Source organism: Talpa europaea (genome assembly GCF_964194135.1).
Source record: "Talpa europaea genome assembly, chromosome: 6".
In the NCBI taxonomy this organism is placed as follows: domain Eukaryota; kingdom Metazoa; phylum Chordata; class Mammalia; order Eulipotyphla; family Talpidae; genus Talpa; species Talpa europaea.
Window position 1 is genome coordinate 13513257 of NC_140072.1, and position 144179 is coordinate 13657435.

General features: G+C 43.2%; 2 protein-coding genes across 4 annotated transcripts; both read right to left on the minus strand.

Annotated features, from left to right (window-relative positions):
- Positions 1–231: 231 nt before the first annotated feature.
- ASXL2 (ASXL transcriptional regulator 2) lies at positions 232–82734 on the minus strand (the record flags this gene model as incomplete). 3 transcript variants are annotated; one of them, XM_084236047.1, is made up of 12 exons in its annotated part: positions 232–2703; positions 7307–8012; positions 10473–10578; positions 13087–13183; positions 16706–16869; positions 20253–20396; positions 21162–21297; positions 26058–26173; positions 35078–35228; positions 38225–38333; positions 50793–50875; positions 82663–82734. In XM_084236047.1, the coding sequence occupies 12 exons, from the start codon at positions 82717–82719 to the stop codon at positions 232–234; spliced, it is 4341 nt and encodes a 1446-aa protein (XP_084092173.1). The 3 variants fall into 3 exon arrangements, with proteins under 3 accessions (XP_084092173.1, XP_084092174.1, XP_084092175.1); XM_084236048.1 differs by lacking the exon at positions 20253–20396 and having other exon boundaries at positions 82663–82719; XM_084236049.1 differs by lacking the exons at positions 50793–50875; positions 82663–82734 and having other exon boundaries at positions 21162–21276; positions 38225–38329.
- An 18258-nt stretch (positions 82735–100992) lies between these two features.
- Positions 100993–135700, minus strand: KIF3C (kinesin family member 3C; the record flags this gene model as incomplete). Its single annotated transcript, XM_084235181.1, has 8 exons — positions 133949–135700; positions 114167–114268; positions 113429–113551; positions 111895–112013; positions 111349–111465; positions 101654–101762; positions 101321–101493; positions 100993–101086 (listed from the first exon to the last, which is right to left on the minus strand). The coding sequence occupies exons 1-8, from the start codon at positions 135488–135490 to the stop codon at positions 100993–100995; spliced, it is 2379 nt and encodes a 792-aa protein (XP_084091307.1). The 5' UTR covers positions 135491–135700.
- Between the last annotated feature and the right edge of the window lie 8479 nt (positions 135701–144179).

Genomic DNA, 144179 nt, shown 5'->3' on the forward strand with positions numbered 1-144179 from the left:
CAAACTTGTCACGAATTCACAAAGTCTTGCTTGACTGAGACTTACTATACAAGGTGCTCTTCCCTAAAATGTGAGATCTGTATGTCCTCTGTATTCCTGATTAAAAGTAACATTTATCTCTTAGGACAACTGAAACCTACTCGTTTATTTCTGTGATTCCAAAAGGACGCAAAAAACACATCAACCTTTCCCTTCTTGCCCCCGTTACACTGAGTTCTCTTTCTGGTCTCATTACCGAACCACCAGGCAGGAGACACACAGTTTGGAGGGACCAATGCAATCATCATGGCAGAATGCTCCGCAGCCCTTGCACATGATCATGGCTTTCAATCGGCAGTAACATTTTGAAGGCGTGTCCTCTATGCTGTTCTCTTCAGGAAAAGCCTGGACAGGAATGGTCTGGCCATGGCTGCTGGGATTCATTGCTTGGCTAGCAGGGATGGTAGTGACAGTCACTGAAAAGGACATGACATCACCGACGTTGCTAGGTACCTGGCCACAGTCAGGCATCCCTGGAACAGCAGAGTTATGGTCCATGTCAGATGAGGTGGAAACATTGATCATGCCTCTGTAGCTTGGCCCGATCTGTGTGGGGCTTCCGTACAGCTTTGGGGTTTGCAGAGGTGGAAGGACCAGAGGCTGATGGGTGGGACTGTCTGCAGATAGAGGAAGAGCAGAATTGAAAAGCTCAGGGCTGCTACGCATTGTCTTACCTCTCACTGCATGAGCCATCTGCTTCTTTGCTGCCTGGATAAAATCTCTGGCTAGGGTCTTTTCATCAAATGTTTGGCCTCTACTGAATAGGTAATTCTCCTTGCTTAAAGAGGTCTGCTCATGCACTGGTATGTCTGCCTTCATATTCTTTTTAGCTAAACATTCATTGGTGGGTAGGGTTTCTCTACTGTGGTGTACTGAACTTATTTCGCACTTGCCAGAACTCTGGGAAGCCTGAGGCTCCTCCTTTATCATGATAGAGTCTTGCTCATCACCAGTACTTTCTTCATCAGATTCTTCTTTGCCACTGCTACTATCTCCTGTTGCATTTTTACAGTCTCCATACCCCACTTTCAAGGCCTCTGTGGGGCTACTCAGACAAAATCGGTCTTCAGAGTTTATAGAATGGGTCCTCCTAAAGCTCTCTGAACCCCGGCCATAGGTGGAAATGTTAAGTAAGTAGTGACCTGCCATTGCAGGCTTGGATGTCCTTCTGCCAGCAAAACCCAGCATGAATCTCTGACTTGTAGAGATGTCTTCTAACTGGAAACCTGAGTGAGTTAAGTTGAACTGGGAGGGCTGCACAAATGAGGGAACATTCTGCCTCCGAACCCTCTGGATGAGAGTTTGAAGGATCTGATCTTGGGTTGCTTCACTTAGTCCTTCCTGGTACTGGTGTGTGTCAATGCTAGGGTCCCTCAGATCCTTACCTGAAAACAGCTGAAGAGGTCTTGGAACCTGGGGGAGATGCTTACTTTGCAAGGCTTTACCGAGCTGCTGTACCACGGGATGGGGCTGCCGCTCGTTAACTTCCTCTGTGATGCTGTTTCCTGTGACGTGGGTGCCTGAGAGTGTGCCTGCCCCCTTCTCCTCTTTTGTAGTCAGTGGAACAGTTTTCATTTCAACTTTGGTGAGAGGTTTAGGCAGAATTTGCTCCATGGGAACATCTTTGCCCTGGAGCAGTTGAGTCACCAAAGGATTATTAGCTGGGATACTAGAGCTTGGCCTTGAAATGGGTCCATTCATATTTGAAGAAGCTCCTGGAGGAGTTTTAAGGCTAGAAGCTGCTGGCAAAGTGCTTGAGAATGGAGCTGATCCAGTAGGTACTGTAGTTACACTGACTTGGGGTACAGACTGTTTTTCTAAAGTGGCTGTTGTTAATAAAGATGTTAAAGGGGAGGAAGTCATATCCACTGAAGCACTAGCACTTGTCTCTGCTGAGGCTGAAGGGTTTGGTGTATTTTTACCAGAACCTGCTTTGGGCTCAACTGTGCCATCAGCTACAAAATGAACGGGTGAGGCACCTGAGATTAGAGCAGCATCAGTTGGAGTAGAAGGTGCTTTCTCCTGCTTGCAATTATCGGGCCCTTGTATGTGGCTAAGAGAGGCCACTGTGGCTGTTGCCCTGTTGGGATTCAGTTTTTCACTATTCAATTTCCCTAAAGTTGGGGGCGCATTAGTGTGGGCTGGTGATGGGACATTTGTGCATGTTCCAGCGATGGCAGATGTTGGAGGCACTGAGGAGGTTTGCTGTAGTTGTGCTCCAGAAACACTAGGAGGCTGTGCCTGGCATGGGGTCTTGGTCTCAGATTTGGGCTGAGTCTCTGGACCACAGGGTAAAAGCTCTCTCGTACCTCCCCTGCCTCCAGTTCCTGCCAGTTCCAGTGTGGAGCCCTTTCCAGTTTCACGGACTCTGTCTGAGTCTGGACTCCCTCCTCCAGCAGTTTTTCCTTCACCACCGTCTCCTGGACCTTGTCCACCCCCGGGACCAGGTCCTGGAATGGTCCCTCCAACTGAGGCGGCTGCAGCGGCGGCGGCTGCAGCAGCCGCTGCTGCCCTCTGTGCTTTGACCAGCTGGGCTTTTGCTTTGATGTCTGCAAGGGTTCTGGCTCCTGTTCTGTTAGGACTAGTGATGGAGATTGGAAAACGAGCCCTGGGAGAGACCTGCGATGCAGGAAATGGCATGGGGGAGATTCTGGAGACCGGGATCTGAAAGAAGTAGGAGGGAAAACAGGAGTTAATGTTCATTTAAGACAATAACAAAATTTCATTAGCACTTAACGTTTTCAGAGTAGGGTGAACACTAAAACACCTGTAACAGAAGCGGGAGGCCTATGGCCAAGAGACCCAACTGTGGAGACAGCAAAGCAAGTGTATTTCTTGGGTCCTTCCATTTCCTCCTTTCACACAACTACACCCACCCCAAATCCCCATACCTCTTTTCTCAACCTAACTCTCTCCTAATGTCACTTCATCTCACAATTGCTTGTTATTTCAGATACGGATCTTTCCATGGTATCTGCATTTTAAAATGTGTATGAGAAAGAGAAAAACAGGAAAATGTAGAATATTGTTGCTGTCTTTTATTCTTAGCTTAACTACCAGGGCTCAGGCGGAAATTCTTGTTCTCTGCTGTCCTAAACATGGATATACAGTCAAGAATTTAGGATACATTATCTCAAATTACAGAGGCTTACAGGCAATGCTGGAAGATAGTACATGATCTACAGATACAGACACACCCCACTGCTCACCTACAAGAGTATATATATATTTTTATTTACCACAGTCATTCTCTTCACCCACTGCACTATATCTACGTGCAAAGTTTTTGAAATGCATGTATCTGCTTGAGTCCTAAACTTTACATACTAGAACCCCTAGGGGAAAAATAACTTCTAAAACGTTTCTTGTAAAAACAATCAAGTTTGTGAGACTGTCATGAAGCATCAGGTTTGAAACCTCACTTTCATATCAAAATGTATCTGAAAGGAATCTGATTCCAGTACAAAATAACTGAGAATTATTGATGTTAATTAGAATGCATCAGGATCCAAACCCTTCTAGTAGGTACAGCTAGAAATGATTATTACTGATGTTCTAGGGCATTTAATTAAAAAAAATAATAATAATTAGGGCCTCAGTGGTGGCTCAAGGGGTTAAGACGCGACCTATGAAGCTATCCGCAGCCACTGCAGCACAAGTTCAATCCCCAGCCAGGGAAATACCCACATGGTGCGGTATCTCTCCTGGCTTGCCCACTGCTCCCTTCAGCAGTGTATTTCAGTCAATCTGCCTGTTCTGTTCCCCACTCTGTCTCTGGTGAATCCTCTCAGCCTCCACACCTCTGGCCTGTACCCCAGTTCTTGTATGCATAAATAAATAAATCTTTAAAATAGTAATAATTAAGCCACTAAAGCTCCAAGAAAATGCACACCATCTTTCTGGAACTCCTTAAGAATAATAAAGTCAGGGGCCTCCCTGGCGACGCAGCGGTTGAGCGCTGGGTTGTGAGGCTGCCCTCAGCCTCTGCAGTGCCAGTTCGATCCCCGGCCACCGGTGAGGGTCCCACAAAAAAAAAAGAATAATAAAGTCAGGCCTCCCTGGTGGCACAAGGGGTTAAGCACCGCACTATGAAGCAATCTGCAGCCTCTGTAGCACTAGTTCAATCCCCGGCTGGCCAGGGAGCAACCCACATGGCGAAGTGGACCTCTCCTGATTCGCCTGTTGCTCCCCTCAGCACTATACTTCAGTAAATCTGCCTGTTCTGTTCCCTGCTATGTCTCTGGTGAATCCTTTCACCCCTGCATCTCTGGCCTGTACCCCAGCTCTTGTATGCATAAATGAATAATAAAGTCACTGAAGCATTTTCATTATTTGTGACACCCATTTTTCAAAAGGTCAGCAGTCCTGAAAAGTAAATTCTCTTTCATTCAGAAGTTAGATCTGGGATTTCCTAACAGTTATCATGGAAACCACATCACATATCAGTTGAATGTATTCGTATTTTATATCCATTACACACAGAATTTTAGAAGCTACACAGAATAAGAAAAAAAGAAACTGCTGTCTTCTGATAATATCATCTAGAAGAGAGTACTTGGGGAGAGGTTGGGGGTGGAGAAAAGAAAGATAAACTAGAAAGTGAAACACAAAAAAGTAAAAGCACAGTTGTTTTTGGGTAATTGGTATATACAGGGGCCAAACAAACCAACATCAGAGTAAATAAGTAATAACAACCACAATAAATGACATCTATCACAATGGCTGAAAATCTTTAATAACATGTTGAAATTAAATAATGAATTTAAAGATATATAAAAGGTCTTAATACTTAAATTAAAAATGTTTCATTTATTTATGCAAACAACCCTAGCTCTTTATATGGAATGAGATGTCATACTCATATAACACAAAACCACTCAAGAGTTGTCTAAGCACTGATAACAATTTAACTCACTGAGCAGCACTAACCTAGTATTGTAAAGGAATTATTTTCTTTAAAAATATATACTGAGGGCCTCCCTGGTGGCGCAAGCGGTTAAGACGCAACCTATGAAGCTGTCCGCAGCCTTTACAGCACGAGTTCGATTCCCCAGCCTGCCAGGGAGCAACCTACATGGTGCAGCAGATCTCTCCTGACTCACCCGCTGCTCCCCTCAGCAGTGTACCTTGGTCAATCTGCCTGTTCCGTTCCCCACTCTGTCTCTAGGGAATCCTCTCACATCCCCACACTTCTGGCCTGTACCCCAGCTCTTGTATGCATAAATAAATAAAATCTTTAAAAAAAAATTATACTAAGTGGAAAAAACATAACATGTTGAGTTTTCTTTCACCTCTCTCTATGCAGACACACATATATGCTCACATATATTACAGACTACATAACACATGTACATAATTTTTATACATGCATGTATAAATTTATAATAAAATTTAACTTTTGTCTAATTTTTTTAAAAAAAAGGTTTTGTTCCATTATAAATTACTTTAAGCCTTTTTTTTTTTTTTTTTTTTTTTAAGAAAATGGGATTGAGATAGGGTCTAAGGTAAAAGAGCTACTTACAGCAATTTCTGGTACAAAGTTTTTTGGAGGGACAAGGAAGAATAATAAAGTATAAGAAAAGGTAAAGAAGTTGAATAATATTAACCTGGTTGGGCATCCCTGGTGGCCTAGCAGTTAAGTCTCAGCACTATCCCTGCTAAGGCCTGAGTTCAATCTCCAGCCAGGGAGCTAACCCACATATGGCACAGCAGACCTCGCCCGTCTTTCCCCCTACTTCCCTTAGCAATGTATTTCAGTAAATCTGCCTGTTCTGCTCCCCACTCTATCTCTGGTGAATCCTCTCACTGCCCCCCCCCCCGCCACCTCTGAGCTGTACCCCAGCTCTTGCATGCATAAATAAATAAATCTTTTTTAAAAAATTAAGATATTATTAGTACTAAGAAGCAAAATAAGAGAAGTCACATGAAGCAAGAAATGGGTCAGTTTCTAATATCTGAATGTTACTAGGGATATTTCCTGATACAACTAACTTTGGTTCATCCAAGTTAAATATATAAGGGGGGAAGTAAATTTCTATTTTGCTTATTTTTCAGTTATATCCTAATTACGAACAAATAATCTCCAGTGTCCATGCTCATAAGACACAAATAGTATTACTACCAAAAAAAAAATTAATGTATATTAAATGAATATTCCACAGCTTAAAAATTATTAAGCACAAGTCCAAGTATAAATAAACCTTTAGATTAGAAGAAAAAAAAAAAAACATTTTGGAAGGATAAACTGCTGCCATTCGCAGCAATATGGATGGAGCCAGAAGGGATTTTGCTCAGTGAAATATGCCAAAAAGAAAAATATTGGATGGTTTCACTTACAGGAGGAATGTAGAGGAACCAATAAAGGATCAGGGTAAAAAAGTAACTATAATAAAGTAAAAATCAAAATCAACAGGCAACTACAGATCAGAGACATTCTGTAGGGAGGAGGGAGAAGGATCAGGATGGGTGGGAAGAGCACAAGGGCAATGGGATGGTGCATGGGAGAGGTGGTGGGAATTTCATGGGGAAATCATACATTGTACAAATATGAAGAATGATGTAATAAATATATAAAAAATAATTAAAAAACATGTTTTGGTTTTAAAGGTTCTCTACTGATTAGATGCACTCTTTAATACTAAGATAAAGACACTGCTATAGGAATTTCAAAGATTTGATACGTAGCAAATATAAAGCTAAAATGGAAATTAATGACATATTCTAAGCAGTAGAGCTTAGCAAGGATAATTAATTTATTAGAGACCTTCAAGTAACCAGTAGTGAATCAGGATAACCACACACATTTCCTTTAGAAGGATGGATCTAGTTCCAGACTCACAGAACATCAAATCAGTTAAGGCACTAAGGAAAGGGCCATGGTACACTTACGCATCATGGCTCTTGGTACAAAGGTATGATCTCTGGAACCAATAGTTTCTTCAAGCTTATTGTCATATTCTTATTTTGTCACATAAGAGAATCATTTTTCCATAACTGTCTCAAGATATAGGTTAACATAGGGGGTGATAGAGGTGCTTTACATTATATATCCAAGTACCTTATGTATTCAAAACCAGTAAGATATATAGGAATATAGTTCTGAATGCCTGTGCATTGGTAATTTTATTCAAGATCACAGTTATAAGCATACCAAACATAAAACCGCTTCTGCATTAAGGAACATAAATTACAACTGAAATTTAATAGATATGACCAAAAACTTAGTGTGGAGACCAACTCTCTTTTTCAGTTCTTCCCACTTTCTTACCTTGAGGGGTGGTACTTTTCGCACCTGGACTCTGTCCCCTCTGCTGAGAAAGGGCTGTGGTGAGACTTGAAATGGCTGCTGGTGCTGGCGATTCTCAGTGACACGTGGTCTCTTCTCCCAGCTCGGAGGGACCTCCTCTTGGGTGAGAGATTTTCTCTTGAGGCTTTCTGGGCTGTGATCAACCAGAAGTGATGGAGGCTCTTTCACAGTAGTCTCCTGCTGACCTGTTCCTAATGTGGGCTGGATTGGTTTTTCCACACTAGGGCTCTTGGGTTTGATGGGGGATGTAACTGAAGCGGCTTCTTGGTTTTCATTTTTATTACAATTAGAAGCTTTAGTGAGATGATTCTCTTTCTCAGACTCCTGTTCAGCAGAAACAGCTGGCTTCTGCTCCAAGAGATCCTCTTCCTTTGGGCACTTGATGGGAAGAAGCTCATCCGTACGGCCAGCTGCAGAAAGCAGAGGCTCCGTGGATTTGGAGAAGTTTGGCTGCACCTTATCCTGGCTTTCGTGCTCTTCTTTTCTGATTGGTGACACCATTTGTACTACTTCATCTTTAGACTCTAACTGGGGAATGACTGGGTCTATATTGACAGGTGAGGCCTCTAAAAGCACAGATTTTGGTGGCTCAGCTGGGCTTTTCTTTACTTTGGGATCACTGGGTGAAGCCGTCAACTTCTTTGAATCCTCAAGGCTCAAGCCAGAACTAAAAAAGAAGAAGAGAGAAATAATCTAGTTGAAAAATAATCTAATTGAAATAATCTAGTAGAAATAATCTAGTTGGCCCCTGTTGTGGAAGGCATTATGAGCGAGTACTCATGTGACTAGCGTTGCTACCACACTGTTTCCTCAGTTGAGCACTGGGGTTAATTAATAGTGTTGCTATGATGATTAGCTACAGTAATATACATAAAGTCCTTAGAATAGCACCTAGCACATTAGTAAAGCTCAAAAAAGTTAATTTTTATTACTTGCTAAAGAGGTTACTTGCTAGAGGCATGCACCACAACCACCCACAAGGAAAGTAAAAGAAGGCTAGACCCAGGCATCCTGGGACTATGGGTTTGAACTACAATCAACTCTGCTCTGCAATACCTGTAGAAAGACTAGCCCAACAAATCTAAGAAAGCCTGAGAATGTAGTAGGAGAGGTGGCTGTCAATGTTCCTCATAGGCTGAGAATTGTAACTGAGCTTTTAGAAAAAAATGTTAAAATTCTGAGCTCAGATGCCTCTGGAGCTAGCCTGGGAGTATAGGCCAACTGGGTCTTCCATAGAGTGGCCGGCTAACAGCTAGGCTACTCTGTACACTCACTGGACAGCCTTCTTTGCTGACTTCAATTAGAACTGCATCTCTGAGTTGTAAAAACTAAGGAAAAAAACTGGACAGTAATCAAAAATAGTCCTTCTAAAAATGCTGGCAGAAAGTACTAACTGAAAGCAGAGCCAAGAAAAGCTGTAATGGGGCCTCCCTGGTGGTGCAGGGGTTAAGGCTCAGCGCTATCAAGCTAACACCAGCACTGTGGCATGAGTTGAATCCCCAGCCAGGGAACTAACTCTCATGGTGCAGCAGACCTCTCCTGTCTCACCCACTGGTCTCCTCAGCAGTGTATTTCAGTAGATTCACCCATTCTGCTCCCCACTCTGTCGCTGGTGAATTCTCTCACCCCACACACCTCTGGCCTACACCCCAGTTCTTGTATGCATAAATAAATAAAATATTTTTTAAAAATCATTAAGCTGCAGAGAATAAAACAACACTCAAACAAGTCTTAAAAAAAGCTGTAATGGGGCCTCCCCTGGTGGCACAGGCGGTTGAGCACAGTACTGTGAAGCTGTCTGCAGCCTCTGCAGTGTGAGTTTGATTCCAGCTGGCTGGCGAGAATCCCACATGGCGCGGCAGACCTCTCCTGTCTCGACCGCTGCTCCCCTCAGCACTGTATTTCAGTCAATCTGCCTGTTCTGTTCCCCGCTCTGTCTCTGGGGAATCCCCTCATCCTCCCACACATCTGGCCTTACCCTGGTTCTTGTATGCGTGAATAAATAAATCTTTAAAAAAAAAAAAAAGAGCTGTAATGATCTCTCTACCTAGTAAAAAGGGGACGAACAAATTTTTATGGAATCATAAATACCTATAATATAGTCTCAATGCAGACATCATTTCTATAAAAGAACTCAAACCTCATTATTTCCATATTCATTGAATGTAGAAAAATCAATGAATGAGGCTCAATCTCAACAGGACCCACTTCTGAAATGACCACAAAGGGGATCAATGAATAATATTTGGAGACAGGGAAATAAGCCCAGAGTTCTCAAGTTGCAGTTACAGAGTCAATCTCTGTAAGGGCTCTAATTAGGTATGTACAAGGAATACAAACAAGTAAGACTCTGGCTGTTCAAGTGATACAGCTCCACTGCCATCTATTTAAATTAACCCATGAAGATTTCATTTGGACCTTTTTGTTAGGAAAAAAAATTATTTAGATTATTATCTGTTGAGAATAGGGTTTGTATCTTGATTAGTTATGTACATCTCCCATTCGGCTTCTAAGACAAGAGGTTAAATCATTTTGGGCATAATATTACATATTATAGGATTCTTAGGATTCCTTAGTGATTCTGGGGAGTTATCATATTGTAGGATAATTAACTACTATAAAAAATGTTAAAAACTTCAATATTCTTATTCTCTTACAAAGTTACTAGAAAAGCCAATTTATTCAAAGAAAGGGAATCTAATTCAAGATAATAAAATACTTTTGTTTTTAATTAAATGCAAAGTTGTGATCTGCTTTTTATTAAAAATGTAAAAATATTCTTTAACATTTACAACACTATAAATCATGAAGACACAGGATCACATCCTTCAGATGTATGTTACACATCATACCCACCAGCAAGACAACCACAGTCCACTGTATTCCCTCCCTACCCCACAAAGAAACCCTCCTGCCACCTACAATGGCAGTGAGTGAACTGGATTACAAGTAATCCAATTCTGTGAACCTGAGACTCATAAATAGAAAAAAAAACTTCTTGAAAAAGAATTGGTTACAAAAAAAAGTAAATAAAAAACTAGATTTTCTAGAAAGGTGATGAGACAAAGCACCACATGACATAGACAAAAAAATTAACATTTGGTTTTGCAAACTGGATTGACATTACCTCTGGCCATAGTAGCTTTCAAAGAATTGTTCTTTCCATGGCTCCACTTTCTTCTCCTTTTCAATCTCTTGTCGAATTCTCACCTGCATCTCAGGTGTAAACTCACCTGTAAAGTCCACCCCCCCGAAATATTTAATAGAAAAATAGTGCTTGAAAGTTTTACCTATTTTTAAATCACGAAAGACTCAGATGGAAGAAAGAACATTATCATGTGAAAGTAACACAAATTCCCAAAATTCCTCACTGTAGGGGAGTACCTAAGCGCCATGAGGTGAAATAAGAATATTTGCACACTACTCTACTTAATTTTCAGTCTTCAGCTGAGATCAACCATTTCTTTGGATTTTCCTTGTGCACCATCCTCCTGCTCACAAACATATTCCCCACAGATTTCTTTCACCACTATCCTTGAATTTGTGAATTTCTTTCCACTAGAAAAACAGGCACATGCTTTCACTGAATAATGTCACTTGACATTTTATTATTTTAAACTTGTTTGTCTTTGGCAACTTGTATTTTAGGTCTTTTATCTCTATATACATAATAAACATCTGTGGCCCTGCTTAAGGGGATATGGAATTCCAGGAAAAAAGTAGAAAGTTTTTCTGGAGTTGTCAGTTTTCTAATTGTTCAAAAATTATACCATTTCTAGAGTGTCAAAAAAAAGATACCTGACATGCCAATGACACAGCTGCTATGAATATGTCATTTATTTGCAAATACAGGTTTCCCCTGCTATTCCAAAGTAGTGTTTATATTTGGTAAGAATGGTTAGGTTATTTTTTGGGTCTGAGACCACTATTGCAACTAATTTAATATAGAAAAAAAATGAAGCTTTCCCAGAACCTCTCCCAAAAAAACCTACCAAATCACACCAAACAGGAATGTTCTGCATTCAGATAGCATGGGAAACCTGTACTACCAACACCTCAATCCTTCCCCTCGATGAGCAAAGAACTTGAATGTACTTGGATAGGCCATCTTCAAACTTATGGCTCAGAAAAGCAGCTCCCTTTTATACTCTAATACCCATGACATCAAGGAATAAGAGGTAGAAAAGGCAGAATCTGAAGTTTAAGTCTTCCTGGAGGTAAGAAGAGATAAAAGGAAAGTGTTAGGGGACAGTGAACATCACAGTCCTGGACACAAGGAAAAGAAGGATCTGGTTGTCAGAATCTAACCCAGAACTTCTGCTCTTCTGTTGAATTTATTGTGTGACCACACAAAGAAGGAAAAAAGTATTGAACTCTGTTCACCTGAGTACAGTGCTCAAAGATTCTGCTGCCCATAAAAGATGATCAAATAGCTGTAAACAACAGCAGCAATGGCTCACATGCACAAAAGAAATATCCCTGATAATAATCAGGATGTTACTGTTACTAGTACCTACTTGCCAAAAATGTGCAGGTTAGGGGCATAAATCCCTTACAAAATTATTATTATTTTTTAAAGAATTATTTATTTATACAAGCACTGGGTACAGTCAGAAGCACGGAAGGGTGAGAGAATTCACCAGAGCCAGAGCCAGAGCCGGGAGCAGAGCAGGCAGAAGGACCGAAGTACACTGCTGAGGGGAGCAGCAGGCGGCAGGAGAGGTCTGCGCGCCATGTGGGACCCTCCTCTGGTGGCCGGGGAGCAGCCGGGAATGAACCAGCTTTGCAAAGGCTGCGGGCAGCTTCGCAACCCAGCGCTCAACCGCTGCGCCACCAGGGAGGCCCCACAAAATTATTTTTTTATTCTAAATTACTTTTAAAGAAGTCAACAATTTCAATGAACAATGGAGGTATAAAATAGCTAGTCAATTAACTCTCATTGTCTGAGATCTAACAGCATTCTTAACTCCCTTCTTATACATTAAAGCTTCTTATACTTCTTTAAGCTATTTCTTGGCATAAGTTCAAATGACTTTTCAAGTATTTTTTATATTTACATACTGAAAGACACATGCAACAATTGAAATAAAAATAATACAGCCAGTGGTTTTAATTATGGCTACATATTAGAGTAACTTGGAAGAACTTAATTATCATGAACAATGTGGGTTAAGAATTGCAAACGGTGTCTAATGCAATATCCTACGTTGGTGCAATCAATCACTTTTTTACACTTTATCATTTATACACAGTAAATATGTTAGATCAGAATCACATGAGGCATACATGATAAACCAGTAGCCAGAGTCAGGAATTCCTGGTCATATCTATATTTATTAAAATGCTCTGCCTGCCACTAGACTATACACCTCAAGTGGGTAGATTTTATATGTGAATCCTTTTTCAATAAAGTGGTTTTTAAAAAAAGTTCTTAGTGATTCTTTCTACTTTATCATTGAGGTTGGGCAGTAATAAAGAGATTATCTCAATACTTACCAAATCATGTTTCATAGCAGCACAAAATAACTATTAATTCTATACTCTGCTTATTATGGGACTTATTAACATTTCAATTCCTAGGCATTAACCTGGAATTACTCAGGTGACTTTAAGCCCTTAACAAAATATATTCTGGATTCCATGTGGAGCCAAACCTTGTTACACAAGACCAAATAAAGACTAAGCATATGCAATATGCCATCACTGTGAGTCCTGGGAAACACGTTAGGTGGAAGACTTACCTTCTGACAGTCTTTCTTTCCAGCCTTGGGCTGCCGAAGTGAAGAACTCATTGTTAAGGGCTGAGCCATTTAACTTCATCAGACCATCTGGACCAACCTGAGTCAAAGAAAAAGCCAAGGGAAGCTTACAAAGAAAGTTAAATGTATCACTTGGAAATTGAGTTGACCTTCATTTTAGAAAATAATTTGTGTACATTTAATTTTATAGAAACATAACAATGTATCTTACTGCTTATTATAAAACTGCTATTTGACAGTGTAGTATATCATTTCTTCTAGAAAAACCCTTTCCAATTTATTTTCTCCCGTTTCTTCAAATTCCCTTCCCGACTGATTAATTACACTCTAAGAATCAATAACAGTAGCTACTTATTATTTCACTGCATGACTGTATATCAACTCACCATTTCCTAATCATACACATGTACCTGGTTCCAATGTTTCCCACAATCAATAAAGCTGCAGTACTGCCAGGTACTATTACTTCTATGGGAAAGGTTATGAAGCAAATAAATATTTGTAATAGACAATGTTAGATTATTTTCTAAAAAGACTAAAGCAATTCATTTCTACTAGAAATCTATAAACAACTTTCTCCTGAAAACAACAGATTTTTGCTCATTTAATGGCCTTGAAATGATAAAAACACAAAAAAGTGGAAGAGGAAGAGCACAGCGTATATTTATTAAGACTATATAACAACATAGCATTTCAAACTATGAGAAAAAGGAGCGCTTACATACACATATATACATACATGCATATAAATGTAGCGCTGGAACAACTGGTTATCCAGTAGAAAATAAAGCTGAACCCCATTTTCAGAGTAATACAGGTAATTTCTAGATGGATTAAAATGTTAAGTTTTAGGTCAAAGAACAATTTTTTGAAGAAAAACTGAGTAACCTATCTGGATCAACATTATTTTCCACTGGCCCTGGAGTAGAAATTAGCACACTTTTTCTGTTAAGGGATAGAATGGAAGTATTTTAGACTTCGTAGCCTCACCCCTATGTTGCAATTATTCCACTCTGCCATTGTAGCACAGTAACAGTTCTAGATATACGTAAATGACTAAGAGTGACTATATGCCAATAAACTTTATGAATACACACGGGGCAGTGGGAGGGGGGGAGAATTAGCCCCAAGGCTATAGTCTGCCCACTGCTTGCTGAATCATATTCGAGACAGCTGTTAGAGGGGTAACAGGTTGCCTAAGATAACAGGTTATCCAACCTCTGTTTGAATAATCCAGTAATGAGCAAGTTACTCCATCACAAGTCAATCCATTCCACAGTTTAACAGCACCAACTGTTAAAAAAAAACTTATTTTAAACCCAAATCTGCTTTCTGGAGAAAGATGCTTACCTCTTTCATGACAGACCTTCAAATACATCTGAAGAGTGGTGTTTTCATCCACTCACCTCCCTTATTCTTTTCCTTGGCCTAAATAACATTTTTCTACTGTTTACTGATGGGTAGTCCATATGTTAAAATATGATTTCTAATGTTTCATCCTAGTGAAAACCAGAATTCTTTATAAATACTTTAAATGTCATCTGATAGAGAAGTTGTCTATCACTTAATTTGAACTTTATACTCTCTCTATATAAGGACTATACTTGTCAGAATACTGTGTGCTCCCACCAAAATAACTGAAAAAGTCAGGTCAATTCCAATTAAGAATATCCCACAGACAAGACTCCATGGGAGGGTGAATAGACAACCTCTAAATCCTTTGAAATCTAAACTTCTATGTAGGCATCTTCCTTATAAGAGAGGGTAAGAGATATTATTCAAAAGACAGTTTTGAGGAACTTAAAATAGAGTTCTAAGTCAAGCCATCAGTTAGGTACTATCTTGTTGTTCCCTACCTGAGAACTCCAGTCTTTAAAAAAGATGAGCGGAATCTCTAATGAGAATCTCTAATTCTCTAAAAACTGCTAAAAATTTAGACTCCTAACTTGTTCTAAGAACTGGGCACCAAAGCTATAACTTCTCCAAGAAGTATTATGATAGGGAAAGGAGTAGTTGCGAAAGATCAGTTCCACTTCTCTGCCCCTGCTGCTTGGAGGATACCTGATTTACTTGGACTCTCTGGAAATCTAACCTGCTTTCATATGTGTGGATTCACAGCACTATGAAACTGCTATCAGTATCATCTATCAAAAATATTACTTTCAGGGCCTCCCCGGTGGTGCAGCAGTTGAGCGCTGGGTTGCGAAGCTGCCCGCAGTCTCTGCAGTGCCGGTTCAATCCCCGGCTGTCAGGTGAGGGTCCCACATGCGCACAGACCTCTCCTGCCACCCGCTGCTCCCCTCAGCAGTGCATTTCGTCAGTCTGCCTGTTCTGTTCCCCGCTCTGGCTCTGGTGAATTCTCTCACCCTCCTGCACTTCTGACTGTACCCAGTGCTTGCATAAATAAATAAATAAATAAATAAATATTTAAAAAACAAAAAATTACTTTCAGAATTAAAATTTAGCTTGCCTTTATATTCACTTAGCTATGGTAATTGGACCGTTTGCTTACTCCCTATTAATCTCTTATGATAAACTGGAGAAATTATCTCATTTTCTTATTGTAAACGAGAGAAAACACCTCTTTCTCATCTTGTTTTTAATAATGATTGGAAGTCGGGGGAGGGGGAAGCTATCAGATTACTGAGAATATAGCAGGTATTTGAAAACAATAGTAAAAACATCTCAGAGCTCAATAAACCTTAGAAAATATTAATGGTCCTAGCTTCCTCTTGCAGAGGTGGATCCAAATGTCAGAAGCGGAATGATATGACTTACTAGTTATTCTTTCCTCGATGAAAGTCTATGCCTCAGATCTTTTACCTTATTCCTGGATTAAACTCTTTCTGGTCCACAGAGAGTCTCTTCCCAAATCTTTGGTATTTCTTCTAGCTATTTTTTTTATTCCTTTAAAGAGTATAACTTATGTTAGGTTTTTAAGTTCTCTACTGTGCAAATGATAAATGTTTTACAAATATTTTACAATAGAATGAATATTGTTACTCCCTGCAAAAAAAAAAAAAACAAAAAAAAACTTTAATGTCCTAGGCAACTCTTCCTCTTGAACTATATTCTATGGATGCCCACATCCTATGATAGTGAGATAATTTTTTTTCTATAATCTTGATATTTTTTTTTTTTAAAGATTTATTTATTTATGCATACAAGAGCTAGGGTACAAGCCAGAGATGAGGGGGGTGAGAGGATTCACCAGAGACAGAGTGGGGAACAGAACAGACAGAATGACCGAAGTATACTGCTGAGGGGAGCAGCGGGTGAGTCAGGAGAGGTCTGCTGCGCCATGTGGGTTGCTCCCTGGCTGGCGGGGATCGAACTTGTGCTGCAGAGGCTGTGAATTGCTTCACAGTGTGGTGCTTAATCCCTTGCACCAAAAGGGAGGCCCTATAATCTTGATATTCTGATAAAAGGTTTTTTTCCCCTTTATAAGTCATACAAGGCAACCAATTAATTAAGAACACTTACATTAAAATATTCTTAATTTTTGATACCACTTCTTTGGAGAAACTTAGTAAATCCTAAAGGGGATGAGGGAAGGAAGCCCGAGCAGGGTTATATAACTGCTTAGCTTGAAATAACTCACCTGTCGATCCACCTCTGGAAGCAGCAAAAGCAGTCGCTGTTGGCAATCTCCAGGAAGGACTGAAAAGGTATGTTTGTTGATCAGGGCTCGTAGATTTGTATTAACCAGAATGGAGTCCGGTGTCTCGACATCAATTTCAGCACACTTAGTCCTTTTCATTTGCCCTACAAAAACATGGAAATGAATCACTTGGGCCTCATTCACATGCCTGTTTTTACATAAACTAGTTTGCTCTCCAATGCAAAAACCACAGTTGAAGTACTTTAAGTATTACACTCTGAAGAAGGTAACAAGGTCCTTAGAAATTTCTTCTAAGACTAACTAACAAAGCAAGTTTTGCTCATTCATAAAGAATAAAAGAACATAATTTATCTTCTCTACAAAAAAAGGAACAAGGCCTGTGAAAGTAAACCTTTTGCCATAGGAAAAGTACATTTTATACTTGAGATTTATTTCCCAAATGGAAATGAGGACGTTTACAATAAAGGACACATATACATCAGAATGACTAAAATCTACAAATCATTCCTGTGCCCCTTTTTTCCTTCTCATGAGAATTTTTTTAATCAATTTTAATTTGCATTACCCTAAAATGTTACGATTGAACAGCACTGCCAATTCAGGAAATCTGTTCACAATCAAAAGGTTAGAGTGTTTCAAAAGACTGACAGATTTACATAAAGAAAGATTTAAAGTAAGTGTCAAAAAAATACTTTTGTTCATAAGACTAATTTGCAAGCCATGAGAAAAGGTTATTGCTCTTCATATTAAAAGTGCATTAATTTATAAATCAGTAAGAAAAAGACAAATATCACCAAGAGAAAAATGAGCAAAGGAAATTAACAACAGTTACACTAACCATAAACACATACCATGGTATTAACATTTAAAGAAGTACCAGCTAAACCAATAACATTTTGTCTATCAAAATAATAATGCAGTACTGCATGTGTAGTGAAACAGCAAAAAGTATTTTCAAATCCTGCTCATGAGGCAGAATACCAGATAAATCTTGCTAGAAGAAAACATACAACAAATTTTTTTTAAAGATTTATTGTTATTTATGCATACAAGAACTCTGGTATAGGCCAGAGGTGCGAGGGGTGAGAGGATTCACCAGAGACAGAGTAGGGAGCAGAGCAGGCGGATCTATTGAAATACACTGCTGAGGAAAGCAGTGGGCAAAACAAAAGTCTGCTGCAACATGTGGGTTAGCTTCTTGGTCAGGGATCCAACTTATGCCATAGTAGCTGGTGACAGCTTGATAGCACTGGGAGTTTAACCCCTGCACCACCAGTGAGGCGAGAGCCCCATACAACAAAATATTAATATACATAGAAATCTAGAAACCCAGAAATTCTATATTTGGACATGCCCACACAAAGCTAGATGTCAGAACTCTGCTCCTGGCCAAAGCACAAGCAGGAGTAATCTCTTTTATAAGAAATAGACTTCCCAGAGTTATGGTCACAGGATTCCTGCCAATTAAAATCTAGTACTATCTTATAATGATTATCCTAACAAATCAGAAGGTATAGCACTATGACAGAGTTAGCGGAAATCACAAATAAAAAGATTTAGATCTACAAGTACTATTACTGAAAACGTCACATACATAGAATACAAAATAGGTGTATATAAAATCATTAGAGGGGGAAAAAAGTTAGAAAAGATGAGGATCAAATAATCAGAAATTAACATAAAGATTTGAAAAACATAAATGGAACTGCCACAAATATATAATAAAAAGTGCAGAAATCAGTTACCATAGATGAATACCCAGAATACAGACTTTCAATTCTATGGAATTTTCTTAAATTACTTCTCCTATCATTTACTTCCCTTTATAATTTTTTTAAAGATTTATTTATTTATGCATACAAGAAGGGGGGTGAGGGAGGGATGAGAGGATTCACCAGAGACAGAGTGGGGAGCAGAGCAGGCAGATCTACTGAAATACACTGCTGAGGGGAGCAGTGGGCAAGGCAGGAGAGCTCTGCTGCACCATGTGGGTAAGCTCCCTGGCCAGGGATGGAAGCTGCTGACAGCTTCATGTTGCTGCAACGTAATCCCTTGAGCCACCAGGGAGGCCCTCTTCTGATAATCCAATTATTTAAGACACTGGACAGCCTAGATGTCCATTGCAATTTTCTTACCTTTTCTCTCCTTTTGAATGTCTCCTCTGTTTTCTGGGAAATATCTTCTTATTTCTACCATTATATTTTATTTCTGCTATCATTTAATTTAATATTCGGAAACTCTGTTTTCTGGTTTTGAAAGCTGTATTCTGTTTGTTTGTTTTTTCATGGATATAATACCAGCTTTGTATTTCTTTCTGTGGGTACTTTACTTCTAAAAGTTGTGTTAAAGTTTCTCCTTCCTGAATTGTCTGTTTCTTCCGAGTCTTTATTTCAGATTCTCTCTCCTGATAGAAGTTTCTTCAAAGGTAGTCCCTAGTAATAAGTAAAAGAGAGGCACTAAAAAATTCTGGGTGTGTGGGTGGGTCTGGGAGATTGGTGAGCTCTACAAAAGTATGATCAATATGACCTCTGTTTAGTTGAGTATCTGTAAATGTGCAGGATTTTTTTTGAGGCTATTCAATTTCTGGAGGTACAAGTCCACCAACATCCTGCTAGAACATGGCAGGGGGAGAGGAAGGAAGTAGTGATAGCAGAAATACACTCACCAATAGTATTCTGGAAGCCAAGGAGGAGGATCCATAATTAAGTATTTGTACTTTACTTCCCTAATTTCAGAACACTGTGCCTTATTATCTGCCCTCAGTTATCTGTTATATCACTGAATTTGGAATCTCTATGTATTATAATTTAACCATAGAATAATATTCCTGACTTCCTATTAAGGTGAGCCTTCAAACTGTTTATTAGTTTTCAAAGGTTCTTCTTTTCAACCTCATACTTCATCCTTCTATGCTATGCTGCAGGATATCTCCAATTCGTGAGGCTTTCTATGTCTGCTCCTCGGTTCCATGAAAAACTATCAAAAATATGTTGACACTGTCTGCCCATCTGTTCTTGTTTCTTCACTCATTTGGATTTAATTGTTTATATTTTCATATTCTCATTTTAGTGGAATTTCAGAGAGAGCACGAAGAAAGTTTTTAGTTTGCCAAGTTTAATTACAAGCCAAGCCCTTCTAATTTTCTGTACACAGAAATAAAAGGAAATGCTGGACAAAGCAAATTATTGTTAGAAAGAGAAATCACAAAATGGCTGATAACAAAACTTACTCTGATACAAAGTTTGATAAGGGCAGGATAGGAAGAACAAGAAGATTGTCAAGAACTCATAGGTGAACGGAAGGTAGTAAATGAGGGGGGACAGACATGTCATTTCTGTCTCTTATTTCTTACATATAATTCTCTCTCTTAGACACACACACACATACACATACCACACGAAATTACATATAATCGTTGCTATGTAACTCAAGCAATGCTCTAAACCTAAGCTAAGCAGTTGATAAATTTCAAACATAAAGTTGACAAATTAATGTTAAGAACTGAAATCTTTGTAAATTAACTCACGTGTATGGAGTCTGTCAGACCTCTGGAACGACTTCTTTCCCAAGCCTAGCAAAGGACTTTCCACTTTAACTGAAGAAGAAAAGCTAGAGTTTGAATTATGAGGGCTGCTGGACTGTCCATCGGATTGCTTTCCTTCCCATACCACTAGGGGGAAGAACACATAAAGCGTGACACTGAGGTTATGGATGGAAATCAATCAAATCATCCAATGCTAATTAAAAGGAGTTACGTATGAGGCAATACCCTGAACATGTTGTTTTGAGTCTGAGAATTAAGAGTCAACAAGTAAAGTGAAGTCCCTTCCATTTTCCCAGCACATTATTTGCTACTGGTGGTAAATTTTCTCGCTTCCTAACAAAAATGCAAAGTTGGAAAAAATGGAAAACTACAGTTTAAATCTGCAGGCCCATCTAATTAGTCACCATCGAACTGAATTCTGAAGTAAAATATATAAAGTCTATATCTAAACCAGTTTAGATTTAAAACAAAACAAGCAACAACAAATAAATCCAAAGACCTGTGGATATGGCCAATGTAAACTCAAAGGTAGCATGTATTCTTAGGGATAACTTATTTTCATAAAGGAAAGAAATGGTGAAGAGTTCTGTTAAAGTGCCTTAGAAATCTCAGCTTTGTAAGTTACCAATTAGCAGCTTACAAATATTATTGGCTAAGCAGTTGATCTCATTCTAACATGCAGATTTGGCTGATATTTTTTAATAAAGACATGATTACTTAGTGTAAGATTTCCCACTTATCCTGGAAATATTTACATTGATGGTTTGGTGGGAGAGAAATTACGTTAATATAGTAATATAAAAATTAATGGTATAGTATACAAATTTGGAAAGGCAACACAAAAACACCAGGAAAAAGAAACTTCCACTGATAAGACACCAATCTACCTACCAGGTTTGGCAGATACAGAGTCACTGGCTGCTTTGACATTCTTGAGCGAGAGATGTTGGTTAGAGGAAATGGACATGCTTGGCCTACACTGCTGCTGCTGCTGTTGCTGCTTCTTCTGCTGTTGCTGCTTTAGAGCCTGTAAAGTGAAAACTGACTATAAGAAACAATCAGTTTTCAGAAATAACAAAAAGTAAAAACAACTTCTTTTTAAATGGTTAAAAAAAATCACAAATTTCTTGAAATCTATCAAAGTAAACAAAAATCTAATTTATTTTAAATACAAGGTCTAAGTGATCCTTAAGAGTGGTAGGTTTTGCCAGTATTACTCCTTTAGACAAATAAGAAATAGTTATTAGTATTTCCTTAAACTTCAAAATTGCCAGAAAGCCAAGAACTTCTCATTTTTGTTGTAGCAAAGAATTAGATGTTTTCAGTCATTTCTGAAAACAGAATCCTAAGTCCTTCAACAAGAATAGTTCCATTTGCTTCAACTTTATCTAGAAGTGAAACTAGCTTATGTATGGAATTTAGTGGTGCTAGATTTGAACAAAAATTTCGAAGTAACTACTTGAGTCTGATCTTGTATAAGAGCAGTAAAATTTGGTCTAACGACCAACTCTCAGGAATTTACAGCAAAGTAGCAATCAAAAGGAAGGCAGATTAGAAAATACAAGTTCTAATAATAGTGTGGTTCCTTCTAGTTACTTCAGAATATTTTTACATCTATTAAATTTATAGAATACACTACCCAATACTATTTAGAATGAACAGAAAGACCAATAAATTTCCGGATGTTTAGCACGAAGCCATATAAAAGAAACGTTTTCACTCAATGTTAAAAAATTAACCTAAAAGGGACCTCCCCTGGTGGTGCAGCGGTTGAGTGCTGGGTTACAAGGCTGCCTGCAGCCTCTGCAGCGCCAGTTCGATTCCCTGCCACCGGCGAGGGTCCCACCAAAAAAAAAAAAAAAAAAAAATTAACCTAAGGAAGTAAAGCTACATTTAGGGAAAATATTGAAAATCTATAATCTTGGCAAATTGTCAGTTCTGTGTTTTAACCTTCAAAACCATCATACAGAAAGTATGGAGTAACTAATTATTTCCCATTCCCTCTTCACAATATAGTTTCCCTGTGTTTAACATTCCCACATGTCTCTGGCTATACTTTTTTTTTTTTTTTTTAAGATTTATTTATTTATTTATTTATATAAGCACTGGGTACAGTCAGAAGCGTGGGATGGTGAGAGATTCACCAGAGCTAGAGCGGGAAGCAGAGCAGGCAGAGTGATGAAGTTCACAGCCAAGAGGAGCAGCGGGCGGCAGGAGAGGTCTGCGCTCCATGTGGGACCCTCCTCCGGTGGCCGGGGATCGAACCGGTGCTGCAGAGGCTGCGGGCAGCTACGAAACCCAGCACTCAACCGCTGCGCCACCAGGGAAGCCCTGGCTATACAATTATATATGCACAGAGGCAACAACTGTGCCTTAATCTAAGCTATTAATGGCGAGTAATAACAGAGTCAGTTATCTGGCTTACACTTGCCTACATTTATGGTAACTGAAGGAGAAACACAATGTGTATGAAAAAAAAAAATGTTGTTTCATCATTGCTTATATCTTATCTCTCATTCTTCAAAATCAGTCCAGAAAATATTCACAGACTTCCTGAATAGCAGTCACTAGTATTCATTCCTTGCTACTAACAGTATCCAGGTAATTCTAGGTTAATGTAAAATTTAATAAACATTTAATCCCATTTGCTTCAACTGTTACATAAATTAAGGCATGTCAGGAACAGAATAATTTATAACTTCTTTATTCAAGAACAGTACTCAGTTTTTTCCTTCCTCAGTATCTTACAAACTGCTCCTACTTCCATTTTAAAATTAAAAATCAAAGTGAAAAATCTTATTTGTGGTAAAAAACAAATTACACTAAAAAAAAAAAAAACAAAAAACAAATTACACTAAAGCAATTTTTCTCACCTAATGTTATGAAAAGCATACACTGCAGGCAAGGCCTTACTTTACATACCAACAATACAAATTATAAAATTTCCCATACTTATATCCCAAAAGAAAGTACATTTTATTCCTGGGATTATACAGGAGCATAAAGTTTATGAATTAGCTAAGTAGGTTTACGAAATGCTTTCTTTTTTCCCCTCTGTAGAAAACAGTATCTTGTACTTCTTAAAATTTTCTAACAGCAACATGGATGGAACTGGAAGGGATCATGCTCAGCAAAATAAGCCAGAAAGAAAAAGAAAAATACCGGATGGTCTCACTCATAGCAGGAATTTAGAAAACCTAAATAAGGTACCAGGAAAAAAACTAATTACAATAAAGTAAAACTCAAAATCAACAAGCAACTAACTATAAACCAGAGACATAATACAGGGCCGGGGGGAAGGAGCAGGATGAAAACAAGGGGGGTGGGAATTGTATGGGGACTATAACCATGACAAAAATGCATACATTGTGCAAATATGAAAAATGATGTAAAAAATATATAAAATAAAAATAAATAAATCCAAATGTTAAAAAAAAAAATTTCTAACAAACATCAATACAGATGCCAAAGCATATCCAGGCAGGCAGGTAGTTATTACGCTTACTAAATTACTGGGCACCTTTAAATAAAAGCACTTTTGATTTAAATACTTTAAAAACAACATGACTATTAAAAAATTTAATTATACAGGTAATATATGAATACATTTTTAACATTTAATTAAAACATAAAGTTAAACATCTCTTTCTGACCACCAGTTTTGATCACCAATTCTTATTTTTTGATTACAAAATCTCTCTAAACTAACCATAATAATTTATATTCCACCAGTAAACTTTTGTTATTTTCTACACTTGCCAAAGCTTGATAGTATAATTAAGCTCTTTAATTTTTACTAATATGAGAATAAAAGCAGCCTGTTAATGTTTCCATAAATACTAATGAGCTTACATTTATTAATCACTTGCATATCAAGCTATCGCCAGGGACCATGACATGAATTAGATCCCTGGCCAGGGAGCTGGCTCACATGGTCCTGTCTCGCCTGCTGCTCCCCTCAGCAGTGTATATCAGTAGATCTGCCTGTTCTACTCCCCACTCTCTCTGGTGAATCCTTTCACCCACCCACCCTGCACCTCTGGCCTATACCCCAGTTCTTGTATGCATAAATGAATCAATCTTTAAAAAAAAAAAAAAGCCCAACAAAATAGATAAAACTACCACAAAGTATTGTTGGGAGAAAAAGATACTATAAGTTAACAACACTGAGGAACAAAAGAGATACAAAAAAATACTCTGTACATCTTTATACCAATATTTGAAAAAATTAGGTGAAATAGGCCATTTTATAAGAAAGATGAATTTCCAAAATTGACTCAAAAAAACCCAGGGAGGGCCTCCCCAATGACACAGCGGTTGAGCGCTGGGTTGCGAAGCTGTCCGCAGCCTCTGCAGCGCCGGTTGGATCCAGGGCTGCATCCTGGCCACCGGAGGAGGGTCCCGCATGGCGCGCAGACCTCTCCTGCCGCCCGCTACTCCCCTCAGCAGTGTACTTCGGTCCTTCTGCCTGCTCTGCTCCCCACTCTGGTTCTGGTGAATTCTCTCACCCTCCCGCGCTTCTGAATGTACCCAGTGCTTGTATAAATAAATGAATAAATCTTTAAAAAAAAAAAAACAGGAAATCCAATACTAATAATAGCAGACATAAGATGCTTCTAAAGCAATTTTTTTTAAAAGATTTATTTATTTATGCATACTAGAGCTGAAGTACAGGCCAGAGTGTGGGGGGGGTGAGAGAATTCACCAGAGACAGAGTGGGGAACAGAACACGCAGAATGACGGAAGTACACTGCTGAGGGGAGCAGTGGGCGAGTCAGGAGAGGTCTGTTGAACCATGTGGGTTGCTCCCTGGCCAGCCAGGGATCGAACTAGCGCTGCAGAGGCTGCGAATTGCTTCATAGTGTGGTGCTTAATCCCTTGAGCCACCAGGAAGGCCCCTAAAGCAATTTTAAAAGTTGAAATTTACAGAACTTTCAAGGAAAGAATAATTTCCTAATTCTTTTCCAAAATCCAGAAAAATACAAAAAGCTATACGACTTATTTTATGCTAGAAATTATAAATTCTCAAATTGTACAAACAGTACAATAAATAGTGAAATCCAGGCCTCCCCTGGTGGCGCAGGCAATTGAGTGCAGCACTGTGAAGCTGTCTGCAGCCTCTGCAGCACCAGTTCAATCTCGGCCCGCTGGCAAGGGTCCCACATGGCGCGGCAGACCTCTCCTCTCTCACCCGCTGCTCCCCTCAGCAGTGTATCTCCTCAGTCTGCCTGTTCTGTTTCCCGCTCTGCCTCTGGTGAATCCTCTCACCCTCCCGTGCATCTGGCCTTACCCCGATTCTTGTATAAATAAATAAATAAATCTTTTTTTTTTTTAAAAAAAAAAGTCAAATCCAAGCTAAAATCTTAGAAAATTAAACATACTTTATACATATATATGAGCTACTGTAGAATTTATTTTAGAGAGCTAAGTATAAATCAGCATTAGAAAAATCTAGCTATGAATTCAGTATACCAGTAAATTTAAAGAGAAAAGTTACCTTATATCTGAATCTATGCTGAAGAAAACAAAACTGAAAAATTCAACACCTATTTATGATTAAAACACATAGAAAAATCTCCTAGCAAATCAGGAACAAATTGAGGAGCTTCTAAAAGAGTGTTACCAATGGTGTATGCATTATTAAAGCCAAACTGGGACAATGTATGAAATTTCTCCTTAAAGGGATCTCATAATGTCCTTTTCAAGAAAGAGTCAATGACTGCCAGAGTCATACATTTTTAATTTAAGAGATTATACTTCTGGATAAACACAGACTAGCATGATTACCTGCTTTAGTGCCTTCTTGCTGTGCTTCTGTGATGGAGAAATGACTTTACCTGCTGGAATGGTGGGTGATGGGCAGCCTGACTGAGGAGAGGATGGCTGAGACAATCTAGACGATACTAAAGGGGGAAAAGTAACAATAAAAAAATTTGTTATCAGAGTTGACATCAAACACCATTCCTTCCCCAATCATATGCTGCTACCTGTATTAAGAACTGTGACCAAACACTTTTGGGAAGGATCTTCTTTTTTGGAGTTCTACTGCAAACAGCCTCCCTTTCCAGTTTATTTCCTCAGAAAGCTCTAGTGAAGGATGATAGGATGGGGAAGGGATGGTGTTAGTATTCATTCTTAAATTTTCCAATAGAATTGACTGAAGAAGCAGGAAGCAGAATATAAACCATGAGTCATTAAATTAGAAAAAACTTAGTAAAGATTCTAGAGCCCTCTGGATGGTGTACATGCTCTTAGGGTAATCTAATGACAATGTGGTAATGAGGAAGAGGTCCTGTTTAACAGAATAGGTCCCAGTTTCCCCATCTTGAAAATGAAGGGAATAGGCATTCTACCTCAAAAAACTCTACCAGAGCCTTCATCTCTTATATAGTTTTAGATTTACCAAAAGCTCCCCAAAAGTGAAGGGAAGTTTTAAAATTTCTAATGGAAGCAATGTAAGTTTGCACAGGAAGTAACCTCTCTACATCATCACTGACTGTTTTGGAGTCTGTTAGAGCTTAGCTGAACCTTAGTCTTATATAAATGAGGGCTTTTTCCTTCAAGAACCTACACTTCTTAGGGCCTCCCCTGGTGGCGCAGCGGTTGAGTGCTGGGCTGCGAAGCTGCCCGCAGCCTGTGCAGCGCCAGCCAGCCAGCGAGGGTCCCACATGGTGTGCAGACCTCTCCTGTTGAGCCCGCTGCTCCCCTCAGCAGTGTATTTCGTCGGTCTGCCTGTTCTGTTCCCCACTCTGGCTCTGGTGAATTCTCTCACCCTCCCACGCTTCTGACTGTACCCAGTGCTTGTATAAATAAATAAAAATAAATCTTAAAAAAAAAGCAAATATTGTACAAAAATGAACAATGATGTAAAATATATATATATATATAAAAAGAAGTGTAGGGTTTTTTTTTTTTTAAAGATTTATTTATTTATTTATACAAGCACTGGGTACAGTCAGAAGCACGGGAGGGTGAGAGAATTCACCAGAGCCAGAGCGGGGAGCAGAGCAGGCAGACTCAAGTACCCTGCCGAGGGGAGCAGCAGGCGGCAGAAGAGGTCTGTGCACCATGTGGGACCCTCCTCCAGTGGCCGGGGAGCAGCCGGGGATTGAACCGGCGCTGCAGAGGCTGCAGGCAGGTTCGCAACCCAGCACTCAACTGCTGCGCCACCGGGAGGCCCGAACCTACACTTCTTATAATAAATAGCAATTAGATCTTTTTTTTAAAGATTTATTAATTTATGCACACAAGAGCTGGGGTACAGGCCAGAGATGCAGGGTGGAAGGAGGGTGAGAGGATTCACCAGAGACAGAGTGGGGAACAGAACAGGCAGATTGACTGAAATACACTGCTGAGGGGAGCAGCAAGCGAGACCAGGAGAGGTCTGCTGCGCCATGTGAGTTGCTCCCTGACCTGCCAGGGATAGAACTCGTGCTGCAGAGGCTGCGGATTGCTTCATAGTGCGATGCTTAACCCCTTGCGCCACCAGGGAGGCCCCAGCAATTAGATCTTGATGTTTTAAAAAGTTCAACAATGTATTACTGATAAGAGATATAGAACTTAGTGAATTCTGGTGCTTTAATAGTAATTTTAAAAAATAGCAACCATAATAATTAGTGATAACTCTCAAAGAGTACATATTTACTAATGCCTTTTCCTTTTTTTTTAAAAAGATTTATTTATTTATGCATACAAGAGCTGGGGTACAGGCCACAGGTGCAGGGGATGAGACCATTTACCAGAGACATAGTGGGGAGTAGAACAGGTAGATGTACTGAAATACACTGCTGAGGGGAGCAATGGGCGAGACAGGAGAGGTCTGCTGCACCATGTGGGTTAGCTCTCTAGCTGGCTGGGGATTGAAATGCTGCAGAGGCTGGGGGTTATAATAGCTGAACTAAAAAGGCCTTGATAGCAAAATGCATCCTATGGTAAATCTACACATATTTTAAATATACACATTCATATGCCTATTATGATAGTATCTAAAATCTACATATCAGGAAATTCAATTAGCCAGCCAAAAGACATAGCCGGCCAGATTTTGACCTCAGTATATTTGAGATGGAAAGGCCATCCTGTATTAACCCCAGTTGGTCCTAAAGCCTATGACAAGAGTCCTTGGACACAATAAGATAACACATACAGGAGAAGGCAATATGGAGACAGAGACTGGAAAATGTGGCCACAACGCACCTAAGTCAGTAACCAACAGAAGCTAGAAAGAGCAAGGAACAGTCTTTTTAGGGAGTATGACCTTTGCTGACACCTTGATTTCAGACTTACGACCTCCAGAATGGTGAGAAATAGATGACTATTATTATTATTATTTTTTAGATGACTATTATTTTAAGGCACCCAGTTTATGGTAATTTGCTCAGCTTCAGAAATTAGTTGTTTTTTTTTCCAGAAATTAGTTTTTTAAGTATTATCATCAACTCACTGAAGTTTATATATTTGAAATATTTAAATGAAAAGCAATACTTAAAAATCTGGCATCTACACTATGGAATACTATTCAGCCACAAGAAAAGATGAAATGCAGCACTTTCAACAAAATAGGGAATTTGAGAGAATTATGTGCAGTAAGACAAGCTGGAATGATAAAAATACTGGATATTCACACAGCAGGTGACTCAGTAAGTATCATAAAATACTTTGAAAAGCCAGAGGACATCAATAACCACCGCAAGGGCTCTGAGGTTAAGAGGGAGGTGAGGAGGGAAAGAGACAAGGGGACCTAAGTTGTCAGAAGTCTTCTAAATGGCTCATTCTTTTTTTTAAATTATTTTATTTTATATAATTATTACATCATTTTTCTATTTTTTTCATTTTTCTTTTTTTTTTTAAATTTCAGGCTTAGGTATTAGCACAGGTTGATCTGTTTAAGGCACAAGTACCTGGTCTTTGGGACATAAACTAGCACTAAATTTAATAAAATAAAATAAAATAAAATAAAATAAAATAAAATAAAATAAAATAACTGAAAATGAAAAAAGAGATTTTACATTTCCTTAGTGTAAATTTAAAACACTATCCGAGATTTACATACAATTAGTTTCAATAAAAGAACAGAATGTCCATTACACTGTAACTTAATCAAGAAAGAGAGAGGGGAGGGGAGAAAGGAAAGGGAGGGGAGAGGAGGGGAGGGGAGGAGAGGGGAGAGGAGGGGAGGGAAGGGGGAGAAAGAGGGGGGAGGGAGGGGAGGGGGAGAAAGGGGGGGGAGGGAGGAGGCAGGCAAGAAAGCAAAGATAGAGTTAGCAGGCCTCCCTGCTCGCGCAAGGGGTTAAGCACCGCTCTATGAAGCTGTCCGCAGCCTCTGCAGCTCACGTTCAATCCCCGGCCGGCCAGGGAGCTACCCACATGGCGCAGCAGACCTCTCCTGCCTCACCTGCTGCTCCCCTCAGCAGCGTATTTCAGTCAAACTGTTGTAGAGCAACCCCGATACAAAACGGGGTGCGTGACTGTGGGTCATTAAAAGGACTTATCAATGCTCTATTGCAGGCACACGCAAAAGGTTAGTAAAGGTTTATTTACAAGGGAAGGGGAAATGAGGAAATGTACAGCTCAGGGAGAAAAGTGGGAGACAAAGTTTTCAATGAGTCCTACCCGATCCGCCAATCAGGAATTCCAAAATGGCGCTCTGAGAGCTGGCCGAGAGCCAGGAGCCGTGAAGCCAGGAGGTGAGCGAGAGAGCGAGCCCCCAAGGCCCACGTGTTTTTATATCCAACTTGGCTGCCCAACTCCACCCTCAGGTCCCAGCCACCCTCCCTTTGGTGGTGATGGGATTTGTCTTTCCCAATGTCCTGATGGCTTTAGTCTGGAGTGGGGGTGGAGTCCACAAAGCCTGTATGGGATTAGCTCAGGACATCCTTTCCCCCTAACAATTCTGCCTGTTCTGTTCCCCACTCTATCTCTGGTGAATCCTCTCAGCCCCCACACTTTTGGCCTGTGCCCCAGTTCCTATATGCATAAATAAATAACTCTTTGAAAAAAATCATTTTAACCATCAATCCTGTTTATAATCTTTCCTTACAATGTGGCACTTAGAGAAAAATAGTACCTCACAATTGTCTATCACCAGTTTTACTTCAAAAGAACTAACGCCACCAATTAATGTCAACGAGCATCAAGGAAACACACTATCCACAACAAATGATCTTCAAAAGTAGAATGGAAATGAATTCTACGTTAACAGTTAACCTACATAACAGTGCCAAGAAATAAAATGAACTAAAGCAAACACCAGAGAGTAGGAAAATAAATCAAAGAAACTAGCATATTAACTCAAGATACTAAATGAAAAAGAGGATAAAGCCAACAGAGAAAGATCTACAAATAAATCCTGTTCCTCTTGGTATGTGGCTCTGCACATTTGGGAGAGTAAGCAGCACTGCTATTATTTGATCCATACCATACACCTTAATTTTCCCAAGCAATTGATACTTCATGCACACTAATAACCTATAAATGATAGCAACCAGCACTAAAGATTAACATTCTGATCCCAGGTTCTTTCCATAAATACCCTTATCCAGCCAAACTTATTTTCCCAAGGCTTCCTGAAAACCCTCTACATATTTTCACCTTCACATCACTTTCTGCGATGTATCCTATCTTCAGGTGAAGTTAGCTACTGCCTTCTATAATGCTGCCACATGTTATTTACGGTCATTTGCTAATTAACTACTCATTTTTCAATGCCTACAAATATTCTGAGAGAACTGTAAGGGTGGGGTCCATACATTATTCAAATAGATGTCCCAGATACCTGACAAACAGAACATACTGGAAAAAGAATGAATGTAGCAATGTGGCTTTGTAAATAAATTAATGGCCTAAATAATACTTCTTAAGATTATAACCTGATCTACCAACCTGATCCTCCAATGTGGACTGCTCAATAGATTAAAATCACGCTTACTTAACATATTTTGTAGCAGATTAGAAACAAAAATGTTTCCTATAAACATACAGATATAACTAAAGATTAACAAGTTCTGATCGAAAGATCAGCAGTTATGCATCATTTGATTTAAAACAGAAAAAAACCCAGCCTAGTAGAACAATTACTTGTTTAAAACTAAGTACTTTCACAAAAATATTTAAAACCAGTTTTAGCACTTGCGGCCCATAAAATCAGTTTTACTTAGTTTCAGGCTGTTGGATATATATGTACCACCCACTGAGCATAAGGTTAGAAGGTACTACTTTACAGGTAATTTATACAATTGAGAATTTTCCATTTTAACAGATAAGTATTATATAATAAAAGGTCAAGGGATAAGGAATAGTATATTAGATGCATCTGAGCTCAAAGTTTCAGTAAATAATCAGACTTGATACTTTATTTTCTCTTCTGGGCCCCTCTCAAATATTAGAGACTATATATGGTTGAAAGATTAATAGTGGAAGGCCTGAGAACAAATGAGAACAAATGAAGTTTCCAAAGTACTTAATTTTTGGAGTATTTTATTCTCACAATAGTCTTTCTTCAGAGGAATTTCATTTCCAGAAGTAGCAGACATTGTTTCATTCTAGGTCCCTTCTTCCTACACCAAGTAATTATGGCTACTAATTATATTTAAGCAATTCCCTAACCAAAGATGAAGAGGCCATACCCCAACACCTTGCATTGTTTCATGGAACCCTAACTATCCAAGTCCTACTTTTGTATAGTTGTCTTTAATACATGACGTGACAACTCAGTCACCAACAAACCCAGAGAAGAAAACATCTCCCCAAAGACCTTGCTCTCACATTAAATTTACCCAAGGAGTTTTTCTCCCCAGAATACATTTTTAAGGAGACATTTATATATATAATCATCCCCATTCAGTAACTTAACATATGTATAAGAACTGCCAGAGGGCAGGCAAGTCTATGGTACTTTAAATAACTACAAGCACAGTATGTATCAAATTCCTGATTTAAACTAGTTCTGAAAAAGCATTAAAACTAACATTAGTTTATGCTCCTGGAAATAACTAGTACTTCCTTACTGGTGAGAAGGTTATTTCACATAATTAGTTTTAAGACACTTTAAAGGCAGACCAATATCTAGCATAACTTTTCTCTATCAGAAGATAAAAATAGTACTGCTACAGATGCTTCATGCTGCACTATTTATATTTTATTGGGGGCAGGGAGAATGGGTAAACAGAGATGCCACTGAACTATGATCCTACTAAAAACCAGCAAAACAAACAAAACACAATGAAATAGTAGACTTTATTACTCATTTTTCTGGAGTTATTCCACCTTACCTTGGCTTGGAATTCCATAAAGTTCTTCTCTGAACATTGTTTCCTGTCTTAAAATTAGGACTCAGACTATAAACTTCTAACTACTTCCACTTTACAGGGAAATCAATAAAATAGTTTTAATATTGGGCTTAATTTTACAGTTCTGTACTCTGTTCCTATTTGACCGAAAGGTATACCTATTTCAAGAGAGTTTCTATCGATTTTCAACTAGAAGTATCAGTTTTGCTGTCAGAGCTCTTTATTTTTGTACATAAAAGGAAGTGGGTTTTGATACTATCTCTTGTTCTTCCTGTCTTACAATGCATTTGAAATAAAGGGGTGTCAGATTGAGAATAAAAGCCCTAACAAAAAGGAACAGACACACTGCTTTACCTTTATTAATAACTGCAACTGATTTAAAGCTGCTTTGTTGTGTGCTACTGCTGTCACTGCTAACTACGAATTTTCCAACTTTATTTTGTACAAAACATTCATAAAGAATATACACCTAAAAATTTACATGATATCTGTACTACATAATATTTGTATGACCCATGAGTCAGAGAGGCACATTCTATGAAAAATTAGATTCTTCATTATTGGCAGGCCAGCATTTATCCACTTCTTGAAACTATCAGAGTTGCCAGAGTAAATGTGAATTGCATAGGCCATCACATCACATGCACCTCTCATCTCCACCTTCTAAACACCACATATAGCCCATTCTATTTTCAGTTTAATAAAATACCTACAATCAGAGATCTTAATAGGACAAGTTAATGTAAGTTGAGGAAAGTCTTTCAATATTGAGACAATTTCTAGCAGAAAAATAAATCAAAAGGCAGTTCAAAAACAATTTATCTGGATCACAATTTTGAATTTGCTATTATTTTGCTACTATTGTCTTAAATTATTGTAATGCATGTAGGGCAAGGTCATGGTATCTTAATCTAACTATTATGCTACAGACAACTGGCTCTCTTGTTATTTCTCAGATCCTCCTAAACCACAATACATTTACCTAAAATTCTTAGAGAGCACTTTTAGCCACCAGGCAAGAGCTGCTACTAAAAGAGCTACTGCAGCATGTGGCTAATAAAAAGTAAATATATCCAAGACCATGAACTTGTTCCCAGTTTACAAATCTGGCCTCCTTTAATACTGACCCCCTGTTTCCAGTCACCTCCAGAAAAATCTGCATCTGCTGTTTCCCTTGCCTAATGACTTGGCTTGGTTCCTAGATTCTTGGTTCTTAAAGCAACAATTTCCAAAGTTAAAAAGAAAAATTTAATCTGGAGAAACAGAAGAAAGATGGCACCTAACAATTTGGTTCCGTCCTTCCAAATACAGGTCCTTTGCAAATCTGAGGAACGCAAGGCCCTGGTCCCTATGTCCTTTCACTACTAATAGGATTACTCTATATATCATTACATAACAAGAACAGAGATCCCAGCTTTGTCCTGTCTTTATTACATTTGTCCCTAACAATTGAGGTTGCTCTGCAAGTGCATGTGCTCTTAAAGCTAAAACCCTCTGGTTACAAGATTTGCCCAAATTATACATGTAGTACCTATACCACAGAACACAGATGATGTCATCAATTATCTCAATTCTACCCAGGAACTGAACACATATTAACAACAGTGATGATAATGAAATAGACTATTTTTCTGACATAGTTCTATATTAATAATTCTGAAGCAATCAAAATTAATGAGTCCAACAAATAAAACCCTAGTCTCTAGATCAAAAGATAGCTCACCTATAACTCAAATCTAAGAGGCTATCCAAGCTAAGGAAACTCTTAGCTATTTTGTTCTGGTATATCATTGCATCAGACCTAAAAAAGGATCCAATATGAGTTGCCTTAAAATCGGTCACGTTATGGACAGATTAATTTATAAATATTAAGGTAACAAAGATTTGCTCTCTTCAAGAACACTCTGATAAGAAGCTACAGATAATTAGCTAAGAACAAGTAATAAAGTATATCCTTAAATGGAAAAATAAGTCCCAGGGAAGCTGTGGCAACAAGAACATAACACCAGGGCATGCAATCAAAGACCATGGACTAAAAAATTCAGTCCTTGCTAATAGAAATGAGAAGCATTCTTTCCCTAGTAAGGAGGGGTTTTTAGAGTACTAAGTACCCAAATTTTAGAAAAGAGTGTTAGAGAGACAAATGAAATAAGAACATTAAAAAGTAAAAGCTATAGGCAGCCAAAAGCTGAAAATAAATCCAGGTAAAACCTAGAGCTGTGTTCAATGTGGAGGTCACTAGTCACATGTGGCTATTTAAATTAATATTAAAATTCAGTTTCTCAGCCATACTTGCCATATTTTCAAGTGTTCAAAAGATACATGTTGCTAAGTGGCTATACTGCATTGGACTGGATGGCACAAATACAGAACACTCCCATCAATACAAGAAACTATTGGGCAGTACTGATTCGAAGAGTAAGGGAAAGAGACTAACTGACACTACAGAAAGAGGTAGTGCTAATGCAGGCATTTATCCTACAGCATCCAGCACTTTATTGAGGGATCGGGTATATTTACCTTTCCTCTTCCACCTGTTCTTTTTTCCTTCCTTGTTGCTGCCACCATCACTGCTGCTGCTGCTGTTCTCGGAACTCTGGGAATCTGACTGACCATCACTGCTTTCTTCTGAACCTTCTGATAGCTCTTTCACCCCATCTGGTACATCTTTCTGAAAATGTAGGCATCCAATTAGGATTAATCATTACCATTTCAGCAAGATAGGAAATAAACTTCTGATATACATTTTTGCAACGTAGTTATACTAATTTTCAGTATCAAAGGATTCAGCAGCAGAACAAGCATATTTTCTAAATTCCTGTCACGTCCCTCTTTTTCCAGCAAAATTAGCTAATAATTTTAGCTACATTAAAAGATAAAAATTATAAATGATAATCATGCAGGCACATATGGAGGCTTAAATTAGAAGAAAACTGGGTATATGTAAGTCCAGCTAAGTGATGGAATGTTCAGGATGAAAAACATTATATAATAACAACATTGTATAATGTATATACCTTTTTCATCCTGGTGTGTACCACTATGTATTGCAAATTTAATTTTTTTTAAATTAGATGCATCTCTTCGGCTTCTACACTATATTATGAAAATGCTGATCAGCAAGTACTGCCTATGTCGACAAGCATATGTAGGTAGTTGCAATATCAAGAGTGAGGAAATTAAGACTTTCTGGCTTCATCTTCTAACTGTGAAGTCTTGACTAATGCTTTAACCTCTCTTATCTCATTTTTCTGTCTATAAGATAGGTTCTATTGTCACAGTACCTACCTTAAAAGAGGACTCTGAAATTAAGTGAGTTAATAAATGTAAAGTGCTTTGAATAAAATACTAGCTACTATGCATTTACGTAATAAACAGAAACATATACATATAAACGTACATTTATAAAACTATGAGCAGTTCTTTTACATCATTTACTTTTCATTATGTTCATGAGAGATCATTTTTCTGAGCCATTTCTTATGTAACACACTTCCCTTTTTTTTAAAAAAAAAAAATTATTTATACATACAAGAACTAGGGTATAGGCCAGAGGTGGGAGGGGTGAGAGAATTCACCAGAGACAGAGTAGGGAGCCGAACAGGCAGACTGACTGAAATACACTGCTTAGGGGAGCAGTGGGCGAGACAGGAGAGGTCTGCTGCGCCTTGTGGGTCAGCTCCCTGGCCAGGGATCAAACTCGTGCTACAGTGGATGCAGATAGCTTCATAGTGCTGCGTCTTAACCTCTTGCACCACCAGGGAGGCTCTGTTATACAATTTCTTAAAACACATACCCCATATTTTTCTATTCTTCCCTTCACATGCCAGGCAAACTATATCCTTTATACAATTAGTTGCCAGTGAAATTCCTGATGCATAGTTTCAAGTATTTAAATACAACTATCTTTTTTTTTTAACTTGTAATCCCTTCAGGATCAACTGTTTATGTCCTAAATCTTTCTCTCCCTTCATTTACCTACACTAAATGATATATATTTTACTTCTTTAGTAATTCTTGTTCCCATCTCTTTTGCCACCCACCCTCTCAGTCAGGCCCTGATAATCTCTTCTAAACAATCAAAACCTTTTAATAAGCTTTCCTTCACTACCCTTGGAATCTATTCTACTTGAATTATGTTTCTAAACATAGATTTGATCTGGTGTGTGTACACACACACACTCTCTCTCTCTCTCTCTCTCTCTCTCTCTCTCTCTCTCTCTCTCTCTCTCTCTCTCTCTCTCGCTCTCTCTCTCTTTCCATCCCTGGTTGCTTACCACAGTAGTCCATACTGATTATGATCTAGTCACTCCAAATTTACTTCCAAATCTATTCTCAATCCTTCCAACTGTGTCTTGTCCTGGAAGGCCCTTCCTTCCTTAACTTATCCACCAAAGTTTAAATAAATCTTAAAAGTTTAAAACAAAAACATCCTAGATCACTCTATTCGAAATTAATCTTTATTTCTCTATATTACTACAATATTTTGTAAGACAATACTTAGAATGTGAACTGGGGGATTGTTACTTTCTTTATAGTCTCACAATATCTAGCACTGAGTTGGCATTTAATAAACGTTAAATCACAAAATGGAGGGGCCATGACAGCTAAAACATCATTAAAATCAGAACTAACTGAAGGGGTCCTGCTTTTAGTTCCTGACTAAACAGTTTCTATCCAGACTTAACAGTTCATGGAGTACAGTTATGTATAATGAGAAGAGAATCTGCCTGAGAATGAAGCCAAAGGAAAGCAGCAAGTCCAATTCCTAATGCTATCATTTGAACTCCTGGATCCACACCAAGTTGACCTAGAATTTTCAGATAGATGAACTAATAAATTCTTTGTTTTACTCAAGTTCATTCAAGTTGATTGTCCTGCTTCAAAATGAAAGGACATTAATAAGTTAAGATCCTTTCTCAGCTTAAGAATTAGAGATAAGCAAATTTGTTATTGATTTCAGTCAGATATATGTTTAAATTCTGGTTCTAATACTATCTGGCAGGAAAATCCTATTTTCTGAACTTTGGCTTTTCCATTATAAAAAAGAAATAACCATAGCCCTAAGTTGTAATGGAGAATTAAAAGTGAGAAAGTAATATAAAGCCTCAAGGCAGTGTGCTCCATGGTAACACAAAATATTCAAATGTTAGGAGGTCCTTTCAAAAGTCACAGGAAGTCATTTTCATTTCATCCTTTTTTTCAGATAGTATCATAAAGAATAATAAAGTTACTTCTCTCATCCACCTACACAATTAGTTTTTTGAAAATGTATTGTGTACAGGGTTGAAAATATTACCTTTTCCTGAAAATAAGCTCTTCAAAAACAGAATTTGATCTAAAATACTTTTTTTAAAAAAAGATTTATTTATACAAGCACTGGGTATAGTCAGAAGCGCGGGAGGATGAGAGAATTCACCAGAGCCAGAGCAGGGAGCAGAATAGGCAGAAGGACCAAAGTACACTGCTGAGGGGAGCAGTGGGCGGCAGGACAGTTCTGCGCGCCATGTGGGACCCTCGCCGGTGGCCAGGGGTCAAACCGGTGCTGCAGAGGCTGCGGGCAGCTTTGGAGGCCAGCGCTCAACTACTGCGCCACCGGGGAGGCCCCCTAAAATACTTTTTATACTGTTTCTACTTTTTAAATGACTTTTTAACAAAAATATTTACCTTTAAAGTATATACTCCCATTCTACCTGGAACCTTATAGAAGATGCCTTCTTCCCCTCTGGAATTTGTGTGCAGCATTGCGTTGAGGCATGCAAGAGGGGAAGTCCCACTGCAAATAAAAAACATACAATGATTACTTTCAGTCTGATTATTCTAAGCACTGACTTCGGGTAAAATAAGTGGTCAATACTCATTTTACATGAGCACATCTTACAGACTATAGAAATAAGAGGCATTTTTAAGCATCTTTAAGCCAGTCCCATATTTGGAATTTTGTTAAGTCAGAAGCAACTGAAAGAATCCTAAGTTTATTTAATAAGCAGTTCTGGCTTCATATGTTATAGGAAAAATAATTCTTATATTCTATATAAAAATCATATTCCAAATAGATTAAATGGCAAAATAAATAAAAAGGATTAAAGGAAAACAGTGTAACCTACAGGACAGAGAAAACTGTCTACATAAGAGAGAAAACCCAAAAACCACAAAAGAGGAACATTTGCTAAATAAAAATTAAAATTTCTATACAGGAAATAAATGAGCAGCAAAACTACAGAAACTATAGAAAGCTAGAAAAAGTAACTGCAAAACATACAATAAGTATAACATTAATAGTACTGAAAGCTTCTTTTAGGAAAACACTATTCATTAGAACAAATGAATGATATGAACAAATGATCATCAAACATGCAAAGAAAATGTCAGTAAAACACATGAAAAGAAGCTCACACTTAACAGTGTTCAAAAAAAGCAAACTGAGATACCATTGGTCAGATTGGGAGTAATCAAATAAATTCAATTCTTAGCAGAATTGTACTTATGTGAATTCTGTGATTTTGATCTTCTGCTACATTTATATAAGATGCCAGCACTGGGGCCTCCCCTGGTGGCGCAGCGGTAGAGCACTGGGTTGCGAGGCTGCCCGCAGCCTCTCCAGCACCAGTTCAATCCCCGGCCACCGATGAGGGTCCCACAAAAAAAAAAAAAAAAAAAAAAAAAGAAAGAAAAAAAAAAGATGCCAGCACTAGAGGAAGCTGGCTACGTACACATGGGGCCATTTCTCCAATGTCCTGTGAGTCTACACTTGTTTTCAAATTAAATAAAAAACAAATTGGTAAAATTCATTGCTGGTAAGGTTATGGGCAAATCAGCATAATTAGACTGCTGGCAGGACTGAAAACTACCACCTTTCCCTTCATTTCTCAATTCTGCTTTAGGAAGTACTGTGGAAGTATCTGTTAAATTTAAAATTTAAAAATATTAGCAACCACTCAACCATCAACAATCTATCCCACAAAAACAATACCATATAAGTGTAAGTACGATCACATTATTTAAAGCATCATAGCACTGAAATGACCTCAAAATCTAGTAACATGGGAACATTTGACCATATATTAGTAAAGTAACCAACAGGATATGAACAGCAACATTAACAGCTAAAGTAATGTTATGTTCCAGGAAACATTCTGTTTACCTCCCGTAACAATCCTTTCAGGACAGCAAAATTATGATGCCATCATATAGTAAGTGTTAAAGAAGTTGTTCAAGACCACATAGTAAGTAAATAGTAAGGCCGATATTCCAATAAGAAAATAGAACATAAGGAAAGAGATTGTTTTAAAAAGAACGTGTTAGAGGCCTCCCCGGTGGCGCAGCGGGTTGAGCGCAGTGCTGTGAAGGTGTCCGCAGCCTCTGCAGCGCAGGTTCGATTCCCATCGGCCAGGGAGATTCCCACATGGCATGGCAGACCTCTCCTGTCACGCCCGCTGTTCCCCTCAGCAGTGCTTTAGGTCCGTCTGCCTGTTCTGCTCCCCACTCAGTCTCTGGTGAATCCTCTCACCCTACCGCACTTCTGGCTCTATCCCAGCTATTGTATAAATAAAAAATAAATCTTTAAAAAAACACATTATAATCTATTAAAAGTCCATGTTAATCTATCATAGATAGGTGAATAATCTACAGTAAAAGTTTGGTATTCAACTGCAATAGTAAGCACTTGCTCTGGTTAGGCTAATAAACTAGTCCGTGGATCTAAAGAAAAAAAGCATCTTATAGGAATGATAGACAAGTGAACAGATGTCCACATTACCCTGTGCTCATGCTATTAATATAGACACACATTTACAATATCAGACCTAAAACATCTACTGTCAAATGTTTCAGGCAAAGGCGCTTTGATTTCAGAAAGGCAACATGCCCTGCCATTATCATGTTAACACTACAAGAGGGATTAGGAACAAGGTCCATAATCAAACAATGAAACAAGAACAGTCATGCTAAATTGGATAAAGAGCCTGCATATCATTTCATATCCATTCAAGAGAAGTGGTGTCTCTGATGTTGACTTTTGGTGCCAACTCTATGAAAGATTTTGGAGTTACAGAAGAAAAATGGTAGGCCTGTACACAGCGAGAGTTTTTTTTTTTTTTTTTAAATAGAGGCATGTTTTTATTTATTTATTTGTTTGTTTGTTTTGTTTATACAAGCACTGGGTACAGTCAGAAGCGCGGGAGGGTGAGAGAATTCACCAGAGCCAGAGCAGGGAGCAGAGCAGGCAGAAGGACCGAAGTACACTGCTGAGGGGAGCAGCGGGCGGCAGGAGAGGTCTGCGCGCCATGCGGGACCCTCCTCCGGTGGCCAGGGAGCAGCCAGGGATCGAACCGGCACCGCAGAGGCTGTGGGCAACTTCGCAACCCAGCGCTCAACCGCTGCGCCACCAGAGAGGCCCCCACAGCGAGTGTTTTAAGTCAGAGAAAAAGAAACATTTAATCTGGTCTAGGGTTTAGCATCAGAAACAAAAGACAAAACAAAATAAGCAAAAAGCCCTAGACAAAACAAAACCAAAAAACTCTATAAAATGAAACTCATAAAATGAAAGTAAATGGCACATCTGGGGAAAAAGATGTGGTAAGAGAGATGCAGACACAACCATATTTTCCTTGCTATTTTTTGTATGATTTTACTTTGAAGGAAATAAATCTTGAAAAACCCACAAGATATACTGAACACTGTTACTATTTAAAACAGAAATTTAGATTTCATTTCAGAAAAATACAAAAAGTCAGCATAGCCTGGAAGAATTTATTTTTATGAATAATAAAGCAATGGTAGAAAAGCAAAATAGGTTATACTGTCCATGGTGTGAAGAGTATTCTTCAAGGAAAGTAAAGCCAGAACAATGTAATTAAATAAAAATAAGGAATAAGTATTGCTGTATGAGTGATAAAACTTTATAATTGACAAAATAAACACCAATGTAAAACCAAGTAAATATAATATGGGGTAATGTGCTTCAGATACCTGAAGCAGCTAAGGCAAGAACACCTCAAAAGATTACCTATATTGAGACAATGCAGCTGCTAATTTTTCGTGACCATGATCAAGAAGTTGCAGAGATGGGCTTCCCTGGTGGCGCAAAGGGTTAAGACACAACCTATGAAGTGATCTGCAGCATGAGTTCGATCCCTGGCCAGGAAGCTACACACATGATGCAGCAGACCTCTCCTGTCTCGCCTGCTGCTCCCCTCAGCAGTGTATTTCAGTCAATCCACCTTCTCTGTTCCCCACTCTGTCCCGAGTGAATCCTCTCAGCCCCCCGCATCTCTGGCCTGTATCCCAGTTCTTGTATGCATAAATAAATCTTTAAAAAATAAATAAAACTAAATTATAGCAATGTGCTGACATATTCTTAAAGAATGACAAAAGGAGGTTCTTCAAACAGAAATGAAATGATAAGAGCATAAATACTGTAGCATCAGGAAGGAAAACAGCACCAAGAGCAGGAATAGGGGAACATATACTAGGCTAACCTTCTCATGAATTTTTTAACTCGTATTTGATGATTAGAACAAAAATTATAGTACTATCTGACACTCAAAATAATGAAATTTAAATATTTAATAATAAACTTTAATAATAAAATTTCCATACTTCTAAGTGGTAAAATGTTGGTAACAATAGACGGTGATAAGTCACATGTATATACTTTAATGCCCAGAAGAAACATCAAGAAACTTACAGAGAGATAAAGAAATGCACTGTAAGTAAACAGAGTATGGAACTCTTAAAAAATAAGACAAGAAAAGAGAAATAGAGGAAACAAAACAAATAATAAGATGGCAGGCATAAACTAATTATATCAATAATTACCTTAAAATTAAATTGTGTAAACACAGAAATAAAGAGATTGACAGACCAGTTATTTTTTTCTTAAGAATACAGCTCAACCAAAAAAAAAAAAAAAGAATACAGCTCAACCATAAACTATTTATAAGAAATTCATTTCAAAATCTGAGAAAATGGATCACATATACTGCTGATAGGAATGTAAAATCACTGTAAAATAGTATGAATATTTCTTTCAAACTAAACATACACTTACCACACAATTCAGCAATTGTACTTCTGGGCATTTATCACAGAGAAAGGAAAATCTATGCCCACACAAAAGTGCGCACAAAAATTTTCAAATATATTTGTAATAGCCAAAAGATAGAAACAATCCACATGTCCTTCAATGAGTGAATGCTTAAATAAACTGTGTTACATCCATGTAATGGAATACTACTCAGCAATGAATGTGAATGAAATATTAATACATATAACTTGGATAAGTACACAGAAAATTGTATTAAAAAAGACAAGCCCACTTTCAAATGATCACATACTATGTATATGATTCCAGTAGCAAACTCTGGAAATAACAAAATTACAGAAAATGTGGAACAAATAAGTGTTGCCAGGAGTGAGGTGGGGTGATAGGTACGTGGCTATGAAACAGCAACTCAAGGTTTTCTCTTGTTGAAAAAACTGTTCTGTATTCTCAATGGTGGTGGATCCCTAAATCTATTTATGTGCTAAGACTGCAGAGGGCCAAATGCACATGTAAATAAGCATGTGAATATACATGGGCACACACATGAGTAAATAAAACCAGATAGGCTGCATCAAAAACAATATTTTAGTTGTAATACTGTACTATGGTGTTATACAACATTACCATTGGGAAGATCTGTATTAGGGTTATTTCTAATAACTATTTGTGGCTTATGATTTTGTAACCCTCTAATTTTCTACATTGAATATAGTGGACATCTGTTGTTTCTGCCTTACCAAAATGCATTCTCTCTTTTTCTGGAAAGAATGTGCAATTTCGCTCTGGAAAACTATACCCTACCCCACTGGAAAGTCCTTGGTAGGACCATCAGTCAAGATGTCTTACCAACAGAGTGCTGGACCAGCCAGGCTCACCCTTCCCTAAATGTTAACCTTGAACATAGTAGACATGCACGAATTCATTCCACCCGGACAGACTTGATCCATTAGTTCTAGCTACCTGATCTCTGAAGTTGCCTCCATTCTCTTCATTTCAGACTCTGTTTCTTTCCTTTGAGTCTGGGAGCAGTCCCACATTCTTCAAATAAATCCCATTTTGCTTAAGTTATTCACAGTTAGTTCCTATTGTTTGTACCTAAGGAACCTAATCAAATATAAGCCCCCACAACACATTTTTTTTTCCTACCTAGTTTTAATTTTAATTAAAATTTGAACATGTTTTCATGGCATGAATTAACTTTTCCTCCATAAATGGACTCAAAAGTGAATAGATTCTTGTAAATGGACTTAGTGGAATGCAAATTTAACTGGCATTTAAAAGATTTATCAATCTCTAACCAGAAGCCAAGCATGTCATGTCCAAACACATGGATGTGGTTCCTACTCTCAAATCTCACAAGCAAAGTTAGATAACTATACAAGGTAACATGAGAACTGCTCTAACAGAATTATGTCTAAACTGCTATGTCAACACAGATAAAAAGCCAATTCAGAAAAGGATTCAACCTAGGAATTTCAACCTGTTCTGGCATGATTTAAATAAGTATCATTCTCTTAGAGGATTTACCAAAAGTCTCTCTAAATTGGCCAAAATAGTAACATAAATTTTCAATCATATAATTATAAAGCAAATGTTAGCTTATAACACTTCAATTCTTAAATATTCCCATTACTGATCTGCAAAATACACATAAGTCAATGCTAAATCAAATGATTTTAATGAAAACGAAATGTAGATTTAGTGTCTAGAATTATGACTAAACAATGATTATAAACCGCAAGAACAAAAAGAGCATACATAATATTTACATAGTAATTTCACTTAGTTTCTAACTACTTAAGTTTTATAAAGTAAAAATCATGCATCCAAAGGGAAGTTCAAATAAACTGGCAAAAGTGCTTTATAACTGTATAATACTTCTTTAGAATAAAGTAACACATCTTACCTTCTGGAGTTGGAATGCACCCCAAGAAAATAAAAGGAGGGAAAAAAAAGAACTTTTAATTTTTCTTTACAAAGCAACAATAATTTTATTTCTCCCTTCCCCTCCCAGCAATATCCACAATTCCATAAATTAGCAACCCCCCTTTGCTACATAAAAACAATTTCTTCTTTAGCATTTACAAGTTAGCCCAAAATATCACGGTGTCTAATAATGCACAATTAAATTCCATTAAATAGTCTAAGCCATTTCAGATAACAGTTACAGGATCTTATTTATGTGGCAAAGTAAAGCTGTAACAGCAGTTAAATGTGGATACAAAAAATATTCCCCATCCTTAATATTCTTCCCATGCATTTCAATTTCAAGGAGCCATCATAAAGCCATCAGCTATGGACCCTAAAGTTTATTTAGCTTTCCTTTGATCCAAAACAGAACTCATTGAGAATCTGAGTATCGAATAGTGAGAATACTCTTCTATCAATATCCAAGCACTTTTTCCTTTGTCTTTTTTTTCATCATTAACCCTTTTGGCATCCCTACAAAGTCTAAGCACTTTAAAACAGACTGCAACTCACAGATAAATGCATCAGTCAACATTAGATAAATATGGTATCAATTTAATTAATGATGTTCTTCATTCTACAACTAAAACCACCTCAAAGCAATTCAGATTGCAAATGACTTGCTCTGCAGAAATAATGGTTTCTGCTGAAAAGCAGTATAAAATGTTGCCTTTATTTCCCTTGCCATATACTTTTTGCATTAAAAAAAAAAAAGGTGGGGGAGGGATTAAGTGATCTGATTAGTTTTTATTTGAGGATTATTTTGTTTGTAAGTAAATGCAATGTGACTCCTCCAGTATCGGGAAGTTTCATTGAGCATGATCTTTGTAGATGGTTCTTTACAATTCCCACCCTAAAGGAGTTTGCTTGGAATACAAGACTGAAAGGGAAGAAAAACTTTTTGCCACACAACAGTTTGGAGCTCTGCCAAATAACAATATAAAGATCTATTTAAATGTTCGGTAAGGGCCTCCCTGGTGGTGCAAGGGGTTAAGACGCAACCTATGAAGCTGTCCGCCAGCCAGGGAGCAACCCACATGGCACAGCAGACCTCTCCTGTCTCGCCCACTGCTCCCCTCAGCAGTGTATTTCAGTCAGTCTGTCTGTTCTGTTCCCCACTCTGTCTCTAGTGAATCCTCTCACCCCCCACACCTCTGGCCTGTACTCCAGCTCTTGTATGCATAAATAAATAAATCTTTAAAAAAAGAAAATAGAATTAAAAAAAAATAAATGTTCCGTTAGGATAAGTTCTTTAAAAATATACTGACCTTTTCAGAAGCCAGGTTATTATATGGCTGAGGTTTCTATTTCAAATTTTTTCAGAAAATAATTTACAATTAGATAGTAACTAACTTTTTTTTTGTTATGTAAGCACACAAGATATAAATTTTATTTGAAAAATAATACAACAAATATATTAAACGGAGGATGAAAGAGAACTATAGATTTAGAGACAGTAGGATACCTTGAAAGAACAAAACCAGAAGCAGGTAGCCTGGGTTTCTAGTTTCACTGAGCTAGCTGCATGACTATGGCCAAGTCTCAATCTCCTTAATTCTTCTATGAAAAAAAAAAAAAAAAAGATGCAAGTGTAGTATCCTAATTATCTTTTCAAGCTATAACATCCTATGACTGAGGGCCTCCCCGGTGGCGCAGCGGTTGAGCGCTGGGTTGCGAAACTGCGGGCGGCCTCTGCGGCGCCGGTTCGATCCCCGGCTGCTCCCCGGCCACCAGAGGAGGGTCCCACATGGCGTGCAGACCTCTCCGGCAGCCCGCTGCTCCCCTCAGCAGTGTACTTCGGTCCTTCTGCCTGCTCTGCTCCCCGCTCTGGCTCTGGTGAATTCTCTCACCCTCCCGTGCTTCTGACTGTACCCAGTGCATGTATAAACAAAACAAACAAACAAACAAACAAATAAATAAAGCATGCCTCTAAAAAAAAAAAAAAAAATCCTATGACTGAAATAAAGAGACTGATTTGGAAAAGGGGAGGGAGAAGAGGCTTAGGAATGGAAGAGATCGCTCATTTGTGGGGACTTTTAATCAGTGGCATCAACTATAACATAACTTGGAGGCCTCTGAACCATGCAGTTGATCTAATAATATAGGATGGTCATGTGGACTGTTCTAACTTTGCAGTTGGCAGAACTCCTATATCAGAGTGAATTTTGGGGGGTTTGTCCTCACCACTTTGACTAAAGGCCAGCCCCCTAGTTGGGGAGATAAACTAAGATAAGAGACAGATAAAACTCTGAACAAAGTTCCACACTGAGCAACCCACATGGCACACCCACTTTACTGGCTAAAAGAAAGGGGAACTGGACACTGCAAGTTAGAGTAGTGAGTGGGGGACAGGAGGTGGGGGAAGCACACAAAGCTAGAGAGAACTGGAGAAAGGAACATCCTAATTCCCACAAAAGGCCTGGTCTGATCCCTGAGCTGTGCATTCTTGGGACATTCCCAGGCACTACAGAAAAGGCTTTGAGAACTGAAACACTGGTAGTATCTCAGACTAACCCAGAGAAGCTCACGCATGAAACAGATGTTTTGGAGACTAGAGTGATTACTGAACCAACACCTACAGAAGGTAAGAGAACATGTAGCCATCGGCGAGGGTCCCACATGGCGCACAGACCTCTCTTGCCGCGCTCGCTGCTCCCTCAGCAGTGTACCTCGGTCCTTCTGCCTGTTCTGCTCCCTAATCTGGCTCTGGTGAATTCTCTCATCCTCCCGCGCTTCTGACTGTACCCACTGCTTATATAAATAAATAAATCTTTAAAAAAAAAAAAAAAAAAGATGGACTACAACCTTAAATTTCTCAATAAGCCACCCAGAAAAATGTGATAAATTCTCAAAGGAAAAGACGACCAACAGTCGCCAACCCTGAGGTACCCAAACTTGTTGGATTTAACAGACAAAAAGTTTCAAAGATTCATTATTACTATACTTAGTGAGGTAGAGACAAAAGAACTTTAAATAATGGAAGTTTTCGGAAGAGAAAGAACTACTAAAGAATTTCAGAACTAAAAGATATAAAATCTGAAATTTTAAAAATAGCTCTAAATTAGGGATTCAATAGCCAGATGTAGAAAACAGAGAAGAGAGTCAAGAAATGTGAGGATAAAGAAATAGAAGTTATCCAATCTGAAACAGAGAGGAAAAAAAGGTTGGAAAAAAATAAGCAGAGATTCAGGGGACAGTGGTGAAGTATCAGGAGATAATCATGTCACTGAACCCCCAGATACGTTAGCAAAACAAATGCAGCAAAAATAATTGTATTACCACCACAGGTATACAAGTCTCATTCAGTATTCCTAAAGCAATCAATGTAATGCACCTTATCAATAGATTAAATAGGAAAAACCATATGATCATAGCAATTGATCACGTAAGTACCAGACAAAAATCAACAGCCATTCTTAATAAAAACTCTAAGCTAAACTAAAACAGAGGGCATTTTAGGTTGAACTGTCATCATTCCCACCCTGTGCTCTGTTCCACCTCCCCCAAAGGACTATCCTCACTTCAGGTTCCTGTGAATGTGACCTTATTAGGAAACAGTCTTTAGATGTTATCAAGTTAATATGATGTAATCCTAGTGGCCCTAATCCAATGACTTGTGTCCTTATTGGAAAGAGGGACACACGGAAAATGCTATATGAAAAGAGAGAGAGACTGGAGTGATGAACCACAGGACATGGAACTCAAGACTCTAGGCAACCACCAGAATCTATGAGGGAGGCTGCCACATTCTCCCTCAGGAGTCTTCTAAGAGGAAGCAATGCTGCCGAAACTTTGACTTCAGATTTCCAGCCACCAGAATTTCAAAGATTAATTTCTACTGTTTTGAGGTACCCTGTTAAAGCAGCCCTAGGAAAGAGTAAAGAGAAACTTCCTCACATTGATAAAGAACATCTAAAAAAAAAAAACCCATACCTAATATCATACTTAATGGAGCATGACTGAATGCTTCCCCCCTATAAAAAAGGAGGCAAGGATGTGTGTGCTCACCACCCTCATTCAACAAAGTAGGGAAGTTCTAAATAACAAAAAAGGGAAGTGAAACCAATAGTGTAGAAGCAGCCCGATGGTACTGGTGATGAGGACATTTCATTTTCACTTTTTATAATTTATGTTACATATATTATAAGTTTGAAATAATACAATTTAATATTAACCCAAAAGAAAGCAGGAATGTGCTTCAAAGAAAAAATCCCCAATTTGGAGACAAAGACTTTTGGGGGAGGAAGAGCTTATTCCACCCAATACGGAAGTTGGAATCAGAAAATCTCTAGTTAGGGCCTCCCCAGTGGCGCAGCAAGTTGAGTGCAGCGCTGTTTGAAGCTGTCCATAGCCTCTGCAGAGTAGGCTCGATTCCCGGCCAGCCAGGGAGACTCCCACATGGCGTGGCAGACCTCTCCTGTCTTGCCCTCTGCTCCCCTCAGCAGTGTATTTCAGTTGTCTGCCTGTTCTGCTCCCCACTCTGTCTCTGGTGAATTCTCTCACCCTCCCACACCTCTGACTGTACCCCAGGGGAGAGGGAGGGAGAGAGAGGGAGAGAAGAGAGAGAGAAAGAGGGAGAGAGAGAGAGAGAGAGAGAGAGAGAGAAAGAGAGAGAAAGAGAGAGAGAGAGACAGAGAGACAGAAAAGAAAGAGAAGAGAAGAAAGAGAAGAGAGAAAGAGAGGGAGGGAGGGAGGGAGGGAGAGAGGGAGGGAGGGAGGGAGGGAGGGAGGAAGGAAATGTCTACTCAGTGCCTCCCTGCTGACACAGGGGTTAAAGTCTCAGAGCTATCAAGCTATTGGCAGCCACTGCTGCCAATAGTTTGATCCCAGGCCAAGGAGCTGACCCACATGGTGCAGCAGACCTCTCTTGTCTCTCGCTTGCTGCTCCCCTCAGCAGTGTATTCCAGTAGATCTGCCTGTTCTGCTCTCTGGTGAGTCCTCTTACCCTCCCGCCTCCCTGCACCTCTGGCCTACACCCCAGTGCTTGTATGTATAAATAAATAAAAATAAATCCTTAAAAAAAAAAGATACTGTCCATTTATAGGTATCTAAGCATGGATCACTATTTCTCAATAGAAACATGATCAGCATCTGAGCTAAACAGTTCTTCAATATGAAAAATGGGCCACACAAGACCATTTTAGCAGCCCTGTTATCTGCCCATTAAATTCCATAGTGCTCGCTTCTTTCTGAAATAAAAAATACCCACCAAAAATTTGAACCCTTTTCCAGTTCTTATCCCTAGCTGAGAATAACTAGAATAACAGTTCTAAAGCACCACACCTTTTTTTTATTAAGGATTTATTTTTATTTATGCATACAAGAGCTGGGGCACAGGCCAGGGGTGCAGAGGTGGTGAGAGGATTCACCAGAAACAAAGTGGGGAACAGAACAGGCAGAGTGATTGGAATACACTGCTGAGGGGAGCAGTGGGCGAGTCAGGAGAGGTCTGCTGCGCCATGTGGGTAGCTCCCTGGCCCGGGACTGAACTCATGATGCAGTGGCTGCGGACAGCTTCCTAGGTTCCGTCTTAACCCCTTGGGCCAATAGGGAGGCCCTAATGCACTACAACTTTTTACACCCGAATGGAAGTATCTCTAATGTAGACTCCCAAACTTCTGCTTTAACATATATTTAACACAATTTTAACACTTTAACAATTCATGGTCTTGTTTATGAATAGTAATGATTATGTGCTACTATAACACAATAAGACTCTTAGAAACTAAGGTGTGCTTTATCTTTGGTCCTGTATAAATCTCAGACTTATAATTAAACATTTTAAGATTATTTATTGAAATGTACACTACATTATAAGTTTTTGGCATTTTATTCTTTTTTGGCTAAGGTTATTTCTTCCTAGACTGTCTACCTCCAGCACTCCTCCTTCATTAGAATACCTTGTTATCTGCTCATAACCAAGCTGATTAATATAAAAACCTGCATTGATAGATGAAGGCTTGAAGATGGCTCCGGGCCTTCCTAAGAATTAAAGTGCATGGGTGTGGAGTGAACTGCTTCTTTCTTGAGAATGTTTTTTAAAGATACTTTTAGTTTTTAACTGTGCTATGACTGAAAACTACAAAGATCTGACAACTTAAATCAAATTAACAAAGAGGGTTACTATTTAATAATCTTCAATCTCCACTGTTATATACAAAATATCCTAGAGTATTATAATCAAGTAATACAATCAAGACTAGTAATATTTTAACAACTCACCTGATTTCTTTTAGTCCTTCTCTCTGGATAACTTGAAGAATTTCTTTATGACTCATGGGTGTATTGGGGTATTTTTCTAAGACCTGAGAAACAAGTATACAAAAATAAATTATTTCTTTTTAAGCTGTTGTTATAATTATACATGAAACTATACTAATTGTTCACATTATAACTATGGATTAATACATACACCTATGTATTATACATACCCCATACATACATATCCGGAGACTTTTATCCCTTATATTTCAGGATAACAACAAAAGTGAAACATTAATGAAATATAAATAGGTTTCTTTTTTTCTCTTTTAAGTCACAATATCAATTCTTAAAAGCAGTAATGGATCAAATAGGATTAAGATTATTAACTACATTATTATTAAAGTGTAACATGAAATTGTGTAATTTCTGCCTCCACCCCCACAACACCTATCTACCTGTGGACCTACTGTAAGCACCTTAAAGATTATTCATCTTTACATTTCCAGCAAAGCCACTTAATACAGCATGGATGCTCAAGAACTGGTACCCGAATCAAAGAACAATAGTTACAATGAAATTAAAATCTAACCTGTGTTCCAGTGCTGATAAAAACAGAGCAAACTCAGTTTATCCTATTTCTCCCACTGAAAACAACTAAAAGCATGATCGAATGCATATGGCGGGGTCTCTCTGGTGGCGCAAAGGGTTAAGCACAGCACCATGAAGCAATCCACAGCCTCTGCAGCACAAGTTCTATCCCCAGCCAGGGAGATACCCACATGGCCCAGCCGATCTCTCCTGTCTCGCCTGCTGCTCCCCTCAGCAGTGTATTTCAGTCAATCTACCTGTTCTGTTCCCCACTCTGTTTCTGGTGAATCCTCTCACCCCCTGTACCTCTAGTCTATGCCCCAGTTCTTGTATGCATAAATAAATAAATCTTAAAAAAAAAAATAAGAATGCATATGGCAACTAGTTGAGGACTCTGAAAATGGCAGCAGGTGATTGGGGGAGGAAATCACAAATGAAAACACAGTTCAAACTCAGAGCTGTACACTAAGTGTATGCAGAAATGGTTCCAAAACAAGCCAACACAGCAGCTGTGGCAGGTAAAGTGATGATTACCAGCAGTGGCTTGACATGGCCCCAAAACTATAACAGAGAATTCTTTCTGGCCCCACAAGTGTGGAGGAAATCCCTAGGGCTTATACTCTTTCTCTACCACCAGGCTCTTTAGCACAGAAAGCAAATGAAGTTATGGAAGGGTGAGATAAAATAGAGAAACAAAAACCCTCGTTGTCTATCCAGAGGGAAAGGAAGCAGCTAGGTTTCTAGAAGCCAGAAAGTGTGAGGGAACTTGCAGAAAGAAAGGAGTCCAAGAAAATGACACTGGGAGTTCTACAAATAACACTGGTATCATCCTAGAACTTTACATTTGTGGATCTGATCCAAGAACATACTATCAAGTTCCCAAATTAGCCACTAGGTGGTACACATACAGAACAGCTCAGAACAACTGGGCAAACACTGAAAATTGCACATTGGAGTTTTACTACACATAAGTGAGTATTAACTTGTGAACACACACACACCCCTTCCACAGTATTTAAGATACAGAGTATCATAACATAACATCAAAATGTATAAGATACAACCCAATCAACAAATGAAGAAACAAGAAAATCTCAGTAACTCCCAAGGGAAAAACACCCCACACATGACAAATCGAAGATGATATAGATGTTGAAAACATCAGACAAAGACCTTAAAGATTATAGCCATGCTTAAAGGAAAAAGGAAAGAGAATCTCAGCAGGGCCTCACTGGTGGTCCTGGGGTTAACGTCTCAGCACTATTAAGTTATTGCCAGCCACTGCAGCAAGAGTTCAATCCCCGGCCAGAGCGGTGACCCACATGACACAGCAGACCTCTCCTGTCTCACCCACTGCTCCCCTCAGCAGTGTATTTCAGTAGATCTGCCTGTTCTGCTTCCCACTGTCTCTGGTGAATCCTCTCACCGACCCCCCCACCTCTGGCCTGTCCACAGATCTTGTATGCATAAATAACTAAAAAATAAATCTTTTAAAAGAGAATCTCAGCAGAGAAAGAAGGTGTATGTGTGTTAGACAAAATATGAGAATTAAAAAATAACAATAGCCACAGTAAAAACCAAAATTCTCTGAAAAAGCCCAACTGCAGAGTGGAAAAAAAAGAGGAAAGAATCAGTGAACTCAGTGACAGGCTAGATATAAAAAAGAAAAATTACAGAAAAAGTGAGCAAACAGAACAAAGAATCACTTCATTTTAATATGGCTGAATATTACCATTTATATAAAACTACTTAAGTATACTGACATGAAAGATTAAGCTACCAGAAATGAAGGACTTTTATAAACCAACATTACCTCAATAAACAGTATTACAGAAAAAGAAACAGAGACCTGAAATATATGTGTATCTTTTAGTGAGGACTTCACTGATTTTCTATATTATTACTGTTACATTGTTTTACCACAAATTTTATGTAAATGGAAAGATTACAGGGATTTTGCAGAACATTTAGCTTACTTTAACCACAGGAGGGCAATGTTTATCAAACAAAGTATCACTGCATTGGCAATGTTAGTAGAACTACAAAACACTATTTTGAGAAACTACTTTATGACCATCTGAGTAAGTGCTCAGAAGAATTAAAGTCATTAATACATCATTTTCTTTGTAAATTCTCACCATTTAGCTGATTGGATACAAAAATTATTTGAGTCTGCAAGGATAATCTAAATAGCCCCAAAGATTCTATTTGAATCATCTAAGTTACAGTAGTATTTCATTTCAATTATTGCTGCACTTATGAGTTCATTCCAGATAAGCACAGTTACATACAGCCTGAATTTTGTGTAATTTTAGATGAACCTTATTTTACTTTTAAAATGTAGAAATAAAAATAATCTTTATCCATTTATACTGATGCTACATGGCTTTTCTACTGTCCCAAAGCCTTAATTAGGGACTAATGTCCCAGTAGTGAGAGAGGCCACCCAGGAAATACGCAGAGTAAGTGACGAGAACCTGCAAAAGAAAACTAGTATACCAATGTTTAAGAGTCAAAGAAGAAAAACTAGCAAATAAACTAAGGAGTGGCCAAAGGAACAGGAAGAAAATCAGACGAATATAGTGCCTCACAAAATCAAAAGCATTAGAAAGGGATGAAGTGGTCCACAAAACCAAAAGCTCCCTAGAAGTTAAGTGCAAAATCTACCATATTTAGCAACAAGGAGCTCTTTAGTTTTAAAGTTCAGATTCCATTTGGTCAGGAAGGAAGAAACCAAACTGAATGGGGAAGTCCAGAGGCAGCAGTGGGAATTAAAATAATTCTTCCTGAACAGTATAGGAAATGTGGAGGGGGGAGAAAGAAAAATTATTTTGTCCAATGAAAAGTTTCATTAAGCCAGAATAAAAGGAGGCAAAGGTATCCATAGCTAGTCCAATGCTTCCATCCCAACATGAGAGCCAAATAGAGTCAAATATAGTTTGACAAGTCCCTCATCCGAAGGTACTACTCACAGTTTTTGACATTAAGGAACACAATTAAAAGGATGCAGTGTCCCTCAGCTACCAATAAACACTATTCTGAGTTCAGGAACTAAACTGATAATACCAAGAAATATATGGAATTTGAACAAAAGAAATAACTAATAGAGCCAAATATCCAAAGAGGAAAGAGGGAGAGGCTCTCACCTGGCTGCTTAGCAGTACGTGCTGATGCCCACCCCCTGTCCTGATGCACTCCTCCTTTGTCAGTTTCTGTGACACCACCAGACTCTCACTTCCCTCCTACTTCACCAGCAATTTTTCAATCTCCAGTCTTTTAATGGTGATCTTCTGCAGGACTCTCTTTCTCATCTCAATTTCTATTCTCCTTGGGCATTTTCATCTTCCCATGATTTAAAAAGCAATATGCTCCCTATAGCAGCACCCTATTCACCCTAATTGTGCTTATCACATTTTATTTATTTTAACCCCATTTTAGATCATTTGTCTTAGCCACTGGCATATAAACTTCATGAGAACTAGAACTATCTGGTCTGTTCACCTAGTACCCTAGTGCCTATCACATACGTAGGCCTAAAACATGTTATGGCTGACTGACGGAATTAGGAACATAGGTGGCAAGACTGGCTTTAGTTTTTCTTTTAAACAAGAAGAATAAGAGAAATGAGTATTAATGCAAATAGGTTTGTAGATTCAACCACAGAAACTTGAGTATAAGTCACTAACAAAATTTAAATACAAATGACTTCAGAGAGGCAGCTATGAAAATCCAGAGATTACAGAGACTGACTTTATAAGCTCCGTAAGTTAACCTCAAGGTTCCTCAATACTGAACAACTCTATAAAGCCATTCTGATCTAGTCCACTGCTGGCTTAGATTCTTTTTTAGCTGATTATCCAAAAAGTCTGAGTGTTCTTGCGCACTTCCTATTTCATGCAAAAACAGTTCTCAAAACCTAATTCTCCCAAAACAGTAAGTTACCGATAATAACAGTAACATTTAATACACATCCAGCATTTAAGTGAGAGGTACTATTCTAAGAGCTTTACACATATCATCTTTGAATCTTTACAACAAACCTATGACTATGAGGTAGATAATATTTTATCCCATTTTTCAGATGTGAAAACTGAGGCACAAAGAAATTAAATAACTTGCAATTCACATCAGCTAGTAAGTGATAAAGGACAAAATTATTTGTTCCTAAGCATTATGCCATACTCCCTCTCAATCAGTTACACATCCATACTACTAAAAAGTAACTCTTAGTGTAACAAACATTCACCAGTGCTTCTTAAGTGCCAAACTTTGGAGGTACATAGAATAAAGAAACAATCCCTTGAGAAGCTGGTGACAAGAGGGGGCTTAATATGAGATGAACTAGGAAAGTCTTTCAGTGTCCTACAACACATCCCCAGAGGCCCCTAGCTTCGGATTTTCCTTGCAACTCTGGCAGGTAGCTCCTCTCACACTGCCAGCACACCCCCTTTGCTCACGCTGCTTGCTCTCAATATCTAATAACATCTCCACTCCTTTCTATGCCTGAAAGTTTATCTGTGCTCTAGCAAAAATTTTCAAAACTGGTTTATTAATATTGAATACTTAGAAGGTTGAATAAGATAGGCACTTATACACTAGCTGGGAAGGTAAACTGATACACCTTTCTGTAAAGCAATTTAGTAATATGTAATGTTAAGGGCCTTTCAAAGATTGACATCTTTATCCAGACACTTTTCTTCTAGCAACCTATAAAAGCAAAATAACAGAAATACATAGGAAATAGAGGTACTTGCAGTATCATTTCCATCCGCTGTAAAAATAATCTAAATATTCAATAACTAACATAATAGAGCAAATTGATTTATCTCCCCTCCCAAGAAGATTATTAGTTGAAAAGCAAAACAAAGACCTCTATGGTTACTGCCCTTCAACTAGATAATACCTGAAACAGGAAAAATAAATGCCAAAATGTTAATGGTGTTAGATCAGTTATTAATTTATAAGTCTAGCCCTCAGCTAGTTTCCAGGATTTCATGAACCCCTTTGGAGTTATGTACCGTATTTAGTGTATCTTTTTCTGGAGGAAGAGCAACGTATCTCACCAAACTCCAAAGAGGAACTCTGACACCAAATTAACTACAGAATACTCCTCTTGAAGTAGAATTAAGTTGATTTTTCCTGCTTCTTTACACTTTTATTTTTAATTTTCCATAATGTACCTTACCATTCAAATAATCAAGGAAAAAGGAATGAAGTCAAAAGTGTCCATAATTGACAAAAATAAATGATTTATCCCTTAAAAAAAAAGTTAAAGGGCCTAAATATTGAGATGTTTCTTTTAAAACATTTCTGGCAGCTCAAAACATGGTTTTAGTTGTTTTAAATAACATTTCTAATTTGGGCCTCCCTGGTGGTACAGTGGTTAAAGTCTCAGCACTATGAAGCTATCCCCAGCCACTGAAGTATGAGTGATCCCCGGGACCAGCGAGCTAATCCACATGGCGTAACAGACCTCTCCTGTCTCCTCCACAGCTCCTCTCAGCAGTGTATTTCAGTGGATCTGCCTGTTCTGCTCCACACTCTGTCTGTGGTGAAAACACACACATATACACACACACACACACACTCTCTCTCACTCACACACACATGCACACACACACAACTCTGGCCTACGCCTTGTATCAACACTAAATCCAACCATACCTGAAGGTCTTTCTTCTAGTTCCTTGGATTTTTTTTTTTAATCATTTTCTAAAAATTGTAACTGAGATAAGGACTCATTCCCAGATTAAAAGCTACTGGAGTATGGGCCTCCCTGGTGGTGCAGCGGTTGAGCCCTGGGTTGTGAAGCTGCCCGCAGCCTCTGCAGCGCCGGTTCGATCCCTGGCTGCTCCCCGGCCACCTGAGGAGGGTCCCACATGGTGCACAGGCCTCTCCTGCCGCCCTCTGCTCCCCTCAGCAGTGTGCTTCAGTCCTTCTGCCTGCTCTGCTCCCCGCTCTGACTCTGGTGAATTCTCTCACCCTCCGACGTTTCTGACAGTACCCAGTGCTTGTATAAATAAATAAATAAATAAATAAATAAATAAATAAATAAATAAATAAATAAATAAATAAATAAATCTTTAAAAAAAAAATATCCAATAAAAAGCTACTGGAGTAGGGCCTCCCTGGTGGTGCAGCGGTTGAGCGCTGGGTTGCGAGGCTGCCCATAGCCTTTGCATTGCCGGTTCGATCCCCAGTTGCTGCCTGGCCACCGGAGGAGGGTCCCATATGGCACTCGGACCTCTCCTGCCGCCTGCTGCTCCCCTCAGCGGTGTGCCTCGGTCCTTCTGCCTGTTCTGCTCCCCGCTCTGGCTCTGGTGAATTCTCTCACCCTCCCGCGCTTCTGACTATACCCAGTGCTTGTATAAATAAGTAAGTAAATAAATAAGTAAGTAAATAAATAAATAAATCTTCAAAAAAAAAAAAAAAAGCTACTGGAGTAGAAGATAAATTTGCATTCTGAATCCACAGGCAGGGTTTCATAAGAGTAAAGCTAATTATGGTGAACAGACTGGCAATAATTAGAGTCTACTAGGAACAAAAGGCTTTAACCATACTAGAAAAAAATCCACATAATTTTTTATTTAAGCTTTGTGAATTACTGAACTATAAGACAAAATATTCCCAGAAAACAGCTAAAGCAATGCCTTGAAGCTACCAAGACAAGGCAATTGTCTAAGAACAAAATTTTCCAAGATGTCAAAGAGAATCTGGCCTTCTACATCCTTGCTGTAAAGAACCAAATTCAAATAAAATTTCACCTCTCCCATGAAGTCTGCTCTCATCCCCAGTCACACCCTTTCTTTTCAACTATCTCAGGTACTTAAAATGGGCAATTTCAGCAGTTAATTATACATTTTTAATAATTTCTAAATTATTTTAGGCTCTCATTTTGTTTCCATAGTGAAATCCCACTTCTTCACTAAAACAAAAGCCATGTTTTAGTCAAGAGAGAACTAAAAGAAGACTTCCTGAAGGGCCTCCCTGGTGGCGCATCAGGTTGAGCACGTGCTGTGAAGCTGGCTGCAGCCTCCACAGTGCGGGTTTGATCCCAGCCGGCCAGCGAGAATCCCACATGCTGCAGCAGAACTCTCCTGTCGTGCCCGCTGCTCCCCTCAGCAGTGTATTTCTGTCGTCTGTCTGTTCTGCACCCCACTCTGTCTCTGGTGAATCCTCCTACCCTCCCGTGCCTATGGCCTGTATCCCAGCTCTTGAATAAAAATAAATAAAATCTTTAAAAAAAAAAAAGAAGACTTCCTGAAGCAAAGTAATTCCAACTTAGATAACTGAATATCTTTGAGGGGAAAATCAGCTTTTTCTCACAATGATTAATACTGTCACCATGATGACATTCCCCCCCAAAGGTATAGTAATTTCTAGTTAAAGCTCCAATTTGAAGGTAGATTAAAATACCATTTTTCTTTAGGTGCTGTTGCACAGTTTAAAAGAAAAAAAAAACACACACACACACAAAAACCTGCAGGCACTCTAAAGAGACCTTTACTAAACAGTACTGGAAAGTTGCTCAACAGAAGAGAGGGAAAACACTGCAGTCAGTCTTATATGAACAGATTTCTGAGGCTCATCATGATAAGCTTTGACTTTCTAACATCAATATTCCTGCTTTAGTTTCTGCACTTCCTAACTCCTTACTTGCTGGCAGGTCTGGTGAACTGCACCCACTTCATGCAAGAAGAGGCATCCCTTCCTCCACAATCAATAGCGTTATCTCCCCTCAAGGTCACTGACCATGTTACATACTAATGACTCCCTGAACTGAAACAAGGTTGGGGAAGAGAAGAGCCTGGAAAAAATTACATTGAATAGCAATGGTCATTGACACTGAATGGTAGGACTGTGGGTAATTTTTTTTTCCTTCCCACATTTCTCTATCATGTGCAAATACTATTTTGACCCAGAGAAGTTTTTTTTTTTAATTTTTATGTAGTCAAATAATGTCCTTTATGGGTTATGCGTTTGTTAAGTATGCCCAAAACCCAATTCAATATGAAGAAAAATATTACCAAATGTGATACAGTAACACGAGTAATACACATGAATCCACAACCACACACAAAGCCTTAAACAAAGTCTAAAGAACACTAAGGGGGAAAATAATTGGAAAGCATTATCACACAGAGAAAGTTATTATAAAACAATGAGGAAAACACCAGTGAGTCAAAACCAAAGAATTGGCATAGGTTATATGCAGACAGTTCAAAGAAATATGAACACTATGAATACAAGTGGTCAGTAAACATCTTAAAAAAAAATTCAACCTCAGTCATATAACCATTAACTATAAAATATAAATCGAAAGCAAAATTTTTTTTTTTTAACTGAACTGGCAAAGGTGCAAGGACTGAGAGCCCAGTATTGGACGGGGTATGGGAACAGATACTATCACCCACTGCTAGTGGAGGGAAACATCGTTGTTGTTGTTGTTTTTAATTTTTTCTTTAAAGATTTATTTATTTATGCATACAAGAGCTGGGTACAAGCCAGAGATGCAGGGGGTAAGAGGATTCACCAGAGACAGGGCAGGGAACAGAACAGGCAAAACGACTAAACACAATGCTGAGGAAAGCAGCGGGTGAGACAGGAAAGGTCTGCTTCGCCATGTGGGCTGCTTCTTGGCCAGCCAGGGATCAAACTCGTGCTGCAGAGGCTGCAGATTGCTTCATAGTGCGGTGCTTAACCCCTTGTGCCACCGGGGAGGCCCTTGGAGGGAATCATCTTGATCCAGCAATTCCAATTTAAAAATCAGTTCTATGAACATATTGTTACAATTAGACAAATATGTGCAGTATTTATTGAAACCATGTTTTAACATCTTAAAATGAAAGATATGATTTCCAATAAATTGGTAAAACAGATAGCTGAATAACCAAATAATAGAATATGGTACCATCAAAAAGAACAATGAGGATGTCAAGAGCACACAGTAAAAATAAACAAACTTAACATCAAAGTGTAAAACTTTTCTGCATCAAGGGACACAATGCAATGAAAAGGCAACCTAAAGAATGGAAGAAAATATTTGCAAATTATATATCTGCTCTGGAGTTAACAGCCAGACTTTATAAACAGCTCCTACAACTCAGCAAACATTTCTCCAAGTAAGATATACAAAGGGCCAACACACATGAAATGATGCTCAGCAACAGTAATCATTAGAGAAATGCAAATCAAAACCACAATGAGATATCACTTCACATCCACTAGGATAGCTGCTCTCAAAATAACAATAATAATGGGGCCTCTCCTGGTGGCGCAGCGGTTGAGCGCTGGGTTTCGAGGCTGCCCGCAGCCTCTGTAGTGCCAGTTAGATTCCCGGCCACCGACGAGGGTCCCACAAAAAAAAAAAAAAAAAATCTACAAATAGTTTATATGATTCATCAGTATCACTTCCAGTTATATATCCATCCACAAGACTCAAAAGCAGGATCATAAATCAGTACACACCCATGTTTATAGGCGCATTATCCAGGAGCCAAGACATGGAAGCAAATCAATTGTGCATTGACAGATGAACAGACAAAATGTGGTATAAACATACAATGAAATATTATTAAGCTTTAAAAAGGAAATTCTGACACATATTACAACCTTGTAAAATCATTATGCTAAGTGAAATAGGTCATGTAAAACCAAACATGATATGAGGTATCTAAAATAGTCACTTGAAGAAACGGAAAGCAGAATGGTGTACAAAATGATAAATGATAAATATTTATTTATGTGTACATTAGCACAAATTTTTAAAAAGTTAGTGTTAGTGGCAGTATCTAGGTGGTGGGTATATGGGCATTCCTGTAAAATTCCCTTAACTTTGCAGCATATTTTAAGCTAGTCATTATAAAATATTGTGAGAGAAAAGAACAGTACAGCACTCTATGTGCAGACATGCAAAACAATTACAAACCATTAAGTGAAAAATACAAGTTGCAGAATTTTGCATATATTTTTAATTTCTTTACCTTTGGGGGGCAGAGGGTAGTTTTATACACACACATACATATACACACATACACAAAAAAAATTTCTGGCCATGTATCGTAGAAACCATTATCAGTGCTTACCTCTGGACAATTGGAGATATAAAAGTCTTTACTAAGTATTTAGGACTTTTGCCAGGAGCTCCTACTACCTATATTGTAAATATTCGCCTTAATGACATCTACTTCTATGGTTTCATTTCTTTTTTTATTCTAAAAGGATATGCTTATTGCAGCATTATTGCTTCTATGGTTTCATTTCTTACAATAAAAATGTCAAGCTTTCAAAATTTATTTTGTTGCACATGTGAAACAAGGACATAATTTTTTTTCTCAAGATGATTTGGCTTCTCAACATTACCTGTATAATATACCTTCTTAAATGTATTTGTCTGTGCATGTTCACATCTATATTATTCACCAGTGCCTTTTAGTCCCGCATCAGTGCCATGTTAATCTTCCTAATACATTTTAACATTTAATAATGTAAGTTATGCCTCAATATGCTCTTATTTAAAACTACTTAGTCTAAGACAGATTAACATTTTATATGCTTTGCCAAAGTTGAAATGACTTATTTGATAAAGACTGAAATCTTTTTATCATATTGATTCTTCCCAGGCAGGTGCAAATTGGTGCTTCCTCTATTTTTCAAGTTTTTTTCCTGTTCTTTTTTTGGGTTTTATAGTTATCTTCACCAAGATCCTGTGCATATTTCATTCAGCATACTCATATATTTTCTACTTTTCATTATATTTTGCTAATTATTGATATATAAGAATTGTATCTTTCTAAACTCTTTCCAAATCTCTGACAGGTTTTTAGTTGACGCTTTTGAGATTCTAAAAAGGCAATCACAATATCTGCAATACTTTTTCTCTTCCTTAATGTTTAGACCTCAATTATTCTGCATGCCAAACTACACTAGCTACAAGTTCTAAAACAATGCTGCATAAAAGTACTAAGCAAGTCTTCTTGTCCTATTTCTAATTTTTTCATATTTGTCTTAGTTTCACAATCATTGTAATATTGGCTGTTAATCTGAAAATATTGTTTTTAAAAACTACCCTTCTGCCCAAACTCAAAAGAAAAGCAATCACACTATATATATATATATATATATATATATAGTGCTCTATTATAACAAACTTTATACTGAGTTTCACTTCCAATATTCCCAATACTGCTGTTTTAGGAGTAAAATACATTTAAGTACACTTAACAGAGAGTCAGCTATCTAAAGCACCCAAAAAAGAGAATGTAATTCTACTTACGTTAATCTACCCAGGTATGTTTGTATTTAATATTTTAATTTAAAAGTTTGATACATATAGAATTTTAATCGCTATTTTAACATGTGCTATAATCACATAGCTCATATTAATTTAGCCATAATGTATTATAACCAAATTCCAAATTTCATTAGCTTAATACAGATTCTTCAGATATTAACAATTACTTAGTTATGAACAGATTATTAACAGCTTAACACAGCTAATTCCTAGCCAGTGGGCAGCTTTCCTCAATGAAGCAATTCAAAAAACCATGCTCTTCCCAAACAAGTGGTGTGCCACGCCTTAGGCCATGCAATTCTCTGCATCCAATCCGACACAGAGAAAGACATCCTATTTTTCCTCCTCGCCCCTCCAATAATTTATTCTTAAATACTTTGTCTCAGGTGACCCATTACTTCTACTCACATTCCACTGCAAAAATAGGTCACTTGGTAATACCAAGATAAGAGGCCTAGAAAACAAAATTCCTATCCAGGTAGCTTGGACAAGTACCCATCTCTACATATAGCTATTCATCTTTGACTTTAATAATCTGATGAATTAATAATTTCCTAATAGTAAAGGAACTTTTGCATTATAAGAATAAACTAATTTGGGCCTCCCCTGGTGGCGCAGGCAGTTGAGTGCAGCGCTGTGAAGCTGTCCGCAGCCTTGCAGTGCCAGTTTGATCCCCGCTGGCCTCGGAGCAACCCACATGGCGCAGCAGACCTCTCCTGTCTTGCCCGCTGCTCCCCTCAGCAGTGTACTTCGTCAGACTGCCTGTTCTGTTCCCCACTCCGTCTCTTGTGAATCCTCTCACCCTCCTGCACATCTGGCCTGTACCCTGGTTCTTGTATGCATAAATAAATAAATCTTTAAAAAAAAAAAAAAAAGGGCCTCCCCGGTGGCGCAGTGGTTGAGCGCTGGGTTGCGAAGCTGCCCGCGGCCTCTGCGGCACAGGTTCGATCCCCGGCTGCTCCCCGGCCACCGGAGGAGGGTCCCACATGGTGCGCAGACCTGCCGCCCGCTGCTCCCCTCAGCAGTGTACTTCGGTCCTTCTGCCTGCTCTGCTCCCTGCTCTGGCTCTGGTGAATTCTCTCACCCTCCCGCGCTTCTGACTGTACCCAGTGCATGTATAAACAAAACAAACAAACAAACAAATAAATAAAACATGCCTCTACTAAAAAAAAAAAAAGAATAAAATGATTCATCACTGTGTTGTTTTGTTATATTGCTGTATTTGCAATTTACACACATATATTCATACCTACTAGAACTAATCTGCTTTATTGTGTCTTATTTTAATCAGTTTTTGGTGTAAATTAGTAGGACTGCTACATACTTGATAGGTGTTCAACACCTTAAGAGTTAAATTGCTATTCTGGCAGAAGAGAAGCCAGACACAAATTCAACAGTAATTGGTAGAACAGACATATTATTGTAGTTGCCACAAAACAAACAGAATTAAATGACTGTAAAAACAGCATTAAAAAAAAAAAACTTAACAAACCAGAAAGCTGATGTATTCTAAAGTATACTTGTTTTAAAACTTAAAATGAAAATGTCAAATTTTCACAAAGTCCATGAATAACTTCATAAATTTTGTGTGAAGCCTTTGTCATTCCCTGAAACAGAGATAAGACCCAATGTAAACTACTTTCTTAAGTCAATACAAATTTGGAATCATTTCAGATCTTGAGTTATCTAGGTAGGACATTCAGTATGAGAGGAACAAGAGGACATATTAAGAAAAGAAAAAGTCTATCAAAGAAACCCAGGTGGCAGGGTTTGGTCCTAATAATAATGTTACTACCCTGACTTCATCTCCTACATCTTCTCAATCACTCTTCTCCAACTACACAGACCTCCTCCCTGTTCTAGACCAACAAAGGCACATTCCTGCCTCAGTATTTGTGCTGACAGTCCCCCATGTATATAGAACGCTCGTTCCCTGGGTATCTGCAAAGCATGTTCCTTCAAACTCCTTCAAATATTTAGTCAACTACTCAATGAGACCTCCCTGAATACCCAATTAAAACTACAAAGTCCTGGGGCCTCCCCGTTGGGGCAGCAGTTGAGCGCTGGGTTGCGAAGCTGCCAGCAGCTTCTGCAGCACCGGTTCCATCCCCAGCTGCTCCCCGGCCACCGGAGGAGGGTCCCACATGGCACGCAGACCTCTCCTGCCACCCGCTGCTCCCCTCAGCCGTGTACTTCGGTCCCTCTGCCTGCTCTGCTCCCTGCTCTGGCTCTGGTGAATTCTCTCACCCTCCCGCGCTTCTGACTGTACCCAGTACTTGTATAAATAAATAAATCTTTAAAAAAAAAAACTACAAAGTCCTGGGCCTCCGGGGTGGCGCAAGGAGTTAAGTCTCAGCACTATGAAGCTATGAGTTTGAGCCCCGGCAAGGGGGCTGTCGCCCCCGCACCCAGGGGAACCAGCAGACCTCTCCTGTCTCGCCCACTGCTCCCCTCAGCAGTGTGTTTCAGTAGATCCGCTTGTTCTGCTCCCCCCTCTGTCTCTGGTGAATCCTCTCACCTCTCCGCACCTCTGGCCTACATCCCAGCTCTTGTATGCATAAATAAATCTTTAAAAAAAAAAATCTACAAAGTACTCTAACTCCAGTCCATCTTTTCCCAGCCACCTGGCTTTATCTTTCCCCATACAACTTATCACTAACATAATATACAATTTATTTATCATACTGTCTATTCCACCCCCACCCAGATATTGTTAAGTTCCATTCAGACATGGATTTTTTCCCCTAATTTATTCACTGCTACATCCATAAATCCTAGAACAGTGTGGCATATGGTAGCTCAACAATTATTTGTTTTACTAAATTAAATGTTCCATATATAGACTCTCCAAAGATATGACACTAAGATTCTGGGTTTGCACACTGACCCTACCCTAAGCCAACCTAAGACATTCATCAATGAATTGCTCTTCCATTAGCTTACAAATCTAAAAATCCACTTCTTAAAAATTGACAATATCTGTAATGATACTATCTTCCATGGTATCTTACCTTAATGTCAGAAAAGGTTTCACAAGAAAATGCTTTCGCCACCTCAACCCAGAGTATGGTAGTTTGGTGCCTTCCTTCACTTATCTTTCTCATCTCCATTTTGTCAAACTTCGGAAGGGAAATTAAAAAAAAAAACCCACCACCACCTAAGGTTAAGAGAGGAGTTAGTTGAAAGAGAGGAAGTGGTGACAAAGTAAATACAGGTAGCAAAAACCTGAACTTTATAGGAAAAAAACCTCAAATTGAATAATATATTTAATTACTTATATTTTAAGCTTTTCTGTGCATGTAAGACAATATTATTTATAGCTGAACTTCTCAGTTAGCTCTCATAACTTTTAAGCAAAAAATATCAGCCTTAAAATGTATCCAATACATGTCAAAACTAGTGATCTCACACAGTGCTGGTAGCACTATTAATTGGTATAAGACTGAAATAAAGTTACAAGTATTTCTAACCTTTCCAAAGGAAACATTCCAAAACATAGGGATGAGTTCCAACTAGGTAAGATGAGGTAACCATATCTGACCCCATCAACCTTACTCAATGTAGCTATAAAACCTGGGTAGAAAGCATGGAATAGCTGAGGATACTGCAAAGTATATGATTTCTCCTCAAGTTCATATAAAGCATTCACCAAGATAGAGCAAGCACATTCTGAGTCATAAAACATAATTTAGGGCCTCCCTGGTGGCGCAGGTGGTTGAGCGCAGCGCTGTGAAGCTGTCCGCAGCCTCTGCAGCATGGGTTAGATCTTGGCCAGCCAGGGAGACACCCACAAGGTGCAACAGACCTCTCCTGTCTCGCCTGCTGCTCCCCTCAGCAGTGTATTTCAGTCAGTCTGCCTGTTCTGTTCCCTGCTCTGTCTATGGTGAATCCTCTCACCCTCCCACACTTCTGGCCTGTACCCTGTTTCTTGTACACATGAACAAATAAATCTTAAAAATAAATAAATAAATAAAAGAATAAAACATACTTTAATAATGTCAAAGGACTAGAAATCATGTTATGTCTGCTATCAGGACACAATGGAATTAAACCAAAAATCAACCACAGAAATACATCTGAAGAGTCCAGATAAATTGAGATGAAACAACACATTTTAAAATAATACATGAACCAAAGAAACCTGAAGAGAAGTTCTAAAATATTATGAACAAAATGAAAATACAATTTATCAAAATTTGGAAGATGTAGGAAAAGCAATGTTTATTCACAGTGTTGACTACATATGTTAGAAAAGAAGATCTAGAATCAATAATCTAGTCTTCCACCCTAGGAGACTAGAAAAGATCAAATTAAATCCAAAGCAGAAGAAATTATTAAAGTTACAGCAGCAATCAAAGTGAAGTTAAAAACAGTAAAACAAAGAGAAAATCAATATTACCAAAGCTGGTTCTTTGGAAAGATCAATAAAATCAATAAAACTAAGACTAAGGGGAAAAAAGACACAAATTACAGATGTGAAAGAAAATAGACTGCTATAGATTCTATGAACATTAAAAGGATAATAAAAGAATGTTATGAGTAACTCTATGCACACTAATTTGAGATCCAAAATGAAATGGATGAATCCCTTGAAAGACACAACCTATCAAAATTCTAAAGAAACAGACCTATAACTACTCAAAAAAAAAAAAAACCTGAATCCAATTAATAATTTTCCAAAACAGAAAGCATCAGACCCACAAAGGTTCACAGGTGGATTCGGCCAAACATTTAAGGTAGAAATTATACCAGTTCTCCACAATCTCTTCCAGAAGGTAGAAGGAGGGAGAATATTTCCTAACTTCTTGAGATCAGCAATACACTAATACCAAAACCAGACAATAATACACGAAAAGAAACCTCAGACTAGTATCTCTCATTGGCATAAATTCAAAAATCCCCAAAATATTAGCAAATCAAATCCAAAAAAGTAAACCATAGCAAGCACGTAAGACCAGAATTCCAAGTACCACCAAACTGGCAGTGAGCAATTTTTCCTCAATCAAGTGTTTCTCGATCTGAACTCACCATACCACAAAAAGATGGAAATGGGCATCAGCGTGGATAGACAAAGTTACATCAAGATGGGAATCTCCTAATGCTCAGAAACCAAGCAGACATTTCCCCCAATTCTTTCCTCTATTTCTGATTGTCCCTGTTCTTTCACACCTCAAACCCCAAGTAATCCTATGGCAACAACAGCAAGCCGGTGCCTAAAACTCTGAAGAAGGGAAACATTCCCTGACAATAAGAGGAACTGTGTTCCCAATACAGGAATGAGACCAACCCCAGTGGCTCTTACTCCCTCCCACAGCTAGGTCCTCTGGGAATAGCTGGAAGTGGTACACAGCAGAGTGGGATGAAAGAATGCCTAAAATTTCTAGCCAAAGATATGAAAAGGGAGAGTCCCAGAGAATCAGAAAGTGCAGGGAGACTGCATATGAAAGAACCCAGAAGAGGGACCCCTTCAAGTCAATTAGGAACTTGTTGGCTAACATTTGAGCTATACAGAGGTGGACTGGATGCTAAACAGTATAAACAGACTTCGAGTACTAAACTGTGGGGTAGATTGGGAATCAGCAAAATACTCTACAAATGGCCACATATTAAATATTTTTTATTTTGTGGGCCTGTCTGTTGCAATCGCTCAGTTATGACCATTACAGAACGAAAGCAGCCATGAAATATACAGAAACAATGAACATGGCTGTGTTGCAATGAATTTTTATTAATAAAAGTAGGCAGCGGGTTGGATGTAGCCCACAGGCCATAGTTTCGAAACCCCTAGAAAAGACCACGACTCAAATCCCAGACAATCCGCTAACGTTAAACACAAGGAACAAATCCAAATAGCACCAAAAAGGTTTTGAAAACTTAACTGACATTGAAATAACCCATAGAACCCTGGTCAGAGTTTGAGACCTGAAACCAATTCAGTCAATTGTTTGCAAAAATAAAACTATTAACATATTTTGTAGAACTTAAAGACCCTGCAAGCATCTTTTTTTAACAACCCCTTCCCATTCAAATGCAGCTCTTTTTGCCTGCTTGTGCCTTTGCCTGTGTCCTTTCCATTCCTTTTTTCTTTAAGATTTATTTATTTATTTATGCATACCAAGAGCTGGGGTACTGGCCAGAGGTGGGGGAGGGGAGTGAGAGGATTCACCAGAGACAGAGTGGGGAACAGAAGAGGCAGACTGAAATACACTGCTCTGGGGAGCAGCGGGAGAGACAGGGGAGGTCTGCTGTGCCATATGGGTTAGCTCCCTGGCCGGCGATCAAACTCATGCTGCAATGGCTGTGGACAGCTTCACAGCACTGTGCTCAACCCCTCGCGCCAACAAGGAGACCCTCCTTTTCCTTGTTTATATAATAAACCTGCCTTTTTGTATATTAAAAAAAGGCAAAATAAAAACATTCTGACAATAGTGAGAACAGATAAATCAAAAGGGGCTATTTTACATAAACAGTAAAATCCAGCTGCAGAAACTACAGCAACCAAAGAGGAAACCCAAACAAATCCATTAAAAAATGGGCAGAAATTGGGGCCTCCCTGGTGGCGCAAGGGGTTAAGATGCAGCCTATGAGGCTGTCCACGGCCGCTGCAGCATGAGTTCTATCCCCGGCCAGCCAGGGAGCTAACCACATGGCGCAGCAGACCTCTCCTGACTCACCCTCTGCACCCCTCAGCAGTGTATTTCAGTCAATCTGCCTGTTCTGTTCCCTACTCTGTCTCTGGTGGATCTCACCCCCGTACCTCTGGCCTGTACCCCAGTTCTTGTATGCATAAACAAATAAATCTTTTAAAAAAGGGGGGGGGCAGAAATTCTCAACATTTGTCCAAAGATATACTAATGGCCAAGAGACTGATAAAAAGGTGCTCAGCTTCAAAATCAGGAAAATGCAAATCAAAATCACAATGAGATACCCCCTAACCTGATAGAATGGCTATTATCAGAAAGATATCAACAAGTATTGGCACAGATGTAAAGGGACTTCTTGTGCACTGTCGAAGAGCATTCTAGAAATTCCTATATGTGAAAACTTTGGGAGACTTGGCAAACTTAAGTGAAGACTTCAGTTGAAGAACTTACAAGTGGGATAGGTGTAGGGAGAATGACCTAAAATTATACCCCCTCCAACCCTTCTGGTTGAAGAGAGTTCTACTCCAATCCTCACAACCCTCTACAGCTTACCTCCCCAGTCTGCTACACTAAATTCCACAAGTGGTCCAATCTGCTTAAAAAAGAGAAAAGACATTATCTCCTACAGAAAAACTCTCTAAGGCTCCTAGCATAGAAATACCTGTCAGCCTGACTTCTACAGTTCTCCACGTTTTGGCCCCAACTAGTCTTATCTAGCTTTATTTTTCACTACACTTTACAACACTCAAGGTAAATTAGCCATGCATCAAACATACCCTCCCTCCAGTCTTCCTTCTTTCCAACTCTCCCTTCTGCTTGGAATACCCTACAAATGTTTCATCCATCTTCCCTGAATACTCAAGTCAAACCTTGTCTGAAAGCAACCCTGCCGGGCTCCCAACTTCCACCAAATCTTAATATTAACTTGCTGTTATACAGCCTTAACAACACAAATTTATTTTTTGACTGTTTTATTATAAAACAGGCTAAAACAACATAAATTTCTCTCTCAGTTTCTGTGCTGTCAGAGCATGGGTCAACTGGATCTTCTGCTTGGGGATTTAGCTAAATTCAAAGCTTCAGTTGGGACTATCAATACATGTGAGGTTAGGGTTCTCTTTAAAGCTCACTACCACACTTATTTGTTGGCAGGTATCTGTTTTCTTGCTGGCTCTTGGTCAGAAATCACTCAGCTCTCAGAGGCTGCCTGCCATTCCTGGCCACATAGCCAGGCAGTTCACATGGTATAAGCCAAGAGAGTGGAATTTTGTGCAGAATCTCCTGAAGCAGGAAATGGATCTACCACAGTGAGTTCTCAACCTTATTCACAGGTAGTTTAAATCTGTGTATGATTCCACATTAACCTTGGGAAACAGCAGCAAATAGGGTCCCTGAGGCTAAAAGGCTTTTCATTAGGGCTGTCTCAAACCTCTGCACTTAATTGCTAAGAAATAAAATCTTTACATCTAGTTTTCTCATTCAAAAATATAAAATGGGGGCCTCCCTGGTGGTGCAGCGGGTTGAGTGCCACACTGAGAAGCTGTCCACGCCTCTGCAGCGCGGGTTCAATTCCCGGCCGGCCAAGGAGATACCCACATGGTGCGGCAGACCTCTCCTGCCTCACCTGCTGCTCCCCTTGGCAGTGTCTTCGATCAATCTGCCTGTTCTGCTCCCTGCTGTCTCTGGTGAATCCTCTCACCCTCCCGTGCCTCTGGCCTGTACCCCAGTTCTTGTACAAATAAATCTTTAATATATATAAAATGATCTACAAAAAATGCTTACAACATACTAATATTGTACAAAGAACTTTTCATACAACTCTCATCTAATCACCTACCACCCCAAATGATAAATCCTATTATTATCATTTCTATTTTAAAACGGGGAAACTGAAAAAGCTTGGAAGGTATAAGCTTCAACAACTCCAAACGTGGTCCTTCAAGCAAAGCACCAGCATCACCTGGGAACTTGCTAGAAATGCAGACCTGTAACTGCACTAGAGCTTTTGAAATATGCTTGCTTACTGCACAGACCTAATGAATAAAATTCTAAATTGTAACAAGTTCACAGATGATGAGTATACACACATTAATGCTTGAGCACTGTTTTAAAAAATTTGTCCAAAATGACCATAAATAATAGAGACAAGACCAAATCCAGATTATGGTTATTTCCAAATTGCTATTAAAAACAGTCCTATTTGGGCCTCCCCGGTGGCGCAGCGGTTGAGCGCTGGGTTGCGAACCTGCCCGCAGCCTCTACGGCACTGGTTCGATCCCCGGCTGCTCCCCGGCCACCAGAGGAGGGTCCCACATGGCGCGCAGACCTCTCCTGCCGCCTGCTGCTGCCCTCAGCAGTGTACTTCGCTCCTTCTGCCTGCTCTGCTCCCCGCTCTGGCTCTGGTGAATTCTCTCACCCTCCCGCGCTTCTGGCTGTACCCAGTGCATGTGTAAACAAAACAAACAAACAAAATAAATAAATAAACATGCCTCTATAAAAAAAATAAAAATAAAAATAAAAACAGTCCTATTTTCCCACTATCTTTTATAAGTGATTAATAATATATCAAAATTGTTTTTCCTATTATCTTTATCGTGTAATCCATCTCTCTCCCACATATATTTATATAAGAAAACCTTTCCTGACATATTAATATATCTCATAGGTACCATCTATTCAAAACTTAGTTTGTCCGAACCACTTCAAATCATATAAGAAACTAATCACTAAAAATAAGTTGCAATACAATTAAATTTCTGTTACTATTACAATAATGTATACCATTTAGCACTCTATTGGAAACCTAACATGGTTAAACCAGCTACTGAATGATTCAGACTTCAGTAGGTTAAATGTTCAACGTGACTGGACCATCCCAAGCTGTGAACTGCAAAAAAAAAAGTCCATTCTAAAAGTCGTAGCAATTGCTTAATGTGAGCAGCAAAAGAATCTTCAAATGGAAAGTCTTTCCCAACACAATTTTTGCCAAAAGATGGATCAAATTACCCAGAAGACACTATAATTTTGAGGTTTACAGTATTCCCTAGTGCACAGGATAAGTATATGTGTATTTATAATTAATCAATTTTAGTTTCGTCAAACAAGGTCCAAAGTAAGAATTACCACAGAAATTTCCCAATGTCCAAAAGTAACTCAAAGGGTCTTTGGTGGCAAATACCCCAATGTGCCTTGGAAAATTTCCCTTCATAAAGCTGAGATACTCAATCACTTTTCCTGGCAAACAATACTTAATAAGTTGACTAACTTTATTCACACTGTGCTTTCTTGAAAATAAGAACTCAGTCTTCCCTTTTATCTCCAGCTAAAAGGTGTTGTTTTTTTTTTTAAAAAAAGGGGGGGATATAGTATTCATGAGAGAAAGAATAAGTTAAATTCTTCAGAGTAGAAACATTCAAAAGAAAAGTCTCCGCCTCCAACAAGCAGTCTTAGTAATAAAGTGAATTAGGTCTTATTTGTCCACAATATAATGTGTATTTTATTTAGGGAAGATAAGCCTTCAGAGGGCCTCCCTGGTGGCGCAGCAGTTGAGCACTGGGTTGCGAAGCTGCCCTCAGCCCCTGTGGCATCGGTTCGATCCCCGGCTGCTCCCCGGCCACCGGAGGAGGGTCCCACATGGCGAGCAGACCCCTCCTGCCGCCCGCTGCTCCCCTCAGCAGTGTACTTCGGTCCTTCTGCCTGCTCTGCTCCCCGCTCTGGCTCTGGTGAGTTCTCTCACCCTCCACACTTCTGACTGTACCCAGTGCTTGTATAAATAAATAAAAAATAAATCTTTAAAAAAAAAAAGATAAGCCTTCAGAGTTAAACATTATTTAAAACACTTTATATCTTTGAGTAAAAAAAAACCTTCTTTAATAGGACTCAAAACCTACAAAAGCATAAAGAGATGGATAAATTTCTCTATATAAACCTTAAAAATACCAGGGCAGGGTCTCCCTGGTGGCGCAAGGGGTTAAGACGCAAATATGAAGCTGTCCGCAGCCACTGAAGCACAAGTTCAATCCCCAGCCAGGGAGGTGACCCACATGGCGCAGGAGACCTCTCCTGTCTCGCCCACTGCTCCCCTCAGCAGTGTCAGTCTGCCTGTTGTGCTCCCCACTCTGTCTCTGGTGAATCCTCTCACCCCCCACATCTCTGGCCTGCACCCCAGTTCTTGAATGTATAAATCTTTAAAAAAAAAAAAAAAGGGGGGGCCTCCCCTGGTGGCACAGCAATTGAGCGTTGGGCTACGAAGCTGCCCGCAGTATCTGCAGTGCCGGTTCAATCCCTGGCTGCCGGCAAGGGTCCCACATGGTGTACAGACCTCTCCTGCCATGCCCGCTGCTCCCCTCAGCAGTGTATTTCATTGGTCTACCTGCTCTGTTCCCCACACTGGCTCTGGTGAATTCTCTCACCCTCCCGCACTTCTGACTATACCCAGTGATTGTATAAATAAATAAAAATAAATCTTTAAAAAAAAAAAAACTGGGAAATAGACCTGCAACACATAAGCCAACAGACTAGTTTGCCATAATAGATAAAGCACTCTTAGAAATTAGTGTAAAATGACCAGGAACCAAAAAAGTGTGGAGGGAGACCTGAACAGACTAGTATAGTATGAAATAAAAAAATCAAAAAGCATAGGAAGTTACTTTACACCTTGTACTATCCAATTATAGTAACCACTAAACAAATATGGCTAAAGTTCAAAATTCAATTTCGTAGTCACACCAGCCACATTTCAAGTGCTCAATGACCAAATGTATTACCAGCAGCACAGATATAGAACATTTCCATCATGTTCTACTGAACAAAAGAAACCCCATGTTAATATACAAATGCATTAAAGGAAAATATGGGGAAAACAGGAATCTTTTAAATTTTTGGTGGGGAATACAAATTGACACAAACAGAAGTTTATAAACTCTTTAAGTATTCCATTCACACAAATGTACATATAATGTACATGCATACAAATACATGTGCCCAGATGTATATATTGAAGTATCTGCAATGAAAGGAAAAAACTACAAATGATCTATATGTCAAATAATCAAGGACTGATTTTTTTATCTAAAAACAAAGAAACAGGGCCTCCCCGGTGGTGCAGCGGTTGAGCGCTGGGTTGCGAAGCTGCCCGCGGCCTCTGCGGCGCCGGTTCGATCCCCGGCTGCTCCCTGGCCACCAGAGGAGGGTCCCACATGGCGCGCAGACCTCTCCTGCCGCCCGCTGCTCCCCTCAGCAGTGTACTTCGGTCCTTCTGCCTGCTCTGCTCCCGGCTCTGGCTCTGGTGAATTCTCTCACCCTCCCGTGCTTCTGACTGTACCCAGTGCATGTATAAACAAAACAAAACAAAACAAAACAAAACACACACACACAAAAAAAAACCCACAAATAAATACATAAATGAAAACAAAGAAACACCATTAAAAAGAATGAGGAAGCTATGTAAGTAATAACATTAGAAAGCATCCAAGACATTCATAAAGAAAGCAAGTTGCAGAACTGTATGTAAAATAGATGTATACATGCGTATGCATATTTCCATATACAAGAATAAAAGCCCAGAAAGCTATATGCAGACTACCAACTGTTGCTGAATTACAGCTAATTTCAGTGTAACACAATATTTTCAATATTTCAGTATGTAAACTTTCATTTAATCCCTGCTTTCGTAAACTGACTCATCCAAGATGAACTCTTCCATCTATTTGATTTTATTAATGAGCTGATATAATTTTAATAGAAACTCAATTTAAAGCAAATACAATTGTTTCTAAGTCATATTCACAGAGTTCTAAAATTTAGTACAGTCAATAATCTTTTAAAACAGCACTAGGGGCCTCCCTGGGGGCCCAAGGGATTAAGTCTCAGCACTATGAAGCTTTCCACAGCTGCTGCACGGTTTGATACCGGGCCAGGGAGGTGACCCACATGGCACAGCAGACCTCTCCTGTCTCGACCGCTGTTCCCCTTAGCACTGTATTTTAGTCACTCTGCCTGTTCTGTTCCCACTCTGTCTCTGGTGAACACACACACACACACACACACACCCGCATCTCTGGCCTGCACCCCAGCTCTTCTATGCGTAAATAAATCTTAAATAAATAAATAAATGGAGCGCTAAAAACATACTAAATCAAACTACTAAAAATACGAAGTTACACAATACTATACTAGAAGGCTCTTCTATGACATATGGAAAGAAAAAAGACAGAACTAGAGGGACATTCAAGAGTCTTCTATAAAAAGGACAAAGATAGTAGGTTTTAACAAACTTTACAGATCAGGTCCCTATAGTTACATCTTCCCCAAGCTGGCATCTTTCCAGCAACTTTTGCAGTGAAAACATAATGACCTTGGGCCTCCCCGGTGGCGCAGCGGTTGAGCGCTGGGTTGCGAACCTGCCCGCAGCCTCTGAAGCGCCGGTTCGATCCCCGGCTGCTCCCCGGCCACCGGAGGAGGGTCCCACATGGCGCGCAGACTTCTCCTGCCGCCCGCTGCTCCCCTCAGCAGTGAACTTCAGTCCTTCTGCCTGCTCTGCTCCCTGCTCTGGCTCTGGTGAATTCTCTCACCCTCCACCCTTCTGACTGTACCCAGTGCGTGTATAAATAAATAAATAAATAAATAAATTTAAAAAAAAAAAAAAAACATAATGACCTTTCACCAACAGTAAAATTACAGTCTAAGGGTAGACTGACTAATTTTGTGGATAAGGAAACATCAAGAACTTTTACAAATCTGAAGTTATGTTCTCATCCTGCGTGAAATTCTAGGAGCTGCAAGAGCAGCAGCACCTCTCATTAGAAATTTCTAATTTATGTGTTTAAAAAAAAAAAAAGATTTTTTTCTTCAACAAGTTAGGGGGTTGTGAACTTTTTCTTTTTTTAAGATTTATTTATCTATGCATACAAGAACTGGGGTGTAGGCCATTGAGGGGCGGCGGGGGGAAGTTTCACCAAAGACAGAGTCAGGAGCAGAACAGGCAGATCTACTGAAATACACTGCTGAGGGGAGCAGCAGATGAGACAGGAGAGGTCTGCTGCGCCATGTGGGTCAGTTCCCTGGCTGGTGGTGGCTGCTGATAGCTTCATAGTGCTGAGACTTAACCCCTTGCGCCACCAGGGAGGCCCCAGCTTGTGAACTTCCAAGAAAAGAACATCAACAAAAAAGAAAAAATGAATTAAAAATAAAGCAAAATTCAAGAAGCAAAATATGGGAAACTTATTCAATATTATGGGAAGAAAGAAGATCACCCCAGCATGAACCATTACATCAAATCCCTTAACACAGGCATAGAAATTTCATAAATGTGTCAAATATATTAGTTTTATGTCAGTTATATTTCAAAACACTGAAATAGAAAATAACGTGTTTTATCTGAAAATATGTATCAGAGCAGTTTCTCACTTTTTAACCTAGGCCTCTTACAGTGTTTTCTCACTTTTCTGTATCCCACGAACCAAGAAGATTTTGGCCAGTTTTATTTTCTATAGTCCATATTACAAAAGCAATGTATTTGTTGAATGTTTTTCCAAGATGCACACTCTCTCCTAGACAATCTAATAAGTGACAAATACAATACAAATACAGATTTAGAAGGACTGTGGCCTGCTCAACATAATCGAAGGGGACATAACCAGGCCTCATCATACTCTTTTTTTTTTTAAAAGATTTATTTTTATTTATTTATACAAGCACTGGGTACAGTCAGAAGTGCAGGAGGGTGAGAGAATTCACCAGAGCCAGAGCAGGGAGAACAGGCATAAGGACCGATGTACACTGCTGAGGGGAGCAGCGGGCGGCAGGAGAGGTCTGCGCGCCATGTGGGACCCTCCTCCGGTGGCGGCATGTGGGACCCTCCTCTGGTGGCCGGGGAGCAGCCGGGGATCGAACTGGCGCTGCAGAGGCTGTGGGCAGCTTCCCAACCCAGCACTCAACCACTGCACCACTGGGGAGACCCCTCATCATACTCTTAACCTTATTTTTTAAGTAAAAAAACAACCTACTGATGGTCAAGACTGAGAGGTACTGAAAACTTCTGTATTATTACCACTATTTTCTAACTTGTATTTTTTTTAAGGTTTATTTATTTATGCATAGAAGAACTGGGGTACAGGTCAGAGATGCAGGGGGTGAGAGGATTCACCAAAGACAGAGTGAGGAGCAGAATAGGCAGTCTACGAAATACACTGCTAAGGGGAGCTGCGGGCATGACAGGCGAGGTCTGCTGAGCCACGTGGCTTAGCTCCCTGGTCAGGGTGCTAACTCAGGCATTTGGGGTGATAGTGCTGAGACTTAACCCCTATCCCACTAGGGAGGCGCATGTGTATTTTTAAATGCTCTTTCTAAACATTTTTCTAATCATGCATTTTTATAATTATATTTCTAAGTAATTACTTTACATTTTCTACACTTCCTACATAAAAATAATCAGCCCATGAGTTTACTCCTGTAATGGAAATTTTCTCTCTATCTTCGATCTTATTCCCTAAAGTTAAGTAACATACAAACTTGTACTTTGGGGACAATTTTTCCCTTTCTTGTCCCTAGGTGAGAGAAAAGTGGCAAAGAAAACAAGACCCTGGGTCTCCTGGGTGGCACAGCGGGTTGGGCACAGAGCTGTGAAGCTGTCCGCAGCCTCCGTGCACCGGTTCGATTCCCGGCCGGCCAGGGAGAATCCCACATGGCAAGGCAGACCTCTCCTGTCTCACCTGCTGCTCCCCTCAGGAGTGCTTTCGGTCTGTCTTCCTGTTCTGCTCCCCACTCTGTCTCTGGTGAATCCTCTCACCCTCCCTCAACGCTGACCTGTACCCCATGTCTTGTATAAATAAAAATAAATCTTTTAAAAAAAAAGAGGGACTCGGACCTCCCCGGTGGTGCAGCAGTTGAGCGCTGGGCTGAGAAGCTGCCCGCAGCCTCTGCAGTGCCGGTTCGATCCCTGGCCCCCAGCGAGGGTCCCACATGGCACGCAGACTTCTGCTGCCCGCTGCTCCCCTCAGCAGTGTACTTTGTCACTCTGCCTGTTCTGCTTCCCGCTCTGGCTCTGGTGAATTCTCTCGCCCTCCCGCGCTTCTGATTGTACCCAGCGCTGGTATAAATAAATAAATCAATCTTAAAATAAAAAGAAAAGAGGGACTCCCCTGGTGGCGCAGGCGGTTGACAGCTGTGAAGCTGTCCCAGCCTCTGCAGCATCGGTTCGATCCCGTGTGGCCAGCGAGGATCCCACATGGTGTGGCAGACCTCTCCTGTCGCACCCACTGCTCCCCTCAGTAGTGTATTTCGTCATTCTGCCTGTTCTGTTGCCCACTCTGTCTCTTGGTGAATCCTCTCACCCTCCCCGAATCTGGTCTGTACCCCAATCTTGTATAAATAAATAAATGAATCTTTTTTTAAAAAAGGAAAAAAAAGAAAAGAAAAAAAGAAAATAGGATCAACAAGATTATACTATTTCAAAAGTTCTCCTACCAAAAAAAACCTAAATTCCTCAGGGATGTCATCAAATATTTAGATTATACAATGTCTTCTTTTTTCCCTTTTTTAAAGAATGGATCTAACTTTGAACATTAGTACTTACAGTCAATTTAATAGTTCTCATTATCAAAAAAGTAATTATTATCTCTACCTTACAACTTCTTAAATTTAAATTGCACTAGGGCCTCCCCGGTGGCACAGGGGTTAAGACACAACCTGTGAAGCTGTCCGCTACAGCACGCATTAGATCCCCTGGCCAGCCAGGGAGCAACCCACATGGCGAGGCAGACCTCTCCTGACTCACCTGCTGCTCCCCTCAGCAGTGTACTTCAGTCAATCTGCCTGTTCTGTTCCCTACTCTGTCTCTGGTGAATCTTCTCACCCCCACACACCTCTGGCCTATACCCCAGCTCTTGTATGTATAAATAAATAAATCTTTAAAAAAAATGAAATAAAAATAAATTTAAATTGCACTAAACTATACCACAGATATCCAAATCATTTCATCTCCACCATCACTGCAGTCTTAAATTTTAAAACATTTGAGATTGTTTACTAAATACTTGAATAATGCTTTTTATAACTAGTGTATTTACATAGATCTAATATAAGATCAGTAGAGACACAGTCCACTGTAGTTCAGGTAAATCTCAACTCCATTTTCCCTCTGTCTGGTGTCCTCAGTTATTACACCAGTCTGTACTCTACAATCAACCAACCCCTTGGCCTAATTTCACTATCATATAATAATTACAAATCTTATTTTACTTTTTCACATTGTCCATACCAACCTTACTTTGATCTGTGTAGCTCTGAGACACCCACACACACTCCATATATATAGTGTTACTTATTTTTTGCTATATTATTGGTCAGGAATGAACACTTCATTTTAACAGTGCTCTCTAAAACAGGACAGTGCTACAAGTATCAACAACACAATAAAGGGGGGGAGCAAATGTTGTTTAAAAAGGAACAATGATGGGGGCCTCCCCGGTGGCACAGCGGTTGAGCAGCTGGGTTGCGAAGCTGCCAGCAGCTTCTGCAGTGCCGGTTCGATCCCGGGCTGCTCCCCAGCCACTGGAGGAGGGTTCCACATGGCGCGCAGACCTCTCCTGCCGCCCGCTGCTCCCCTCAGCAGTGTACTTCGGTCCTTCTGCCTGCTCTGCTCTCCGCTCTGGCTCTGGTGAATTCTCTCACCCTCCCGTGCTTCTGACTGTACCCAGTGCTTGTATAAATAAATAAATAAATCTTAAAAAAAAAAAGAAAGGAACAATGATGTAAAAAATATTTTAAAAGGCAAAAAAAAAAAAAGAACACAATAAAATAAGTAGATTTTAACTGTAAGTTTTAAAATAAATACTTTTATTTCCTTGCTGAAATCCCATTCCTAGACATCTGACCTTAAGGTCTAGGAAATAAATTTAAGTCTTACAGCCTCTTTTCCTAGTCCTCTTGATCTTCTAAATACATTTCTTAATTAGATTAGTTATTTCCATTTGCTATATCACTAATTTTCTTACCCTATTCTGCAGTGTGAAATATTAAAGATTACTTTCGTCTGTTCCTCCTCCGTTTACTTCCATTATGTTCCTACAAACAGAATTCTTTTCAACATTTAAATTTAGTTTAATTCCTCACTTTATAAATGATGAAACAGGGCCTCCCTGGTGGCGCAAGGGGTTGAGACTCAGCCTATGAAGCTATCCGCAGCCGCTGCAGCCCGAGTTCGATTCCTGGCCTGGCAGGGAGCAACCCACATGGTGCAGCAGACCTCTCCTGACTCACCCGCTGCTCCCCTCAGCAGTGTACTTCGGTCAGTCTGCCTGTTCTGTTCCCTACTCTGTCTCTGGTGAATCCCCACACCTCTGGCCTGTACCCCAGTTCTTAAATGCATAAATAAATAAATAATTCTTTTTTAAAAATGATAAAACAAACCCAAAAAGTAGGTTATTTTCTAGATGTCAGCTACTAGAAAAAGAAAAAAGTTTAGCATTACCACTCTCTAAAAATCACTTTACTAAAGAAGTCTGACATAAAAAAATCAAGGTTTTTTTTAAGTCCCCAATATACTCCTCTCTTCAGGAACTCACTCAAAACTCTCTTAAATCAAACTAGTCTTCCCAGCTTTTAAATACTATTTTTCACATAGGGCATGAAATGTCAATTTCAAATGAGCAAACACACTAATTTATGATAGTACTTGCAAACAAATATTCCCCCTTTGTCACTGTCTCCTAATGAACAGACCATTTTATCCAAAGAGATAATTACAAAAGTACTCTAAGGCTCTAGAGACTTAAAATTAATTAACATAATTAGGGCTAGGGTCTGCTTGCCTATAATTAAAATTTACCAAGCGTCTTTTAATGAAAGGAAGAGACACTCATCAAGCACAAGAAAGTAAAATAGTCTAAAATAATCACCACCAAAATAACTATTTCCAACCTTTTATCTTTTGGAGGGAAACGACTAGCAGGTGCTGATGCATTTGTAGGTGAAACTCAAATAAAATGTGCTTTTATTTATTCACCAACTTTTTCACATTTCCAACTAAAACAGAAATACAAGTTAAAGCCTCATCAACCCCCTACCGGCATAAAGTTTACAAAATAAAGCACAAGGTTTACAAAACAAACGCACGCGATTGCATCAACAGCAGGACCCAGGCTTAGGAAAATAAAGATTAGACGGTAATCTAGCAAAATGTTAACAGATACATAGGTCTGAGGATGGAAACGCGGTTTGATTTTCTACTTTGTGTTTCCCTACCTTTCCAAGTTTTTCCCGCATGAACATCCATTACTTTTATACTGTGAAAAATCTCAATTCAAAATAAGCCATGCAACACATAATAAAAGTTCACTTGGAAGGGCTCTGCGTGCTGTGCCAGCGTTACTAACATGATCCACCATTAAAGATAATGCCTCCACCCCGCCTCACCTCCCCACATGGAAATACTGATGTTTAATCTCATTAGTTTTCTGCTGCACCCTCAACGAGGGGAGCAACTTCACTCTCTCTCCTAACGTTTCCTTCCTACTTACATCACGCTTTTTAACTTTTTTCATGAAACACAGAGGTCTCCCAAACTCTATATAGTCCTTAAAAACCATCTCTAAACTTCGCAAAAGAAATCAGACCGGGAAGTGGGTGGAGGGAGAAGAAAAAATGGTTTTGCACACTAACTCCAACTTGGCGAGGCCATCATCCTGCAACCACGGGCAGGAGAAGGCCGGGTGAACTACACGTCCCACCATGCACTGCTGCCTAGTTCAGAGCAGGTCTCTACGGAAACAGAAAAAAAAATTCTGCAAGTCCCACCTGTTACTTCGTTTCTAAACACCTCCTGCACTTTCGGCTCCAACGGCAAACAAAAACAAGCGCCTCGTGACCTGCAGTCGGAGCCGAGCGCCCCGAAGAGCAGGGGCCCGGGGGCCGGCGGCGTGTCTGGACAGCGGGGTGAAGGCTCCCCGGCGCCAGCGCTCCCCGCTTCTTTCCGGGGCTGGTGCACGCACGTCTGCATCCAATGGGGGCTCTCGAGCCGCCAGGGACAAGAACCGGTTTACTGGGGAAGCACAACAGACTTCCCCGGGCAGGGCGCGCGCTGCCCCAGAGTTGGGGGCGAGAGGAAACCGACCCGGAGCGGCAGCTCCAGCCGCCAAGAGGACTAGTCGCAGGCGCGGGGAGAAGCCGGCCCCGCGGCGCCCCTCTTCCGCCGGCGCCTCCATTCCCGCAGGGATCACAGCCCCGACCCCAACCGCCGCCCGCTCCGCGCGGTTTTGTGCGCCCCTCAGCCGGGTCGCCGGCCAGTGACCTCCCCGCCCCGGCGGCCGGCGGGAGGCCAGAGAAGGAAATCCCCCCGGCCCCCCTGCCGCTCCCTCCGCCTTACCGTCTTGGCGGCCTCCGCCCAGGTCCTGCCCTTCTTCCTACGGCCCTTTTCCCTCATGTCGGGTCTTGAACTGACTGGGAGGCTCCCGTGTCCGGGCTCCGGCCGCCCTCCCTGCCTGCTCTGCCCTGCGCTGCTTTTCCCGCGGTGCCGGGAAAGGTGGGAGGAAGGGGAAGTCGGGCCGAGGAGCACCCAAGCAGAGGAAGCGGCGGGCGGGGTGCGCGGGGGGGTCTATGGGGCGGCCGGTCCTCCTGCTGCCGTTGCCACTGCTACCGCCGCTGCCATATTGGGTTCTTACTGTACAGGCAGCCGCGGCGGTCATGTGACCGCTCCCGCGCGGCCGTCACTACTGTACGCAGCCGGCGCACGAACGAGCGCGCGCGCCCCCGCCTCCCGCGCAGGGCTGCGGGGAGAGCGAGTCGGCGGTTCGGCGGCGCCTCGCCACGCCCCCGCCCTTCCGCTCCCCGCCTCGCCTCCGGAGCATGCGCGTGGGGGCGGCCGACGCTCGGCGGCGACGGGCGCCGCGCTCACGCCGGCCGGGGAGGCTCTGCCTGCGGAAGCGGAACTTGATCCGTCCCGGAAGGCGCGTTGGGCGGCTTCTGGCCGCGGAGAGGCGCCGGGGTGACTGTGGAGGCTTGGGGGAGCCAGGCTTCTCCGTCAAGGGGTCACCGGCCCAGCTGTCGCGCTCAGCGAGCCTCGTGCTTGTGTTTTTTTCATTCGTCCATGTTATTTTTCTACAATGGTTATGTTTTGGGAAGTTTTACAACAATTCTCTCGTCTACTTGTTGACCCCATTCTATAGATGAAACAATTTGAGAACCATTTACAAACTCACCCATCTAGAATGCGATGAGCCCCAAAATCAAATGGCCAACCAAGATCCCTTTTCATGTCCCCGAAATACCTCTCAAACATGACTTTTTTCAGGGCCACCCCTAACTGCAGAGGCGTGCTTACATATGAAACGTTTGCGTGTAAATCATCTCACCAGGAAAGAAATGGTGTCTTTTACCTTGGTGAGCTCAGTCCCTGGCACAGTGCCTGTATCTATCAGACACCCAGTAAATTCTTGCTGAATGACTCACCTGTCTGTGGTCAGAACTCATTATGTGTAGTGGCCATATGGACCTTCCAAAAGGTGCAGAAGGCGGCATCTTCTGTCGCATTATCAAGGTCTTTATACTTTGCAAAGTCAAAAGAATGTGTAATAACACCTCCAAGTCTGTTGAATCCACCTGCTTCCAGAAACTGTTTCTAGTCTACTAAACTTAAAATATTCTAAAATGAAACTAACGATTGTGCTACCTCGGGAGGAAAGAGAGCTAAGAACAATATTTAACTGAAGCCCACGAATGAGTTTTAGAAATTCATGGAGCACCTTAATTATGGGTAATATTTTGTATATTGCATGTGCATTTTTTTGTGAAGAGGATTCATATTTTCAGTTTTTGAAGGGGGTTTGTTACTTCCCCCGAAAGAAAATCTTAATGGAGTTTGAAAGGCCATCTAGATATGTCCATATACTTTCACTGATCAAGTATAGATCAGCAATTGATATGGATATACTTTCACAAGTTTCATTAGTAACGCATAGCACTAACCATACCTCTCATAGTATGTACCACCTCATTGTAGATCTGCAGTCAATACAAAAAGACCTTCTCCATTAGGAATGGAGGTTGCCATCCAGCCCTGTTGCCTGAACCTGGGTGCTCTAACTCAGCTTGTCCTCAAACTCTGCTAGGCCAGATGCTCCCATCGTCCTTACTTTGCATTTCTGGAACTCCATCCTCAGATTTTATTTTATTTTTAATTTATTTTATTTATTTATGCATATGAGAGCTGGGGTGTAGGCCAGAGGTGCTGGGAGGGAGTGGTGTGAGAGGATTCACCAGAGACAGAGTAGGGAGCAGAACTGGCAGATTGACCAAAATACACTGTCGAGGGGAGCAGCGGGTGAGATAGGAGAGGTCTGCTGCGCCATGTGGGTTAGCTCCCTGGCTGGGGATCAAACTCAGGCCATAGCAGTGATAGCGCTGAAACTTAACCCCTAGGCCACCAGGGAGGCCCCCTATATTTCCACTTTAATATATATGGACCTAGAAGAAAAAGAGCTGTATTAATCTAATAAACCTGGTATTGCCATGTGGAGGAAATGCCCTGGAGGGACCATCCTGGCGCCTTACTTTATCCCTTCCTTCCCAAGTCTGAAGAGGCATGAATGTGTGCATAATCATATTGTATCTAAAATACCTGATTAGAAAAGACAGCGGAAAGTAGATCTTTTTGGGCCTCCCTGGTAGAACAGGGGTTAAAGTTTCAGCCCTATCAAGCTATCACAAGCCACTGTGGCATGAGTTCGATCCCAGGCCAGGGAGCTAGCCCATATGACACAGCAGACCTCTCCTGTTTCACCCGCTGCTCCCCTCAGCTGTGTAATTCAGTAAATATGCCTGTTCTGTTCCCAACTCTGTCTCCAGTGAATTCTCTTACCTCCCGCACCTCTGGTCTACACTCCGGTTCTCGCATGCATAAATAAATAAAATAAACCTTTAAAAACAAATTTAAAAAAATAATAAGTAGATCTCAACCCTTCTCCCCTCTCACAGAACTTGTAAATACCTAACAGTTCCCATTTCTCCACTATGCAAAACAATTTAACTTCCTTGGTGACCAGATCAACAAAAACCTAGAGGAAAGGAAAGGAATTGGCTATTGAGTATCTACTACATATCTGACAATTTACATTAGGATATGAAGATTCGAGAAACTTCTCAAGAACCGTTTCTTTTTTGAATAATTTGCCAACTAGTACTATGACCTCGAAATACTTAATACAATTTGATCAGACAGGTTAATTTAGTATCTTTCAGCCATGAAAGACAGTGAGAACCAGACAGGACTGCAAAACTGAAAAACAGTGAGGACAAGGGCTATATCTTTCATGTTCATTATTGTATTTGCAGTGCAACAGAACAGACCCTTTTAATGAGAGGTATTTGATACATCTTTATTGTGTGAATAAAGAAATAAATGAGTGCATAATCCCTATATTCAAACAAATTTGTTTTTCTAGTAAATGTAACACTGCATTTCAACATAATTGACTTTCTTTATAATCCCATGTATTTTATTTACATATTTAAAGACATTCTGAAAAGGCTCCACACCAGTCCACAGATTTCCACAGGAATCCATAGCAGAAAACAAAAACAAAAATACACAACAAAAAACAACAAGAGGTGCAGGTAGTTAAGACCCCCCCCTTCCCCATTCCAGAGGCAGATCAAGTGGATAAATCATTGCACTCCATTATAGGGTGAAACAAGTTTTTTGGAATCCTTGGGCCTTTGTTTACTCATGTGAAAATGAGTATAACACTGTTAGTGTCTGTTTCATAAGGTTATTGTAAAAATAAAGTACACATAAAGAGCTTAGAATAATGTCAGATAATGAATAAATATTCACTAAACGATAATATACCCTGTCTGAATCTTAGTTTCTAAAGAAGTTCCAACAAATGATCCCTTAAATCCAGCATTCTCTGACACTGTAGCCTACTTGTGAAGATTTCCCTGAATGCTGATTAAGCCAACAGCCAAGATTCCTTTTTTTTTTTTTGTGGTACCTTCGCTGGTGGCCAGAGATTGAACTGGCAACCCAGCGCTCAACTGCTGCGCCACCAGGGGAGGCCCCAAAGATTCCTTTTTGTCAGTCAATTTTAGGATCAATGAAGTGTCAGCACAGATTTTCATTTTCTGCAAAGAACTAAAAAGGCAACTTCCTTGAGAATTAAGGCTGGTAGGGGCCTCCCTGGTGGAACAGCAGACCTCTCCTGTCTCACCCACTGCTCCCCTCAGCAGTGTATTTCACTCAATCCTCCTGTTCTGCTCCCTACTCTGTCTCTGGTGAATCCTCTCACCACCCCCCACACACCTCTGGCCTACACCCCAGTTCTTGGATGCATAAATAAAATAAATCTTCTTTTTAAAAAAGGCTGATATTTGGGCCTCCCCTGGTGATGCAGGGGTTGAGCGCTGGGCTGTGAGGCTGCCCGCAGCCTCTGCAGAGCTGGTTCCTTCGTTCCCGGTTTTCCCGGCAGCCGGCGAGGGTCCCACCAAAAAAAAAAAAAAAAAGCCTGATATTTAAACGCAGGTTTAACGCATAGACTCCCCCATGGAAAACACCCTATTCCAGGTTCTCTAAAGCATGAATCTGTGTACTGTTGATAGGCATGAACAAGCTCCCTTCATGAGCTTGAAGGCAAAACCAGAGCAGAAACTGTACTGTATTGCAGGTGGTCAGAGGCTCAGAGACATAGAAGCAGGAAGGAAGGCAGAGGAATTGGAGGCCACCCAGGAACAAGCTGGGAATAGCCAGGCTGTGCTCTCCTTAGTTACATGTTTTGTCCAAGCAGATGTCCTCAGTATCTCCTTGGTTTTCTGCCTGAGGAATTTCACTATTCATTCTGAAGTTGTCTTGAATGCTTTGCACATTCACAAATACTCCCCCAAGGCGAAATATATTTTTATTTATTTTATTTACTTTTTTGTTTTAAAGATTTATTTTTTTAAGATTTATTTATTTGTTTGTTTATTTTATTTATTTATACAATCACTGGATACAGTCAGAATCGTGGGAGGGTAAGAGAATTACCAGAGCCAGAGCCGGGAACAGAGCAGGCAGAAGGACTGAAGTACACTGCTGAGGGGAGCAGCGGGCGGCAGGAGAGGTCTGCACACCATGTGGGACCCTTCTCCGGTGGCCGGGGAGCAGCCGGGGATCGAACCAGCGCCGCAGAGGCTGCGGGCAGCTTCACAACCCAGCACTCAACCGCTGCGCCACCGGGGAGGCCCTTAAAGATTTATTTTTATTTATGCATCCAAGAACTGGGATACAGACCAGAGGTGCAGGGGATGAGAGGATTCACCAGACAGAATAAGGAGCAGAACAGGCTGATCTACCAAGATACATTGCTACATGTTTTATTTTTTTTTTTAATTTTTTTTATAGAGGCATGTTTTTTATTTATTTGTTTGTTTGTTTGTTTGTTTTGTTTATACATGCACTGGGTACAGTCAGAAGCGTGGGAGGGTGAGAGAATTCACCAGAGCCAGAGCGGGGAGCAGAGCAGGCAGAAGGACCGAAGTACACTGCTGAGGGGAGCAGCGGGCGGCAGGAGAGGTCTGCGCGCCATGTGGGACCCTCTTCGGGAGGCCGGGGAGCAACCGGGGATTGAACCGGCGCCGCAGAGGCCGCAGGCAGCTTCGCAACCCAGCGCTCAACCGCTGCGCCACCGGGGAGGCCCATTGCTACATGTTTTAAAGATAAGTTAATGGAAGGAGTTCTATTTATTTATTTATCTATTTTAAAAGATTTATTTATTTATGCATATAAGAACTGGGGTACAGGCCAGAGGTGTGTGGGGGGGTAAGAGGATTCACCAGAGACAGAGTGGGGAACAAAACAGTCAGATCGACTGAAATACACTGCTGAGGGGAGCAGCAGGCGAGACAGGAGTGGTCTGCTGTGCCATGTGTGTAGCTCCCTGGCCGGGGATTGAACTCGTGCTTCAGTGGCTGCAGATAGCTTCATAGGTTGCATCTTAACCCTTGTGCCACCAGGGAGGCACCCGAAATATATTTTTAAATGTTTGTCTTAGCAAGAGATTTTTGAAACAGAGGGGGTATACTGCCTAGACCTAAAAAGAATTAGATTCAACAGCCAACTTTGTCACTTACTATCAGAGTGAACTTAAACAATTTATTTAGATTCTCTAATCTTCAGTCTCCTCAATCTGCTCCCATTGGGTAATGTAGTATACACAGATTTTGCTCTATAATGATGCACACCTGAAACTTTCGTAATGTTATAATGTAATGTTACCTCAATCATTTTTTTCCTTTTAAAAGATTTATCTTTATTTATGCATACAAGAACTGCGGTTCAGGGCCTCCCTGGTGGTGCAAGGGGTTAAGTCTCAGCACCATGAAACTATCAGCAGCCACTGCAGGGCAAGAGTTCAATCTCCAGCCAGGGAGCTACCCACACGGTGCAGCAGACTTCTGTTTGTTTCGCCAACTGCTCCCCTCACAGTGTATTTCAATAGATTCTCCTGTTCTGCTCCCTACTCTGTCTCTAGTGAAACCTCTCACTCCCCCACACTTCTGGCCTGCACCCCAGCTCTCGTATGCATAAATAAATATATCTTAAGGGGCCTCCCTGGTGGCACAAGGGGTTAAGCATCAGCACTATGAAGCAATCTGCAGCTACCGCAGCACGAGTTCAATCCCAGCCAGGGAGGTGACCCACATGGCGCAGCAGACCCCTCCTGTCTCGCCCGCTGTGGCCCTCAGCAGTGTATTTCAGTCAATCCATCTGTTCCCCACTCTGTCTCTGGTGAGTCCTCTTACTCCCCATACCTCTGTTTGTACCCCAGTTTTTGTATGCATAAATAAATGTTTAAAAAAAACTTTTAAAAAAAGGAGTAACTGTGTGGGAGCATCTTCAGACTACAAGGAAAGCCTCTCTGAGCATTTGTCATTTGAACTGAGACAGACACAAGAAAAACAAGAGAAAACTAACATTTTGAAGAGTAGGGTGTGGAGCATTCCAATTAGAAGGAAGGGGAATTTCAAGTCCTAAGGCAGAGGGAAAGTTTGGTATGTCAGTCCACTATAAAGAATAGAATGGACTGAGGTAAAGACGGTTCCTGGAAGAAAAAGGAAAAGGAGGCAGGACTGAGGAAGCAGAGGAAGATGTGGGAGATTTGATGAGAGCAGAAAATGTGTGAGAATGGGGGAGAGAACATACCAGGAAGAGTAGTTGGGTTGCTTGGCAGCATTGAGACTCCTTTGGAAATGTGTGGTCATGAATTTAAACTAGAACTAGTTGGCAGAGTGGATCGTGGTCTGAGTATTCGATGGAATAAATGGAAGTTTTCAATACATGGTAGATGCTCAAAATTGTTAACTTGCTATCACAAGAGAGAAAATATTAAAATGAGGAGAATTAAATCCATTTATTTCCTTTTGCCATTTTTGCAACTCAGAAGAGTGCTAAATAGGGGCCTCCCTGGTGGCACAAGGGGTTAAGTCTATGAAGCTATCAGAAGCCACTGCAGTATGAGTTCCATCCCCAGCCAGAGAGATGACTCACATGGTGCAGCAGACCTCTCCTGTCTTGCCTACTGCTCTCCTCAGCAGTGTATTTCATCATCCTCTCATCCTCCTGTGCTTCTGACTGTACCCAGTGCTTATATAAATAAATAAATAAATCTTTAAAAAATAAATAAAAAAATAAAGTAAGGGGTTTTGGGGCCTCCCTGGTGGCGCAAGGGGTTAAGCACTGCACTATGAAGCAATCCACAGCCTGTGCAGCACAAGCTCGATCCCCCGCTGGCCAGGGAGCAACACACATGGCGCAGCAGACCTCTCCTGACTTGCCCGCCGTTCCCCTCAGCAGTGTACTTTGGTCAATCTGCCTGTTCTGTTCCCCACTTTGTCTCTGGTGAATCCTCTCACCTACTGTGCCGCTGGTCTGTACCCCAGTTCTTGTATGCATAAATAAATAAATCTTTAAAACAAAAATAAAGTAAGGGGGTTTTTTTGTGTGTTTTTATTTTGCATTTGGATATTTTAAACCTGAGTGTTTTTGCATACCAAAATACAAACCATTGTGATTTTTGCTCTTGTGGTCTTAACAAACTGGAAGTAAATATTTTTGGTCAGTCCTTGTAGAACCACTTCCTGAATTCCAAATACAGAAGGATAGCTCATCTTAGTATATATACAAAATTTGCTTCTCTCTGTTTTTATGAGTGTTTAGACAAAAGAAATACTTCTTCTCCCAACCTTCCAAGATATAAAATCTTAATATACAACTTTTGGTAGCTGGGACCATCTCTGCAGCCTAGAATATTACATATATAGCAACTTTAAATATAATCCCCCTTGCAATGCAAAAATGGATAAAATCGCACCTGAGATTGCCTGTAACAAGATCTCACAGATGAGATTTTTTTTTTTTTTTTTTTTTGGCATAGAGGAACTTGGGTTCATGCCACAGGTGTGTGGGGTGGTGGTGAGAGGATTTACCAGAGACAGAGTGGGGGGCAGAACAGGCAGATCTACTGAAATACATTCTAAGGGGGCTGTCGGTGAAACAAGAGAAGTCTGCTGTTCCATATGGCTTAGCTCCCTGGCCTGGGATCGAACTCAGGCCTTTGCAGTAGTAGCACTGAGACTTAACCCCTAGGCCACCAGGGAGGTCCTCATCTTTTTTGACAAATTATGATTTTTTTTAAAGATTTATTTATGCATGTAAGAACTGGGGTCTAGGCCAGAGGTGCAGAGGGAGAGAGGACTCACCAGAGACAGAATGGAGAATAGAACAGGCAGACTGACTGAAATACACTGCTAAGGGGAGCAGTGGGCAAGACAGGAGAGGTCTGCTGCGCCATGTGGGTCAGCTCCCTGGCTGGGGATGGAACTCATGCTGCAGTGGCTGGTGATAGCTTGATAGTACTAAGACTTTAACCCCTGTGCCACCAGGGAGGCCCTTTTTTTGACAAATTCTTTTTACTAGCTCTGTAAGATTTAGGAGTTCCAGTGCCGGGAAAGCCTTATACTGATATGGGATATAGCAGAAATGCTGAATAGACTAGACTTGAGCAGGACAGAAGCTGGAGATATTGAGAACCTGAGGACAGTGACTGAGCAACAGGTCTGTTCTAAGAGGAGAGAATGACAACTGGGTTCGTAGAAGGTTAGCAAGGAGTCCAACAAGAGCTAATAAACAAGCTCACCTACTCAGAGCAGAGAGTAGCAGAGAGGCATCTGAGAGCAAGTGACATGGGATTCCAGCCATGAATTTGACAACAGGATGTAAAAACTCCAGCTCTTATACAATTAGGAAAGATAAAAAGAAGAAGGGCATCCCCGATCTGTTTTTTATATCCCCACCTCTACTTTCTGCCATCTGACCCCACCCCAGGTGACGATATCTTCCAGAGACACCATCAACCCCAGTGTCCTTGGTTCCTTGCAGAAACCTCCTTCTATACACCTCCCACCTCCACGCCACATACTGTGTACAAGTTGGAGAAAAAAGAAGTTCTGAGGTTACAGCAAATATGGCTGTCACCATTATATCCGCCAGACACTCTGTGTTCCTGTATATGCTAACAGTTCCTTCTAGCAAGCATCTAGAATTCTCTGCCAGTGAGTTTTACTCCCATCACTGGTGCATGCTTGATTCATGAGCAGTACTGAGCAGGAAAGTAAGGATCTTAATGCCTCCAGGAGCAACTGTCTAGCAACCATTGACTGGAGGTGTAACTTGTTTCAGTTACTGACTGCTATGTAACAAACGACCCCAAAACCAGTGACTTCAACAACAACGAGGTCATGTCTTATGATTCTGTGGTCGGGCTGGGTGGTTCCTCTTCTGGGTTTGCCTGAGCTCATTCACATTGCTGCATTCAACTTCAGACTAACTGGTGAAAATTTTCAAGAGGCATCACTTAAATATCTTATGTTGGCATTGGGGCACTTTGGTATTACTTCACTTGGCTTTTTATCTTCCCTTTACTGGATGATACTAGGTCCTTATGGGGGATCTTAACATTTCAAAGGCAAAGGGAGAAACTGCAAGGTCTTTCAAAGCTCAGACTCCGAAGCTGGTGTACTATCACTCTTAGACAGGAGCGGTCTGCCGCATCTTGTGGGTCACCTCCCTGGCCAGGGATCAAACTCATGCTACAGTGGCTGTGGATAGCTTCATAGTGCTGAGACTTAACCCCTTGTGCCACCAAGGAGGCCCTCCAAAGCCCATTCTCCTGGCACAGACCTCTCTGCACTCCGATGGGTTTTCCCTAATAGCACCTGCAACCCTGTACCTGCTGATTTTCTCTCCCATAGGTGCCTAATTTAATCCACACTTGAAACAGACAACAATTGCCAGGGTATTACATACTCACTCTCAGCCAATAACTGAAAGGAACTGGTGCACAAATACCCCAGCTCTGGGGACAGCTCTGAGATGGAGGTTCCCTGTGGGCTGAGGTCTGGGCTGCTCTTTAATGACTCAACCTGGCTTCCTCCCTTCTGTTTCCTTCCCCACTCCCCTCAGGTACTTCCTGAGAGCAACTTTCAACTCACATCTTAGACTTATGTTCTTGTCACCAACTCTAATTTCTCTCTCTCTTTTTAAAAAATTTATTTATGTGTGCATACAAGAACTCAGGTGCAGGCCAGGTGTGGGGGGTGAGAGCATTCACCAGAGACAGAGTGGGGAGCAGAACAGACAGACCTACTGAAATACACTGCTGAGGAGAGCAAAAGGCAAGACAGGAGAGGTCTCCTGTGCCATGTGGGTCAGCTCCTTGGCTGGGGATCAAACTTATATCTGGTGATAGATTGATAGCTCTGATATTTAACCCCTGAGCCACCAGGGAGGCAACTCCCCATGTTATTTTAAAGCAAATTCTAGATGTCATTTCATCCACAAAATTATTTCATCATACATTTCTAAAAGATAAGGAGTCTTTCGCAAGATAAGCACAAATCATTAATATACCTTTAAAAATGAACAATATTAGGCCTCCCTGGTGGTGCAGGGGTTAATGTTTCAGTGCTATCAAGCTATCTGCAGTGACTGCAGGATGAGTTCAATCCCCAGCCAAGGAGCTGACCCACATGGCACAGGAGACCTGCCTCCTGTCTCACCCACTGCTCCCCTCAACAGTGTATTTCAGTTTTTCATTTACATTACATTTATTATTTCCTCTGCCTAGATTGCCCTGCTTTTCTTGCCTACCTAGCTGCACACAGCCATCCAGAGCTGATCACATATCACCTCCTTCCAGAATCTTTTTGGGAATAGTTTTGCAAAACTAAGCAGCTTGTCATCACCACAGCACTAGGACTCGGCTGTCTTTTATTTTTTAATTTTTTTTAATTTTATTTTTATATTCCCCATACAATTGCAACCTGTCTTTTATTATTTTTTAAGATTTATTTATTTATGCATATAAGAACTGGGGTACAGGCCAGAGGTGGGGGGCGGGGGTTGGGGGGGTTCACCAGAGACGGAGTGGAGAGCAGTAGAGGTGGATCTACTGAAATACACTGCTGAGGGGAGCAGCGGGTGAGACAGGAGAGGCCTGCTGAGCCATGTGGGTAGCTCCCTGGCTTAGGATTGAACTCCCTCTGCAGTGACTGAAGATAGGCCCTTATTTTACATTTTAAATATAAACTCTTTTCTGTGAAATATCTCTTTGGCTACTGTGTGGAGACTGTACTAAGGGGAAGCAGGACAGAGGGAAGGTGAAAGCAAAGCTAGAAACTGAGACATCAGTTTTGCTCTCTCAGTGTCAGGCGTGATGTGATGGCAAAGGGAGAAGCAGGGAAATGTGAGCTAGGCAGAGGCCAGGGGCTCTGCTGGGAGGGGCACTTCACATGTTGCTTGTGCTTTGTAGGTCCTGGGCAAATAGCCAGTAAGTGAATGAAATGCCTTTTCTGAAACACTGTGATCATCACCCTTCACTTCGCTGATGAAATGAAGAATATTATAAATATTCATTCCCCGAACTGGATTCCATGTTCTAGCTGACAACAGGGGTTTTGTACAGGTGCGTGGGTGTTTGAGTGGAATTTTTTCAGGTATCACACCTCTCTTTACTCAGTAGGTCTCTCTTCACTGCTCCCCTACTCTCCCCTCCCCCATCTTCAGATAGAATGCAGGTTCTCAACAGCTCACTAAGAATTATTTTCTCTTTGTAAAGCAAATTGAGTGGGGGCGGCTTGGGAGCTCTGTAATTCCTGGGGGTGAGGGGTGTAAGGACTAGGTTGGTCTCTGGGGTTCCCATTGCCAGGAGAGGCAGGGGATAAAGAGCAACTCTCCCCTACTGGGCTTAGTGCAAAAACCAATTTCTTCCTTTAAGTTGTTTTCTCTGCCCTGGTGGAATAAAATGCAATCAAAATAAGGATTTAATTTGACAAGGGGAAGGGTCGTGAACAACTGGAGATTGCCGGTGCTGTGACATAGCCAGCCCTGATCTCTGCAAGAAGGGAGATGAGTCAGGCAGCTTTTGCAGATCAAAGGGAGCTGCCAGGCTGCTCCACTGAGGATGCCAGGCAGACCTGGAGAGAAATATCTGAGCCCCAAGGCAGGTCTTCAGATGCTGGCAAAGCTTACAGAAGCCCCTGGGGAAATACAACATTGCATTGTCATACATTTTCAGAAATTAAATAATCATAGAAGGAGAAAAATCTGCTTTTTCTTTGCAAGGATGACATTGAAATTCTTGTACCCTTCAAATGGTTTCAAAAGTAAACTTGCACTTTCCTTGGCTCCCTGGCCCATGAGCTGGAGAGCATTGCAGGAGCTCACAGCACTCCAGCTGATCCCTCAGCCTTTGCTCCCAGGGCGTTGTCCTTCCAAGATAGGGTGTTTCCCAGAGGAGGTCCTAGGACTGAGCTCTCTCATGTCTTTCTTTCTTTTTTTTTTTTTTAAAGAGGCATGTATTTTTATTTATTTATGATTTATTTGTTTGTTTGTTTTGTTTATACAAGCACTGGGTACAGTCAGAAGCGGGGAGGGTGAGAGAATTCACCAGAGCCAGAGCGGGGAGCAGAGCAGGCAGAAGGACAGAAGTACACTGCTGAGGGGAGCAGTGGGCGGCAGGAGATGTCTGCGCGCCATGTGGGACCCTCCTCTGGTGGCCGGGGAGCAGCCGGGGATCGAACCGGCGCCGCAGAGGCCGCGGGCAGCTTCACAACCCAGCGCTCAACCGCTGCACCACCGGGGAGGCCCTCTCATGTCTTTCTTTATTGCTTCTCTGCAAATCCATTCCTTCTCTTTCCCTCTCTTATACACAAGTTAATCAACCAAATACAACCAAATACGCTGAATTGCAGAACTGAAGTTGGTCCTTTTTTTCTAAGTGTATTACCATTTGTGTTCATCATCTTTCATTAAAAATGTAGGCGAAGGCCTCCCTGATGGCGCAGGGGTTAAAGTCTCAGTGCTATGAAGCTATCTGCTGCCACTGCAGCATGAGGTGGATCCCTGGCCAGGGAGCTGACCCACATGGAGCAGCAGACCTCTCCAAGTCTCACCCTCTGCTCCCCTCAGCAGTGTATTTCAGTAGATCAGCCTATTCTGTTCCCCACTCTGGTGAATCCTCTCACTCCCTGCACGCACCTCTGGCCTGCACCCAGCTCTTGTATGCATACATAAATAAATCTTCAAAGGAAAAAAAGAAGAGAAATGCAACCTATCGTGTCAGGATAAAAACCACATGGGTCTATCCTGAATTAATGACACAGAACCTCTGAGGGTGACAATTTCCATGCTGGTGATCCTTCGGCCACATTGTAAGAATGATCAGAATAATAGAATGAATGCGGAGCAAACATTTCTTAAGCTATTATAGGTGATGGACACAATGGTCATGGGCATTTGTCTTGTTACCCAGAACACACTCCACCCCCACTGCTATCCCCATTCTCACCCCATCATCTGTTTCTTTTTTTTTTTTTTAAAGATTTATTTACTTGTGCATACAAGAACTGGGGTACAGGCCAGAGGTGTTGGGAGTGAGAGGACTCACCAGACAGAGTGGGGAACAGAACAGGCAGATCTACTGAAATATACTGCTGAGGGGAGCAGTGGGTGGATCAGGAGAGGTCTGCTGCGCCATGTGGGTTGCTCCCTAGCTGGGGATTGAACTCGCGCTGCAGTGGCTATGGATAGCTTCATAGGTTGCATCTTAACCACTTCCGCCACCAGGGAGGCCCTCTTTTTTTTTTTTTTTTCCCATTATCTATTTCTTTGAGAAATATTTTTTTTAAAGATTTATTTATTTCTGCATACAAGAACTGGAGTACAGGCCAGAGGTGTGGGGGGTGAGAGGATTCCCCAGACACAAAGTGTGGAACAAAACAGGCAGACTGAAATACACTGCTGAGGAGAGCAGCGGGCAAGACAGGAGAGGTCTGCACGCCATGTGGTTAACTCCCTGGCCAGCCGGGAATCGAACTCGTGCTGCAGAGGCTGCATGCGGATAGCTTCACAGGGCTGTGCTTAACCGCTTGCACCACTAGGGAGGCCCTCTTTGAGAAATATTTTTATCTCCACCACCACCCCCATACACAGTTACAGCAACAGGACTCTTGGAGGTCTTGTTCATAGATCATGTTCCACACACCTGACCCAAATGCTGAAGTGGAATCACATTCACACGAATTTGCCTTGGGACTGAGATTCAAAGTTCTCCCCATGACTGGATAACGCAAGCTATGAGCTGCTGGCAGGTGCATGTTCTCTGCCGTGAGCTAGAGCAGTTGAGGAGAGACTATGAACCCCACACAGAAAGGAGAAGTGAAGTAAAAGAGAGGCTCTCTGTGGTTTTTGAGTCTCTGATGGTCATTCTGGAGGCCTGTTCTGCCCTTGGCCTGGAGGTCCACAGCGCACTTCTGTGGCTGGGACAGCTTAACTGGAAGCATAGCAACGGCCCAGAGTTCTAACACACACATGCTCCAGCCAGACAACTGAAAACAGGAAGAGCTCTGGAGATTAGGTGCTGGGTGTTGGAGAAGAAGTGAAACATGGCAGTTTCTTTATTAGCAAACTGTCAACAGAAGACCTGGGCGGGGGGAGTTTTCTCCACTGGCTCTTTTGTGGCCCTGCTCTTAGCCACAGAGGGGAGCTCACTGCTAGTGGGAAGTTTTCTCACAGGACTCCTAGGTCGAGGGTCTGGAGATCTGGCTTAATCCCCACTCACTCAGCCCTTCTGTCTGCAGCTTCCATGACACGTAAAACCTGGACGGTACATGTTAGGTGGACTGGAGAGGCAGCGTGGCACAGAAATAAACACAGACTTTTAAGTCTGGAAGTCTGGTTTCTAGTCACTTTCTATCTTTAACCAAGTTCATGTCCTCAAATCTCATCTTGAGGGCCGGTGCAAGGGGTTAAGCACAGCACTGTGCTCTGCTGGCAGGGAGCTGACCCACATGGCACAACAGACCTCTCCTGTCTCACCTGCTGCTCCCCTCAGCAGTGCATTTTGGTGGATCCACCTGTTCTGTTCCCCACTATCTCTGGTGAATCCTCTCACCCCCCACACTTCTGATCTGTACCCCAGTTCTAGTATGCATAAATAAATAAATAAATCTTTTTTTAAAAAGTTAACTTAAAAAAAAAATCTCATCTTGAAACCGATGACAATAATTCCCCCTTGGGAGGTTAAATAAGATTTCATGCATGAAAGATCAAACACAACACCTGGTAGACCCCTCTCAACAGCAGAGGCACCCCAGCCCTGGATGTCTGAGGCCCGGCGAGAGGGAGGTGGCCTTGAGGGAAAACTCCAGGTTTCAGACAATAGGCGCACTGCATGCTTCTTGTACCAGGCCAACTTCAGAACTCCCCTGGGTGCAGGGGTTTTGTGTTTGTTTTTTTGCAGCAGCTACTTCTCATTTCCTGTAAGACCTCCCCAAGCTACAGGCAGCCAATAGCTAGAATCCAGAGGGAGGGGAGAGGCCTGGGAACAGAGGATAAGGAGAAACTAGTCTTTCAATTTATTTTGACTCAGTGCCCAACATGTCTTAGGCACCTCTATGTGTCTTCCACACATTATTTCCTGCTTTAATCTCTCTTGGCTGATCAGTGTAGCAGATGGGGTAGAGCAGTCAAATCTGGACACCACTGAGGCTGTTTTGAAATCAGTTAACAACTCAGAATTAACTGGACAGAGACTGCGAGCCTAAACACAAATAGCTGCTGTGGGCACAGACTTCAGACCAGAGCTTGAGCCTAGTCCTCAGTCCAGCTGGGCAGAGGGATCCCCTTTTATTATGCAGCCAGTTCTTTTTCAAGGTGCAGCTGGGCTCCAAATATTTTTGAGCCCCTACTGGAAAAATAAGAGTGAGAGAGACAGGAGAAAACGAGAAGGGGGTGAAAGTAGGAAGAAACAAAGGGAAGAGCAGGCAAGCCACCGGCTGTAACGATACTCATTCCTTTATTATCACTGTGTTCATCGGAACAGGGCTGGGGCCTGCAGCTGCTGGCAGCACTGAACTGCAAGTGCATTTCTGCTCAACAGCGAGGCCTCATCCTAAGCCAAGGAGACATAGGGTAATGTTATATATATATATTTGTATATTACATCTGTCCTGTATTGTCATAGAGTGACAAGAATGGGCCACTGCGTTGTTAACTGCTGTCCTAAGAAAGACCATCGCAACACACATGGAAATTTGGTCCTAATCAAGGCCCTTTCTTTGTCAATCAAATGTCTGATACATCAAAAGGAAAAGAGAAAGAGAGACTGAGATCCAGCCACACTGGTGGCCCTGTTCCCAGCATAACTTACACCCCTGTGGAGGTAAACACACACCTAAACACACACACACAGACACACGGACACAAAACTGCAGGCAGGAGCTCCTCCTCCGACCACACCTCAGGCCCAGCCTTTAGGCTGGGGGTGGTGAAGTTGGATATTTTGTGCTATACGACAGTGAGGGTTGAGTGGTCAGACAGTGCAGTTGATGTGTCCAGGGGATGTATGGGGGTGACACGTGCTGCTTTATCCACAAACAAGAAATTGGTCAGTGGCAGAAGTGGCTCCAGGCTGGCCCAGAGGCGCCCCTGTGCCCAGGCCCTCTCGAGAGATGTCTACACACAACTCCTGTCCCAGCCACAGTCGAAACTCTAATCTGAATCCTGAGTCTCGATCTCCTGGGCTCTGATGAAAATGTTATTTGCTTGAAGGACAAGAGCAAATAGCAATCGAGTTGCCCAACCATCTAGTCCAATAATTACAGCAGAAATGACAGCATTGTTGAGTTAAACCAAACCATCGCTTGGTCCTTTGAGCAAAACTTGGGACTGACCAAGAAGGGTTCATTTCCTGATGGAAAGAGAATAACCAGGTCATCAGCCCCACTGCCACCTCCCATGCACCAAATTTCAGGCAGATCTGTTAGTTCAGGCCGTTGCTCCATCACCAAATTCCTCATATTCCAGGAACTGCAGACTCCCACCAGCAGGGGGCATGGAAATCCTAAGCCACTTGTTTTCGCTCATGATCACTTCATCCCTCCACCAAAATATACACTTAATGAGTAAGTCAATGAAAACTAATCTGTCTCTCTCTCTCTGTTTTTGGTAGAAATTTACTTATCACTTGAGATACCTGGAGATATTTAGGTGTCGCAAAGGTAGGTGAAGAGCATTTCCTCAGGGACCACTGTGCACACTGCTGAAGAAAGGTTTAGGTTTCGACAAAACAGTGCCCAACAATGTGATCCAGAATCCAGGGTAACAGGCAAAGCTGGCTGATTGTGCCGGGGTCTCTGACTCCCGTGCTCCACGAGCAGGAAAAGCAACAGATTCCCACTCCTTTGTTGAGCCGGCAGGGAGAAAGACATTGATGGCTCCACTATGTGCTGCAGGAAAATGATTGAGAGAGCGGCATCTCAAAAACAGGAAGTTGACTTGATGGCTTGTTGGCCAAAGTTACTTCATGGAGGAGAAAGAAACCAAGGGTCCCAAAGGCGGGTCTTCCCTTGATGATTCAATGTTGTCTCCATTACTGTTTCATTTCCTGGAGGTCCTGAGGAGGCAGCAACTGGTAGGTTCACAATTTCCTTCTGAGGGTCAGGAAGGTGGCCAAAAGCCGAGTTTGAGAAGCCATAGGTTCTTGCTGAAGCTGAAGAGCTTGGGCTGTGTTGATGAGGTCATTTACAGTCCTTGAAAAGAAGCCCAAGAAGTTGAAAGAGGTGCTTGAGGCCCAGAGAGTGCAGAGCAGAGCTCTGGCCAATGGGAGCACAGGCCCAAACCCTCAGGACTTCTCTCGTCCTCAGAGGGTACCCAGCGTTCTTCTAGTCCCAGAAAGTGCTTGGGAGCTGCTCGCCTTGTGTGGGAGGAGATGGTGATGATGATGTGAGACCGACAGGAAAAGTGCTCTCTTCTCAGGCACTGGCCACCTTCCCTTCTGGAGGCAGGTGACAGGGAGAGGCTTGAGGTGTGACTGGGGAGTGAGGGGCTAGTCAGGAGAAAAGAAGGCTGTGCAGTGACCACGGCAGGCTCAGGCGAGGGCATCACTCCCACACTAACTGAGCTCCACGAATAAATAACATTAATTAAATAAGGGAGGCTAAGAAGGGCAGGCAGAGGCACACCTGCCAGATTCCCACCCCCTCACACACACACGCACACACACGCACATGCACACACACACACACACTAAGAGGCGGATGAGATGATCCAGGGCCGGCTGCCCCATCCCAGAAGTCCGTCTGATGGGCAGTCTGCCTGAGGGTGTCACTCATGGTCTAGCACTGTCGTGGGGCGCAGAGCAGTGGGGGCCAGCGAGGCATGTGTGGTGGCAGGCGGAGGCCGCTGAGGACTCTGGCACCTGCAGCGGGTAGGGATGAGGTGGGTGAATCAGGAGGTTTGAGAAGTGCCAGGATAGTGAGGTCTTTCCTCACCTTGTTGCAGTAGAAACTCCCCAGCCCCAGGGCCCCCCATCATCGCTGCCCTCTCTTCATGGTCTCTGGGTACCCCCCAAACCCAGCTCAGCCCCAGCCAGCCCAGGTGGATGCCCTGAGCCCCTGAGCCCACAGCCCACGCTGACCGTGGTGGCACTTACCAGGATCTGGACTTCCGGACTTTAGACGTGGATGGTCTTTCCAGAAAACTATCCAACCGCATGAGCCGTTCCATGTGTAGTGCCCGGGGGTCTTGTTCTTGGTCATGAGAGAATTCCATCTCAAAGACAGCTGGAGGGGACACATCCAACTCCAAAAACATGATGTTTTCAGCCTGTGGCAGGAAGATCACACCAGGTGTAAGCAGCTGCCCCAAGGACTGCACCACGCAGTAAACATGGGGGCGGCGAGGGAGGGTGGGAGGGATATAGAGGAACCAGAGCTGTGAGCATAGCCTCCCTTGCCCTCCCTCCTTCTCCTGCCCAGCTTCTTACCCTGTACCTGGGGTGCGACCCCATTGCCATGGCAACCCGAGCGTACTGGCTGATGGGCCTCTTGTAGCCCACTGCAGATGTAGGCCGTTTCTTCATTTGGCTGTTATTGCTGTAGGGAAGAGGCTTGCTATTATTCCCTTATTAGAATAATTTCCTTCTAGCACAAAAGAAAAATGACACCATGATGAAGTTAGTATCATTCAGGTAGCCAGGAGGCCCTGCAGAGCACAGGTTCTGGAATTTCCTTCCCATGTGCTGATGTAACTAGACAACTAAAATTAGCATAACACAAGGGGACACATACTTTTTCAATCTTATCTTATTTTTCAAATTCATACACTGACTCGAATTCATACAAAGACTCACTGGTGATGGGTGGCTCTTTTTTTCATTTCCTCATAGAAATGAGCACAATAAAATAATTAAAACCTCGGGCTTGACTTGAAATGCAAGGATCCTAAAGTTGCCAAAGGAATCTTGAAAACAAACAAAGTTGGAGGAGTCACATTTCTTGGTCTCAAAACTTATTGCAGAGCCTCCCTGGTGGCACAAGGGGTTGAGATGCAGCCTGTGAAGCTGTCCGCAGCCTCTGCAGCATGAGTTCGATCCCCAGCCAGTCAGGGAGCAGCCCACATGGTGCAGCAGACCTCTCCTGTCTCGCCCGCTGCTCCCCTCAGCAATGTTTTTTAGTCAGTCTGCCTGTTCTGTTCCCCACTATCTCTGATGAATCCTCTCATCCCCCACACCTCTGGCCTGTACCCCAGCTCTTGTATGATAAATAAATCTTAAAAAAAAAAAACTTAATGCAAAGCCAGTAATCAAGATAGTATGTAACTTGTACAAAGAAAAATATGTAGACCAGTGGGGCAGAATTGAGAGACCAGAAGCAAACCCATACATCATGGCTAACTGATTTTCGACAAGGTTGCCAAGACCATTCAATGGTGAGATAATAGCCTTTTCACAAATAAGTGATGCTGGAACAACCGACTATCCATAGGCCAAAAATTGAAGTTGGGCCCCTACCTTGCACTCTGTATGCTGACTTTTTTTTTGTGCTTAACAAGCCTGATTTTTAGATTTATTCATGCAGTGCAGTTCAAGATTAACTTATTAAAGTTTAACTACATTGAATATTTTAAGGATTAAATATAGCATTTCATATATTTTTTCTTTTTCTCTTGCTGATGGGCATCTAGGTTAATTCTCCTCCCTCCCCCTTTTATCTCTTCAACACAGCGCTGTTATGAATACAAACGTGAACATTTCTGTACAGGTATTTTTTTTAAAGATTTATTTACTTATGCATTCAAGAACTGGGGTACAGGCCAGAGGTGTGGAGGGCTGAGAGGATTCACCAGAGACAGAGTTGGGAATAGAACAGGCACATCTACTGAAATACACTGCTGAGGGGAGCAGTGGGTGAGTCAGGAGAGGTCTGCTGCACCATGTGGGTAGCTTCCTGGCCAGGGATTGAACTTGTGCTGCAGTGGCAGAGGACAGCTTCACAGGTTGGGTCTTAACTCCTTGTGCCACCAGGGAGGCCCTGTACGGGTATCTTAAGGTATCTATTCAGCAAGTTCTCCAGCATCTACACCCACGATTGGAAATGTTGCACGGTAGGATCTGTGCATTTTCCTCTAGACTAGATATTGCCAAGTCACTTTTCAAAGTGGCTACACCTAGCAAAGTTTCCATTGCTCTGTGTTCTGGCCATGGTGTGGCAGATGTTTTATTTTCAGTAGTCTGATGAGTGTGTATTAATTTTATTACTCAAACAAGGAAAGAAAATGGGAAAGGTATTTCTGCTTTGAAAAAAATGGCACAGGATTTGGAGAAAGACGGATTGGAGTTTGAATGTTGGTTCTGCCCCTTAAAGTTCTGTTACCTTGGGAAGTTGCTTAATGTCGCTGAGCCTCTTATCTCCATCATATAGCACAGCTGAGATTAAACAAGAACAGCCCTTAGCCGCAATCCACCACCAGGGCTCAACGCAGGCCTGGGAGGGTTATTGTTAATTCCACTTGCTAATTTCCACCAGGGATACACACAAGCCACGAAAAAAGCCAGAAGACAGAGGAGACGTAACAGGCCGAGTAATTTGCGGGTGGGACGTTCTGTCTTTGAAGAGAACAAGCTGTGCAGGAAGAACAAGGCCTGCCTTCTGCAGCAGAGAGCACTGAGAAGTAGCATTCTTGTGGTTCGTTTCATCCATCCCATAAAGGAGCACTGGACCCCACTCAGGGGTCCCTGATGGCTCCTCTCTAGAGACAAAAACAAGGATCAGGAGGCAGAAGTCTAGTTGCCCCGCTGCAGGGAGCCTCCTAGAGGTGGGGAGATTGGATGTGGGGCGCCACAGCCTCCTGACAGCTCAAGAGGAGGACAGGAAGACATTAGTAAAATTACTGATCATTGATAAGCTGCACCTATGCATCCCATTTGAACTTGACAATGAAGTCCTGACAGATAAGGAGACTAAGGCTCAGAAAAGCCAGGTGCCTTTTAGGTTCAAAAGTTACAGAGTTAGGGGCCTCCTCTGGTGGCGCAGCAGTTGAGTGCTGGGCTGCGAGGCTGCCCGCAGCCTCTGTAGTGCTGGTTCATTCCCTGCCTGCTCGGCAAGGGTCCCACAAAATAAAAAAAAAGTTATAGAGTTAGGAAGCAACCAGAAACTGAACCTTCCCAAATCCCCTTTAGGATGGTGCGCTGTCTTTCCAGGTCACACACAACAGCCTGGGACGAAAGCCGCCTTGCAGCTTGCAGACTCTGGGAAAAGGACCGAGGGCCAGGGCTGGGTGAGCAGTGTGAACTGACCCAGTGAGGATGCCAGGGCTATTCTGGGGTGGCACACAGAAAGAAGGGGCAGGGGGAGGGGAGCCTGTAAGTGGGACACCAAACTCCCGCTACTCCCTCTTGGGCCCCAGGCTCCTTTCCACGCTCGATCCCTTGTAGCACTGGGTTGTGGCCGGCTGCCCAGAGCCAAGGCCTGGCTGTGCTTACAGCCCCCCTCCCAGCAGGGACCACAGCCATCCTGTGCTCCATGGACTCCCCAGGTTCTCTCAGACTCTCCCTCAATAGGGAGCCAGCCCCATCTTTCTCCCTCTCAGCTCCACCTCAGGGGCTGACGCCACTGGCATTACCAGCTCTGTCTGGTCACCTCCTTTCTTTCTCCGGTTCTGAACACTGCAGGCTCCAATGTCACAGGCTGTATTTTCCGTCCAGGCCCTTCCCCTGCATCTGCCTTGGCTGCATGATCCATGTGTCCCCAAGGGACAGCTGTCGGCCTCGCAGCACCCCCTGCTTGTCTACCCCATCCCTCCCCCTTCACACTGCCCCTCACACTGTCCCACTGCCGGCCTGGGAAGGCGGGAACCTTCCCTCCTGCACTCCAGCAGGCCAGTGAATAAATCGAGGGACTCAGCCCAGAGCTGAGAATGTTCTCTCTGAGGTAAACCTTGCATGGCTAATGAACCCACTTCAACTCTCTAACCTGATACTATTTAGAGCAAGGAACGCTCGCGCTTTAAACTCGGAGGCAGCTTAGATGAAACATCAAAATCTGAAATAAAACAAATCAAACTACCCTGCTATGGGCTTCTAGGGATGAAGGCGGCCTGCTTCCTGTGGAGTCCTCGCCACTGTAACAACAGCTCCTGCCTCCTTGACACTAACAACAGCTCCTGGGTGAGGTGGCGACTGTGAGGACCATTTCCTCTGGGCCGGATCCTGGCCTGGCACCCCATTTCAACCTCAGTGACCCGGCAGGGCAAATTTATCATCCGGACAACATGTGAAGAACGTAGGCTCACAGGAGTCAAAACCTGCTCGAGGTCACAGGTACGTGGCAGAGAGGGGACGAGAATTCAGTGTTTTCGATCCAAGGTCCTTTCTCTTGCTACTGCACCACGATGCCTCTGAGAAGAATCTGGGGTGACTAGAGATGCAAAGGCTGACAGGCTAAAGTTACCAAAAGAATTCTGTGAACTGCAAGCCGGTTCACAGGAGACAGTTTTGTATAAATACACTTAACATTAAAGTCTATGTGAAACTGAAAATAAAAGGTCATGTTTGTAAGACAGTAAAATCTTCCGGGAGCTGGAGGCAAGGATGTTTTTACTAAGTAGTCTTACTATAAAACTGTTCCTGGGCCTCCCTGGTGGTGCAAGGGGTTAAGTGTCAGCCCTATGGAGCTATCCACAGCCACTGCTGTACAAGTTCGATCCCTGGCCAGGGAGCTGACCCACATGGTACAGCAGACCTCGCCTGTCTTGCCTGCTGCTTCCCTAAGCAGTGTGTTTTGGTTAATGCGCCTGTTCTGTTCCCCACTCTTTCTCTGATGAATCTTCTCAACCCCTGTACCTCTGGCCTGTACCCCAGTTCTTGTGTGCATACATAAATAATCTTAAAAACAACAACAACAACTGTTCCTGATCGGAGTGTACCTCACCTGTGGCAGAGGCACAAGAGACAGGAGGAAAAAGGAAAAGGGGTGATGGACTTGCAAAATATGTGGGTTTCTGCCCCTTCTTGACAATAACTCCTTGCTTTTAGACAGTGGGGCAGGGAAGGGTGGGTGGGGTAGGTGCAAGTAGCTTGCATGGCAAGAGGGCAAATGCTTTTCCAACCAAAACTTTCTAAAGGGACAGCATGACTTGAGGTAATTTCTTTCAAACAATGCCTTTTCTCTCTCCCTGTGAGCTGCCTTCCATGTTCACATCTCCAGAACAGCACAGTAAAAGGAGAGCAAATTATGCCACAGTTGGATGGAGCACATGGAACAAGGCTCTGATTAGTTAAATATGCTTTGGGAAGAAAGAGCTTTTCAGGCCTAATTAAGTTATGTTGCAAAGAATGGAAGCCCTCTCAGCCAGGGAGGCAGCTTGCCCCACCTGAGGTTCCCTGAAATGGGGGAGGCTGAGTTCAAGGACCTCCCCACTTTCAACCTTCAGTTGTGAAATGAGGGGCTTGGAGCAGATTATTTCAAAGATCTGGGCTATGAAGCTATCCCATGGCTTCTGGATTGAGTCAGAATCCCAATTGGGATTCTAATTATGAGGGAATTACTTTCTTTTAACCACCCACTGCTGCTAACAAAAAAGTAATTTAAGGGCCTCCCCGGTGGCGCAGCGGTTGAGCGCTGGGTTGCGAAGCTGCCCGCGGCCTCTGCGGCGCCGGTTCGATCCCCGGCTGCTCCCCGGCCACCGGAGGAGGGTCCCACATGGCGCGCAGACCTCTCCTGCCGCCCACTGCTCCCCTCAGCAGTGTACTTCGGTCCTTCTGCCTGCTCTGCTCCCCGCTCTGGCTCTGGTGAATTCTCTCACCCTCCCGCGCTTCTGACTGTACCCAGTGCATGTATAAACAAAAAACAAACAAACAGACCAGCAAACAAATAAATAAAGCATGCCTCTATACAAAAAAAAAAAAAAAAAAAAAAGTAATTTAAAAAATTTGTTTCCTGGGGCCTCCCCAGTGGCTCAGCGGTTGAGCACTGGGTTGCGAAGCTGCCCGCAGCCTCTGCAGCGCCGGTTCGATCCCCGGCTGCTCCCCGGCCACCGGAGGAGGGTCCCACATGGCGCGCAGACCTCTCCTGCCGCCCGCTGCTCCCCTCAGCAGTGTACTTCGGTCCTTCTGCCTGCTCTGCTCCCCGCTCTGGCTCTGGTGAATTCTCTCACCCTCCCACGCTTCTGACTGTACCCAGTGCTTGTATAAATAAATAAATAAATAAATCTTTAAAAAAAAATTTGTTTCCTATGAAAATATCCAAGGTTTATTTTTACTGTTTTTTGTATTTTTGTGATCTTTTTAAAGTTCTGAAATAAATGTGACTTATTGTGATTACCAGACAGTAAAATGGGCTGACATTGAAACATTTTTTAAAAATTATAGGAGTAGTTTAACATTACATGCAGTTCTGTTTATTACCTAGTATTTATTAATAAGTCTTTTTTTTTTTTTAAAGATTTATTTATTTATACAAGCACTGGGTACAGTCAGAAGCATGGGAAGGTGAGAGAATTCACCAGAGCCAGAGCGGGGAGCAGAGCAGGCAGAAGGACCGAAGCACACTGCTGAGGGGAGCAGCGGGCGGCAGGAGAGGTCTGCGCGCCACGTGGGACCCTCCTCCAGTGGCCGGGGAGCAGCTGGGGATCGAACCAGCACTGCAGAGGCCGCGGGCAGCTTTGCAACCCAGCGCTCAACCGCTGCACCACCAGGGAGGCCCTAATAAGTCTTTTTGAAGTAATTCATTCATTGGGGTTTTTTCTTAGGGAAATCTTTAATAATAGTTTATAACATTTGCAATTAAGAACAGCAGAGAACATTAGTATGTTGGGATTGCCTGAATATCTTTTACCCTTAGATATATCTGGATATTTTCTTTTATTTATTTATTTATTTATTCATTCATTCATTCATTCATTCATTTATTTATTTATATAAGCACTGGGTACAGTCAGAAGCGCAGGAGGGTGAGAGAATTCACCAGAGCCAGAGCGGGGAGCAAAGCAGGCAGAAGGACCGAAGTACACTGCTGAGGGGAGCAGCGGGCGGCAGGAGAGGTCTGCGGGCCATGTGGGACCCTCCTCCGGTGGCCGGGGAGCAGCCGGGGACCGAACCGATGCTGCAGAGGCTGCAGGCAGTTTCACAACCCAGCGCTCAACCGCTGTGCCATTGGGGAGGCCCATATCTGGATATTTTCTATACAAAGTATAAATTCTGTATGTACTGTGAGCAGGTACATACATGTTTTGTACAAGATAGCAAGGTTGAGTTGTGAATAGGTTGAACCAAAATTTTGAAAAAACTTGTGAATAAATTAATTTCTTTACATTTTTAATATAAAATTTGAACATATAAAATCAACATAAAATTGAACGCAGTCCAACTGGGATCCAGTTAGAAGCACCACTAAAGGGCGTCTCTGGTGGCCTAGGGGTTAAGTCTCAGCGCCATCACCACTATGGCCTGAGTACAGCCTGAGTTCAATCCTTGGCCAGGGAGCTACCCACATGGTGCAGCAGACCTCTCCCGTCTTGCCCGCTGGTCTCCTCAGCATTGTATTTCAGTAGATCTGCCTGTTCTGCTCCCCACTCTGTGTCTGGTAAACCCTCTCACCGCAACCCCCCCACCTCTGGTCTACACCAATTCTTCTTAAAAAAAAAAAAACAAAAAAAAAACCCACTAACTCAGTCCTGCAATTGGGAACAGATTCTTCCCAAAGAGCAAAGAGTTATGGAAAAGAAAACAGTATAGAGGTAAGCTAAGGCAAGTAGTCTTTGAGGAATGATCAGAGTCTTCAGACTTCCTAACGGTATAAAACCCAGACCTTTCTTTCTGCATGACCTTCTTCCAGCAAGAAGGATGATGATCAGAAGAGAGCGGAAAGGTGGGGAAAAACACTGCAGGCAACCAGCTCCAGAGGCCAGCCTAGAACTGCCACCAGAGGCCCTTCTGAGGCCCACAAATAGCATATAAAGAGCAAATCTGCCTTAGAGCAGAAAAGAGGAATAAGAGACAGAGTTAGGCCAGGCAACAAGTAGTGAGCAGTGATATCTAGCTCTATTTTGGAAGCCTTTCTTTGTAAAAGTTACTACTGGCATTTATACTACAAAATAATTTCAAGGGTATATTTTAAGATAACTTAATTTTAACAATCTGTGAGTGGCTTTTCCGTAGACAAACCATTTTATTTTCACAAAACAAAAAATAAGTTATCTGAAAGGTTATTTAATTTCAAAGTTATCTGAGTTATTTAAAAGTATGAAATTTAGATTAGATGGTGCAGATATTTCATGAGAGGTTTAACAAAATAAAATTTTTTATATGAGAGGAAAAGAGGCATGAAAATTATATGCAATGCATACTCTAAGGGGCTAAGAGTGGAAGGAATTCCCACAAAGGCTATTATTGGGATTACTGGGTAGAACTGAGTGTTGTCTATATATGTTAATATAAAATTTTCTGAATTTGATCACTGTATTGTGGTTATACGAGAGAAGGTCCTCATTCTTAAGAAATACAGATCAAGACCTCCCTGGTGGTGTAGGGGTTAAATCTCAGTGCTACCATGGTGAAGGTCCACCACTATGGCCAGAGCTCGACCCCAGGCCAGGGAGCTAACCCACAAGGCACAGCAGACTTCTCCTGTCTCGCCCGCTACTCCCCTCAGCAGTGTATTTCAGTCAGTCTGCCTGTTCTGCTCCCCATTCTCTCTGGTGAATCCTCTCATTCCCCACACATCTAGTCTAGACCCCAGCAACTTGAATGCATAAATTAAAAAAAATCTTAAAAAAAAAACCTTTGAAAAAAATTAAAAAGACAGATCAAAGATAAGGATATCTGCTATTTAGTCTCTGATGGTGGGGGGAAGAAGGATTAATAAAGCAAAATGTGGCCAAATGCTAACAACTGGTGAGAGTAAATGGGAATTGTTTGTATTTAGGACCCTTAAAAATCAGAATCTCTGGAGTCGAACTCACAGGTGATTCTAGCTGCAGCCAGGGAAGGCTCTCTGCTGCACGATTATGGGTCTCTGCTCAGATTGGAAAAGTACATTATATGTCCAAACTGACACCGCTGAAATTCCTCTACTTAAGAACTTGCTATTTATAAACCTGCATAGGAACTGGCCTTTCAGAAAGGAGACAGATTAAATCAGTATCTGATATTCCAATGAGAAGCTATGGACAGCTCCAGCCAGCTTCTACCCTACCTTGGCATTAATATTCCTAGGATGGAGAGAGCAAAGAACCTCCAGCAAAGGTCATTAGTATTCAGTCTCCTAAACATGTCTGCATACAGATTTTCTATCAGAAATGCTGAGTGAGGGCATCACTGGGTTGGGTTTGAATACACAGGCTTATTCTTCAGGGACACCAGCAGAGGGCGCTGCACCCCAGCAAACTGTACCTAAGGATTAGGATGGAAACAGGTGGAAATGCTGAATCACCTGGTTGAGAGAGGGCTGTCAAGACTGGCCAATCTGACTCCTTCCCTGTATTCTCCATTGGACTGTGAGCTCTGACATGTCTGATTTACCTTCTCTCTGCAGAGTCTCATACAGTACCCAGCGCAGTGTTTGGCAAATGGTAACTAGTGTTGCTGATTTCGGTGCCTGACAATGAAGTATTCACCAGGCTGGCCAAATGTTAGCATTCACTGGGAGGCCAAGGGTTGAGGCGCTCTCCCATGCTCCTTGGGCCCCTTATGGGGTATTTTCTGCCTCGCAGGTCGAGACACTTCATCTTTGCCAGGACACACTTCCTTCTTTTTTTTCCTTTTAAAATTTTTTTAAAGATTTATTTATTTATTTCCACAAGCACTGGGTACAGTCAGAAGCGCGGGAGGGTGAGAGAATTCACCAGAGCCAGAGCGGGGAACAGAACAGGCAGACCGGCGAAGGACACTGCTGAGGGGAGCAGCGGGCGGCAGGAGAGGTCTGCGCGCCATGTGGGACCCTCGCCAGTGGCCGGGGATTGAACCGGCGCTGCAGAGGCCTTGCAACCCAGCGCTCAACCGCTGCACCACCGGGGAGGCCCAGACACATTTCCTTCTTGGAGGCCCCTACATTAAGCCCTGAGAGATGCACTCCATCCGCATCTTCCCCCTCGCTCTGCTTTCCCGAAACCTGTGGCCCCAAAGCCCCCTCCCCAGACAGCAAGGAGCAGGATTGTAAGCCCCACCCTGAGGGAGACACTCACACTCCAGCTGGCACAAGTGGCTGGAACTTCCACTGTTCCTCCTCACAGTCCAGGAAAAGCCGGTTCATGATTTTGTTCTTCTCCTCAGGGGGAATGAAGTTCTCAATGATTAGATACCTGGGCGCAGCAGTGAGGCAAAGGTGGGGAGTGAGAGAGACACACACAGTGTTTGTGAAGATGGGAGGATTAGGAGCAAGAAGCAAAAGCAAAGAGAGTAGAGGAACAGCAGATGGGGGCAAAGTCTGGGAGAGGCCACCTCTGTAGAAATAACAGAGCTTGAAAATGATGGTTTCTGAGCAAAAGAGCATCGACTCAGAGCCCTAGGGGTTACCTCTGGCCGGCACCAGCATGCACTTTGGGGGTTCAGCAAATACCAGCAGAAAAGCGGAAGGAAAAGAGGAGGGAGGACATCTCTCAGACATGTCCTTAAACACCTGGACGCAGGGGGTTAGGCTGTCTGAACGGGGCCTCAGGGACAGCAGCCTCTCGGGGAGAGGGTCGGGGTGAGGGCTGGCTGTGAGAACCTGATGGGGGGGGGTGCCCTACTTGAGCTTGAGCTCCCGGGTCTGCTCGTTCTGCGCCTCCTCCAGGTCCTGCCGCACACGGATGTACTCGTCGTGCTGGTCCTGGATCTCCGCCTTCACCGCCTGCAGCTTGGCGTAGAGCTGGGTGGGGACAGGTGCAGCTCAGAGCCCCTTCTCGGCCCCTGAGCCTGATGGCTCCAAACTCAGCACCTACCAGCTCAGCCAGGATGAGGCCAGGACCTCGAGTCTTGGGGCTCCCGCTCTCCCACCTGCTCTCTCGGCTGCCACCAGCATGGCAGAATGTTCCAGCTGGAAGGGACCCGAGACCCTTTAGGCCCCCTTGTTATACATGAGGAAGCTCATGTGCCCACTCGCTCAAGATCACACAGTTAGTTAGTAGCAGGGCCAGGATCAGGACCCATGCGTCCCCACTGGTCCAGGGGAGCCAGGGAGACCTGGATTTAGAGACCCGGAGCTCAGGGAGGGGAAAGTTCTCGCTGGTTTGGAAGGTGACCCACCCCAGTCCCGCTTCTCGAGGGGTGCTCAAAAGAGGGGGTGTGTAGGGTAAGTAAGGTATCAGGCTTTTCTGCCCTCCTGCCATTAGGATTGATAATGGATCTGCGGTCCTGAATGCATGCCTGATGGCGGGCACCTGGAGTACGGTGTGGGCATGCGTAAGTGTGTACACCTGGGCTGAGCGACTGGGCTTATAAGGGCGGCGTCAGGGGACACCAGCAGAGCAAAAATAACAGCGAAACAGTAGAGCAAAAGGAGCAGAGCTGCAGAGGCCACACCACGAGAGAAGGCCGGTGAGCCCAGAAAGAGTGAAGACTTGCTGGGGCCTGGGAGGCCTGCCAGCCTCCCGGCCCCCCAGCACCCCTGCCTGCTGTGTACCTGGTAAATCCCAATAAAATCCCTGAAAAGGCCACTGAGGGCTCCTAGGACTCCTTTACCCTGTCTGCTCAAATCATGGCGATCCTGCATCATCCCCTCCTGCCGCTACAGGGTGTGGACTGACCTAACCCAAGAGGTGTGATCCTGGAGACAGTGGGCCTCTGTCTGGTCTGCTTTGGGGAAGCCACGCTATGACCCTAAGAGCTCTGGATCCTGCTGCTCCTTGCCCTCCCCTCACACACATGCTTCTCCCTGGCCACGGACTTTGCAGGATGCTGGTGGCTGTATATTTTCAACCCATCACGTATCCTCGAGGACCTGTGCCTCCTCCCTGGCTCACTCAGGCCTCCTCATCACTCCTTTGGCCTTTCTGGCCCAGCCATGCACACGGTGACACTGTACAGGGGTCCCCCAGGGTCATGGTGATAGCAAGTGGAGACCGGAAGTGACAGTGTTCCCCACCCATCAGGCCAGCCTGGCAAGAGGACACCTCTATTCCGTGTCTACTCAGCCCAACACAAGCACCTGCCTCTTTCCTCTCCTCCCCCCATCAGCCCAGGCAATATAACTTAGGGGCTCAGCAGTTCAAGCAAAATAGGGAAGGGTCCCTAAAACACACACCCCTCAGCATGGCTCGGCACCATCCTGCTGTGGCATCTCACCTTCTTGAGTTTCTTGGTTTTGACTTCCACCTCCTGCTGTAGGGACGTGTAGGTGCCCCGGAGCTCCATGGTCTCCTCATCCCGGAGCATCATCTCCTGCTGCATTTCCCGCTCGCGGCGTTTCTAGGTCAAGGCAGGGTGCAGGGCTCAGCGGAGCAGCATGCAGTGGGGCAGTCCAGGGAGCTTGGACTTTCATGGCACCCGGCCTCACTGTGGCCACCGGTGCCAAGCAGGAGAAGGGAGCACCCCACTGCTCCCACCCCAGCCGTAGTGGAGCCTCTCTGGGCTCACATGGCAATGCACTGGCCAGCACTGCCCCATGGGGAGACCTCACTGAGAGCTGGCACATTCCAGGGTTGTCAACACACATACAGAAGGCTCAGCCTTCCCCAAGAGTTGTCACAGCTGACTGGTAAGACCATCAAACTGGTCCTTAGTGATTGAGGAAATAGTCATAGTGTTGGCAAAGAACTCACCCCTTGTGGAAGGCCAGGAGTCAGTACCAGCAACCTGTGAGGCTGCCATTGTGAAGGCTGCCACATCTGCTCCCCCCCTGCTACCAGCCAGAGGCAGGTGGACCTATGGTGATCCATGGGATTGGGAGGCTGAGGGGACATATCTTAAGGTCTCTTCATGTAATTCCAGGGATCCTGAGTCCATGCTGGCTTTCTGTCCTACACTCTCCAGATGTGACCTCATGGCCATAAGCTCCCAGGGATCGGAAGGCCCCAAGCTTACCTGCTCGGCAATCTCCTGCCTCTTCAGTTCCAACATCTTCTGCTGCTCATTGGTGTGATCCATGATGTTCCGGCCCCCAATGAGCAGCTTGCTCTCCATGGCCTGGGGACACACGGGGGGGCGAAAAACAGGTTTTTCAAAGGACCACAGCATCTGTAGTTCAAGAGGTTTGGCTCCCCTGTTCTGTGGTTCTTCTGCAGGGGGAGGGGCACACAAGATGTCCCAGATGGGGCCTCTTGGATCCCAATGAGAATCAAGTTTTCTCCTCCAGCCTCTTGGGTCCCAGCTAAGTTTCTCACTGCGAGCAGACCATGAGGTAAGGCAGAGAGAGACTCCCTCAGGGAATACAAGGTACCTGATCTGTTTGCTTGGATACAGACAGAGGGTTGGTTTACCAGCCCTGGGAGAGAGTGCGGGTGGGAAACTAACCCTAGGTGCCAGGACCCAGCTGGTGTTCAGATGGGGGGACAGGGACACAGTCACTGGGCAGCCCAGACCTTTTGCTCACTGGCTCCTGACTCAGGAAGAGGGTTCTCAGCACAGGCAACAGAAAAGGGTCTAATCTTTGGCCCACATGCAAAGTAGAATACAAGCCAAAGGGAGAAGAAGGGGCAATATGGGGCCCAGCAGGAGCATGAGCTTTGGAAATAGCCAGAAAGACTGAGGTTCTTGAAGACAAATACTGGGTCGTTTTGCTGATATGTGGAATATAAAGAGACAAAACAAAGGAACAGACAAAACTAAATCAAAACGAATCCTAGAAATGTTACTATAGAATTGAGGCTACTAGAAGGGGAGAGTGGGGTGGGAAGCAAAGTGGGGAAGGGAGCTGTAGGGTAAGGTAAAGGTATCAGGCTTTTCTGCCCTCCCGCCATCAAGATAGATGACGGAACACTGCGCTCCTGAATGCATGCCTGATGGCGGCCACCTGGAGTAGGGTGTGGGCATAGGTAGATGGGATTCACCTGGGCTGAGACTGGGCTTCTAAGGGCGGCGTCACGGGGATGCCAGCAGAAGCCGAGAAGCAAAGAAGGAAGCAGAAGCAGAGAGAACGCGAGAGAAGGCCGGAGAGCCCAGAAAGAGTGAAGACTTGCTGGGGGGCTGGGAGGCCTGCTAGCCTCCCGGCCCGCCAGCACACTTGCCTGCCGTGTGCCTGGTAAATCCCAATAAAAGCCTGCAAAAGCCACGGAGGGCTCCAGGACTCTCTCCTCCTTTACCCAGTCTGCTGGATCAGAAAACCTGCCCTGTGCCACTTCCTGCCCCTACAGGAGCCCAGTGGGCTGTGGTAGAGGGCTGTGGTGGTTATGGTGTGATGACATATATTTGAAGAGATCTGAACCTGCGTCCCTAAATCAGATACAGAATTGTAAAATAAACCAGTGTGTGTGCAACCATCATAGGCCGGGTAGGTTCACTGTCGATTCAGGCAGACGAAAAGAGAATTTGGGAGCCCTCGGTAGATTTTACAGGCTTTCAATGCTGAATCAGGGGACAGGCCAGTAGGCACGGAGGCAGCAACTGAGGCCAGGCCTTAGAGAAATGCCGCTGCCATGCACCAGAGCTGAGAAGCCCCTTTTAGCTCCCACTTCGGGCCCAGGTATCAGTATTTACATGTACTCACGCCCCATGCCCTCTGGGCCCAGGTGTCCCAAATCATAGGTGCCCATGCCTGCACCCACACCTCCTGGCCCCGGGAGTCCGTGCATATAAGTGGGAGGACTGTGAGACCCCAGGTGCCGGCCATACAGGCTAGCAGCAGGAAGGCCGGAGGAAAACCTTGATTTAACTCCATTTTCCCTACACAATGTTATCTCAGTTAAAACAAAGAACAGGGCCTCCCTGGAGGTGTAGGGGTTAAAGTCAGCACTATCAAACTATCGCCAGCCACCACACCTAACCCACTTGGCACAGCAGACCTCTCCTGTTTCGCCAGCTGCTCCCCTCAGCTGTGTATTTCAGAAGATCCACCTGTTCCGCTCCTTTCTCTGTCTCTGGTGAATCCTCTCACCCCCTGCACCTCTGGCCTACACCCCAGTTCTTGTGTGCATAAATAATTTTTTAAAAATCTTTAAAAAATAATATAAAGAGAAAATTGGGAGGAGCATGATGAACTATGGAGAAGGACAATGGGTAGTCTTGGTGGTGGGTATAGTGTGGTAACACTGAAGGGAGTGTAAAACAACGTTACCTCAATAAAAATTAAAGTGTATCAAAAAGTTTTTTTAATGTTACAGAAATAAAACAAACTTGGATGTTCCCACTAACTGAGAGGCTGCTGCCAACTTGCCCATGCGCCTTCCCATGCTTCTAGACTGCCCACGTTCTGGCGGGTAAGCTGCACTAAACCCTTGGCAGACAGTCTCTGTCCTCACCCTAAGAGGTACTGCTTCTCTCCCCAGTCAAGAAATGCAGACTGGGCCTCCCTGGTGGCGCAAGGGGTTAAGCACCACACTATGAAGCAATCCGCTGCCTCTGCAGCACGAGTTCTATCCCCAGCCGGCCGGGGAGCAACCCACATGGCGCAGCAGACCTCTCCTGACTCGCCTGCTGCTCCCCTTAGCATTGTACTTCGGTCAATCTGCCTGTTCTGTTCCCCAATGTCTCTGGTGAATCCTCTCAGCCCCCAAATCCCTGGCCTATACCCCAGCTCTTGTATGCACGGCTAAATAAATCTTTAAAAAAAAAAAAAAAAGAAAAAGGGAAAAACTGCAGAAACTGAGAGCAACAAGCCCAAGATCACGCAGCTGATTACCAAAGAGGTGAGACTCGAGCCCCCACCCCAGCCTCAGGCCTGAACCCCTGTGCTGTATGAAAGCCCCTGATCCAGTACTTGCCACAGACGTTCGGAAGGGGCTTGTTGAAGCTGCAGCTTAAATGACAACAGAGAGTATGAACTGCACAGTTGTGACTAATAAAACATTTTTTCACTATTGCTAATCACAGGGTGCCTTCCCAGGCCCCCCAGAAGATTGAAATCACCTTGAGCCACCAGAAAAGACTGGTTGCCTCCCCACTGGAATTTCCCCCAGGGAACCAGCTGACCTGCCTGAGGGCTCTTGAAGCAGAATTGGGGAGCAGGGAGCCCTTGTGCCACCTGCGAGAGCCCCATCGATGGGGCTAGAGAGAAGAGGCTGAAGAGTTGCTTTGGGGCAGAGATGGCTTAGTCCTGGGCCCTGTGGATTTGCTCTTCTCTCCATCCTGGCCCAAGGCCTCGGCGGTTACGGTGCCTGCCAGAGCCTAGATCATGACAAGAAGCCTCCTAGTTTGATCCCCTCTTTGTATTTATTGGAGCAGATCTGGATGTCATGCGTCTGGCCTTATTCAATCCAGGTGTTAGGTGGGACAGAGAATAACCCAGAACCCTGGAACAGACTGGGTCCCAATGAGCAACACAAGTTCTGTTCAGTGACTGGATGACAGCAAACTGAAGAGAGAAGGTGCAGATTTCTACATGAAATATTTCTCTGTAAAGCTGCTTATAAAGAAGGGCTTCTAGAAGCTGGTGAATGAAGAGTCCTTGGGGTAGTCTCAGAGGGGCCTCTGCTCTTTCCCCCGGGCTCGCAGCCAGAGCAGACTGGGCTCTTTATCCCAGCTTCTCCTTCAGTCAATCACTCACACACTGTTGCAGGGCAAAGGGCAGAGTGGCAGGGCCTGGGCATCTGGGCAACCTCGCCGAGGATGGGCTGGGTGTGAGAGAGGAAGGGGAGAAAGCAGCAGCTGTCTCCTATACGTGGGGGAGTGGGGGGTCCCTACTGCTGTGCACCCTGGAAAACTATCTGACCCTCTTATTGTAGGTACCAGAGTCTGGGGAGACCTGGAGTCAAGCCTACTCTCCCATCCTGGGGCACTTTTGTCTACTCCAATGTCCTTTACTTTCTGCCACCTGATAAAAGACACGAGATCTCAAAATTGGTTGCATGTTAGAAATCACCCAGGGATCCTTTAAACCTCCCAATGGAGGGCCTCATGGCATTATTACCTGTGGCTGTCTGTGACTGGCTGTAGAACTTCCAAGTCAGACAAGACCCTAGTAAGGAAGGCTTGGGGCAACAGTTGATGCCCCAGTTTTTCCTGCCTGATTTAAAGATGAAGGACTAGGAGGAAGAGAGAAACACAGGGCAAGGGGCCAGAAGAGAAAACCATTATTTTCTCTGCACTTGCTAAGTACCAGGTACCTCACAGTTATTCCTAATACCCTTTAAGCAGTGGATCGCAAACTTTGATGTACATTAGAATCACCTGGGGGTGCTTTTAAAAGGCCCAGGTTACACCAGATGCCAGTAAAATTGCAGCAGTGAGGAGGGGCAGTGGGGAAATCCAGGCATTGCTTTTTTAAAGTTTCCCAGGTGATTTCAGTGTGCAGCAAATTTGAGAATCACTGATTTTTCAGTTCCCCAGATCAGCATTACCTGGGATGAGAAAACAAAATATATGCACTGGTCCAAAGCTCCTGAAATTCTTGTAAATTCCTAAGTGGTAAGAGAACCTGGAGCATCTGCTCTTCTACTGAGGTGACCTGGGTGGGTTCTTGCATGGTGGCTGTCACCAGAAAGATCTAGTCATGACTAGAAGCTTAGACTATTCAGTGCCAACCCTCACCCTCATGAGGAGGAGAGGGGCTAAAAACAAGTTGTAATTGATCAAGTCCATGTGCAGGAACTGCCATAAAATCCCAACAGAATGGGCTTTGGAGGGCCTCCTTGGTGGCACAAGGGGTTAAGTCTCAGCACTATGAAGCTATCAGCAGCCACTGGCCAGGGAGCTGACCCACACGGCACAGCAGACCTCTCCTGTCTTGCCCGCTGCTCCCTTCAGCAGTGTATTTCAGTACATTTGCCTGTTCTGCTCCTCCACTCAGTCTCTGGTGAATCCTCCATCCTTTCCCTCCCCACACCTCCGGCTTGTACCCCAGCTCTTGTATGCATAAATAAATAAATAAAATGAATCTTTAAAAAAAAGGGGGGGTTTGGAGAGCTACCAGGTGAACAAACACATTCACACTGAGAGGGTGAGGTACCCCGACTCCACAGGAACTGAAGCTCCAGCATTTGGGACCCCATCAAACCTCTATGTCTCTTCCCCTGTCTGTTCCCCTGTGTCCTTTCTCATATCATTTAACAAAGTGGTCAGTATTACTGTTTCTCTGAGTCCTGTGAGATGCTCCAGCAAATTAATGGAATCTCCACTATAGCTGGTTGGTCAGAAGCCCAGGTGACAACCTGGGCTTTTGACTGGTGTCTAAAGTGCGTAATTATGTGTAGGAGGGAGGGCAGTCTTGTGGGGCTGAGTCCTTAACCTGTGGGATCTGACACTATCTCTAGGAAAATAATATGAGAATTGAATTAACTTGTAGGACAGCCAGCTGGTGTTGCAGAGAATTGCTTCATGTTGGGAAAAAACACGCATTTGGTGACCAGAGTGCGTGTTTTCCGTGCTAAAGGACACACCCAGGGGAGAAGCACAGTAGGGAAGAATTGGATTTTCCCTAGACGGAAGGAAAATTTTTTTTTCCTTTATACTTGTTAGCTATGCAGACTCTCAGGTCCTGAACAGACCCAGTGAATCAGAATCTGTACTATAACAAGATCCCCAGGGTGGCATCTCTAAGGCGCAGACCAGCACCATCATCTCTCCAGCAAAAGCTCAGAGGGTTAAGTCACCCATCCAGGCTCACATGATGACCATGACATTTAAATGAAGAATCCAGACGCTGTTGGGCCTAGCTCCAAAGCTCCTTCTACTGTAGCCATGGGAGTGGGGGTTGGTGCGGAGGGCTTAAGGAAGTAGAACTTGCTAAAAGAAAAGGAACCTGTTTCCAGCAAGAGGAAATCACATCTGGCTAGCCTCCAAGAGTTTTTACAGACAAAGTAGGTTAGTACAGGACAGAGGGAAACCTGTGGTCATAACTGTAGAGGTTAAAATGCTTCTGGCAATTCTACATCCAAGGTTATTCAAAGTTATGTGGGGGTGAGGAGGCGGAGAAAGGGGAAGTCTTTTCTCAGAACAGGGAAGAAGGTTGGGGAAAGGAAATACAAATAGACAGGCACCTCAGTGTTCAAATGTTAGAAAGGGCTTATCTCCATTAGAAATAGTGGGAGGGGGCCTCCCAGGTGGCATAGCGGTTGAGCGCTGGGTTGCGAAGCTGCCCGCGGCCTCTGCGATGCCGGTTCAATTCCCGGCTGCTCCCGGGCCACCAGAGGGGGGTACCACATGGCGCGCAGACCTCTCTTGCCGCCCGCTGCTCCCCTCAGCAGTGTACTTCGGTCCTTCTGCCCGCTCTGCTCCCCTCTCTGGCTCTGGTGAATTCTCTCACCCTCCCGCACTTCTGACTGAACCCAGTGCGTGTATAAACAAAACAAACAAACTAACAAATAAATAAATAAGTAAAAACATGCCTCTATAAAAAAATAAATAAATAACATTTAAAAAAAAGGAAAAAAAAAGAAATAGTGGGAGGGGGCCTCCCTGGTGGGGCAGGTGGTTGAGCATAGCACTGTGAAGCTGTCCACAACCTCTGCAATGCATATTTGATCCCAGCTGACCAGCGAGAGACCCCCATGGCGCGGCAGACCTCTCCTGTCTTGCCCGCTGCTCCCATCAGCAATGCATTTCAGCCAGTCTACCTGTTCTGTTCTCCACTCTGGTGAATCCTCTCACCCTCCCGCACATCTGGCCTGTACCCCAGTTCTTGTATAAATCTTAAAAAAAAAAAAAGAAATAGTGGGAGGAAGAGGGCACCCATGAAAGACCTAACTTCACAGATGACCCCGAGTCCTTCCAGGTGGTAAAAGAAAAAAATTTGTAGGCTATGCAATTGGACCAAAAATGGCAGATGAGCATCACATTACAGTTTCATGTTTTTGGGAAAAGTAATTCTAGCTCTCCTCAGTAGATAATAGCTGTGAGTGATCAGTTTTAAGGCAATTAAAAAAAGGGGGGGTAGAGGAGGAATAACTCTTTGCAGCCCCCAGGAGACATGTACTTAATATGCTGCCACAGCAAAAAAAGTCAATAACATCTGGCCAGGCACCATCATAAAGGTTTTTTGGAAACAAAACAAAAATCACTCTATCCTAATATAAAACCATGATGCAGCTGAATCTGGAATACCATATATAGCTCTTCCTGCGTCTCAGGGGACAAAGAGGAGAGAAAAGATCCAGAGAAGGGCAGCTGAAACCATCCAAGGGCTATTATAAGAGACTTTAAAAAATAGGACTCTTGAGTCTACAAAGACAGAGAAAGGTTAAGAGGATAGGCCTGGAAATTATACCACAAAACAGGTGTGAAAAAGAAAGATCCAGACTTTCCTACTCAACCCTTGCACACAGGGGAAGAGCTTAGACCTGGAGTTTGCAGGACAAATAAAGGGAAGTTCAACTGTTTACAGAAGGTAATAAATGTATTGAATTTATTATCTTAGGAGTGCTGGATTGAATACTTAGTAAACTGACTAGGGGACCCTGGAGATCCATTTTGAGCCTTTTATTGTCTTTCCTCTAGAAAAAAAATTATTAACATCAAAATAACTACAGAAATAAAATGAGAAAAAATTTCACATATTCTCAGTGTAGCTAAGCGGTTTCTTTTATTGTCCCTGTTTTTCTAAAATTTTCCATACGTACATCTCATCATTTTATGTCTATAGACATAGCAGAAATATCAGCTTATGTCTGCGATTTCTACTTTATCAAAGAGCTCAAGCATTGTCTGTTACTTTCAGATATTTTGGTTTGTTGCTTTTTATTGACTTTTTTAGAAGGGAATTTCAGGTGTGGAAAGAGGGTCCATAAACATTCTGTGTATCTGGAACGCCTGTCAAGTTACCTTTCTAATGGTTTATGCCACTTAAGGCACTGTCAGCAGTGCAGCATGGAACCACTTTTATTAAAGTGTCACAGGCAAGATGTCTTAGTATCTTTAAAATGTTATAATAATAGATCAAAAACACAGAGTCTCTCATTTATTTTAGATTCCCTATAACTTTACGGAGACTTGATCACTCCTTTTATGACGTAGCCCTTCACGCTTCTGAAGTGAGGAAGAGACCTCTGATTCAAAACAATTCTTGATTCAGCTTCCGCCTCCTGCTACCCACCCCTAGTTCCTTTCCCTCAATCAAATTCTGCCTGACAATGCCCAAATGGGTTCAAGAACCTGTGACACCTGACCTCGCTTAATGTCCATCTGGACATTTTCAGGAGGAATCTGAGTTGCCCATCAGGCCTGGGATCTGTGAGACAATAGGGTCGCCAGCACCCCCACACCCCATGACTTCTGGCACCGGTTCTGTATTAGTTCTTGCTGATCTGCGTTTGTGTCAGATCTCTCCTTGAACACAGGCCTGCTCAGGATCTCTCCGGCTGGGTGCTGGGCTCCATAGACAGAATTCTGGACAGTCCCTGACTGCCCATGACCATGCAGTTTGTCCACCTCTACGTCACTCTGGCCTCGCTGAGACTCAGCACACATGGTCTGAATGACAACAGATGTCGCCTTATCAGTGACTCATCAAGTCTTGCCCACTTGCCCAGCCCACACTAAGCCCCTGACAGGACCTGTCTTGTCAGAGGAGGGAATGGGCCTGGCATGAAATCTGTGAGCAGGCCTCGATCCACGTACAAAATTGCAGCCCCCTCTTTCTCCCCAACCTTAACCCAAGCTGTCTGCTTCACCCCCACACTCAGAAATATGTCATGCATGTTCTTAGAAGAAAACATTTTGTTATTTTTAAAATTTGCTTATTTTCCCCATTTCTCTAAGGAAACCAGAGCCTTCTTTTCTTTATTTTATGAAGATCTGTCCTAAAGAATCACCTATGGAGGGCAGGTGGGTACAGAGATGCCCCAAATTCATACCCTATTCCAGGCTGGGTTGTATAGCAGGGAAGCTGGGAACATGGGGTTCCCCATTCCTAGGAAAAATTCCCCAGAGCTTGCAGGCGTTTGAGTTAATGCTGTCTTTGTGATCTCTCAGAGACAAAGAATATGAGTGGGTGGGGTCTATGGACAGGATGGGGTCTGGTGCTACTGGCTTTAAATGAAGCCAGTGTAAGTAAAAGGCCAGCAGAGGCTGTGGGGGTGGAAGAGATAGGCCTGGGAGCTACCAGGCACCATGGTGTCTGTCTGTCTCACACAAATACAAATCACAGGGTAGCTCACAGGATAGCTGAAATGACCTCAGAGAATTGTCAATCCCAACAGTCTTGGCTTTACAGATGAGGAAACTGAGGTCCAGAAATGGAATACTCTGTGCCTGGAGTCTCATTCCTTAATCTTTTTTTTTTTTAATATTTATTTATTTACACAAGCACTAGGGTACAGTCCAGAGGCACAGGAGGGTGAGAGAATTCACCCGAGACACAGCAAGGAGCAGAACAGGCAGAAGGACTGAAACACTGCTGAGGGAGAGCAGCGGGCAAGACAGAAGAGATCTGCCATACCATGTGGGAATCTCCCTGGCTGGCAGGAAATCGAACCAGTGCTGCAGAGGCTGTGGACAGCTTCACAGTGCTGCGCTCAACCCGCTGCGCCACCAGGGAGACCCCCTCATTCCTTAATCTTACACAGATTAAGGAATCTTTGTGTATTTGCTCCTGTACTGATGATGCACTTCCCAACTAATGTCCCAATTTGATCAGGGTTTTGATTCTAGGTACTAGAGACAGGTCAGTTGCTGTGACAACAAACAGCTGAGATGACCATAAGGACCATGTCAGCTTGCAGGTACAGTCTGAGTATTTAGAGCTCACCTTTTCCTGTTCCAGCAGCAAAGGAGTGCAAAACCAGGAGGAAGGAGGCCACAATACGCATTAAATGCTGACCTGAAAGCCTGCATGGAGACAGGCCCAGTCAGCCACTCTTCTAAGAGGATACCATCAAGTATGACCTTCCAAGGACAGAGAAGACAAGCAGGCTCTGCCCTGCCAGCTAATCTATGACACACTGTAGGAGACTGGAGCTTCTGGTAAACTTGCCACGTGCCTGCACCTAGGTTAGGTTCTTTTTACCTTCATCATCTTATTATATGATCACAAGAACCTTAGGCGATAACAAATATGATTCTCATTTGACATCAAAGGAAACTAAGATTCAGACAGATGAAATGGCTTGTTCAAGGTTAGGGTTCCTGTAAATGGCAGGTATGAGACTTGAACACCAGCCTTCTGATTCCCAATCCAATGTCCTTTTCCCTGTTCCACAGCTTTCTCCTGGATTCAGACAGGAAGGGCCTTAGAAAGAAGCCACATTTGGTTTCTGCACCCCCCATGTCAGGACCCATCAGCAAAGCTCAGAGCTCCATTTTCTCATCTTCCAGATGAAACAGGGCTCTGCTGAAGATAGATACTTCCACCTGTAAGAGGCTCTGATTAGATGAGGTGAGCTTTGAACCAGAGTTCCCCAGAGTAGCTAAAACCTGGAATATTCACATGAAAAGCCACCTCACAAGTCCCATGGTGGAAAGACTAAAACAAAGAGGGTTGGGCAAGTGAGTCAGAGTCTGGGTCCTGGTACACACCCCACCACCCTATTTGCTATGAAATCTAGGACATTAGCCCATGATCTTCCTTCTCTGCAAAATGGGGAGAGTACCCCCGAGCTTGCAGGCTTTGAGTAAGAAGAGTGAGTTGGATAATAGATGTGTTAGAACTTGGAAAACAATAAAATACAATCAAATGTCAAAGGTGCAATTCCAGCAAATCATTTATCCATCGGTGATCACAAAGGGCAGAACAAACAACCAGTGCAACAGTCCCTGCTTCCATCCCTTAGAAAGAAGTCACTCCGGCCCAGACCTCTCTCTTCTTTTGTGGTTCCCTGGTCTGGAAGAGCCAAGAGTAAGGGAAGAAGAAATGAAGAGACAATGGGGAGGGATAACAGTGCCATTTTCAGTGATTCTGCCCTGGGGGGCGTAATCCAGGAGACTGAGTCTGCTTTTTCTGCCTTAAGTCTCTCCATGGCTCAAAACCTAACAAAAAAGGTTGGGCTTTTGAGTAATAGGGATCCTCCTCTCAAGAAGAACTACTAGAAATCAGGAAATATACTGGCTGGGGAAGGGGGTGAGCCAGATTCTAGTCCCAGCCTTGTACGAGGCAGGGAACAGATGCCCAGGAGGGCTTCAGTGCACCTTGAAAAAAAGGGGGAGAAAAAATCAACCCATCTACTCCAGTGAGAAAATCATGAACACCTCAGGTCTGATCCTACCTACATCTTTCTCCCCGCTTCCTTTGCTTATTTGCGGTGTTCTACAGGGTATCTCTCCAGCAACAGAATGCAAATCCAGCCAGATAATAGAATGCTACAAAGTCAGAACCGGATGAGGCTTAAGGTTGCAAATTGTGTAGATTCGCTATTTTACAGATTAGGGACAGGCCCAGGTGGGACTTCCAGAGCCCTAGAGCTTCCAGCTCCCAGGCAATGCCCCATCATTCTTCTCCACCCCTCACTGCAGCTGACCTTTAACCCTGGTTCCTTGACCCACTGCTTGCAAAGTGGTATGGGTAAGTGGTGCAGAAAGCAAGGAATCATCTATTGATCATCTCTTACAGTTCCTGGGAGCAGATGTGACTTGTCCAAGGTCACTGGATTCCCAGTAACTGGGCTTCATTGAATAATTATCATTACCTTTAAGTGAATCTTCCAACCAGTGTTAATATATTTCCTTTGTCTTTTTTCTTTTCAAAAATTTAGTTGCTTTTCTGTCAACAAGCAACTATAAACTAGAGATACACTACAGGGGGGTAGGAAGGAGTATGATCAAAACAAGGGGTGGGGGGTAATATGGGGACTATAACCAAGATGAAAATGCATACATTGTGCAAAAATGAAAAATGATGTAAAAATATATAAAATTTTAAAATAATTAAAAAATTTGGTTGATTTTTTTGTTTAATTAGCAAAGTAACACATGCTTGCTGTGAAATAGAAAGTTAAAAAGATATAAAGTGCAAAATAAATCCCTATTAAATAAATAAATAAATAAATCCCTATTAAATCCCTAGAGATAACCACTATTAGGAGTTTTCATGATTTCTTCCAAAAATTTTTATAACTTAAAGACAAACTTAACTGTCCCTATTAATTTAAGTTCTTGACCATGTGTATTCAGAAAGATGTGTTGATTATCTGAATAAATGGCACTGGGCTGAGGTCAGAGGCTGGGGGTTTGCATCATACAGAAGGACAAAGATGAGTTAAACATCTCAGCAGACAAGAGCTCCCGCTGGGGCCTATTAGCCAGGGACCAGTCATAAATTCTTCCTTTCTGAGCTGGTGTTACAGTGTGGCAGTGACTGTCGTGGGTTTTGGAGTTAAACGTACATAGGCTCACAGTCCGGCCCTACTGGTCCCAAGACATGTGACCTTAGGTGGTTTCTCAATAATGTGCCTCAGTCTCCTCATCTGTCATATGGAGTGAAATGATACTACTTTGCAGTGCTATTGTGAGTACTGAATAAAACAATAAAAAGAATACAGTATGCACAAAAGAATGCTAGCTATTATGAATTCTAGAGTTATTATTATGCTACTGAACCACCTCAAGGAAGGAGAAAGCCAGGCCTCCCTGGAGGCACAAGGGTTAAAGACACAGCACTATCAAGCTATCGCCAGCCACTGCAGCATGAGTTGGATAACCGGCCAGAGAGGTGACCAATAAGTCATAGCAGACCTCTCCTGTCTCGCCCGCTGCTCCCCTCAGCAGTGTATTTCAGTCAGCCTGCCTGTTCTGTTCTCCATTCTGTCTCTGGTGAATCCTGTCACCCCCCACACCTCTGGCCTACACCCCAGTTCTTGTTTATATCAATAAATAAATCTAAAAAAAAAAAAAGGAGAAAGCCTATAGGCTGAGTGTTCTAGAAAATGTTAGAGAAAAAAGGCATACTACACACCTCTTCTGACTATATCGAGGAGAGAAAACTAGAAAGTAACACCTCAGTATGATCTGGAGTTGCTCAGGCTACTAGAAATTCTAGATATGCCAAACCACAAGTGCAGTGGGCCCTAGAAGCTGGAGCACAGGGGCCCCTTGCACACTGAAGGGCTCCATTTGTGTGGAGACCATCTTCTAGTCCACTCAGCCCTTTTGGGTCAGTGGCTCTCAAGCCCTGCTAGCTCCAGAACTGCCCCAGAATGACTCAGCAGGGTGCAGGTGGGAGAAGAGTCTCCTCCAACTGAACTCCAGGTCCTTCCTCCTGGCACCCTAGTGCTCAGAGCCATGAGAGCATGATCACAGACACTTGGCCTGCCTGTGTTGCCGGGGCTCTACAGACCAAGGACAATGTGCTAATACACCCCTCCAGGCAACACACATTAAGAGTAACCCAACACCCGACCAAAAGGACTGCTGAAATTCAATAAAATTTGCAGAACTGCTGATGAAACTGTATTAGTCTTGCATTTGTCCTGCTGGTCAAATCTTTTTATTACAAAGTTCTGTTAACTGATCATAGCCACCAGGGATGGAAAGGAAGTCACAGCTCCCATAAATGCTAAGAGGCCATAACTGACCACATCCAGCTTGGAGCACTTGTCACCTTGAGCAGGAGGCGCCTCCTCAAGTCCCTCAGATAAGAGGGGTGGGAGTACACAAAACAGTGTGTCTGGCAGATGGACCCAGAAGAGCTTTGGGGAAGTAGATGCTCCCTAATTATTGGGGAGTCTTTGGAGACTGAGCACTGCCCTATTTGGAAACTAACATCAAGATGGGGACAGTGGATGACACCATTTATTTATTACTATTATCTCCAATTTCCTCATGGATGCTTCATGTGACCACCTTCCTGATACACGAATCATATCATATTTATCTGATAAATATGATGGCAGTCAAGGCCTACCAGGGACAGGCTGCAGTATCTCTCTTCTAGCTTGCCAGTCCAAACTACTCCAGTAGGAAAGCCTTCTCTTCCAGGCAGAATTGTTTTCTCCCCAGGACCCTGCTGTCCAGCTGTCCACTCTCTCCTCTTTCTCCCTGCCTCTATGCTCTTTTTCCTCTTCACTGTGTCCCTCTCTTTCTTTCCTGTCTTTCCCCCATGTTCTCTCTCTCCCCCCTCATCTCATTGTCTTTCTCTAATTGGCCATGATGGTTGCAAAATAGCTTTTATTTTTGGTTGAACTCACACATTAAATTTTAAACCCTCTCAACTTAATTATCAAAAAAAGAAAGAAACATTTAATATTTTGCTCCAAACAATGAAGGACTTTTTAAGAGGGGAGATCTTTAAAGATCATCTAGTTCAACGTTTTTTTCTGACACAAAAATCCCTTCCAGAGAACCTCTGACATCTAGTTTCTCCTTGTCTACCCCCAAGGATTGGAGCCTATTACCTCTTGAGGATGCCCAGTTCTAACTGGTAAGAAGTTCTTCTTTATATTGACCCAACCTGCATCCATAATCTGCACTCCCTGGTTCCCAGGGACAATCTAGGCTACAAAAACAGGGCAATCAGCAGAAGAGCAGTGAGGATATGTAGGGGGGCAAAGGATGGGGTAGACCAGTTGGCTGTGAGGCTTTCCTATGGAATAGTTTGGGCTGACAAGCTGGAAGAGAGATACTGCAGCCTGTCCCTGGTAAGCCATGAATACCATCGTATTTATCAAATATGATGTGATTCGTTTATCAGGAAGGTGGTCAAATGAAGGCGTCCATGAGGAAGTGGAAATAACAGTAATAAGTAGTTATGATTTACAGCCAGGAATTATGTAAAGTACTTTATGTTGATTATTTCATTGAATCCTCTCAATCACACTATGACATAGACACTATTTTCCCATATTATAGATGAGGAGACAGACACAGAGATCTCAGAACCAGTAAGTCACTAACCCTGGCATGCCTATCCCTGATGCCCATGCGACAAGTAAGAACAGCACAGACACTAGGTCAGAAGACCTCAGTTTGGGAGTCATTTACATTGAGGAAAAGCCTAGCAAGAACAGAGACCCTGGATCTCATCTAAGGCCTCTTCTAAAGGTAAGCAAACTCCACCTTTATTTTTATTTTTATTTTTTTAAGATTTATTTATTTATCATACAAGAACTGGGGTGCAGGCCAGTGGTGCAGGAGGTGAGAGGATTCACCAGAGACAGAGTGGGGAACAGAACAGGTGGATTGACTGAAATATACTGCTGAGGGGAGCAGTGGGATCGAACTCGTACTGCAGTGGCTGCGGATAGCTTCATAGTGCTGTGACTCCCTTGTGTCACCAGGGAGGCCCCTCAAACTCCACCTTTAGTCTCATGCTTCTTCTGAACGCCACTGACCCAACTCCAGTTGCCCATTAGATTCTGTCACCTCAACTTCAACACATCAACCCCAGCACCTGTCATTTTTCACCTCCCCGGCAACCATTTCCCAGTTTGATTCTTTAAACATAAAAGAGGATCGAATTTTATGTCAAGCCAACCTGGGTTCAACTAGATTTGCCATATGTAAGCCACAGGACATTGGACAAAATTACTTAACCTCAATGAGCCTCAGTTTTCTCATCTATAAAATGGAAGCAGGAACAATATCTTTGTTGAGAGGTGCGTGTGTGAATTAAACAGGATAATTTATACATAACACATAGGATATTATTTATAAAAGGCATAGCAAGTGTTAACTAAGTGGCATTGTTATTGCTACTGCTATTCTTGGACTTGAAACTCCCTCTCCTGCATCCCCATTTATGGTTAATCCCCAAGCTAAGAGGTGGGAGGAAGAGGAGACCCACAGAGTGAACAGTAAAAATTCAACGTGCTTTGAACAACCCAGTGACCTCATCCTTCATGTTGGGGGCTGCTTCTGCGGGGCCCTTCTTTTTTCTGTACCTACCACAGAGTTGGGCTCTAGCCAAGCCCCCCCCCCCCCCCCCCCGCTCTTCCCCTTCAGACCTCCTTCTTAGGGATCAGCAAGCAGTGCTGCTGTTTCTACCTCCACCTCTCTCTTCATCCCAAGTCTGCATTTTGTGTCATCTGCAGCCCTGACCTCCGTCAAATATTCTTCTTTTCCTCTAAGTCTCTAGAATCAATGTTTGAGAAGTCATCTCAAATATTAAAGCAGTTAATAAAAATTTATTCTTGCATAATTAGATTTGAGTAAAGCACACCTTCTTCCAGCCCTTGTGCATGACCCAGTCCTCACTGCTAAGTATGCTTGAGCATCTGAGTTCCCTCTGGGCCATATGCCATATGCACAGGATCTGTCTGTGACTCTACTAGAGCCCCTGACCCTTGGGGCCTGGTGTGCTTTTAGCCCCCTGGAGATACTATACATTAGATCACTCATGATTGACCATCAATGGGCACTGATCACAATCACAAACTCTCACATTTGCAAACCCCACCATCCCTGCAGCTCAGGGTAGCTGTGAAAGGGGGATGAAAGGAGACTCCAAGTAGACAACATGGTGTTTGTACTCAGTGAGGGGAGAACAAAGGGAACAGGGAGCCCAGAGGTGGCAGGCAGGAAAGCAGGGACACAGGCTGCAGACTAAGATGAGTCAGAAGGGTGAATGGGGGCACTGGGTCACATCACCTCAGTGGGCCCCCAGAAGGTGGTGTGACCTAGGGAAAGGGAATCGGGGGAGGAGAGTAGAGTCAATGTCCTCACTCAGAAATTGGGAACCAAAGTGAACCACTAAAAAGCTTCGTTAATTTCAAGGGAGGGACCCCAGCTCCTGCCTCCTGAGGTCTCCTAGACCCTTCCTGCCTGGCTCTGCTCCCAGCTGCTGCAATTAGGGCGAGGCAGCTGGGATGGCAGGGGAAAGGAGTTAAGCAAATAATAAAGATGTCAATCTGGGAAATCACTGGACCCCTGCTTAGCAGATAGAAGCCACCCCCTGGTTGTTAATGCCCTCCATTTATTTGGAGCTTTCAACTTATTCCAAATGCCCTCACACTAATGATCTCATTTAATCTTCAGCACCACCCTGTGAAATAGGCAGGCCTGGGATTATCTCCTAGAGCTCCTCCCCTCTTTATCCTGTGGCTCCCCTGAGGGCCCTCAAATTGCTTCCGCCATTCTAGAAATAGCCAACACTGAATCAGGAGGTGCCTTAGGGGCTGAAGGGAGACTGGGGTCCTCTGTCTCCATTCTGGGCTTGCTCTCTGCCGTTTGTCCTGAGCTGCGCATGCGGAGAAGTCACAGGATACGGAATCCTCCCCCTCCTGGAATTTCCCAGACACCTCTCCCCCTTTGCATATATCTGAAAGCTGGGTACATAATGACCATTTCACCCACTCTCTAGGGAGCTATGTCAGACTTATTAGGCAAAAGGAAACCCGGGATCCAGAGAGGCAAAGGCCTTTGCCCTGAGTCACACAGTGAGCAAACATGCAGGGACCATCAAGACTGTAGACAAGCACAGGTCTAGGGGTATCAGAAGACCGGTTCCGGTTCCGGCTCCACTGCTACTCAGCTGGGGTCACAGTGACAGTCACTCAACCTCCCCAGCCTTTGCTTTCATATCTGTCCAATGGAAATAACAATTCCCATCTCTTGGGGTTGCTGGGAGGATTAGATGTCAAAATGTTACATGAAAACAAATTACTCTGAGGATCAAGTACCTCAGGTAACACCAGGACTCTGGCATAACAGTGGCTGGACCAAGCATAGAGCCTGGGCTCTCCTAAACTCAACTATGTGGCTCTAGGCAAGTTCAGGCCTTGGTGGCCAAAGCCCCTGCCAGCTATAAGACCCTGGGGTTCTGTGGGATGTGCCTCTGGTGCAAGACTTGTGCTGGTCACCATGCTCTCTTGACTGTTCTATTATCTGTACCCCACCTTGCCCTAGATGCAAATATCTTTTTTTTTTTATTATTTTATATATTTTTTACATCATTCTTCATTTTCATACAATGTATGCTTTATCATCTCGGCTATAGTCCCCGTGGAATTCCCACCACCAATTCACCCGTGCACCATCACGATAGTCCCTTGTGCTCTTCCCACCCTTGTTTTGATCCAACTCCCTCCTCCCCCGCCCCTGCAGAATGTCTCTGGTTTACAGTTGCCTGTTGATTTTGATTTTTATTTTAAGATGCAAGTATCTTACTGAGGAAGATGGGCAGTGTGGACCATGGGAACCCTGCTCTGCTCCCCTCCCATTTCCTCTGGGCTAAGCTGTGCTTCTGTACTCTTCTGAGGCCTGGCTGACTCCAGCTTTGGAAAGCAAGGGCGTGTGCAGAGGGCAGTTCTTGGTAACAGAACTGATGACAGCTTACCCACATAAGATTTCCCAGTGGAAAGCAGCAGGTGACCTGGATTCCCTTCTCCTGGGAGGGCAAGTCTTTCTGTCCTGCCCTGAACATCCCATTTCTCCCAGGATGGCCTCAAGTGTGCCAGGCCCCTGATCCCTCCTTGCAGGAAGTGGCTCTGTGTGACCCTTGCTGAGCTCACACAGGTGAATTCAATATGAAAAGTGCAAGGTCAGAGCCCAGGGGCACATTCCCACAGCACAGACAATGGCAAGCAGTTCATCTTTCATTCCAGCAGCTGAAACCCTCCCTCTCCAGGCTGGGCATCTCAGCTCCCCAGCCCAGTCCTGAGGAGTCAGAAATGTCAATATTTTGCTTTCCTCATCTAGTGGTCAGCTCCCAGTTCCCTGTACCCCTTCTCCAATCCCCAGTATCGAGGGCTGCAGTGATTTGGAAATGCCTAGAATACTGAGTTGTGGCATCTGTGGCACGAAATTGAATAGGGCTGTGGCTGTCCAAACTGGGGGTGGGGGGTGGGAGTGGGATCTCACACCTAGGGCCTGGAGGCACCCATGGGCAAGGGAACAGCTCAGGAAAGATGCCAAGACCCTGATGGCTCTCAGGGCAATGGAGAATTGGATCTTATTATGTTGAGGTCTGGCTTTGGGGACCAGTTGGTTTGTTTCTTGGATTAATACGTCATAGAACTATCAGATGAGAAGAGACTCAGAGATCACCCAGACCAAGCCTCTACTTTACAAACATGGAAACTGAGGTCTGAGGAAAGGAGAAAGCAACTTACTCAAGGTCACTCAATGAGCTGTAGAACAGGGGGGCCTGAACTCCAGCCTCCAGTGTAGAGTCAAGTGCTCTTCCCACCCAACTCTCCACATCATCTCCTAAATCTCCTGCCTAATGATACCCATTGATGAGTCCTGCTATGCACGGACCCAGGGAGCCATTTTCATAGGGAGCAATCGTGCCTCACCACCCAAGAACAGAAAGAACATGAGGTCCAGGGTCCCAGCTTAGCTGCCAGTTCATTGGGCAGAACCTGGTTCATGTCACTTCTCTGAGCTTTGTTCCTCACCTGGAACAGGGAGATTTAAGAACTGGTACCTTAGATGGCATCAATAAGGATCAAATGAGATCATGAGGGCATTCTGTAAACTGACATGCTATCCCAGTGTTAGAAATTTTTAATGGTGGGAGTTTTGAAGGTGCTGCAGAGGGAGGAGACTATGCAAGAGTGAGAACCCCCCAGGAGGAGGTTGAGGAATTGCCTGGTCATCTGTGCACATGATCGATATTGGGGTAGAGACTAATGGGCAGCAGGTCAGACCAGCCCAAGTTCATTGATTTGAGAGACCACCTGCCTGCCTGTTTCCTTTTGTGTGTGTGTGTGTGTGTGTGTGTGCGTATCTGTCGTGCCCAGGAGCACAGGCATTTGCCTGGCAGCTTCAGGGAGCATTCAGCAGGAGAGCAGCCTGTGGTGCTGGGAAGACACTTTGTTTTAGGCCAGGCCAGAGACCCTCCAGGGAAAGTCTATCAGCCTCCCGTCTCGGGGGTCCTCTGTAATACTCCAACCCCCCTGGGGCCCTTACCTTATATTTGGCTGCAAGCAGCTCTGTGGCCTGCTGCTCCCGCCGCAGGTCTTCCAGCATCTTCTCCTTCTCCTCCAGCAGCTTCTGCTTCTCCTCGCTGACCAGGCTGCGGTCATCCTGGATAGCAGCCTTCTCCTCCTCCAGCCGCTCCTTCTGCTCCTGCAGGTAATTCTCCATGTTCTTATCCAGGGCTGACTCCAGGATGGGCTGGGGTGGGCGGTGGTTGTTGTTGCTGTCATCCTCCTCCTCAGCCACCCAGGCCTCGATCACTGCTCCCTCGGGGTACCCCGCGGGGGCCGACACGGCCTTCTTCCTGCGGCTGCTCTTCCTCCGGAGCCGCTTGCCCAGCATCCCCTTCTTCTCCAGCTGGGCCTTCAGGCGGGCGATTTCCTCCTGGAATTCGCGCAGCAGGGTGTCCTTGGGGTCCTCATTCACCCGGGGTTTGTTCTTGATGTTCTTGGCCCGGTTGGCGAAGCGCAGGGTAGAGAGACTCTCGTCGTAGCTGTGAGAAGCTGGGCCCAGTGTGGCGACCATGATGGTCTTGGCGTTTCCTCCCAGAGAGTCCTGGAGCAGCCGGGTCAGCTTGGAGTCCCGGTAGGGGATGTGGGTGCTCCTGTTGCCCGCCAGAGCAGCGATCACATTGCCCAGGGCGGACAGCGAGAGGTTGATTTTGGAGGCTTCCTTCGGCCTCTCTCCTCCACCACCACCCGCTCCGCCTCCACTGCTGCCACCACCTGCAGGCTGTGTGTTTGTCCCCCCGGCTGTGTTGGGGCCCACTTTGTTCTGCCTCTCACTGCCAGCCAAGTCCACCAGGTTGAGCTTGCCCACGCGGATATGGTCCTGGCCATCTGAGCCGCGCTCACTGCACTCCACCGTGATGACAAAGATGGCGTGGGAGCGGGAGCTGACCTCGTTCATGTGTGTGCTGCCCACCGCCCGGGTCTGGTTCCCCAGGTTCATCACATGCTCGATCTCCTTGACGTTCTTAGTGACGAAGGAGGAGAGGTCCTTGATGTAGACGCCAGTCTCGGGGTTCTCCTTCAGCTCCAGCCTCTTGCCAGGCTCTTTGGAGAGCAGGTCTCGAATCTCCTCCTGGTAGATCTCCAGGTAGGAGGCCCGAACCAGGTACTGCTGGTTCTGGGAGCGGGAGATGTGGGTGAAGATGTGTTCAAAGGCATTGGGGATGACCCCGCGCAGCTCGGGCTCCACCCAGGTCCCCTGCATGGTGTAGGTCTTGCCAGTGCCCGTCTGGCCATAGGCAAACACGGTGCCATTGAATCCCTGCAGCACGGAATCTATCAGAGGCCTCACGGTTTCATCATACAGGTCTGCCTGCTTGGAGCTGGCATCGTACACGGCATCAAAGGTGAAGGTCTTGGGCAGCTCGCCGGGGGCAGCACGGGGGTTCCGCAGGGTCACCTGGCCCAGTTTCACGTCCATGGTCAGGATCTGCTCGTGACCAGCAGCCTCCTCCTTCCGACTGAGCGGGCGGCACCGGGCCACCACCTTCAAGGCCTCGCTGGCCTTGGCTTTGCTGGCCATCTTGCTGCTCTGTCCTTGCTGCCCCTCCGCCGCCTGGGTGGTCCCGCGGTCCTCCCTAGGGGCCTCCCTGGGTGCGGATCAGCGGGGCCGGCCCAGCCCCCAGGCGCCGCTCGCGATCCGCGTGCAGCCTCCGCGGGTGGGGGTGCTGGGTGGGGGCCCCGCCGCGGCTGCAGTCCGGCCGCCCCGCTCCGGGCGCTCGCTGCACGGGCCGGGGAGGGTCAGGCAGAGCCCGCGGGCAGCCGCGGGAGCCGCGCCCGCCGAAGGGCAGCGCCCGGAGCGCGCCCCATGCGGGGCGGGGAGCGCGGCCGCGAGCGGCTCCGCACAATGAGATAAAGGCGCAGAGCGCGGCCGGGGGCGCGGGGCTGCTCCTCGCCCCCCTCCTCGCCTGGCCTCCGGGAGCCGCGGCGGGGCTGCGGGCCGGGCGGGGGTGCGCCCTCCCGAGGGCAGCGGCTCACCTGGCGTCCTCCCCGCGGGCTCGGGGGTCATTCATTGCAGCCGGCGCGGCTGCGGCTGCCCGGCCTCCGCCTTCCCCGCGGCCGCCGGAGAATGAGCAAAACAGAGGGGATGGGCGGGGCGGCGGCGGGAGTGATGTTGCCGCGGCTCGGCGGCCGCAGCGGAGCCGCCCGGCTGGGGCGGGGCTGGGGCGGGGCAGGGGCGGGGCGAGCGGGGTTGGGGCGGGGCCAAGGCGGGCGTGGGTGGGGCTAGGGCGGGGCTAGAGGGGCGAGGGGCAGGGCTAGAGGGGCGAGGGGCGGGGCGCGCGAGCCCCCCTCGGCGGCCGCGCCAGGGAAGGGGCGCGTCGCCCGCCCGCACCCCGCAGATCCCTCGGGAACGACGGGCGCGGCGCCCACCCAAGCCCCGCGCCCACCGCGGCCAGGCAGCCCCGCCCCGCCCCCGCGCCCGGGCATGCCGGGAGTTGTAGTCCCGCCTTTGTTACCCGCGCCCGGCAGGTTGCGGAGCCGCCCGCCGTCCCGCAGGCCCCGCCCTCCCGCCGGCCGCGGGGCGACAGCCGAGGGCGCGGCCCGCCTGGCCCGCGGAGGGCAGTGCCCGCCGCCCACCCTGGTCCCTGCACGGCCGACGTCCTCGTCTCTCCGCTGCTCTGGATTCTGCCTGCGGACGAGGACGTGAACCCCTCCTTTAGGGGGGCGCCTGACACCTTAACTCCTAAATATTTCTTGGTTGTCATTGTCCTCTCTTGCCCGGATTTGCTTCTGGGCTCCCTCTTCTCTCTCCAGCTGATTCCTCTCGCTGCTCCCCCAGCACCTGGGTCTCCTCCGCTCCTCCTCCTCCGCCAGCCCTCCATATTGTCTAAGTCTCTCCATCCTCTGCTCCTGCCTCGCTTCCCAGCCTCGTTTCCTGCTACTCTGCTCTGGAGAACCTGCATTCCAGACATTTACTCAGTTATCCAGAGCCTGCTAGTCCCAGGTCCATTCTCAGAGCTGGATCTCAGCTCCTCAGGGAGCTCACATTCTAGGTACAGTGTTTTGTTCCCCTGGATGTGCTCTGTGTTGCCTCTTTGTGCCTTTGTCCAGTGGACCTTGTCACCCTCCTGCACCTGGTGCCACTTGGGCAGTTCAAGCACCTCCTCCTCTGTGAAGCCTCCCCTGACCACTTTCTTGCCCAGACTAGAAATAGGTAGAATTTGCATAAAATAAAACTCGGATTCAGGTTGCAGTTTTGCTCTTCCTCTAACCGTGGACTTTGGGCTCACTTACCACTCCCCTGCCTTAGTTTGTGCATCGCTTCCAAAAAATTGGAACATGAAGAGAAGTAACACTTATTTAATGGAGTGGTTGTGAGGGCATTGTGTAAATATGAAAGTGAAACAATGAATTATGGAGTATTGTACCAGGAGAAGATGCATTTTTTTATTTAATTTTTTAAAGATTTATTTATTTATGCATACAAGAGCTGGAGTACAGGCCAGTGATGGGGGGGTGAGAGGATTCACCAGAGACGGAGCGGGGAACAAAACAGGCAGATTGACTGAAATACACTGCTTAGGGGAGCAGAGGGCAAAACAGGAGAGGTCTGCCTCGCCATGTGGGTTTCTCCCTGGCCGGCTGGGGATTGAACTCGTGCTGCAGTGGCTGTGGATTGCTTCATAGTGTGGTTCTTCCTAGTGTAGTGCTTAATCTCTTGGGCCACCAGGAAGGCCCAGGAGAAGGGCTTTAAGCAAGCCCTTAAAGGCCCAGCAACAGCTCTCCTTCCTTACACATCTTGGATAGGCCAGATCTGTGTTGTCTGGTCTCTTCAAGGTCTTCATATTTCCCCTCTAGAATACAAATCAAGTGTAATTTCTCAAGTCCAAGGACTAAGCCACTCTCCTACCTATCTTTCACTCTGTAGAAGGGAGGTGAATCTGTAGAGGATGGGGCCTGAGTTGTGCTTACTCTCCACATAGATCCAGGTGTAGGAGGTACTATCTGAAAGTCAGAGACCACTCTTCTCAGAGGCACCAAAAGACATTTTACAGGGCCTCCCCAGTGATGCAGTGGGTTGAACACAGTGCTGTGAAGCTGTCTGCAGGCTCTGCAGCGCCGGTTTGATTCCCGGCTGGCCAGAGAGATACCCACATGGCGTGGTAGACCTCTCCTGTCTCACCTGCTGCTCCTCTCAACAGTGTTTTTGGTCATCTGCCTGTTCTGCTCCCCGCTCTGTCTCTGGTGAATCCTTTTACCCTCCTGCGCCTCTGGCCTGTACCCCAGTTCTTATATAAATAAATCTTAAAAAAAAAAAAGACATTTCACAGTCATGTTAGTCTCTGGAGGGTCTAAATCAATTAGTTCTTCGATTTTACCAAAACCTTCCTCATCTCTTCCCCATCTTCAGATCTCCAGGATCTGAATGCCAGCTCTGCTGGAAGCTGATGGCTTTTCTACTCCTGAAGTTTACTGGCCTTCTCAGCCCTCTCTTTTATCACGCTCTATTGCTTGTGATTACCTTGGCTTTTGGACCAGTGTGTGGGGTTTTGGCTTTATGAACAATCTCTCTTGGCTCTGCAGCCTGACTTCTGGATGGACCATTTGGCTTTTAACTATCTTCTTGTTGCACTTGGCTTTGGTTTTTGGACTACCTTTCCTTTGCTTTGGCCAACCCAGGAACACTACCTTGCAGGATGAAAGGGATCTGGGCCCTGTTCTCCCTCTCCCACTGTCACCCCCTCAGGGCACTTGCCCAGACACTCCTATATTCGGGGAGATGTGTGACCCTGAGTAAGTTATTTAACGCCTCTGAACAGCAAAGTGAGGATAAGAATGATTACCTTATAGGGTTTTCATGAGGATTAAGTGAGATAATGTATGTAAAGACTCCTAGTGCATATAAACTATTCAAGAAGTAGTCTTCTTCCTGCCTTTTGTCATTTACAGTCAGGGTTGATCACATCTGTCTACCTCCAGCATCCTCTCCAGCCACTCCTCCTACCCTCACCCTTTTCCGCACTCACGTCTCCAGCCACTCTGATTTGCTTAGGTCCCTTCAAACACAACATAGATCTTCAAGACTTCATGCCTATGCTTGTGCTGTTCCTCTGCCTAAAATGTCCTCCTAGCAAAGACTATGCGTTGGAGCAAAGAAAGTTTGTTCAATAAATGGTGCTGGGAAAACTGGGTCGCTACATGCAAAAGAATGAAGCTTGACCACTACCTCACACCATACACAAAAGTCAACTCAAAATGGATTAAAGAACTAGACATAAGACCTGAAACCATAAAATATATAGAAGGAAATATAGGCGAAACACTACGTGATCTGCACATCAAAGACATCTTTACAGACACATCACCCAAAGCAGTGATAGTGAAGGCAAAGATAAACAGCTGGGACTACATCAAATTAAAGAGCTTCTGCACAGCAAAAGAGACAATAACAAAAACAAAGAGAAACCCCACCGACTGGGAGAACATTTTTGCACCCAACACTAATGATAAAGGACTGATCACAAAAATCTGCAAAGAGCTGATGAGACTCAACAACAACAAAGAAAATAATCCAGTCAAAAAATGGGCAGAAGAGCTAAAAAGAAACTTCTCTGAAGAGGAAATGCAAATGGCCAACAGGCATATGAAAAAATGTTCAACATCACTTGCCATCAGGGAAATGCAAATCAAAACTACCATGAGATACCATCTTACACCAGTGAGAATGGCACATATTAAAAAAACTAGCAACAACAAATGCTGGCGAGGGTGTGGAGAAAAAGGAACTCTTCTGCACTCCTGGTGGGAGTGCAAACTGGTCCAACCACTGTGGAGAGCTGTGTGGAGATTTCTGGACCTACTAAACATAGAGCTTCCATATGATCCAGCAATTCCACTCCTAGGTATTTACCCAAAGGACACAGAAACATCAATTCCAAAGAACACCTGCACCCCTATGTTTATAGCAGCACTGTTTACAATAGCTAAGCTTTGGAAACAACCCAAATGCCCAAAAATAGATGACTGGATCAAGAAGATGTGGTACATATATACCATGGAATATTACTCAGCATTCAAAAAAGATAAACACATGCAATTTGCAGCAACATGGATGGCGCTGGAAGGGATCATGCTCAGCGAAATAAGCCAAAAAGAAAAAGAAAAATACCAGATGGTCTCACTCATAGCAGGAATCTAGAAAACTTAAATAAGGGACCAGGAAAATGAATAACTATAAGAAAGTGAAAATCAAAATCAACAAAAAACTATGAACCAGAGACACTTTTAGGGGGGCGGGGGCGGGAGGGGAGGGATTGGGGTCAGAATGGGGGGGCTGCAATTGTATGGGGAATATAACAATAAAATTTATAAAAAAATAAATAAATAAATAAAATGTCCTCCTAACTTTGTCCGTGTCTACACAGCTTCACCTTCTATTCATTCCAGAACTCTTTTTTTTTTTCAAAAAGATTTATTTATTTATACATACAAGAACTGGGATACAGGCCAGAGGTGGGGGGGTGGTGTGAGAGGATTCACCAGAGACAGAGTGGGGAACAGAACAGGCAGATTAACTGAAATACACTGCTGAGGGGAGCAGTGGGAGAGTCAGGAGAGGTCTGCTTCGCCATGTGGGTCGCCTCCTTGGCCAGGGGTTGAACTTGGGCTGCAGCGGCTGCAGATAGCTTCATAGTGTTGTGTCTTAACCCCTTGCACCACCAGGGAGGCCCCTCATTCCACAACTCTAGACCTTATGTGGCCTCGCTTCCTACTGCTCAATAGATTTCTCTTACCAATAATATTGGCAAATTTCATGGTCCCATCCTAGTGGGCCTCTCTCAATAGGAGCATTTGATATAATCTCCCTCTCCCCTTTATTTAACGTATTGCCTGTGATTTCTGTGACTCTGCACCTGTCTGGTTTTCCTTCCACAATTCCTAGGAATTCTGGTTGCTCAATTTCAGTTTCCTTAACCAGTAAATCTCATTCAACCCCAACAGTAAATGTTGGAGTTCATGAAGGTTTGACCTTAACATGCCTTTTTTTCCCAAGGTCACCCTCTAGTGACCACTACAGCTGATAGTATCAGTTATTATCTAAGTGATTCCTAAATTTCCTGTCCAGACCTCTCTGAGCTCCAAATCTATTGATATACATCCACTTCTCTAATAGATATGGTCACTCGGATGGCTCCCATGGACCGAACATTCTATTTGTTTACATTTCAAGCTTGATCTCCAAGAATGGTCCCTAGCTCAGTAAATAGTTCTTTCCCCATTCCAACATAGCCATTCAAGTCCAAAATCCTACTAATTCAACTTCCTAAATATTTCTCAGATCTATCAATTTCTTTTCTGTTTCCCTAGCCACTGTCAGGGTCCAAATTATCCACTTCTCTGGTCCAACCTCCCACTGTATCCTCTAGTCTGGCCTCCCTAGGTCTGCTCTTGCCTCTACCCATACATTCTCTATGTTAGTTACTCTTTTAAAAATTCATGTCTCATCATGCCCCCCCTCCATGCTTAAAACATTTCAATGTGTCTCACTGTTCTTATAGTCAAGTCTAAATCACCAATGCAGTCCTAGGACCCCACACAATATGGTAGCAGTCTGTATCTTCTGCAGTGGCTGTCCATAGCTTCATAGTGCTGAGACTTAACCCTGAACGCCACCAGGGAGGCCCCCAAGGAATATTTTTATACATACACAGGATAAATGAAAGCCTCATGTGAATATCACTTCCCCTTTGGGCTGCCTTCTTTGACTTCTCTGTGTTTATTTTCTTTTCTTTTCTTTTTTTTTTTTTTTTTAATTATTTATTTATTTATACAAGCGCTGGGTACAGTCAGAAGCACGGGAGGGTGAGAGAATTCACCAGAGCCAGAGCGGGGAGCAGAGCAGGCAGAAGGACCGAAGTACACTGCTGAGGGGAGCAGCGGGCGGCAGGAGAGGTCTGCGCGCCATGTGGAGAGGTCTTCGCAACCCAGCGCTCAACCGCTGCGCCACTGGGGAGGCCCTCTGTGTTTATTTTCTAATTAATCTTTCATTTCCTCTTGATTATATAGCTTATTGTTTAACTTGTTTGCAGTACTCATCCTAGTTGGACTTGACTTATGGTTAACAGTCTGTCTCTATCACCAGGCTGAAGATGGGAGCTGTGGTTTTTGTCTTTGTGTCTCCTTTCCTAACTCCTAGCATGTACTTGATACACTTTAGGTAATCAATATTGGTTGTTAAAACAAATGAAAGTATATTCCAAGACCTTCAAAGCAAGAAAGTGTGGAGACAAGACAAAGTGACAGTAATAAGCCCTTATGTGTATACAGGTACTTGCAGTTAATAAATTGTGATCACAGGGCCTCCCTTGGTGGCGCAGCAGTTGAGCGCTGGGCTGCGAAGCTGCCTGCAGCCTCTGCAGCACCGGTTTGATCCCCGGCTGCTCCCTGGCCACCAGCGAGGGTCCCACATGGCGCGCAGACCTCTCCTGCCGCCCACTGCTCCCCTCAGCAGTGTGTTTCATCTGTCTGCCTGCTCTGTTCCCTGCTCTGGCTCTGGTGAATTCTCTCACCCTCCCGCACTTCTGACTGTACCCAGTGCCTGTATAAATAAATAAATAAATCGTTCAAAATAAATAAATAAATAAACTGTGATCACATATATTACTCACTTGATCTTCACATTGATCCCAGGAAAGGAACAAATATTAATGTCCCCAGATTGTGACAACTCTAAACTTGAGGCTGATTAAGTAACCAAGTAAGGAGACCAGTCACCAAGTGGCATAGTCAGTCTTCAGACTCTGAGCCTGTGGTGCAGGTGGTCCTTCTCCTGTGTATCGGGTGAGCTGCCTGTGATGCCAGCTCATCAGTTTCTTCCCAGTCTGGTTTGAATGACAATTTTCTAGTAGTCCGGATCCATCATTGGCTTGTGGGAAGCCAATGCAACCCCTTTCACTGCATTTCCTTTGACAAAGAAAGTTAATTTTCCTCCAGGAGTTGCCATACCTGTATCTTCTTCCAGTATGATCCCAGTTACAGTTAGGGTGAGATTATTCCTAGAAGACAGAGTAAGCCCCTTGGGAATCTTAGGGCCAGCAAATTTTCAAATTCAAGCAATTCAGGATTTGGGTTTACCCTGCAAAACCAAGTTCTACCAGAAGAGGGAGCTATGAGTACGTGTCTAAATCACTCGATGGGCTTTAAGTTTCTGGGATGTCAATCACTATGAAATTATCTAACTCAAAAATCCCCCTATTGAGGCCAGTCTAGATTACTAATAGTTTCTCCTTCCCTAACTATTCTCTACTGCAATTTCAGCACAGAATTTGAGTCAACTTCCCATCTCCTCAAAAATAAAGAACAGTTAAATTGGGAAAAAATTAAATCTGAATATTAAAAAAACAGCTGTCTTTAGTTCCGAGCAGGGGTACAGATGTTTCATCTAACCTTTACATTACCCCACGTTGTACGTGACAATACTGGGACTTGCACTTAATTTCTCCAACTCCAAAGTTGGATCCTTTCCACCACCTACTGCTGGGGGCCAGGCTCAGCCTCCTACCTGGATGGACTCCACCTTCTTTCAACACTTAGAACTTCTGTCTTCTTAGTAAAGAATTTCCTGCCTCCACCAGGCCTCTGGGGATTTTTTTTTTTTTTAAGATTTATTTATTTATTTATACTAGCACTGGGTACAATCAGAAGCACAGGAGGGCGAGAGAATTCACCAGAGCCAGAGCAGGGAGCAGAGCAGGCAGAAGGACGGAAGTAAACTGCTGAGGGGAGCAGAGGGCGGCAAGGAGAGGTCTGTGCGCCATGTGGGACTCTCCCCAGCGGCCGGGGATTGAAGCAGCGCTCAACCGCTGTGCCACCAGGGGAAGCCCAGGCCTCTGGGGATTCTTTCTTTCTTTAGATCCTTGGCAATTTTACATCTGCTTTTTCTAGGGTATTATCTATCCCACTAGGAAAATATTCTCTTCCTCAAATGAGTTTCTTCTACTTTATTATACTTCAATGTATCATTACAAAAGTAACTTAACATGTTTTGAAGAATCTTTGCCATCTGTATATAGGCTTGTGTATCCTAATTTTTAAAATATTAGACACATTGTTAATTCTTCTTCCTCTTACCCTAAATCCCATCTTGGGCCTCCCTGGTGGCGCAAGGGTTTAAGAGGCAACCTATGAAGCAATCCTCAGCCACTGCAGCTCTGTGAGTTCAATCTCAGGCTGGCAGGGAGCAACCCACATGGCACAGCAGCCCTCTGCTG